Source organism: Dicentrarchus labrax, unplaced genomic scaffold (assembly GCF_905237075.1).
Source record: "Dicentrarchus labrax unplaced genomic scaffold, dlabrax2021, whole genome shotgun sequence".
NCBI classification, from domain to species: Eukaryota; Metazoa; Chordata; class Actinopteri; family Moronidae; genus Dicentrarchus; species Dicentrarchus labrax.
Genome location: NW_026136718.1, coordinates 26,213,069 through 26,316,787, shown reverse-complemented (window position 1 = coordinate 26,316,787; position 103,719 = coordinate 26,213,069). Strand labels below are relative to the sequence as shown.

The 103,719-nt window shown below is 39.8% G+C and overlaps 1 protein-coding gene across 1 annotated transcript; it reads left to right on the top strand.

Moving 5' to 3' along the window:
• Window positions 1–10,109: 10,109 nt before the first annotated feature.
• tgfbr3 (transforming growth factor, beta receptor III) lies at window positions 10,110–83,289 on the top strand. The gene is made up of 17 exons (XM_051376742.1): window positions 10,110–10,347; window positions 16,131–16,311; window positions 34,749–34,936; window positions 47,175–47,312; window positions 56,568–56,751; window positions 58,844–59,006; window positions 59,433–59,580; window positions 61,776–61,965; window positions 62,224–62,483; window positions 63,676–63,831; window positions 66,324–66,473; window positions 66,962–67,147; window positions 68,570–68,863; window positions 69,538–69,664; window positions 73,340–73,375; window positions 74,128–74,235; window positions 78,285–83,289. The coding sequence occupies exons 2-17, from the start codon at window positions 16,251–16,253 to the stop codon at window positions 78,401–78,403; spliced, it is 2,508 nt and encodes an 835-aa protein (XP_051232702.1). The 5' UTR covers window positions 10,110–10,347; window positions 16,131–16,250; the 3' UTR covers window positions 78,404–83,289.
• The last annotated feature ends 20,430 nt before the right edge of the window (window positions 83,290–103,719 follow it).

The following is a 103,719-nucleotide window of genomic DNA, read 5'->3' as shown; positions in this document are numbered from 1 at the left end:
TGGACTTTAACAGGGTGACTCAAACCTCGCATATGTGTACTTCCTGTAAACTGGAATATTTGGAAGAGCTCCTGAACACCTCAGCAGGAGTCTCAAGGTGTCTGTGCCACTTATAGGCTGGATAACCTAATGTCCTCACGATGAAATACAACTTTTCAAGTTTCAATGAAATAACAGTAAAACTTGATTTAGTATTAATTGGCAACATTGATTTCATGGAATCATACTGAGATCAGTTCAAGTGGGATTTACAGAACCAGAGCCCCAACGAAGAAGACAACGCTTGTATCTAGTGAGCTGTTTCAGCTGATGAGAGATAATGGGTCATTATTCAGTCAATCAAGAAAAATAATGAAGCCTTACTACAGTTTTACTCTACAGATTACTAACCTAAATATCAAATGTTCACCCATAACGGTGTGGACAGTGGACTGAATTTAATTTGATATAGGCTACTTGTCACATCCTGTTTATATGCAAAGTGGAAGGATTAGTAAACCAGATAAAGTACAATGGAAAAAGTAGCATAAGTGAGCACAAATCCTCCATTAACACATTCTGTTAGAGGAGTCATTTTAATCATATTTTAATATTTGCAAGGATGCACAATCTGGATTTCTTTCAACCACTATAACCGATAATTACCTCCCTTTCATGTCCGATGCAATAATGGATAGTTTCACATTTTTGTATTTTTAAAAGAAGTTCATAACCTGTAAAACTTAGATTTAGTGATGGGTGATACGCTCTGATCCAACCTGATATCACGACTGTTAACACAACTTCTACTTCTAGTAAAGTATGTCAGAAAACTTCACATATATACTTTGGCTTCCATAGAACTTAAAGGCTATCAAACGTTTTGCATAAGAATTCAAAATAAATTATTATTATCGATCATTGCAGCCCCCAATGTATATTGTGCATCCCTAAATATTTGGTTTCCTCCTTGCTAATTAAAACTGAATGTATAATCTCAAACATATTTAGGCTAGTCGATGCATTTGTCACTAAAATGATAGATTCTGGCCCTTTATTGTTCAACACACTTTAGTATTTTAAAATAAAAATTCTTATCTTCACTTAAGGAAATGTTTGAAAAACCATTTCCAGCACATGAGTGCTTCATGTGTTTTTCTGTAATCACAATTAAAACAAAATAAATACAATATATATATATATATATATATATGTACAAAATAAAACATTAGTAAATCAAAGTGACACTTTTAAAACCCACCCAATATTCAGCTCATAAATGAAAGGACTAATACCTCCTTCTCATTGATTTACACTTTTCGTCCACAAGATGGAGCCATGGGCAAAAAGGTGGGGTTTAAAACATCCTCCAAAAGCATTGTCCTGAAGAGGGAGACCTGATGGCAGAGGCATGTGGAATGTTGTTGTGGTTTGTGTTTCTGAGTGATTGAGTGAAATATTTGTATGGACGACAGATTTCACTGTGATGTGACATAATGTTATTTCACTCCCGAAAGCAAACACAGGAAGTTGTGAAGCCTCTGTTATGAAGGATTTGGTCTGTTATGGACCAATTGCACATCTTTGCATGTCCAAGGGAAATGATGGGTTTCATGTTATTGCAACCTGAAGATTTGTAAACTGTATATAATTACTTTTTATACAATCAGTCAGTGATAGCCGCCATAAGTAACCCATATAACTGATGGGTTGTGTTGTAAATTGTTCTACGCTTCATGCCACAGGTCCTCCACAGTTTCCACAATAACCACTATGGTTATACAGTTATATTCCGTGCTGTAGCAAAGCCGTTAAGTGCGGGGGGGATTTAGAAAGTGAAAGGAATGGGTGGTATGTCAGTTTGTCAGATGTCCTAAATGAGTGTTGAATCTGACCATAAATACTGACACAGTGTCTGTTCCCCCGACAATGACAGGAAGCTTGTTCAGAAGGGAGGAGGTCATATAGGAAAAGGATCTGCCCCCTGATGTTTCAAATGTGAGGAATAACAATGGATATTTGCTTTTGAATGAATAAATATAAACTCCTCGAACCAAGCAAAGTTTACACCTACTTCTGCTACTCAATGGTAGAATGTAACCAAGTTATTGCGGTTATGTAAGTAAGTATTTCATTTTATGTTTTTCACTTTATACTTATACAACTACATATGAAATGTGTGTTTTGTAGTGTTTTCATACTGAGATGTGATGACCTTATAAAATGTGATGCATTTCTGCAGATTAAACAAGTCAACAGTAGATAAAGTAGTTAGAATTAACAGCTACAACTTTAAAAAAGCTGCAGTCTACAACATTTGATTCCATTACAAAATACAAATGATACATTATTATATGGCTCGATCTTGAACAAAATACAGTGTTAAACCAGATAAGTAAACATAATCAAAACATTTGTTTAAAAAATTCTTGCTCAAGTATAGTAATTGTGACACTGACTTCATTTTGTAATTTTTACTTTGAAACACTTTACTGGGGAAAAAAAAATACCCAGTAAAAAGTACTTAATCAGGAATGTTTCTGTAACGTAAATGTAATGTAAAGTCAGTGTCACTTAAAATTACTCTAAATTACTAATATTTTTAACTTACAAAATGTATGTTATATAAAAACAGTGTATTCTGCCTTCTCTCCCAAGCTTGGGACAGAAAGTTTGCTACAGGAAAAGCTCCCTTCCTGAAACACAGTTCAAGTTTTTCATAATCATCAAGCCAAAAGAAATAATCATAAATAGAACATTTTACCAGAAAAGTACATCCCTTATGTCCTGACAGACAGGATGGCAAAACAAAAAGTGAACCTCATTCATGAGTCGGTGTTTCTTGTTGTAACAATTCTGCCATTAAGATCAGAAATGGTTACTAATGTATTCCTGAACATCATGGCAAGAAACATCATTTGATTACTGATAATATTTCTTTCATGTTAACTCTGTTGCATTCAGACTGTTAAAGAGAGAGAGGTCATGAGGATGTGATAGGGCAGGGAGAGCAGGTGACATGGTAAGTGAGAAAAGGAACAAATGATGTTGGTTAAGGTCGAATAAGGACACCACAACAGTCTAATCCTAATGTACAGACTCCTGTTGGCCTCCACATTATTGTAAAAACATATGAAGTTCATTTAATGTGTGGCTATGACCTGACCTTCCATTACTAACTAATACTAATTATAATATGTGCATTTTTAGTTGTCTGTAGAGGACAGCAGACTCTGCATATCTGTGTTTACCAGACGATTACATTGTAATTGCTGAGCAAGTTTAAACTTTTGTCAATATGATGCTACACACAAAAACATATTTCTTTGCGCTCTTAAACATGAAGCAATATTTTTATGTCAAATGTAACTATAATATATGAAATCTCAACTTTTTTTATTCAAAAAATTTAAACATGAGGTAAATATTGTTAGGATAAACTGAATGCAAACAAACTGAGTAAACTTGATCCCATAAGGAGGCAATGCGCATCACACTCACATTGACTGATACATTATTTGATAGCCTAATTTTTACACAAGTAAGTAATATTCATACTGGTTTAAATTAACATTTTGATAGTATTTCCTGTCTTTGGTGAGCAAGAGTTTTGTGCAAAAGGAATTAAAGTCCCACATAGAGGCCTGTTCCAAATATAACACCAGGACAGTTTCTCACATTGAGTTCAGTGACTGAAGCAAATAAAAGCCTGGGCTATTAATTGAAGTTTTACAGTACTCTCAACATACAGTACACATAAAGGCACATATTTGGTAATACATTCCACCCACCTTAGGTGCTGACAGAGGTGGGTCTGATTGTTCAAAACTTTTTTTTCTAAAGTGACTATTTAAATGGAAAACTGAAAAAGACAGGGGCAGTGTGCTGGTTACACACATGATTCTGTTATTAACTGGCTTTTCAGTTTAAGTTTATTCTTAATGTGCCCCATATGTGGCCGGTAAAAGATGGAGAGCCTGTTCAAATAACTGAAGATGTTTGGAGTGGTCCAGAAGCATGTGGTTTGGTTTTTAAATGAATTAAAATGTAAGTCGACATTTGAATAGAACTCAGATGTGTTTCTGCTTTGATTTAGGGCATAAAACCCTGTAATACAAAAAACCCACACTGTACAAAGATGAAAATCATCTCATCTTTCCTGCTACTGATAGGTATTTTAAATCAAAGTGAGACCATGTGAGAAACTGTCCTGGTCCAGTCAGAGTCATAGTGTAGTACCAAGAGCCAGCTGGAGTAAAGTTTTCACATTAGATTTGCCTTTTTTTGTGACCGTTGTGTGATTGAGAGAGTATGAGACAGCAGATCCGTCTTCTCTCATCCGATAACTCCCTGCAACCAAAGTCAGCAGCAGTCCAATAACAATCCCTGCCCAAATCAAATATTTACAGTGTCCCAAAGACAGTGCTGGAACAGAGACAAAGCACAGGGGATTCTCACAGTGATGAGAGGTTATTCTATTCATTTAGTAAAATAACCAGCATTACACAAAAGCAGGTTGTTACAGGGTATTATATTCTTTTAATATTAAATTAACTCAAGGCTGCACAAATCCTATTTGAGAGTTTCTATCTGTCCATGTTTAATAGCAGTAATGATTCAAAGCTATTTTAAAACTCATTTTAATTGAAGTGCGTTCAGCAGTGCATTGTAAAAAAAACAAAAAACTTTATGAATGATACTGTACCTTCATAGCATCGTATATATATATATCAGTATACATTGAAGTTATTTTTTAATCCCAATTTAGGCACAATAGTTAGTCATTTTAAAGTGGTTTAACTGTAGATTTTCTACAAAGTTAACATAGATTCACATGAAATTCAGTTTTAACTCACAAACTTTCCTTAATTCTCCTATCAAAACCGTGAATGATAGCAGATATTACGCCACTATAGTGACATCAAGTGCATTTCTCAGGTCTGTGAGCCATAATGAAATTGCAGAATCAAGACTGAAAGTTCTGTATTTCAACATTTATATAGTGATATTGACTGCTGTCACAATGTATTACACAAAGTGAAGACTGGATTTTATGGCTACATTTACTTTATTTCTTTAGAGTTTACTGCACATAGAAATGATCTGACCAGGCTTTTAAAAGTAAAAACTAGGATTTTATTATTCTCTTTCACTTTTATTTCCTTTGTTAAATTAATATTACTGAACTGTGTTTCTCTTTTTCTGTTTATTTGTATCTTTGTTATAACTTATTTTCTACTTTTTTATCGCGCTGTAAAGCACTTTGAATACCTCACAAGATTGTGCTTTAAACCTTTATTAAAACATTTTATTCTCTATTTTTATTTGTGGCTTAAATGTGGTTTGCTTTTCTCTGCCTTATGTAAAACACTTTGAACTGGCTCTTCCTCTTGAAAGGTGCTTGCCAAATAAAGGTACCCTGCCAATATGAGCTGAGAATACAGATTCACTAAATGTGTTTGAGCTGTTTTCTTTCTTTTGGAGCAGACTTAGCAAGAGTTCAGTCAAATGGAATTTCAGCACATATCTACTGTAGTTAGATTTTGTAACTACTTTCCATCATGCACTCATGATGAAACGTGAATAGTTTAATGCATCATGGTTGATACATTGATCAATAGATCTCTTGAATTTTACGTTCATTTTATACTCAATATATAACAATATATACTCACTCGCTACATGAACTCTACATAATAGCATGCCACACTGACATATAACAACAAAGATTAACACCTTTTTTAGAACATGATACTTAATTGTCTGACAGTGCAGTATTGAAATTGCCTGTAATACAACCCAGCCAAATACTGAGATCATTTCTGCAGTAATAGTTGGTGGCACTGAATGCAGCATGATATCTGAGCATTGTTGGACCTGACAGCTCGTGCAATCAACTAGGTCAATACATACTCACGGAGTGGAGTGACATTAATAGAAAGTGAAGATGCTTCAGATTGTGCATATCTTTGATGCACTGTTACTCTTTCCTCTCAGCTGTATTCACAGCCCTAACACAGTGTAAATAAACAAAGTGGAACACTTTAACGGAGACATGCATATGTATGAGATGTAAAATTATTTGATCCCTTTGAGCGTTTCCTTGCCAACTCTCAAAAGCAGCACACAAGTGCTTTTTTTGTTTTTGTTTTTTGTGTGTGTTTTCTACAACAAAAGTTTCCTTCTCTCTTGTCACAGGTGCCATCTCATTAGTGGTAAATCACTAAGCTGACATTTATGTTGTACCGAGTCACACAGCATCTCTTTTCAGTGGAAGTCTGATATCACAGCGAAGCAATGCACTGTTTGTTCAAGAGGCTACGAGAGATTTCACACACAGAAGTCATTCTGCATACAGTTTAGTGCCTGTGATTGGGGTTGTAGGGTGACAAATTGAAAGTGTGTGACAGGAATGTCTTGTGAGAGCTGAAAACTATATTTTACATCCTAATATTAGAAGCCACCCCAAATATAAATATGGGAGAAGCCAAGTATGCAATTGATGTTTATTGTGATTACAGACCTAATAACATTCTTCCTCCTGGTGCTAATCTGATCACAATGAAAAGCCTAAAATGAAAAGCAAGTTACTCTCAACTCTTCAAAAGCAATAATGTACAACATGTAGAGCAGTTGCATATCACATATAACACATTATTATGGAGGTTTAAATGAATTTATTGTAAGTTCCTTTGAACAAAAGCATCAGCCAATTGAATGTAGTTGAACATAGACAAGTGAGAATTGTAAACCACTAAATTGCAAAATTCATAATGCTTGATGAATGCCATTCCAGAAGCAGTGTGTGCAAACTTTCAAAAGTTTTCTCTGCCTCAGATTAAAAGGAAATAGTAGTACATTCTTTTCTACGGGGTCTTGTGGTTAGTGCCTTGCAGAAGGCCCCTCCCTTAGGATGTTGCAGTAGTAAAATGTACAGTATACTGTAGGCCCATATCGTTAGAAATCAGCAGCACATGCACACATACACTCAAGTGTTAGAAGCTCTAAACTGTTCAGAAACTGTAAAATGTGTGTTATAGCCCTTGTGATGGTTTGGTGACTTTGCCTCTGCTTTGACCATGGCATGTTGGAATAAGTTCTCCTATTACCTCTAAAAAGGAATAACCATGTTACAGTACACACGTTACTGTTGTACTGCGTCTACTTACTTGCTTAACGTTATTTACTTACTTACAGTTACTTTGCATACATACTATCGTACAGTTATTACTACTACATTAACGTTACAACCTAACAGATTGCGAACAGGATTAAAGGCATTTCGCTGCCCCAGCTGTTCTTGTCTGTTGTCTGATGCTATGTGGAGTGGATGAGCAGGTAGGCTACAATGTTTGACATCCTGCTAGCCATATATGATACAGCCTAGTCGGCATAAGGTTTTTTTTAAACTAACGTTACTTATCAAGCTGTCATTCGCCGGCAGGCAGAGTGTACATATTCAGATGAAGACTTCATCACACGACGGAACAGATGTCACTTTGTGTATAGCTACAAACATGCAATCCGTACTTTTGTATTTTTTGTGTGGTGTAAGGTGACAGATATATGTAAATATATATGTTTCTTGACCGCCAGGTAACCATGGTAATCACGTGACTGCAAAGTATGAATTGATAGGGAAACATACTGCAACTGTCCCATATAGTCTAATCATAAAAGGGTTAAAGATCACTTGCAGTTTTTCATTTATGCTGACTACAAATTTAATTAAAGCTGCAAGCAGCGATGAACGGGCCCTCGCACTCCACGCAACTCAGGTTGTGCTGCAGCCACGCGTGGACCACAACATGAAAATGTCACGTAAATCTGATCAAAATCGCCACGCAGTGCTTACTTCCTGTTGCCAGTAGGTGGCGCTCTCACTATTATTGAATATTATCAAATAGATGTGTTCAGGGCGGGACTCTTATCAGACAAGTAAAGTTTGGAGCCAAATGGACAATGTACACTCAAGTTATAGCAACTTTGTGTGTTCTGGCGGTACATCAAAATTTGACACCACACCACAGACACGCCCTTTAACAAAAACTCACCACAATCATGAAATACCATCTACAACATGTTTTGCATTTCCTGACTAGATTTCAGCTGGAGGGTTCAGTTTATGGGCCCCTGAGGGGCCATTTTGCCATGGACCCATAGAAAATACGAAATTTTTTGCCACGACTGACAAGTGCGCCTTGTTTCATGACTTTTCGAGCATGGGAAAGCCTCCAAAAATACGATTCATTTGTCAGTGCTCGGGCCCTAAAAATTAAGAAAAACGTACTACTAAATATGTATGTACATATACATAAGTATATACATATGTTTGTTATATTGTTTGTTACACATATGGTCTAGAACAGTGGTTCCCAACTTGGGGGGTCGGGACCCCCACTAGGGGTCGCCAAAGCTTCATGAGGGGTCGCAAGGCCTTCTTGATTTTAAGCATGCTAAAAAACTTTTTTTTAAAAACACAGTAGGCCTATATCTCAGTATTTGGAAAAGACAAGAACATTTTGATTTGTCAAAAAGGAGTAAATCTGTATGATTGTTAAAAATGATTAAAAAAACTAAATCATAATATAGACAGAGAATTGTGTAACAAGTTCCCTAAACAACTAAATCTGCTCAAAATCACTGGTTTTACACAAACTTCTTGCAGATACTGAGTTCAATATTTGGATTCATTGTACATTTTTTTAATATAATATGAAATTTGTGGTCTAAAAGTATTATTGCTGACAATATCACAATATCTAAAATTACAGAGGAGAGTTTAAAACTACAATTGCCCCCTACAAGTAAAAGTTCTGCATAACAAATTTTATCTTCATCAATCAGCAATTCAAAAGTTGTAGTAGTCATTATTCTGAATGGCCCCTTTCAGAGTGATATTATCATTATTATTATATAATTGGATGATTATTATGGATGCATTAGTATGTAAGCAGCATTTTAATGTTGACTCTGGTAGATGTGGCCCTCGTTTTAACAGCATACTATATGTATAATGGTTACTACTTTAATGCAGAGGTTCCTGAACTTTTTGTCTATGACACCCCACTAACCTTAATGCCAGAATTATGCAGTTTTATCTCCCTACATCCCTAACATCTTTTTTTCCAACAACGAGAGACATATTTAAATCCTCTTTCTGCAGCAATAGATGCTTGAGTGCTCGGCTGAGGCACATAAGTGTGCAGTGATCAGCAACAAGACTCTTGCTTTGCTAGACATTCCCATAATCTGGCATCAAGAACCCCCATATAGATACACATCACTGCATGGGCCCTCATGTGATAAGAGCGACCTATAGCAACCCTATACAATAACTTTTTTGAAGTTTTGTATAGAATTTCACATCTGCCTTTGAGCTTTGATTCTCTGCCCGAATCCAATTGGACCTGCCCGGTTCGGGCCCAAAATTACTGCTGTAGGTCAGGCTCGGTCCGGCTCAGACAGAAGTAGATTTGTGTGTAATGTATATTTAATATTTCATTAATAATGCATGCAACTGTGATTAATGAGTACATTTGTTACTAGTTTTGATAATAATTTGCACTATATTATACTGTATGCACAATGTAATTTACTTTATCTTGTAAAAATAATTTAGATTATTTATTTATTTTAAGCAGAAATTCGTGTTTGGGCCCAAAACTGCTTCTGGTTCAGCTTGTGCTTGCAAAGAATTTTTTCAGACTGTGGTTGGGTCAGGTCTGATTTTTTTGGGCCCAATCAAAGCTCTTATCTGCCTGCACTGTAAATGGGGACTGAGTACTAAGACACTTCAGCACATTCCCCACTGTGGTTTAAAATGTATATGATATAACTGTGGAAGCCCATTTCCACCAATGTGACAAAAAATTGATTATGTAAGTCATTATAATGAGAAACTTTCCTAAATAATGACTTAGTATGTCAAAATAATGAGAAACTTTCTACAGAATCTTTTATTTTCCGTCACATTGGCGGAAATGGACCTCCATAAGAAAGTGAAGGACCCCATACAGGCTGGGGGGGCTCGTGAGGAGAACGTGCCTCCCGCTTTGGGAAGCTCCTCAGCAGCCCATCTCGCGCACAGCTCAGCCTCCTCCCTCTAAGCCCCGCCCCCATGTTAAGCCTTCAGTAAAAAGCAGATAGATGGTAGTAAACTGGTTAAAGTGGGAGATAGTGGGGCTGTTTACCCACACTTTAGCAAAGTATCACGCCAACTTCGTCTGCGTCTGTTATCCATAAAAAAACAACGGAATGGTGTGAGTGTCCAGCCGGGAGGAAAACCACTCTGATATCTGCATCCACGGCAGCAACGACTTTAACTTCAACCAAGTTTACTTGGACATTTTCTGGAGACTCTGCATGGTAACGTCCGCTTGTTTTTAACGGCTAACGCTTTGACTTGTTACCCTGTGTGTAGAAGAGTGTGGTTAGTCGTTGCACACGGTGTGTGTAACAGTTAAATACCGCTACAATAATCTTTTCCAGCTAGCTTCACCGCCCATAAATCCATCTAAACATCTGTCTCTTGGATAAAACTTTCCCTCTTCCTCTCCTTCTTGAAGCCCCAGGCTGTTAGCTGCTCATGTTGACGTTCACTTTTCTCCCGTGTTGGCCGCGTTTGATTAGAAAACAACAATAAACATGAAGCGCAGGTAAACAGTGTGTATGCAGTGCTCACAAAGGGTATTCCCTAGAATAGTAAGAGGACAGCATGACACACTCAGTTACTGACAGTCCAGGCGCTCCTCTGGGACTGAGAGAGGGCTGACAGAGGAGCAGTATTTTAGATAAGAAATTGATAAGTCAACAGGAATTCTTTACACAACAGGGGAAATTGCAACTTAGCGGTGAATTTCTGTCTGTCTGTAACCACTAATGTCAGTGCCAAAGGATAAAGGTTGGTCATTGTTTTGGGACTCTGGAGAAACAGCAGACTGTAGATTAATTTAATTAATTGGCACTTTTTAACACAATAACTCTCTGATGGGTTACAGTAAGGGACTGACACTAACCTTACAGTATTTATGCATGATTATTGAATTGTTATCAGATCTGAATGACAAGTCTAAGGGTATTTATTCTAAGAAACATTTGAATGCCACATTCTCAGCCAATCAAACAGCTGCAACAATTATTATAGCCTATTACAGTACATAGAAATTAGTGTGGTGATTATTCCTCAATTAGTTCTTGATAATAATTGATTCTCGATCAAGTGATGGATTGTTTAGTCTGTGAAATGTTCGCAAATTCTCAAACCCCAAGGTGACATCTTCATGTGGCTTATTTTGTCCCACCAGCAGTCCTCAATGAAAAAACATCCAAAATACAATGCTACGAAACAGAGAAAAGCAACAATCCTCACATTTGAGAAGCCAGAACAAGCAAATGTTGTTAAAAATGTTTCCGATCAATCAATTAATCAACTTATCATTTTAGCTCTAATTCAAGAAATTAGACATCAACACTAATACTGAAAAGTCACATAAATTATGTATGACTCAACTTTATTTATTAGTTGTTTTATAGTTGATCACAGATATGTGTGTGACATCCCTCTGCATGGTGACTCAGTTGGCAAAGGTACACCTCATGCGCAGGTATCAGGGTCTAGACTCAGTCCAGATGCTTGTAGCGAGTCATGCCTCATGCTTTCTGTGTACTGAAGTGAATGTGGACAGGGTCTCTAGCTTTGTGACAAATAAGGCTCTGAAGACTGGTAATCAGTCATTCGAAGCTCTGCTCTTGTGATGGAAGCAGTGGGAGGCTTGGTGGTTTCTGAGTCCGGAGCCTGTACACAGATTCACACTGAAAGAGGAGAAGAGCTTGTTTAAGATCATTCACCAGGTCATATGACCACACAAACGTCTAGATGACTTATGAAGCAAACTGGGGTCAGATTAGTAAGCCTTAACATCTTACTCATGTACCACAAGATTCTGTATGTAACACAGACACGGCCTCAGCCTCTAGTGTTGCTTCTCTCTTCATGTCTGGCTTTGTGATTACGGGAAAAGTGTTTGCCCTCTGGACGTAACAACACTTAACTCCAGTGTATGCATATGTGATGACACAGATATAAGCCAGGCCTTTTACATTGAAGTGACCACAACTATGTAGCTTGGTTTCAGTAATGTGCACTACGTTCAGTCTGGGGTCTGCATGTTCTGATGGGCTTTCCAGATCTTCTTTGAGTGAAATAGTTGCTCGGCTTAGACGGTCAGGGTTGAACAGAAGTCACATGAGGTGATTTGAGTTGTTGCTGCAACAAAACCAGCACCGTGGCATGGAGCTTTTGGAGTAAAACCTGACCAATCTAACCCAAAGCAAGTTGGAAAAGGGTAAGCTTTGCTGCCTTAAATTTAACATAAAGTCTTCTACTTAAAAATGTGTTCTTCTTTTTTCTTTGTTTGACACTAGAAGGATGTCTTCACATTCATCTGCTGAAAGTAGAAAGTTTCTCTGTGTTCATTGAAAGTCTGATTTTAAGGGGTATGAGCATGATTTGTGACATCACAGTGAGTTTAGATGTCAGTCCTGGTCCAGTATTCAACTTGTACGGTGTGATGTAGAAACTTGAAGCCACCAGTGCACATCCACTGAGGATACTTGAATAGAATTTGCATATCCATAGATTCTGGAATTTTTAATGAGGTAGAAGAGTAGATTACTTTTTTAATGTGGAAATGATATGTTTTTGCTGAAAAAACACTTATAAGGCACACATTATTGTTCCAAGCAGACTTTTTTAATACATCTTAATGATGTCTGGAGGTGATCTTTGAACATTTAGTTCATATTCTGCTAAAATCCTTCAAAAATTCTATGTGGTCTCTCAATATAATAACACTTTTCACATCTGGACGTTCAGTCTTCAACCAACGGAGTTACATGCTGCTTTCTTTCAGTCCTGAGTGCACCTTCCCTTTGATTTGGTCTTTGCCTCACAGAAGGTATTGCAGCACAGTTAACCTTCGTTTAGTCAGTGAGGAGATGAAGGTCAGGGAGGGGCATAAATCAAACAGAGGGCACTGGCTCCCCTTGACTAGCTGAAAGTGTAATATTTGTCATGATCGTCCAAAATGACTCCCCAGCCCCTGCAGCTGCCACACAGTGAAAGGCTCTTTTGTCCTGTGCAAGCAGCTTGCACAGCAGAGCGATGCACCTTAGAACTTTGTGCATCAGCTCTCATACACCCTCTACGGTTCACCACGAGTCAGATAGGTGCACATCTGTTTCTTCCACGCTGTACTGTACCCACCAGCTTCTAAACCGTGAACTAGAGTGCAATTCCTGTCACAGCTCCTTCACTAAAGATACAGTTACAGTTTTGTTGTCATAAAGAAACCACTCAGAGAAGAAGTTTGTACAACTTTGTCTGTGGACCGCATCTTTCCAAAAAAATTTCTTTGTTGCGGCTGCAAACAATCTAGAATTAGTCAGAGCCAAAGTATACTGTTTAAACTCACTGTTTGCTTAATTATAGATAGGCCCTACATTTACATATGTCAGTGCGTGCCAGAATGTATGTGTTCCTAATCTGCCTTGTGAAGTTTTTAAATTCTCTGCTTTTCTCATCTTATCCTCACAGCTCTCTGCTTTTAATGCAGCGTCAGTGATATGTATCTTTCTATCTGAAGTCTTTCCTGTTTGCTTTAAAGCTTTTTGAAGTCAGTGAATAGACTACATATTGTAGTTTTTGGGTTGATGGCGGCTTAAAACAAAACAATTACCTGAAATATTTTCTTTGTAAAGATTCATGATTTATTTCTACTTGCAGAACATAGTTCACCTGCAAATCCCACACACCCAGTCCTAATTATGTCTTTATAGAAGGCAGCATAAGTGACAAATTATGAATTTCTAACTTATTGCAGATATTGACTGCCAAACAAAAACAACAAAGAAATGCCAAAAGATAAGTTTGAGGTAATTTAAAAATAAAAAGTTTATTTTTAAACTGCAAAAAAAATCAATATCAATTTGGTATCAGGCCTAAAAAAATCCAGTGTGGGTAGGACTATAATACTTGAATTTCTCAAAATAATTTTAATTTAAACAACTAAATACACAGAAAATAGATAAATATGGAAAACATGTATAAAGCAGTATAACTGCGAATGAACCAGTGGGATTGTATGGGATTTGGCAATACAGTGCAATACAGACAACCGACAACTCTCATTGTTTCAGCTCATTAAAGTAAGTACTCCATTTGCTACATTTTATACTTTCACTAGAATTGGGTTACTGTTAAAGTTGAACAAAAACTTTGAATACTCTTCACTTGAAGAATGAACAGTAATGATACCGTGGCTATTGTGCACATTTTCCCATTTTTCAAAAGCAATAACACAATTTTTAGACATGTGAATGGAAACAGCATCTAGGTCGTCAGTCCTCTGGGTGGGGGTTTTTACCATGGCAGCAGTTGACTGACATCTGTGGGGTGGCGTTGCTAGGAGACGCCCTGACAGCTTCCATGGTGGGCTACTAACTGGAGCATGCCGTAGCCTTATGTAGGCTATGAATGTAGATTTTTTTTTTCCACTTTTGAACAAGCCCACATGTTGCGTTGGTTAGCCATGCAAGCCATTTGTCCTTTTAGAGCATTCAACACTGTTGTTTAGTTTGTATTTCACTCAGAAAGTGGAAGCTAGTTAGCCCAGCTTGCTAACTGACAGTCGTTGGATATTACTTGTGTTATGTGTTGTGTTCATCCCACTAAAAAGGAGTTGGTCTAGCTAGCATTAGCTGTCTCTTTTGGCAAATGACTGCCTATGTGACCATTAAAATTAAGTCATGTATCCTATATATAGTATGTTTTTAGTGCCCACCTAGAGGTGGGCGATATATATCGTTTGCGATAATATCGTCATTGTTGTTTTGACGATGTGCAAATTTTCATTTTCGAGTATTTAAATTACTTCGCCAAAAATATTGAAACGCACGCGGAAACTCCTCACATCCACTTAATACACGGTGCAGCAACTCTCTCTACAGCATGGCAGGATTCAGTCACACTAGTGGGCCTACGTGATCACATGACGTGATCACATGACCTCTCGCTAGCATGCTCCTTGCAACAGTTTAGCAGCGCGTTGTGATGGTGGAGTGAAAATGCAAGCACCTCCAGTCCCTGAAGCTACCGGTACTTCAGATGATTTAGTGCCCAGACGTGGGTCTACCTCTCTGGCATGGAAATGGTTTGGTTTTGAAAATACTTTTTTAGCGCAGCGCTCAGAGCGCTTCAAGTTGAAATCTGTTCAACTTTTAACCCCGCTGGGTGCTCGGAAATGAGTTTTTGAGCGCTCTCTGCGCTAAAAACGCGTTTGGTGGACACGAGCCCTAACTCAGACAATTCCAATCACATTTTAAAGGATATCGACTGATTATCGTTAGCGCCAAAATCCCCAAAAATAACATGATATTATTTTTTGCCCATATCGCCCACCCCTATGCCCACCCCCACAGATGTTGCACCAATCAAATTACAGTACTGACAAGGTCATGTTGGAACCAAAAATGGTCAAATATGTACACAATTCAAACAAACACAGGGAGTAAATATACAGATTTTTTAGCAACAGCACATTTTAATTTCAGTTTGACTGTATTTAATAAAGTTACGTTACTTGATTGTTCAATATTTGTATTTTAAAGTTCAGAGGAACTCTCTTGAGTTGGTAAAAATGTTGGACATTTTTTGCCCCATCGTGGTAGTCAATGTTTGAGGTTAGATTACTAAGTAAAAGCTTCAGGCGAGGTCATGCTGATTAGCGTGGTAGTACTAAGCTGCTTACTCAAGACCCCACTGGAGCATCCAGTGTTTCCTTACTCTCTCAATTAAAGTGCGTTAATAACCTGTGGCATGTTCCTAAGTGTTTAACACCCAGCATGCCAGTCGGCCGTCCCACAACCCTTACACACTGACTGGCCATGGTGGGCACGGGAAGGTGTGTGCAGCACGGTCCTTTGAAGCATGCATGACCCCCAATTAACCCTCTTGGATTAATCCCCTGCTCTCCAAACTGCTGCTTCTCTTGTCTCATCTCATCACTCCCACAGCGTATATTAAGCAGAGCCCAGCGCCCCGGTGTTTGTCCATGCAAGGTTGACTTTCTCTACTTTTGTTCATTTTGCAGCTGCGGATTGAAGCTGACTTCCTTTGGACGGCTTCATAGAGAGGAAAACCTTTGTGAAAAGCAAGAGAAAGGCCTGTCCGCCCATCTTCCTCATACTGGAAGCTGCAGGATAGTGACAAAATGGCAAGAAGATCCCCCATTCCCCTGTTACTCCTTGCAATATGCTGCCTGGCATCTGCAGGTAAGTTTCTCTCACTGCTTAGCTACATGTGAAACAAGACTGTTGTTTCTTTACATCCAGAAAGATAATTAAACTCATATTGGTTGGAGCCGAAGTTAAACCCGTGCAAATCTGCCATCAGTAATACATAATATTGACAATGCATCAAGCCTCGCAGTGCTGTGTTAGTCAGACAGCCACAACTTTGCCCATGCTCTGGGATTTTCCACTGTTTCTCCCAGCATGCCTTTCTAGACGGTGCTTGTCAGAGTTGTGCGTAAGGGGGATTTACATTTAAGCTGACAAGTTTAATCTCAATACAAACACTCGGCAGGACTACATGTATCTGTCATATTGATTGGAATGAGACTGAGATACTGCCAAATAACCGTTAATTTACAGCCGTTAAACTGGCAAACCTAAGAGAGAGAGGAAGAATAACCAAATCAACTGCTACAGAGGTGGATGCAGGAAATGCATGTGTGCTATCAGTGTGTCATATCAATTAATGGAAAGCTCTAGATAATGCTGTTTCCTGTCACAACCCACTCCATATGTGCCTGTTGTAATAAGTGAGAAATACTGCACCTCTCAATTTGAGGAATGTGCTTATTACTGTGATCTTTTTTAGTCTAACACATTTTTGTAAATAGAAACAGTTTCCTAGAGTTGTGAGACTCTGTGACACCCTACTTTCTTTACTTTGTCACAGTCACCTTTGTCTTCTTTATCTTATTGTTTTTGCACATCATCGAGATTGTTCCTGGCTGCAGGAGGCACTTCATTCTCACTGTGCGAAGACAAAGGAAAAAGGATTCATGAAATAATTGAATCCAATAATAATCCTCATAAAAACTGCCGTCGGTTTTGTTAGTCTTTTGTTGATTAATACCATTAAGTAGTGATGCAACTCACTTTATTATAGCTTTTAAAATTGCTGCTCCTAACAACAGCTATGGGACTATAAGACATCCTCTGCCACACAAGGGGTCAAGACATAAGTTAGGTTTATGCTCAACAGCAGCCAGTCCCTGGCAGCCACTTTGGTTCTGCTCTGGTTCAGCAACAAAAATATTACAAAAATTACAAAAATGATTTTTTTTCCCAAACAGAAACAGTCTCAATTTGATACTGATGCCTCTATATGACCTACATAAACAAACGAGACCATCAGCTAGAAGACTGGCTATTTCTGTATAGTTATTCTTTATGCCTGTCACCGTACAATTCCCCACAAAAATCTGACCGAGCGATTTACAGCACGCAGACCGGAGAGCCCATGTTTACATTTTCCCAGTTTTGCAATGTGTTAAAAGGGAGTTTTCTTCAGAGAGGTTTATATATGATGTATATTTTTTGTGGTTATGGCTGATACTGGGAAAGGATCAGCAAATAGGAAAATGAAAGAACTGACTGAAGAACAAAAAAAGCTAAAAGGGAAAGTGAAAGAGCACAGGCACAAACACGAGTCAGCCTTGGTCGGTCATTGAACAGGTGGAGAAAACTTCAGGATTCAAAACTGATCTTGAACTGGCCCTCTTTCGCCTGGACAGGTATGTATATATGTCTATGCCTTCAGCTGTTAGTTTGCATCTTAGCATACAGTGCAAATGGCTGTGTACGGTCCATGGAGGTATGGGTCATGGTGGACATAACTGTAATACAACTGTCTTACATGGTAACATTTTATATCTTTTTATAGCTATATCTTGCTATTGGCTTATTATTGTAAAGACATAACATTACATGGGAATGTTGATCACTTTAGCTTTCAAAACACAAAATACTTTTACTGAGCAACCAAATCTATTAATTGTAAGCTTACGTTAAATACAAAAAATATGTTGCTTCTTTCTTAAACTTGCTTCTAAAACACATGCACACATTAGCCAGATCAAGATCATAACAACAGGAGGCGGTGGAAACACTACCGCTCCTGTCCACAGAATTAATACAAAATGGAAGTTCCTTGTAGTAACTTCAAAAATGCAAATTTATTTCTTAACTAATTTAATTTCACCTTCTTTTCTGCCGAACTAAACGTTTCGAGTAAGAAGTTGGGTTGTGGTCATATCTGTACTGGCTAGAAGTCAGGGGAGTTTTAAGTTGTTGTGGAGTTGGCCACTAGATGTAATTAGAGGAACTGTCACTGCTGCAACGTCCACATTGGCTTCAAACTTCAGCAGCGGTTTCTGTCGCTTGGTAACTTGACCAAAATATTCAATTTACTGACCTAAGCCTGACACTCTACCCCACAGTTTGATGAAAAATCTGTTAGTTGGCAACAATCTGACAGACAGCCTAGTGGACATTCTTCTTTTCTGTTTTTTTGATTGTGAGATGTCCTGTTTACAGAGACTGGTTCCACAATGTATGGCTTTGGACCTGAACTTACTCCAGATTTAATCTGCAACATCCCATGTTGTTTTTCTGTGGTAGCAAAGGAATAATTACCCAGCAGGAGGCATGCTACATAGCTAGCACTCCAAAAAAAAAAGTGTGGTTTGCATTTTTCATGCTTTTGGCCTAATTGCCACCATAGGTTATTATTTCAAAATGTCTCTAAAGGTTTGAACCACACTCCAGAGAGCTGACTTTTAGTCAAGCAATAGCAGTGTAGTCAGTATGTGCTGTGGGCAGAGCAAACATAATTTCTCCCACAATGCCAGGATCTCCAACACAATGAAGTCACGTATGAAGTTTTCCTCTAAATTCTTCCTCATACGGCACAGCGCATTGTTGTACTGTGTCACAAGGGACAGATATTTACAGTTAGACAACCAAATGCCCTTTCCTCCAAAGTACACTGCCAGTGAGTTATGGACAAATCTTCAGATGCTATGCAAACAGTTGATATTTGAACAGATAAAATGCAGTCCAATAAACACATTTTTAAGATTAAAACACATTCTTCCATCTCCATTTGGCCAAATTATTGTATTTTTTCACTGTCAGTGGTAAGCTTATCAATTTTATTTCTCTTCATCTTTTTTACACACCACCACTTCAGCTATCTTTCACCTTTCTCTCTCTTTTTCTGTCTATTTGTATCATCTCGGAGCATCTGTGTAAACAGTCACATCTGCCCTCTAAACTTGTCAGGAGAGCTCTTACGTAATGTTTAGATTAGTCTGCAATGAGTCCTCTCTCAGCGTAATGCAATCCAGGATCTGGGCCTCCCATAACTCTTAAAAGTCAGACTGAGAGCACCTTGACGTCCATATTTCAAGTCTCCGCTTTGCTGCTTCACTCTTTTGCTGTTTATAACCTTTTTCCCCCCCCATATTCTTACTACCATTTCGTGGTTGCCTCTCCTCTGCTTGCCAAAACGGTTATTTTGTGAAGGATATATCGTGGACATTTGGGCTGAGTTTGGGTTTCACTGTGAAATAGAGCCGTGCAGGAACCGTGCCAGATATTAATTTGAGGCACTTGCCAGAAACAGCTCCGGCAGGATGCTGGTTATACTGGAGGCACAACGCCGGCCTAGTGGCTCACTGAAAAACAGCATTATTGATTGAAGGATGGTTTCTCCTAATAGCCTTTCCTGATTTTACTTATAGGGCGGCTTGATGAATGATGGTGCTATTAATGCGAATCTGTCCTCAGCTATTCACTGTGGAACCACATACTCTTACTATGACATTGTTAAATAAAACAATAACTGGAAAAAGGAATTGAATTGTGCTCATATTCGCAGCCCATACGCACAGCAAAGTAAACAACTTTCTTTCTGTCTGCATATTTGTATACTCCTGGCAGACAAAAGTCACTGCAATGCCAAAAGTGGTTGTAATGTTTTTTCCCCCACAGTTGAGCGAAAGGTTCGTCTTTATAGCCACAACGCTTTCTTAGGGCCAGCAGGAGGGGGGACTGCCAGAACGCATTGTGCAACCACTGTAATCTGAGAGGTGGGGTAGCTAGGGGGAGGAGAGAGGCAGGCGCAGGCGTGGGTCGTCTGGTCCAAATCGACACACTCCACACACGTACGGCGTGCCAAACCGACAAAGTCCCTTCCAGCACGCTAAACCAGATGTTGCCCTGTGATTCATGCAAAGAGTTGCAGCAGCGCAGCACAGAGGCAGTGTGCTGCTAGGCAGAGTGGTTGGGATGTTTACATAGCAACGGGAGTCCCGTGTGTGTCTAATTACAGGTCTGCTCTCCCCCATGGTGAGGCCTTTATCTTAACAGCGCTGTCAAGGAGGAGGCAGCCATTCTGGCCCTGTCACTCTGTTTATATCTTTTGCTTATTGAATAAAGGTCACCCTTCTACTGATTAACAACAGGGTATAAATTAGATTGTGGAATACTTTTATTTTAATTTACCTAATCTAACTCTGTCTGTCACTCTCTGTCTTTCACAAGCACTCACACAAGAGAGTGAACCTAAATGAACTATAGCAGACAGGTCTTTACAGATAGAGTCATATCTCCGTCCAGGTCCATCATATCGTGTCAGCCTCCCGTTAAGGCTTGCGCAAATCTGCAGGAGTAAACCGAAACCCGCCCCCTTCCCTCTCTCTCTCTCTCTCTCTCTCGCTCTCTTTCTCTCTCTCTCTCTCTCCCTCTCCATAGTTCCAGTAAGCAGGCGTGTAAATAATTTCGGTCAAAGCCAGTAATGGGAGACAGCTGGGGTGATCGTGCGTTTTCCATTGTGTTTTCACAACCATATGAAAAAAAAAAGCCACTGGAGCTGGGGAGAGTGAGAGTAAGACAGTGTGACTTCATTGAAGAAAGAGACATAACTGTAAAAAAACTTGGACTCTCTCTATTCAGATGACCTTCGGAAGCAGTGAGAAAAAAAAAAAGTCGTGCTATCATTGGTTGAGGTGTAGTTTTTATTTTTTAGCCCTAACCAGTGTGAGTTTATTAGAACTCTGGTTGCCCAATCACTTCACAAAGGTGCCAACTTTCGAGTGCATGAGTCTTTATCTGCAAAAAAAAGTCCTAATATGGGATTCTAGCTGAAGGCTTCCAGGTGGTATCTTTCATCAGACCAGCCCCTCTAGGGGCCTCACCTTCCCCACTCTATTTCCACCAGATGAGTCCTGCTGAAAGACCATGTCCCAATTTTGGAATGGTCCTTTGGAAAACAGGAGTGTCTGTCCAAAAAAATGACAGCAGGCCTTTACTTTGCCCTAAATAAAAGATAGTTGGGTTAGATCACAAACACAGTTGCTTGGAAATGCTCTCTTTTTCCACTTGTTTTTCAAAATTTGATTTCAGATATCTCATATAGACAGTAGTTGTGGTTTGAGGTTGTTGTATGAATAAAATAACCATTAGCTGCACTAGTATACTAAAAGTTAGTAAGTTATGGTGGCTGGAATATAGTCTACTCCTGTCATTATTTGAAGCATCTGCACAACAAAAAAACAATAAAAACTGTTACATAAGTAATCATCTTGGTGCATTTCCTCAACACCATGTATATTATCTGCCGTCTTTGCATTTTTTTGCTGAACACCCATTCACAGATTATGTATTGTATACTGACTGTTCTAACAAGCCAATTATTAATCACACTTTCCGTTTGTTAACTGTCCAGTAAAGAGGCCCTGCCAGCGTTCTTTGTGCGTGTTAATACACGAGGCAGCATGGCATTTGACAAGTCATTCCTCTCTTCTTTTTTTCCCCCTCCCTTTCTTAAAGATGAAGAACCCCAGAGGAATGTAGTCCCTTCCAGCTGGTGTGAAAACGCTGTCTGCCTTGCCCTTTCTCACCTCTGTGGCTCCTTCACACTGGGCTCACACACTGGCACAAAGGGCCAGCATTGTTTCACTCTTTGCTTTCTGTTGATGGCAACCTGCTGCTTCTCAAAGGCTCCTATTATCGCATCTGAGTGATGATGTTTTTTCGTAAAATATCACAGGATCAAAGACATCTTTTTGGGCTGCTATTTGATTGATGCCAGAAAAACAAAAAAAACATCAGTGCAGTCAGTGTGCTTGGTATTATTGATGTAGTAAAAATCCTTTGCTCATGTCCTTAACAAATCAGTGAGCCCAGGCTTATCTGTTGATTCTTCTTGGGTATTGTTGGTTGTGTGTGTATCTGTGTTTGTCCATGTGGATGTAAGATTAGAATAGATATGGTTAAATCATCCAGTTGAGACATGACGTGGATGTGGTGTAATAAACTTAAAAAATGCAAGCGTATAATGATTTACAGTATTGTGTAGGCTCTACAACATGTTTTCAAACTTCCTTGCATTCTGTGGGCTTTTAGAATTTCCAGACTTTAAGGATAGTAACTCAACAAGCGTCCTTGGAGCTTTCAACCAACTTTTTACCCCAGCCTCTCTGACATATTGACTTTCCATCACTGCTTCTGGATGATGTTAAATATTGTACGTCAAGGATTTCTGGCAAGGCAGATGATCCAACACAAATGAAATGAGGCTGATATCAAGTGGGACAAGACAAGCGACCCTGGGGCACAAATCCTTGAATCCCCCTACTGGGTTTGAATCCCTGTGAATGTAGATGAAGCTGCTGTCAGGGAACATGGCTTTTGCAGGCATCTATGATTGATGAGTGAGATGCCCTTGGAGCAGCAGGACAGACATTTTCTCTCCATTGTCCCATTTAACCAGAAATGGCACTTCTGCTCGGGTACATTTAGTACTGCACTGAGTAGGGTGCTGCTGATGACTGATGCAGTCCACTTATGGTACCTCAACAAAGTCATGTCTGGTTGAAATCTTATCCACATAACCACTGTATAATAACTCCACTACACTGTTGGCGCTTCTGCAGCTTTTTACACCCTTTCTGTTATTACCAACGAGGCACTCACTTGTTTTGGTTCAGTACAGGAAGTGACAGTAATTAATTTGGATGTGAGTTCTCTCTCTCTAAAAAATAATGAAGAAATATGTTTCATGTTTTACAATCTTAACTAGTTGATATTTGTAGTGTTATATTCTTAAAGGTTATATATACAAAATGCACTTGCCACTAGATGTTGCACTAGAGTACCGGCATCTCAGACCAAAACAATGGGTGCTACAGTTGTCCAGAATCCATTGACAAAACTAACAAAAAATGTCTTTCCACAGTCTCTCTAACAATCGGCAACACTGGTTTGGTCAAAATAAACCTTTAATTCTGAGTTTGAGAAATATATTTGAGAAACAGGCTTTGGGAGTCTCCGTAGACAAAAACGATAATTTTACCTCGCATTTCATTGTGACTTGCTGAAAGTGGATAGAAACAAAATAAAACTCACCTAATCAAGTTTTAGTTAATCTCTACACTGTTACAACAATTACTGACGTACATATGGCCAGACCTGCTTTGTAAACAAAGCACAGACAAACTGGGATAACAGTACAGGCAAAGGGGTGTGTGACGTCATTCTCTGCTCAGGACACTATTTCTCCACTGTATCTTTACACAGCGAATATTATATATACTGCTATATTAATGTTTTAAATCTCATATAACCCTTAGTTTAGTAGGTCTTAACCATTTACTACGTTTTAGATACACGACCAGCCAGATCTTGTTTCTTGACTGTGCTGACAACTTTTTTGTTCTTTGATATTATAGGTCCAGACAGCACATGTCAGCACCCATCAGTAAAGACATACAGTGGTAGCACAGCCAGTAATGTCTTTAGTCAAATGCACACATGCTTGGTCTCTCCCAGCTGTCTCATTTTACACAGTGGCTCCTGTGTTCCTTTGGGAATTAGCCTTGTCATCCATCTCTTCAAAGCCCTCTGATTTATGTCTGCATTAAGAGGTAGAGAGAAACATACCCACTTCCATCTCCTCTGTTTGCCTGTGGCTTCTTATGTCGTTCGTAATTGGTCAAGGTTTTTTTTTTTCACTAATGGTGATGATTTACCAACAGGTGCCCATGTCATCTGTCAGGGCTGATGAATAATAACCAGGTTCAATGTCAGTAACAGTTTTACCCTCCTTTCATGGCACATAATATATGAACGACTGTAACTTCAGCAAACCCAGCAGTTTAATATCGTTTTAGATCCATCCTTTACAAATAAATCTACTAGCATTACCCATGAAAAACAGGGGTAATGAAACAAAGCAAACAATTAAGCAAAAAATCTCACTGCATGCCATCAGGAGAAAGTATACCCCCTTCCCCCACAGTCACACAATTGTATCATTTCAGTTTGAAATACTGAAAAAATTTCTAAAGACAGTGTCATATTGTCCAGCTGCTAAAATCCAGATGAGATAAGCTCTGAGTTGATTAAAATATTCAAATTTTTGCCCTGGGGTTTTCCTCTCAGGCAACATACATCAGGTGGAGGTCTGAGCAGTCTGAGAGGAGAACTGCAAACACTACTTAGACCTGAAATACTTCAAACTCCTCGGCATATTTTTGTCTGGTAAAATGTTTTATTTACATTTCAGTTGATAATCCCCAGAAAAGATGCTACAATTTAACATTACTCACATACTATATCAGGCAGTAAATGACAGTGCTCTTTTTAGATGATGGAAATACATTATTTAAGCATAACGTCGCTATTAAAGAAGCTAAATGTTATTATATGTTGCATTGCATTCTAATGAAATATAGCATTTGTCATTTTTAACCAAGCACATCTGTAGGGGACAGGAATAATAACCACCCTGACTTTTCCTTCAGCACCAGCATGAAATTTGTGGTTTTGACTTAACAACTATTGGATGGATTGCCATGAAATCTGGTACAGGCATTCATGTCGCCCTGAGGATAAATTGAGTTTCAAAATTTCAAACTTTTTCAATACTTTGGTCCATGACTAAATACCACAAAACTAATGACATTCCTATCAACCTAGTTTGTGTTTGTGTAAAAGATGTGGTGATATGGTAAACACACCTGCTAAACATCAGCATGTTAACACTGTCATTGTGAGAATGCATTCTAATGTCAGCATGTAGCTCAAAGCACCACTCTGTAGGGCTGTACCTAATAGTTAAAAACCTAATTTGTAATATTAACATTTAACTTCTGAATCCACATTTGAATACTGCACAGGTCGGGACTCTGTAGCGACTAGGTTACATCGCCATCTCCTTCTCTCTCTCTGTGTATTCTCTGTATATAAATGCAGGAAAGAGCATTTCCTTTTTTCCTTTATTTTTCCCCTTCCAAACCTACGCCCATGAAAATGAGGAAGATGAATTTTTACTGGCACTTCCTTTGTATTCAGTGCCTTCACTGTTGCTGAAGTTTTCACATCCACAGGGATATAAGGTATTGTCTCAACACCTGTTAACTTACTTAGAACCGAAAAAGGCTTTGCCTGCATATCCATGCTTGCGTTTGCTCCACATCACCCACATAGATAAAATATAATCCATTGAAACTCCTGTCGTTTAACTGGTTTTTCAATTATATGCCATCTGACAAGATTATGGTAGATGAATCTACCAATAAAGTGTGTTGATATTAAGTTACGGGCGGGTTTGCGGGATATCTGACTTCAGATTTCACACTTTGATGGGGGAGTTTACGACTTCCTTAATGGAGTTCAGGCTCACCCCTGCCCTCCTCCCTTCATCTCCTTCCAGCTTCCTCCTCTTATGACTCCAATGTTACAGTCCAGAGATAAATCCTTTTCATAGGCAGGCCAATGAAGTGAACTTGCACTACCCTTATGAAAGGCTTTACTCGCTTCCTGTAGTAGTGGCTGAGGGTTGAGGGGTGAGTGGGCTGCGCTAATGTCAACACTGCAGAGCTAGTGATTCTTAAGTCCAAAGCCCCTTAGGAAAACAAAACCGGGCAGAATATTACGTTCCCTAAACTGGTTTGCGTGGTTCATGGTCCATGGGAATCATGCCCTGCGGTAAAAAAGAAAGGAGACCAGAGGATTCATATAATCCTGTAGTTCATATGGGAACTGGTGTATCTTAGGTAGGGAGGAGATATATTGAAACAATATATTGTGCTACTTTGTATTTATTGTAATTAAATTGGCCTTATTTTATCTTCACATTCTCGGACAATGCATCAAGTTTCATTATTGTCTTCCTCTGCTGCATTGTCTTTTCATGTAGGGAATTATGACATTGTTTTAAGAAGCATGTGTTGACATGTGTGAGGTAATCTTCACTGCTTTAACGTTCTTCTGCATCTGGAGAAACACAATTAGACTGCCTGCTGAAGGATACTGGGAACAAGACATGTGAGGATGTGTACACACACACAGGGGGAAGGTTCTGTTTGTTTATCTTTGGAAATGGCTTTGTGGGAATATCAGATTTGTCCCTAACTGGCACACAGACTGACATCATTTCCTGTACCCAAATCTTGGCTCGGTGCCGCCGTGTGGACTGCAACAAAGTGCATTCTTTGGGAGGCGTTTATCTCTAGTAAGATAGGAGAATGCTCTATTGATGAATGTACCTAACAGGAAGGGTCCTACTTTTGTGGTCAGTTTGAAATAGTTTTGTTTTAAACTTAGAGTTTGGCTGGGACTTTGAAACTGCTTTGATTATACATTGTAAAAAGATGGATCATTCTGTCTAAATCTCAAATGATTTATTGATTCATTAGTCAAAAGAAAAATAATCAGCAACTATTTTGATAAATGTAATTTTTTAAGTAATCTCTCAGACAAAAATTGTAAACATTTACTAATTACAGATCTTTAATTGTATTGATTTTATGCTTTTTTTTGTCCCATGTGATAGTATCCTGAATACTTTTAGATTTTTGACTATTAGTTGTTCAAAACAAGATATTTGAAGACACAGTGGGCGGCAGTAGCTCAGTCCATGGGGAGTTGGCTTAGGAACAGTAGGGTAGCCCGTTTATGTACAGCATGGAGCACAGTATGGAGTGTTCATTTTTTGTCATCTTCTGTGTAATCATTTCTGTTCCACCCATGTTGTTGGTGGAGTAAACATAGCATGACTAATATAAAATGTGTGAAAATGTGACACGTGTCTACATGATACAGATACTTCATAATGTTAATGCTCGTGTCGATATATATTTAGTCAAAGTACAAACACAGAACACATTGGAGCATTACAAATGAATCACAGCAATATTTCCACTGAAGTCCTGCTCAGATTCCCCCACATTTTTGCAATTCTTGTCTCATCCAATTTCTCTGATGTTTCTGCAATTGTTTGTAAGCATGTGGCTGGTTTTGTTGCTGGTTCATACAGATAATTTTCAAGAACTGCAAGACAACCATGTTGAACTTTGAAGAGCTTGTAGAAAAGCAGGACTTTCACCTACATTGTTATCATGTTACAATAGTCTGAAATACAAATATATGAGTACTTAAATCATAAAAGAGGTTATGGTCCAAAAGGAACCTGCCAAAGAATGTGAAAAGTGTCCGGTGACATAACTGCCTGGATCTCACACTGTTGAGATTTATCAAAAATGAGTATTCATACAGTCTCTCCTGCCTTCATTTGGATTTACTATGTCCACTTCCTGTCTTGCCTCTAACACAGTCACAGTCAAGCCTAAATGCATTTTAGCCAATGTAAAATAATAATAAAGAATATAATTAATATCTTTTCACAGAAAATAAATTCCTCTTGCACATGCTCTTGTTATGCCATATCCAGTGTTGCTGTTAGAATCAGTCTGTGTGTATTTAGTGCTAATCCCCCCAAAAGGCACAACTGTAGAAATATACATTTAACTGGGAGTGGTTAGCAGAAAAAGAGGTAGATTAAGTTGCATGTCAACCACAAGTGTTAGTCTTTGATGTTCATGCCCTTTACTTCTTGTGTAGAAGGTGTCAAACTGTGGGGAACATACACAATAAAGGGCTTCTGTTTTCTCAACATATGAGCATATTGCAAAGTAAATTTTGATTAGAAGTTATGTGAACGGGAGTTTCAAATCTTACATTTCAATGCTAACAGGTCACACATTTGAATGTTCACTAGCACTCCCACTTCCACTGATTCACTACCTTTACCACAAACACGTCAACTAAAATTTTAACTGATTTAATCTTACTTTAATTTACTTCAGTTGACATTGCAATGGCTTTCATCTCATCAACTGAGATTTCAGCTGCTTTCATTTCTTATTCTTTAGAGTTCATCTCATTTCAGTGATTTCACTTTCTCACTTACACATTGATTATTTTAACTCCTTTTAGTACTTGAACTTCAGCTGCATCTTCAGCTTTATTCAGTGCTTTCACCTAAACTGTAAGTCCCAGTTCCAGCCAGTTCCACTTCATTTCAGTCATTTAAGTTTTTCAGTATTTCAGCAATTGAGTCTTTCAATACTACTAATGTTTCCACTGTTCCAACTTATTCCTGGTCAAAGCTGCTTTGTGATGCTTAGCAATTAGATAGCCATCTATTTTCCACAGTAAGCCTGATATAATTTGGTATTATTATAGGGTATTTTATTACAATGATGCTGGGTATTGTTGAGCAGCTATTACCAATTTTAATACCGATATATTTTAGCTTTATATACGAAGAGTTTGAAGCTATCAAGTGGTTTGGGAAAACTCTAGCTAAAGTCGTGTAACTTCCTGTGACTGTGCCCACCCACAGTCAAAGAGGCAGAAGGTGGCAATGAAACGTTGACAACTGAATAAGTCTGTCATTTTTTCCATCAACTTCCCTTCTCACTTTCACAGCGAAAAACCACAAAATCTTGGACTGTTGCATGTGGTTTCTGCACCTGTGACATTTGTCATAGTTGCCAGTTCTGATGTCTGTCAGATTTCATAAAGTGCTGCCTGCCTGCTCACTCCAGTGAAGACTCTCACTTTGTCTTCAAAAGAAGAAATCTGGTGTTTAAGGCACCCTTTAGTTGATTGTGGCCATATAGAGATGTCCACAGCTGATTTGCAGGATTCTGGTGAGTGGCCGATAACGAGCACCTTTGGATGGAATTTTTGTCCAAATAAAGTCTGATCAGTTTCTTAGTGTATGCTGTTTGCTCGAGGTATGCCAGATGTAACCCCACTGAGCCTTGTTACATCACAGTAATGTTTCCTAATACGCAGCGTCGGTGCCTGTGAACCACAGAGCACAACAAGCTGCTTGGGGGTCAGTGGGTGGCACCCAGTCTAGTTCAGATTGTTATTTTCAGATCTTTCCCCTGTTAAAACAGTGGCACAAATCCCAGCATACAAAGCTTAAAGAGCAGATCTGAATTTATGAAAGGAGTGGGTTGAATCTCCACAAGGCATTCTTTGAGACTAATAAAATTTGACCATTCGGAATATTTCATTCACATTACAATACAGACAATTTACCTTTGAAATCCTATGTTGAACTTCAGTTAAGTATCATTTGAATCGTAGTTTCAGTTAAAGGGTGGATGTGACTTGACCTTAAAGTTGGCCATGGGGGTGGGCGATGATGAGATGTTGATGTTGAGTCTGTTGGGCCGGATCAGGATCTGGCTGTCTTGTCGATCTTAGCTTTTGGTCCTAAAGCCTCGTTTGTTACTGTTGTTGATTTAGTCTGACACAGAGAGCCCTATGAGAACTAGGCTCTTCTTCCATGTGTTTTAACAACATGAATCATCAGGACTGTAGAAGTAGGGTAGGTTGAGCTACTGCAGGGTCAATATGCCTCGGTTGGATGGATTGAGATTGATGTATGTATAATGAAAGTACAGGATCATTCATATTCATGCAACGTACAGTATCTTTTGCCAGGTTCCTGGGGAAATGAAGCATCTCACCACTTTATTCCACTGTATTCAAAATAATTGTTAAGCCCAAAAAATGCACTACAATTAGCCTGCACCTCTTTTGGTAATAGATCATTTTCAAGTAATTTCCTGAGGTTTGGAGATATAGTTTGCACACTTACCACAATCCAGTTGTACACTGAGTTTACCACAGTAATTTACTGAGGTACCAAAACACTGTGGTAAGCTGCAAACTACAAAAGGGTCTAGTAGGCAACCTGGGGCTCCGGAGCCATATGCAGCTCTTTAGCCTGTCTCCTGTGGCTCCTTGTGGCTTTGACAGAAATTATATTACATGAATAAGATTTCATTTCTAACACATTCATTCATCATTGTTGTAGGACCTTTTTTGTAAAAATGTATAGCTATTACACACTGAATAAAAAATATGTTTTAGCTTTTCATTAACTAAAATGTGCGTCATACGTTACGTCCTGATCTGGCGCCTTTTCCTTTTAATTGTAGGATATAGTTGGGATTACACTACACTCTGCCATTCATCTTTTATACGCTCATCTCTCTGAAGACATTTAATACATTCTAGAGATTACTGTTACAGCTGGAGTATCAGATTTACCATTCGATTTTAGGTTTTTCTGTTAGGTTAAGGCAGTATTTGTAGTATAGTGTGCAGAGTGTCTGGTGGACCCAGGCTGGACTTGTTTTTCAGGCACATTGAACAACAGCTTCTCTCATTCCTCCGCTGTGGGCGTTTGGCCTGGCCAGCTAAAAGGCACTTGTAGCAGCTGGACAGGACATACTCTGTACTCCATCGATGACCGAGGAAACAGAAGTGGAGGAGAGAGGCAGACAGACAAGGTGACAGAAGACAAAAACAGTCTGAGGAGGCTGTAGGCTGATGGTAATAGCATATGTGATGAGCTTAGAACTCAGTTTCAACATAGTAGAACAACTGAATGAGTGATGAAGGCCTTTGTCTGCTGCTATGTATCTTTAAAAGGTTTATAGGTCATTCTATCTTACTATAAACCCATAAAGTGGGCTTGTGTTGTTTTCCTACCCCTCTTGTCAGGAACAATATCCTCAATGGTAATATTCTGTGTGCTGAATTGACATTTTGCCCTCCAGTTCATGAAGTGTTGAAAATATGAAGGGTTCATCCTCTGAGGGGCATGAATGTGCTCAATAAATTGACAGTAAGATTTTGATACCTCCTGTGTATAAGTGGAAGTCTTGGCACATGATTCATCCTCTGGGGACCATGACTATGCAAAATCAAAGCATTCATTTTGGAGATACCTTGTTTCAAGTGTTAGGCAAGGAGAACATTTTGCCCAACGCAAATGAAAGGCCAGGGAGGTCACCAAAACTGCCAGGAATCATCTTCTGGGAACAATGAATAGGAAACAGTGTCTTAAAAGCTTTGTTGGTATTTGTTGAGATTTCTTCCTCTAGTGCAAAGTATTGGACAGACTGACTGATATTACTATTCTTAGGCTTTACAAAAACAATACCATTTAGCTTTGAATGCCCAACTTTTTATTATCCATGATGGACCTTTTTCTCCAACATGCCTCCCTTTTCTCTCCCAAGCAATTTTAAAATCATTGCCCAATATGTATTGTAATGTTTTGGCAGTCTCCCAGAAAGAACTACGTTTTTCTTTGTTTGTCTGGCAGTTGTTTGTTATTCTCCATGTGTGAGGGGAAAAAGTGAGTTGGAGTGCCCTTAGACGTGTTTGTGGGAGTGAGACTTGATGACATGGTTAGAGAGGGAATATGTTTCGGTCCTTTGGGAGGAAAAGGGAGGAGGGGTGTTAGGCGGGGGTTGAAATACTGATGCACCACAGGTTTTTGCCATTAGGCCTTGTCCTTTTATCACTATGGCAAGACCTTGCCATTTTTTAATATATGTATGCTCTCAATATGTCTCTGGGCTTGAAGTGTATCCACAAGCAGCAAGAGACGGCACAAAGTCCAGGTTGAGACATCTGTCAAGGGCTTTGGGTTTGTCTCAAGAGACAAGTATGGAAACAATAAAGCCTCTGTTTTTCTCACAACAAGGAGAGGGGGAGCTATGCCATACATGGTCTCTGGCTTTATGATGATCTAACATAGGCTTATTGGACAGCACAGACAGAGAAAACAATAGCTATGTGTTCTGAGCAACAACAAAAAAAAGAAAAAGATTTCCCCCTGGCTGTACCCCACTGCTGAGGCACTGTGGAGTCAGTTTTTGGAGTCAGTTGGGGAGAATTTAACATTGTTATCTAACTGTCTCTCACTTAGACTTTAATGATTTCCAAATGTTCCATCTGATTGCGTTTGGCAACCTTTGTGTGTTTAGCGTGATGTGTTTGAAATGCGAACAGCCTTGGCTGGCACAAGGCTGTAGGGTAAAACAAGGTCTGACCCCGAGAAAAAACCTGGCCACAGGAGCTGTCATAGGATACACGACACTCTAATGGAAAAAAGCTGTTTGGTACCTCACTCAGACCTCAGCGCTGGGTTTTCGTGTCACCCCTCATGTGAGATGGGTGTGCTCTTGCGTATGTGCAAGTTACACCGTGGATGTGTTTAAGTGGGTCATGCAGATATAAAAATGTAAAGGAGGTTTGCACCATAGGAAGATCTCAGGCTGTGGTGAAGCTTGTTAACCACCTGAAAGCTTGTGGCTGATGAAAAGGAAGTTCCACATCATGCAGGGGCAATCGTGGACAGCAAGTACAATCCTGTACACATAAGTGAATCTATGTTAAAGTCAAGTAGTCAAGACATTCACAGGTCACTGAACCGTTTATTACAGCTGACTGTGCAGTAGACAAAACACAGATATAGACCCAACAGACTGAGCTTCAGTGACCTCACACCCTGCTGAGTGCTGCTTTGCTTGATTGAGCGGGCTCAGTCACTGTTTTTTTGTAGTCGTGACTGCTGTGATGTCTGATTGAAATGGGGACATCTAATGGAAAGTATAAGAGAGATAAGAAGTGTTCGTCCATGCCCCTTTTTGCTTGTAATGTACAAAATTATTAATTTTATAGACAATAAAAGCTAACTTTTTAGTTTGACCTGTTTATTTTCCCATTCACAATTTGTCAAGTTGTAGTTATCATAATGGAGCTATATCCAGACTTTACCTTTTCTCTTAAAACTACTGCACTGATTAAACATTACACTTTTATATCATTAAAAAAATCCTCAAAATATAAACAAAATAAAAATTTTGAGGCATTTCTATTCCTTGTCAAAATCTGGTGCCTACATTACTCACAATGCAACTCGACCACTGACAGTGTGGTCAGAGATTCCGGTTATTGTTTTTGCAGTATCCAGTCGCAGGAAAAGAAGAGAAAAGGCTCCACCTTACCACACTTACATATCGGCCCAAATTATCAGAACAACAATAATATATAGGCAGCTGATATATTGGGCATTCCTGCTATTTGAATACTACTCACTTCTCCTCACCTCAGAATCAATTATTTATTTCACATTTACTTGTCCCTGTGGAAAGGCTTCTGTCTGAAAAGGACTTTGTACTTGTGACATTTGTTGCAACTAAGAAAGCATTTCCTTTATAAGATGAAGTAGAAGAGTAAGGTGACTTTCAGTGTGACTCACAATAAAGAGTGAAATCTGTCAGTCAAAGAAGAAGTCTCAAACTCTAAGAATATCAAATATGGTTTTCCCATTAAGAGCTAAGGGGGAAAACCCTATGTCTGACATGTGACCTTATTAGAACCCTTTGCAACGGTGATTTGCTCATTTGTGAAGTTTTGTGATGCCACTCAAATATGCCTGCTTCAGTTGGTTGTTCAGTGAGTTGCCCTGTGCAGTACGACTTATAGAAGGTTGGACAGTGTGAAGTGGATCCTTACTGTCAACCATGCTTACAGGTTTTTCACCTCAGATTGTCCTGGAGCTTGTCACATCTCCAAGGCAACTAGTGAAGTCCACAGCTAATGGTTAGTTACAGGCTTTACGAGAGAGAGCGCACATTTAAGTTTAAGTCTGGTTCTTCTCCTAAGTGATTAAAGAAGGTCATATTTGACCATTCAAGGGAAATAAAAACAGTTCAAATTACCTTAAAGGAATTATAATTGGAATGCTGTGTGTTGATTATATGTCTCACACATTACTCACTCTAGAGATGGTCAGACTGAGTGACACTACATTGTGTAGAGGAAAAACCTACATTATAGAGAACTCGTAGAAAAAGTGCATTTACTGAATTATTGTTTATGTACAATTTGTTGGTACTGGTTTCTATTTAGAATGAGGATTTATTTTCTCAGATAGATTAAAGGTTGTATTTTTAAGTTCTGCATGTGGAAAAGAAGACGACTGCTCTCTGTTGTAGATCATTATGGTCATAGGACATCACTGTATACATTAAAAGAAAGCACTCATACATGAAGTAGGTCAACAAAATGAAACATGACATTTGAAATCCTTGTTAAGACTGTAGCGTTTGATGTTAGAGCTGCAATGATAAGTTGATTATTCAATAAGTTGTCAATTGTTCAATTAATCACTATTTTGATAATTGATTAATCGTTTTGAGACAATGTTTTAAGAAAAGAAATGTCCAAATACTCATATTACACCTTCTCAATTGTGAAATATCTTATGGTTTCTTTAGTCCTCTTTGACAATAAACTGAATATCTTTGGGTTGTGGACAAAACAAGACATTTCAGGACGTCAGCTTGGGCCGCGGGAAAGAGCGAACAAATTGATTAATTGAAAAAGTGATTGACAGATTCATCGATAATGAAAATAACAGTTAGTTGCAGCCCTAATTCATACAGTATTCTTTTTTTCACCTGCAGGGCCTTTGTTTCGCAGCCCATGCGAGCTGCTGCCGGTGGGGATGGGACACCCGGTGCAGGCCATGTTGAAGAGCTTCACCGCCCTGTCAGGCTGTGCAAGCAGGGGCACCACCAGCCTCCCTCAGGAGGTCCACATCATCAACCTGAGAGGACATGCTCCAGAGGGACCAGACAACACTGCGGCAGAAGTGAGTCATCCTTAGTAAAAGAAGCTGAACTTGAGTTATATTCTCTACCCCCATAATTACTCTTCAATAAAAACAGTTAAGATTAGACTTTGTTCCACAATGGTATATAGCGAAGTCTTCAGCAATCATCTAAACCCATATTTACTATCAGTATATTAATTATTGAAATCTTAATAATGCTGTTGAGTTTTGTATGGTTTGTGTGTCTGTATAGTCCAGTGAGAGATAATGATTTCATTGCACAGCCTAACACTGGATATTTCCACTTCCCTCGTTTGTTCTATTTTAACCAGTGACTTTGATAATGTCTGCCAGTCATTTTCCCTTTTGCTTAGAGGAAGCTTGTTGGCCAAAGCAAAGGAGGAAAGGACTGGTCACACTACAAGGGAAAAGTGAAGTTTGTCCACGTGTTTTCACAAAACAGGCGGCACTAGAGGCTTGTTGACTGATTGAAGGATTATCTCAGGGCTAGCCGGTGAATTACTCTATTGTTTTAAGCTAATGATATTGCGAGCCAGTGTTAGTCAGTCACAATAACTCTCCAAGACTCTCTTATTTTCTGTATATTTTACTGTTTTAGATGCTGGTTTGACTGAGATTTAACACAATTAAAATAACCTTCTAGAGGATGATTTGTTAGTCATTTAAATGGCTAGTCATTTAATAGGTACAGGTAAAGGATAGATCTCTTTAGTGCATTCTTTTACACTCTCAGCACATCTCTTAACTGTCTCCCGATAGTGTTCCTGAGTTTAATGTCGGTTTCTTAACCACTCCCTGTCTTCAGGTATTATACAGCTTGTCTCATGGCAGGACTTCGCAGTTAGCCATAGTTTTAAGATTAATCATGGCCCCACGGCCTGTGAACACGCTGCGTCTGGATTTTAACCTGTCCCAAGTTCGCAAGCCCCTCAGTCACAGCAGTGTGAAAAGCAGCATGTATAGACTTGCCATTGCATTTCTGCTGCTGATGTAGGCTTAAACGTTGCCTAGGCCAAATATACAGAAACACAGTGTGTGTGAGTATGCTGAATCAGCTGGAAAATACCGAAAGTACTCTCTGGCTTCAGTGGCTGTGCTTGTTCTTTAGTGCACCACCCTCAATGATAGATTCCTGTAATCAGTCTTTTGTTGTAATCTGTCATGTTTACTCCACACAATGTCATTTTGAGGAGATGATGCTATTACAGGGCTTCTTTTGCATTTGAGATTTGTCAGGTTTTTTTCATACATTATGTATTGCTGAGCAGTTTCACTGTGGACATTGCAAGGGATGCAATGTAATGAGGCAAATTAGGCTCAACATAGTACACTATTTAAACCAAGGTAGCTTTTTATTGTCTGCAAACTGTGCAATCCAGCTGATAAATTACAACAGCTATTAATTACAGTGTGTTCATGCATGTCATGCATCATGACTGATTTGTTTCATATACGAGGAAAAAACAAATTAACAAATGTCTTGTGACATACATTTATGCATCTATGCATTGCTTAGTGGCCTTTTATGGGACAGATTAAGGATTTTCAGCATAAACGACGAAGAACCTTTTCAGTTTTTTTTTTACTTCAAACAGAAAATAAAACAGTCTTAACTTGGGCTGTGTGTTGACGTATCATGATACAGCAGTCATATATTGTGATTTAATATAAAAAACTGTCATAGTATAAAGAACTGTCATAGTATAACGAACATTTGTCTTCTTGAGAATTGGTACAATATCACAAAATAAAATATTGTTATAAGACATTTTGATATTTTCTTACACCCCTAATCTTAACCATATTTTAGTTGCTGTTCAAGCTGTCACAACCCATGAGACTGGCTGTCTAATTCTTATTTTCACTTGCTCTCAAGAGACCCTTCCACTGGTAGCAATGGACCAAACAGTGGTTCATAAATACAGTCAACTGACAAGATCTGGCACCAGAAAAGATTTTCATATGCTTTTGTTTATTTTGTAATAATTTTTACATTGTCATTTGTTTTCTTTCTTAACAAATAGAATAATTTGCCGTGTAAACGATCACTCGCAGCATAACTGTCATGGATAGCCCAGTAAAACCAAAGTTTGAGGGGCTGTGAAACCCATCTCTTTGCATCAGTTTATCCAGCTGTTGGTAACCCATCACCTCCATGGTCAAGTGAGGACTTTTGTGGAGGAGGCTGAAATCCAGCTGTCTGTTCCCCTGCCTACAGCCTTGGCTGCAGAAGGTCACTCGGGCTCTGGTTGAGATTAGGTGGCCCTGCTGAAGCTCGCTCTGTGACTGGAAGTTTCTGCTTGTGATGAGATGAGATAAGATCCCCTAAAGGACGCTTGGACATTCTGCCCACTCCCTCCCTTGTTCTGTTCTTGATTGCATTTCCACCTTGGTCGTGGGCACAGATTGGCCTGTTCGGACACAAACACAGCCTCTTCCTAAGTGCTTAGCCTTCAACAAGGTTGTGTTGGAGGGCACACAGTGCGTCAGAGAGTGCTCTCATTGATACAATCTGCCCCTGATCTTTCGTGACAGCAGGAACTGATAATCCAGTGGAAAAAAAGAATTACAGCTTGAAACAAAAGGGATCTTGTTGTTGTTTAACATCCTTTGCCACATTTAAGCAAGGATGCTCTCACCTAAAAGTCTGTGAAATAGGACCACTTTGCTCTTTATTATTTATCCTTGACTAATGCGAGTCTAGAGCATGAAGCCTACTCCTCATTTATGACGCAAAAGTCTTTTCCAAACCACGAAACTCCATGAAACTGCATCTTTTCTTAAATAAATATTCTGCTTAATATGAGTATATTTTGAATATATCAAACTGTAACAACTTTTGGCTTAATAAGTGGCTCTGAAAATTTGTAGCTCGTTCCTTTATGTGGGAAAATAGCTGTTCATTCACAGCAGTTACAGTGGATTCAAACAGCCTCCCAGTTTAATGGTGAACTAAAACGCCCACATAAACGTCTCAAACTACTCTTGCAGCATAATCCATTTCTCCTCTGTCCATCTGTATGCTCAGTTTGTGCCAATCACACTTTTTTTGCTAAAATATGGCCATGTATACAGCTAGCAGGACCATAAACAATAACCTCTTTGGTGAATATAATAAATTCAAACTTGAATGGTAAATTCAAGTTAATCTTTTGATCAAAGGGCGTCCTCTTAGTTTTTGGAAAAATGTTTCAATTTTGTTGTTGAGTTAGATGAGGAACACTCTCATGACTGTTAAAGACTTGAAACAAAGGTAAACAGCTCCCCTGGATCTGTCCCAAAGGGAACAGCAGCTACAGTACCAGCCCCTCAAAATGCACTAATTAAAACGATAGCTTTTTTTTTTTTTTTTTTAAATCTATACAAAAAAAGTGATGATGATGAACTATGTTGAACTTTTCCTTTAATTTAAGTGCTCCAATCAATTTTAGTTGTCAGATGTGGAAGCTTGCAAATACATTTCACTCCCAGTAAAGGGTCTATTCCTGTGTTTGCTTTGGCATGTGTATCCTTTGCTTATTTTCAAAGTCAGCATAGAGGTGGCTGGTCAGTCTGTGATTATGTAAATTTTCTGCATTCTCCTCACCTCTGCTGAAGGGGGAGGATGTGGTGTCTGAGCCGCAGAACAGACTGTATTTGGATGTTTTGTGCAATGGCCTGCAGTACAAGAGGGGCCTGTGGCTGATCTTTGGCTGTGCAGTGCTGAACTGGCCCGTCTGGGTTGAGGGGCTGCTGGAGAACACGATGTGCCCCAGTGACTCCTCACTAAGTGTGTGGAAAGCGAAGCCTTGACCAGGTAGGGGAATAAATCTGCTATTGCACATGGTGTGTACGGCCTAATGTGGACAAAGGGGATCACATGGTCAATTTCAAACAGCCTAACACTAACACAGGCAGACTGACACACATCCTGCAGCTGCGATGTGTGAGGCCTGCTTCACATCTCTTTCACATCCATGTGTGAGAGTCGCGGCTTGCAGTTTGTCCATATTTTCAATAAAGACGTGAGAGCAATGAATTGTTTCCTGCCTGCACCAGTGAACCCATTCTGTATGGGTATTAACTAAGGGGTATGAACTGTTATCCACAGAAAGAAATGCACAGCTGGACCTGACTCAGAATACACACTTTGGCTCCTGGCCAACCTCCACACCGAAGCTGAGTTATTAAGTGCAACAGAACACCTCAGTAGTGACTGTGCATAGTGCTACGTCTGGAATATGCTCACGTTTAGAGGGCTTGCAGTCACCATAGAATAACACACCAGGAGGAGGAAATATTCTAATCATTCATTCAAGTGGCCTAAGGCTAGAAATATCCACAATAATATTTTGGATAGTATTGTGGTGATGTACAAGCCATGTGTTCAGATCTGCTGAGGTAAAAGTATACCAGTCTGCTTTTATTAAAAGAAGTCTAAAATAGAGCAAGTGATGAATGAGTCAAATGTTTTCTTATTGTTCCTGATGCATCCCTAATAAAGGTTTTATCTTTAAAACCGTTTATATTTAGTACAGATGCTGCAGATTAAAAATAATGAGTAACAGCAGCTGTTAGGCTCTTGTATCAACATAAAAAATGAATTTGGTTGAACCTAGTTTTCCAATTGTTCCTTCACAGATATCAAATGACTAAACCCAAGCACAGCACTTAATTACTCTCCATAATGTCCACCATTGAGCAGGTGAAACTGTCCATATTGTTGCAGTACTGAAACATGTCAGTTTGGCAAACTATTGGATGAATTGCTGTGCAATCTTGTGCATACATGTATGGTTCCAAGAAGATTTTGTTCTTGAGTAAATGATTGCATGTTAGCATAACTAAGATGGTTTCTTGTTTTCTTGTTTCCTTGCTTAACACCAGCATGTTAGCATTGTCATTGTGAGCACAGTAGAATGCTTACATTAGCATTTATCTCAAAGCACTGCTGTGCCCAAACACAGCCTCACAGAGCTGCTTGGCTGTACAGTAGACCTCTTAGAAAATTGATTTCAGGAGGAATTTCTGATTCTGTTTCCAGAAGATGTTTTTCTTGTTTATTATTATTTTAAAGGTCCAGTATGTAACATTTAGCAGGCTCTATATATAATAATATAATATTCATAGGTATGTCCTCATTAGTGTATAATCTCCTAAAAATGGGAATCAATGTGGTTTTGTTACCTTAGAATAAACTGTATTTATCTATGGATGCTGCGGAGTCAATGGAGTCTGCCATGTTTCTACAGTAGCTCAGAATGGACAAACCAAACACTGGCTATAGATAGGGCCTTCTCATGTATTTCGCTAGTTTCGCAGCCACTGTAGTTTCTCTCAACACACTTCACAGCCCGTTCTCATTCCCAGGTCAACAAACACAGACGGCAGCAGTGTTCAGTTAGTTGCAATCTGAAGCTTCACCACTAGATGCCACTTAATCCTACACACTGGTCTAGGTGCAACTGCAGACTAGTCAGTGCATTGGTCCAGTTAGGTAAAGAAGATTTTTTTAATATTACAGAAAATGAGAGTGCTTGTTTGTTTGTTTCTATGTTGTTTTTTTGTGTGTGTGTATATCCTGAAATGACCCCCTCCCCCTGCCAGACAATGCCCACTTAGCATTGCCAGACCACAGTGAGGGAGATTTGTTGGCTGGCTTTACTTAACTAGTTTGGGATGTAACATTTTTTTTTTTTATCATACTCTGGATTTTTACTCAACATTTCTTTTAGACAGTGGGCTGTTTGTTTCATCGATTCCTAACTCTCCTTTTCCATAAAATGACCAGCACTGAAACTGGCTCGCCTGGAGAATAATTTTTTTGAAACTTCAAAAGTGTTATTCACATTTGTCTGAAATAAAGAGTGATGATTTCTTCAGCTCCAGTGGTCCTGATCAAAGTAACAGAAGCCCCTTTTCTCTCTTATACCCGTGGGGGCCTCTAAAGGAAAGACAGCCCAGGCTGAGAGGCAGTATCCTGGAATAGGAATTGTAAAGTGACTGTTCTGGGTTGGCAAGTCATAGTAAAGTCTGTTGTGCCAGGTTGGCTGTATGTGTCTGCGGGTAGTGATTTCCTCAAATAATAGCAGAATCATTTTCTAATTTTCACAAAATGTAGTTTTATTGTATAAAAAGGATCTAATCTTCTAGAGCAAGAGAACAAATGAGAGTTGCAGTCAGAGTAAGCTGTGCCACAGACTAGACTTGCTGCTCAAATTTCATCCAAGCTTTAAACCTCTTGGGATTTTGAGGCAAAATATCTTTTTTCGTTGGTTGACTATCGACCTGAAGGTGTTGGTGTTTTGCCACTTAAGCTCTACCAAAACAATGACCTCATCCTAAAGTGTTTTTTTCTGCTCCCCCTCCTCTGGTTCAACAGCATAGGTATCAAGTTTGAACATTTTTCCATATGTTCCTTCTGTGACGCGCTAAAGTGGCCTTTTGCACCCCACTAACAACCCACCACCACATGTGCGTCTATGCAGAGATTGGCACTATGGTAGACACCTAGTTCCCTTAGTTGTTGCAAACTCTACAGCAAAAATAAGCAACGCAGAAAAAGAGGCCTGTCTGGGCGTACAGTCGGGTGATAGTGTAGAAAATAAACAAAAGGGGCCGGTGGTATCTCGAACCGGCCATCTTTCTACAATCAGCTTACCAAACATCAAACGCAGCCACTGGCTCTGTATCAGGGTGAGGCAGAGCAGATGATTGCTTTATCAGCTGGAATTCGTGGATATCTTCGACTGTGTGAGTGACTAGCTGGAGGAGTTCACCAAGCACAAACAGCTGGCGAGAGCTCAGTGTTAGATATGAGTGGAGCTCACACACACAAGACAAACTGCACACACAAAGCCAGCAATGTTTTTATTTGAACTTGCTTTGGGGCTTTTGTATGGCCTTACTCTTTTTGCTCACTAGGAATCATTTTTCTCCTGCATTTAATGATAATAAAGGTAGAGGGGTGGAAAGGCTGCATCCAGTAGAGCTGAAATATGAATTCTCCTCATTTTATGTGAAACAAATGATAAACTATAGTGATACTGTAGGAAGTGTGCATACCGTTACTGGACATATTTGTGGCTACAGCATCTAAGCTTCAAGTCTCTGGGTGGATGTCTCTCACAGCAGCAGTTGACTAAATTTTGAGAGCTAGGATTGCTAGGAGATGCACTGTGATCTACCATGGAGCATTACTGACCTGTATCGACGACAGTCTTTATCAGCAAGTGCAAATAATGTTGCTTATCAGCTGTTAGCGATATATGAGTGTCCTTTTGCAACATTCAGGAGTGGAGGATACATCGTGATGTCAGGTTCGTATTCCTACACGGAAAGTGAAAGCTAGCATGCTAAGCTAACTAGCTTTCACTAGTCAGCTAGTCAGCTTGTTACTTTTGTTGCTTTTCATCCAAGTAATTTTAACACCTACTGAGTCATCAAAAGCCCCTGAACACTTACCATTGTGTTTGTACTTGCTGTGTCTCTTTCATGGTGCATTCCAGTTTTGGCAAAACTTAAAGCAACGTGTTGTCCTTTAACCTCAGCACTCCACACCAGAGTTTAGTTTTAGTTTAGTTTTTTATTAGTTTCAGTGTTGGCTACACTTTGTGAAGGCAGTTGATTCACAGTCAGTTTTTTTCCTAAGTAAATTGTTATTTTTATTTCAGTCAACTAAAATGTTTTGTTTAGTTTTAGTTTTTAGTCTAGCTGATCAACTGCCTTCGTTGCTGCTGAAATTGAAGTGATATTACAAAAAAACTCGAGTACCAAACATTGTCAGTTGGTACCAACAAATCACACCCCTTTGAGAACACTGAAGAAAAATAAATAGATCTTCAGTTTCTTCTTTTTGGTACATACAGTTCTGACGAATTAAGTACACAAAACAAACACTAGAGCAGTACAGTATATACTGAACTATTTGCAAAAATGGGTTTAATTTCAGTTAGGCTCTAATCTAATCAGTGTAATCTTGGCCCTTCCTCCTGACCCCCCTCCCATTTTCCTCAGCATGTCCTGCCATTCTGCCATATCACTGAAAGATTGCTATCCAGAGGTCCCGTCTCATTTTGACGTCTTTTCAGGCTGCTCAGGCTTGACTGATTAGCATCACAGTTCAGGGGACAGGCTCCAGGTAGCATCCCCATCGTACTCAAATATGTGGGTGGCACTGATAAGAGCGGTCAACAGGTTTTGGTCCGCCTTCCCTCCATCACTTGGCTCCATTGCCCCGGCTCTCCTTTCCTCTGTACACCCTCAGTGATCCAGAAAGAACCAAGATCCAGACAGACAAGACACACGCACATACACACACATCAGATAACGCAGTATGATTGGTCCCAGGCTGTGTGCCTTTCTCCGCTTGGAGGCATGACTGTTCAGTTCCTCGCCAGGCCTCTTTTGTTTTCAGCTTTTGCAATGTTCCAAAGTTTGTAATAACCTTGGATATTGATCTGTTTTAACCCATACTGATTCCTGTTTAAAACAATACCAGCCAGTCATTGTTATTCAGACACCGTTCATCCATGGCTCAGTTTCATGGCATTGATTTTGATTATTATTTCCTGGGAGGGAGAGTGTGTTCTTAGATAAGTCTAACATTTCGGCTAATTAAAGGATGTTTGGGGTTTTCTCTGAATCAGCAGGGATCACCAGGCACTTAATTAGCTCTGTCAATAAAGGAAACTGCAAGGACACTGAGCCGCCCTGATGCTGAGCTCTGACTGCAGGGTCTCAGTGTTTGTCTATGAAAGTATCACGTTGGAATTGTGTGTGTGATTTAGTTAGCTTGAAAGGTCATGAAATTGCAACCACATGCTGAAGACGGGACAAACAAATCACCCTTTAAAATTACAGTGTCACAGGCATCAGTAGGTTCTAAAACTAACCATGTGGCTTGTGTGCGATTCATCATTCGGGTTTTTGTTCCAGTTGGCGCTATGCTTGTTTTTGGAGCTGATTTAGAGCTTAAAGTTGAGGCTGTGTTGTTGTTGTTTTTTTTTTTTACATTTCCATTGTTTACACATGCTACCATCACTAATGGTATGCTGTGACAGGCCTTGCATACCCTGCTACAGCTGTCGTCCCTTGTGTGGGGTGTAATTTCAGTAACAGGATAGCTCTCCATCCGTGGCTGCTGGCAAATGCGCCCCATAACTGTAATGGACACTGGACCCCCAAATCCCTGTGCCAGCCTCCTGATAATCAATCAGGCGTGGCCTCCCGGCCCCGACAGACCCTCTCTGCAGGGTCCAATGAAGGTAGCGACACCAGGGACAACTCAGCGCCACCTGATCCTTGCAAACACCACTCGAGGCACTTTGATGCCTGGTGTTCCTGCACCTCTTCTCTCCACACCCTGGCTGCATGACAAGGTCTGTTGCTATGCGCACCAGTCTTACCAAACGTTATGACGGCAACTCTGTGGGCAGAGATGCACACCAGCTGCTGTTGAATCGTGATCATCGCTTACATTGCGCAACCCTGCTCTGGTCAGTACTGAGCTCGGTATTATCACTGTTTACTCACTAAACCTTACTGCAGATAATTACCACAGTTTTCCCTTTTTCACCGTCAGCACCGCTTGGCACTTCCTCTCCGCAAGCACTCTGTTTATGTTTATGCTTTCAGGTGACTCACGTCTTCTGGAAATGTTTCTGTCTGGGTTTAATTTCCTCATCTTTTACAACTCTCTCCCTCGCTCTCATTCTTCGTCTGTCTCCCTCTCTTCCATTTCTCAAAGCCAGGGCCTCAAAGCCAAGCCAGGTATGATTATATCTTGGTTGTTGTTATTCTCAGAGGACCGATGCGCACGCTTTTTCCTTGAGTCTGGACGAAGGAAGAAACAAATATGCAAAAAAAGAAAGAGTGCAGTGAGTTTCTAAGTCTCTGATCTGTTTGTTTGGATCACCATCCAGTTTGCCTCATAGATAGCTGCTCAGTAGTGTCTTCCATCGTCTTCTCTCTGAGGGACTTTTTAATGATTTTTGCAGCACTTTCATGGACCACATCACTAAACACTGGTTTGTGCTGCTCTCCTCCGGGGCTTACATCTGTGGAGGACTGATAATTAGGCTTTGATGCTTCATGTTCACTCTATCTATGCTGTCGGTGTCTCTCGTTAAATGGCTTCATGCGGCATCACAGTGACAAGTCTTTGAACGCAGAGCGTCTGCCAGAAGATTAAAATCACACTTTGCTGGGTAGAAAAGATCTCCTCTGAGGGAGACAGGAGTCTGGCATGCAGTTTGTTTGGTGAAGCATAGTGAGAGTGTGAGGGGGTTGAATTTAACCAGCTAACTTTGAATTTACTCATGTCATGTTATCTACCAAGGAACACAGGTACTCAGTGTTACCTGTGTGCCTCTCCATCATGGACTGCCTGTGGATCAATTCTTGAGATGTAGCTTTTGACTGATGCCATACTCATTGTAGCTATAGTGATTCAGTCACATCACTCTCCATTATCACGGGAATAGATGGGCTGTCCGGGAGCCAGGGTGTTTTAATAGTGGTTTACATTTAATGCATTTAAGTGAAACAGTAGATATTCTACTGAACTGTTTCCTTATTGCTGTTGAGTCTGTTGCCGATATATATTGCTATTGTGGGCCCAAGTTGATTCTTGTCTTTATCTTTTGAAACATTTTATTGATAAAGAGTGGAGATTCTTTCTCTGCTATCTTTGGTGTAAACAGTCCAGACTCTAACAGGCAAGAGCATACCCACCAGACAGCTGTAAAACAACAGTCAGGAATTTCATTTGTCAACTTAACATTGAACTGTAACAAACTCAATAGTTGCCAAATACTTGTTTCACCTCTTTCCTCTTGTTAAGATATTGTCAGTAATTTATGATAGAGCAGGTTTGCACTGCGTATGCAAATCTCAGTGTAGCAGGAAGAAATGTGGGAAATATTAAATCGATGAAAGATTTTACGCTGTTCAGCATTTAGTCTGTGTCAGAACCTATAGCAGTCTAACTATTAGATAAAAAAAGTACAGTATAGTTGATTGTAACTGATTTGTAGTGACTGAAATACAGAGCCTATGAGTGTAGCAGAAAGAATGGTAATGGCTTCCATTAACGATGTAGATCTTCATCTTGATAATATAAACGCCATAACCACATCCAAACAAATTATTGGTTTGAATGTTCTCTGCAGTTTTTCACGGTTCTAACTCATTCAAACACTCACTAATAATAAACTGTCAACTCAGTTTTACAGTCTCCATCATTGTAAGTACAGATCGTTTGTTCCATTATTAGCTTCAGTGGAAGCACAAAGGCTGTATTTACTGAGAAAAGAGAAGGGCCAATATTTTTGCGAGCCGTGACTTATTAAGTTACTTTTGGGCTCGTTATATCATATTGTGTGAATCCTTGTGGGTTGAATTAGTAATTTACAGGCTTTTACTGCTGACACACCGGATGGGGCTAATATGATTAGTCTGGGAATACAGATAGGAGGAAAGAAGAGTGTTAGACAGACTGCCATACCCTCTAGAGTATCATTCTCATCAAAGCTAGAGAGAACCGTTGAAAGTTTTTCAACTCTTGAGTAAGCTCTGGTTATGGCAATATTTAAAAGTTATGCTTATCTGTAAAGAGGATGATAGAAAGCCAGGCCCTTGCCTGTTATGAGTTCACGGCGTGCTCAGGCCATGAACCACCTGACTAGATTTGGTCCAAAGGGTCTAGACAGGTCTAGCACTGGAAACAAGAAAACAACAGCTTAGCTCCCAAAACATCAAGTTTGTTTTCCCCGTCTCACTAACAGACTGTGAAAATCTATTTTAACGGCAGTCTGAGAAGCAAAGGCATAGTTGCATGCTGTAGAGATGGTAACAGAGGCCCGCCACTTCATGTTTTTTTTCCTCTGTTAACAAAGACTCCACTGTGTGAAAGTTCAGATCCCGCTGAGGCTACATATCAGAGCTAAGCAAGTGCCTTTTAGGGAGAACACAGCATGCCGTCTTTGTGAGTTTATCAGCAAAGGGAGTACGTAAACAACCACAAAGCCAGATAAAGGAGAACAATCTACAACATTATAGCCCTGCAATTACACCAGGATGATAACTGTATCGCCTGATATTTTTGGTTATATTTCAGTGAACATGAGAAAATCAAAGCATGACATTTTCACAGTGCAGCTGTGTGAAATGTGATCATGTGATGTACTGAGAGTGATCTTGTTGTGAATTCTGTCTGTTTACCAGTGTGTTGTTCTTTTATGTGACTCAATCCCTTTTTTTTGTTTCGCCTTACCAGGTTGAGCTGCATCTGAAGCCCATCCAGTCTTTGCTGCGCCACCAGAAGCCACTGGTCTTCGTGCTCAACTCCCCCCAACCACTGATCTGGAAGATCAAGACAGAGAACCTGGCCCCGGGCATTAAACGTACCTTTCATGTGAGTCCAGCGTCACTAAAAGCCTTTAAATCTTACTTCCTAAATCTGTGTATTCATTTCCGCACAGGCTAAACCGTATTCCCATTTCAGTAGCCCTCTTCTCTGAGAATTATTTAAAGTGATATGAATTTGCAGAGGAGGCCTTTCCACACTCCACAAGAGGTTTCCCATGATTTGATCTTGATGGCATGCATGCGCAGTCATTTGTGGCGAGGCATTAATCTCTGTATACACATACATAATGTTTCATCTGTGCATACTTATTTAGCTACAGCTGTGCACTGCAGATGAATTCTTAACATTTGATTATCTTGATCATAAAATAATTGTAGAGCTAGTTTTAGATTAGTAGAAGTTTAAGATTAATATGAATATTCTTTAATTTATATTTATCGATTAAGTATGTAATCCCGAGAGTTTTGCTTTCATTATTTTGCCAGACTCAAACCAGCATCACTCCCTCACGTCATGGTGTAAAATGTATTTATCTAAAAAGATGAGATGTGCTTTGTCAGCTTTATTCACACTACATAACCACAGTCCCCCCCAAACAGTCCTGTTGATAGCTTGGCAGCTGTTCAATTCTGACAGGGCGTATCCGTATACCACAGAAACCCTAACAAGGGGGAATGTGTGGTAGCAAACACTAAACCACTAAAACTCTGCTGAGGAAGGAGTTCATCTCTCACCTTTTGATTTTGTTGAATCATCATTTAATAGTATTATTTTGTCCAATCTATGGTGCGACTGATCCAGATTTGTAAGATCAGCAAGACACTAGACCTGCAACGTATAGGTGATTAATCGATTAGTTGTCAATCGCCAAGTATTTTGATAATCAGTTCTGGGCAATTTTCTAAGACAAAAATGCCAAATTCTCTATTTCAGCTTCTCAAATGTGAATATTTTCTGGTTTCTTTAGTCCTCTATGACAGTAAACTGAATATATTTGGGTTGTGGACAAAACAAGACATTTAAGGACAGACACTGATTTTTCACCATTTTCTGACATTTTAGCTTATCAATTAATCAGGAAAATGATCAACTGATTGCCCTACAAGACACTGATGTAGCTTTTGTAGGATTGGTAGTTATAACAGGAGGACAAGTAGAGAATAACCAAAATATGCAACATGACTCATTAAGGTCAGTAACACAGCCTCCATTTTATGTTTGCTAACATTAGCCAGCATTAGCTACTGGTCATACCCAAGGCTGTAGCAGCAAAACTTTAGAATTCTGAACTTTGTGTTTTATTATCTAAGTTCAATGTTTTTTCTTCTTTTAAAAGTTACACTGAAATATCAAAATGATTCACCAGAGGGTTGTGTTAGGACCTGGGTACATGGGGAGGAGGTTTTGGTGAGGGACATCTCAATGTATTTGAAGCCTGATCCCCTAGAGAGCCAGCCATATTTAGTAAAGGTACCAAGGGGCCTCACTGGGAAACTTAATAAGAAATGTAAAAATGGACTGCTTCAGTGCCCTTGTTTAAAGCCTGAGAAAAATCATTGTAAAATGAGACCCACAAGCCTCAGCCATGGCTTAACTATACTATATTGCGATGAAAACTTTTTTCTTTGCCTTCATATGCTCTGAAGGCTTTATTGTATTTTTGGCTTCCCAGAAGTAATCATTTTCAATTGTGTGTTAACACCACAGCATTCTGCAAGAATGCAGTATCAGGTACACAAATTTTTTCCATATGTGGTCGGGTGTTTCCTTGCTTACGTCTCATGAGCAAAACATCCTGCCGTGAAAGCCAATGTGACACGGAGAAAAAAATTGCAAAATCCCTGCGTTATGCACAGGCTCATCTACACACACGCACACACATGTTATATAAAGAGCCCTGTGTTCCACTAACATATTCTTACATATTGTCCCAACCCCTTTGACATTTAGAATATGTGTCTTCTAGACCGTATTAAACTTTTTCAGGCTTATCTGACATGACCTTCATCAAGCAGACATGTTCATAAATCATCACCTCCGCATTTAGAGTAATTACTGTACACTTAAAAAAGGCTGCATAATAAAAGGATAGGGTTGTTTACTTCTCGACTTTCATCCAAATAAATATTTCTTCTAAGAGAATTTGTAGAGAAATTAATCAAATCGGATGTTCTAAATAAAACCTTTTTGAGGACCCTGCTAAATTGAATAACCAATATGCGAGGAGAACACACCAAAAATCTTTTCAGAATTTCCTCATGCGTGAGTAGGTTCATAGTTTAGAAATACACAACATGGACACTTGAACAAATACTTCTCTTAATTATTATTTCCTGCAGTAATGGAAATGTTCTCATGTCAAAAGACACTTGGTACATTTCATGCAGATGGATGTGCATCTGGCCTGCTTGTGTTTTCCTAAGCTGTGATAATGTGTGGCCAGTGAGACGGGTGTTTCTGTAGAGACCAGCAGGTCAGCATCACAGTGAACGTCTCCCCTTGTCAGTGGTGGCAGACAGAAAACAGCTGACAACCATCATTAACTACGGTCCAGGCAGAGCTGTTGCTGTGTGTCTAATGATGTTGGACATCAGTGCTTTTGCAGAGGAAGGAGTTTTCCCTTCTTTTTAATCTCACATGAAAAAAGAGGCTGCTCTGAATATACTTCTTAAATGATAAGATACATCTCTGTATTAGAGGAATATGTCAGATTAATTTACAGTAGCTACACATGCTCAATTATTTATCTGACTGGAGCAAATATATATTTTCTGAGACAAAACTGAGGCATTAGCTTTCTCTGTTAGCCTTTCAGTATGTTACTTGTGTGACACATAATTGCAGTTTTTCAAGTGGGGTGAGGAGAGATAAAAGGAATCTTAATAGCGAAGAAAGAGGCCTCTGCAGTCAGACAAAGCTTTGACTGACTGTAGGGCCCCCCCTCCTGAATAAGGTGTTAAGTATTTTGTGTTTGAGTGACAGCACTGAGCCCTGTGGCAGTGCAATCTGTTAGTATCTTATCCACCAGCCCGACTGCATATTGCTGTAACCCAGAGGAGTCCCAGACTCTGCTCCTCTTCTCAGGTTCTCTCCACAGTGACATCTCCTTAACATGCCACAAAACTCACATACCACATAATATCCTGCTGGAAGAACAATCACCGGCCTTCTCCTCACTGTTAAGATTCACTCTCTTCATCAATAATGAATCGCAGTCCAGCCTCCAGGATGATTGCAGTGTGACTTTTTTTGCTCTATGCACCACTGAGCAGCATCCATAAGAATAAATGGCGTGCCGCCTCCAATGCTGTATCCAGTTCTCTTTATTCATCCATGATTGCAACTGATTGTTGACTAAGCCGTTTAGCTACTGTTGCTACGCCTGTCAAACTTCATACGCAGTTCACAATAATAATAGCAACATACAGTATTTACTAATTGAAATTCATAGTAACTTTTTAAATAGTGGGTCCTTGGTTTCAGACAGAGGTAGGCAAAGGCCTGCTACTCATTTCTCATTGGTTAGCGGAAATGACAACTATTGCTGGCAGATTGAATAGCTATAGCTAGCTAGCTAGCTAGCTAATTAAGCTAACAGTAGCGCCATCAGTTGCTTGGAAACAGCATCTCGGGGTGATTTTTTGTGTTTCCAGCTGTCGTTTTAAAAAAGAGAACCATGTAAAAGGGGTCTTAAATATACCAACGTGTTTGCCAGATGTAATGCTATTGTGGTTTGGCTGGGGTTGCTGGAGTGTAAACTTACCTATATCCAATAAGTTGCAGGACAGAGCTGCTAACGTCTCCAACCTTTGATAATTTCCAGGACCGGCTTCCCTCGGGGGGTTAAATACTACACAGTGGATGTGCTGGTTGTGTTTTTTTTTTAATATAACCTGTATCCTCCATGTTTATAGTTAATGATGTGCCTCTTAGCCTAGGAAGTAATGCTCAGGTATTACTGTAGGTAGTAAGCTAGTTAGCTGGACATGATAACAATTGAAGCTTATGTTTAAACAAACTTTTTCCAATCAATACGTTGTTGCTAAACTATGATTGGACAGTTGATTGGGGAGGGATTTAGGTAGGATTTACGTAGTGGCATCTAGCGGTGTTGTTGCAAGTGGCAACTCCATCGCTTCAGCGTTCCCTTCCAAGCATGAAGGAGAAACTACTGTGGTCATGAAACATGCAAAAAAATGTCTGGGTACTGTAGAAACATGGAAGTTCAACATCGCAGATTCTAAAGAAGGCGACCCGTGGCGTCTGTAGATGCAGACAGCTCACTGTAAAGTAAAAAAAAATCAATCTATCAATCACACTAATGAAAACATACTTGAATATTATATTCCATTTCTGCCAATAAAGTCTCCTGAATGTTACACACTGGACCTTTAAATGTTCAACTTAAAAAAGTACATATGTACCACAACCAAAGAAAATGCAAAAATCTCGGTGCATTAGTGACCTTATCCAATTCCCACACTTTCTGATCCGTGCCTCTCAGGTGAAGAAGTTGCTGTGGTGAGAGCCTACAGTAACAGAGTCAAGAGGAATTGGTTTTGGACTTAACACTTCAGAACAGAATCCCACTTCCAGACCTCCCTCACACTGCATTTCCACTGGAGAGGCTGTTTCCTGGGACTAATTGGACTCTGAATCAGGCCTGCCAGTCCTTGTTTCCTGGTCTCAGTACTCTGGGCTCCATGGACACAGATGGGCTGCCTGGAAAAGCTTCAGAGACGCTGAGCACACTGTTGCTGTTGGCCACTGGACTCTGCCGTCCTTTTAAAATGCCAGAATCCAGACTTTTGTTGTAAAACATGTTCTCTGCGGTACTCCTTGTCAATCAGCAGCAGGCAGGAATCATCATGGGTCTAAAATGACATGAAATATGAACATTGAAATCAGGCCAAATTTTATTTTACCAAGGGACACTAGTATTCCAAGTGAGACACATGTGCAGAGTTTGCTGTGTTGACTTTGTGGCCAAAGGTATATATTTCTTTTTGGGGGTTAGGGGAGGAGGGCTAAGTTGCATCTCTGCTTGAAAGGCTTGATCTGGATCAAATGTTTTATGACTCTTGATGGAACAACACTGTAGTTTTGCTGTTGGCTCGTGTTGCCTATTGTTTGTTTGCCAAGCTTTGCTTTTTCACTCCTGTATTTCTTTCATTAGTTGAAGGCTTGTAGTTTGAGTTCTCTCGCTCTCACACACGAGCGCTCTCCTCAGTGTAATCGTTAATGGAAACCATGGGTAGCCACTATTGGTTTTCATTTGGAGACAGGAATGGCAGAGGAACGCTCCAGAGTGGCGCTGAGACATATGGTATTGTTTTCTCCACAACAGAGCCTGCCAGTTCACAGGAACACACGCACGTTCGCAGCGAGCAGCGTGGTTAGCTCCACATATCTCATCAGGAGAGAGAAGATCAAATCAGCCACAAAAGCATTTATCACATTAATATCACCAGAGACTTATTGCATGCTCATATTATCTATCAACCTTTCTGCACTTTCCATCACCCTCCTCTGTTTGCAACACCTCTTAATTTTCAGACAGCCTGTTGCGATTTCCCAGGCTCAGGGTGTTGCTCAGTGAGAACGCAGTGGAGGATTGCAGCTTTGTGATAATTGATCTCAAACATTTGGCATGCCTCCTCCTTTTTACTGCACATATGGCCGTAATATGTTGGTGCTTATAGGCAGGAAATATACTGTTAAATGTTTTGGGCCACGTAAGGTACTCTGGTATAGATCTTAGGAGAAGTTTTATGTTACAATTTAAAAGACAGAAAGAAACCTATAGCATTTAGCTGACAGTGATAATTGTATATTAGTGAAGACAACGGTTACTATTTGAGTTGCTGAAGAAACATGCCTGCCTGCAAATACCATTACAAACATAAGTACATGAGTTTCTACCATTACGAACATGAAAGCATGAGTTTCAGTCCCCATGGTATGTAACTAACTTCTCCTACATTCTTTGTTGCACTCAACTGCCAAGCCTGTGGAATTCCTCTTAAGTCAAGGTAACATCCAGTTTTCGTGTATTTGAGCGTCAGAACACATTACAAGGCCTTTACAGCTAACACAATCTAACTTAAAGCCAGTTTTTGGCAGTAAAAGATATAGATTGCTTAATAAGAGATGAACTCTATTTTCATACAATGAGGTTATGCTTTGCTTGGCAATGGGCTGCCACTTGCAGCTCAGAAGAACTTGAGAAAGACACGAGACCTTTGCTGCAAGCACTGGATGGTCACACCAGTCCAACACAAACATCTTTTAGATCTTTTTCTACAATTTGCTGATACAAGAATAATTCATTGGAGTGCTATGCTCTAGTCTAATCTATAAAGAAACCTTTTGCTTTATGTAAGTACATGAGCAACACAAGTGACATTATTAAGTGAAAGCTTATGTAAATTGTTTGCATTATAGTATATTTTATATGTATATATTGTACTTAAGCCCATGAACGAAGTTGTTCTTGTCCATAACTTTAAGGGCTCTATTTTCCTGAAACGGGGCGCAAAATCACGTGCAAATCCTCAAAATTCTTTGTGATTTTGGTGACCACATGTGTTGGCACAAACCAGGTGCAACCAGGCGCAGCTGGACACAACGTGGAAGGGAGGCTAAATACGTTATTAGCAGGAGGACTACAGATTGAACAGGTAGAGTCAGGGAGAGTTTCAGTAATGACCAATGACCTCCTCTCTTCTCCTGTCAATGGTAGAATGAACTTATGGCCGATGTATGATATTTATATATATATATATATTTTTTATATATATATTTCCCCAGCTGCTGGAATATAGGCACAACTGGTTATAGTTGTGCAAACAATTATTAAAGGATAATTAATACATTACTCACTTATTTATATATTTAAAGTCCAATGAACATAAACGAGTCTAGCTGCAGAAGACCTTCATTGGGTAATTGCAGGAAACCAATGGGTTCGTGTTGACTGTTGCCGATGAGGGGCTGGTACGGGTTTGCAAACTGGACCCGTGCTGCACTCGGCTCCAGACATTAAAGAAACAACCTCACATATGTGAACTATTTGTATGTAAATATTTTCAATAACATGTTTAATTTGTTGGTCTGATGGATCATTTTGTGGTGTTACTTGACTATCTGAATATGCTTCCATGCGCATAAGCCACAACTGCAAAATATTTATAAACATGATTGCAAGTAAAAAATGGCAAAAACAGAAAAATCACTGTAATAATGTTCTTGACATGATAGAAAAATAGTTTTTAAGCAGAGTTTGTACATTTGCTTTGATAAAATGTCCGGCCTGATTTGAAGGAGTTTAGGTTTTTAGAAGTTGAATCAACTGCACAGAAAATATGCAACTTTTTACAGGATGTTGTGGGCATCTCACTCATCAAGTATTCATCGGTATTAACGTTAAGGAACTCTGTCTCCACGTTACTTATCATTACAGTCATGTGGATATTGTTGAGCTAATAAGCTGGAGATAAACTCACATAAATGAGAGATTATTAGAGATTTGGTGACAAATGGATGCACGCGCCTCTGCCAAAGCCACCAGAATTGCCCCCGTCTGCGTTCGCTGAGCATGTTTTAACTCAAATGTATATTTGTGCCAAAATGAGCACCAAAATTGCACTGTGCCCTAATTAGCATAAACCCAACCTCGTGCAAACACGTTCACTTGGTGCCAGGAAATTACCAAACAGATGCAAAAAAAAATAGACTTGAACAAGAGGAAAATTGCATTTAAAAACTGCATTTTCCTCAGTACTGGCCTTGCGCCTACAGGAAAATAGAGGGTTTTTTTGGTCTGTCAACTGGGCATGCAACAGGGGAGACGGAGAGAGAGAGGGAGAGAGAGTTTGTTAAAGCCCAGAGTAGGTCTGTCACTTCCCCATTTCAAATTCCTGCGGTTTTCAGTGCTCTGGAAGGCCTGGAGCTAATTTGGCTTTCAGGCTTTCCCCTCTAATTCTTTGCGACTAATTACAGTCATATTCCCGCAATTAAACTGATAAACTCTGCTGAGCTTGGCAAGGTTAACAAAGAAACCCCCGGCCCCTCCTCACTGGCTCAGGGAAACACCTCTTCGCCATCTTCCTTTCTGTTATTTCTCGCCGTAGTAAACACACTAAAAATATAATCAACCTGGATTCTTCGACAGAGACTGTCTCCTAGGCCCCAGTATTTACTGCCTCTGGTGACAATGCCAGGAACATCACAAGGAGCGTCCAGAGGTCAGACAGATGTTGCGCATGAGGGGATTTGAATAGTTATGTCTGAAAAACCTAAAAAACCCAAAGGGATATGATTCTATTATCATTAAAGTATGATTGCAATTTGGGGACAGCTTCATAACATCGTCAGAAAGAAGTGGCCTTACGTATTCCTCTTGGATTCAAATGGACTTAATGTTTTAATTGGGCCTGCCAGCACTGTCTCTGCTCATGCATACAGATAGGATACCTAGGGAGAAAGAAAAACAAGCACGGAAATAAAATGAGGTAGGCTGTCTAGACCGAGTGCTTGGACTCATTTGGTTGTTCTGTAGGTTTTTCAGCACATGTGAATGTTTATCTCTCTGAAATGAAGCATATGGGCTGAGCTCCATTAAGTGCAAAAGGGGTGGTCCTTCCTCAATACAGCCCCTGTCAAACACAAATCAGCACTTCTTTGCCCTCCATATTTTTAAGACATCTCCCTTATTGACGGCTGGGCTCAGTACAGCAACCACCACTGTACTGTTGTCCTTTGGCAAAAATGTATGTACTGAATGTTTTTTTACTACCACGTTCCTTAAACGTTTGTGTGTGTGTTTTACCTGTTATGAGTGTGTGTGTGCCCATGTACTGGCCTTACTGTCTGTCTGTGTCAAGTATTTGTGTCCTGCCCGTTATCCCCTTGTGGCCATTTCGAAGCAGACCTACACATTTGTGATGACGCACTACAACAGTGTATAAACACTGGAAACCAGACACCTTATTGTGTAGAGGAACATGTGTAAAAATACGCAGAGCATATTTGTAGAAGCTTTGAAATAACGGTTGGGATGGAGTGTGAAGGATGGGTTTCACCAATGTTTAGAGAGCAGGTTTAATTTTAGAAAGCCTGAGCTCTTTTTTCAGTAAGCCTGCAGGTTCTTCATTTTATAATCCAACATATGTTAAAAGGAGTTCAGTTGACTCTCATGTGCATGTTGCTGCTGTTGTATTATTATTAATAATTGTTTTTTAGATAATAGCTTAACACAGCAGCTTTTGTCCTCTAACACTGCCTTTTCCCCTCCTCAAGGTATCTGAGGGCTCAGAGGTCCACTTTCAGCCAGGAAACATCTCCCTCTTCTGCCAGATCGAGAAGGAGACCCTTCCCAATGGCAATGAGCACCTCCTCAACTGGGCCCAGAAGAAGTACCGGGCAGTCACCTCTTTCTCTGAGCTCAGGATGACTGAAGACATCTACATCAAAGTCGGTGAAGGTGTGTACTAGATTCCCAAAATTCCCAACATAGCTCTAGGCCCCAAGGCATGCCTCCCTGTTCCCCGTTAGCTCCCATAACTTAACTAAGCTTCTGTGTTTGAGCCGTTGCTAGAGGTTTACATGCACTACTCTGGGAAAAATATTTCCTTCCCTCAACAGGCGTCCACTCTTTTACACTATTTAGTCAGCTACCTATGGTAATTTTGAGTTCTAGCTGCTTACAACCTTGAAACCCCTGAAAAATAAAAGGAAGTGCACAACAACAGTGTATTTGAGTATTTTGGCTGAATTACAAATTCAAGATCATTGCATGAAGAAAGTTACATAGTTATTAATTTACTACTTAATACTCTTTCTGTCTATCTCTCTAACAATATCTTCAAAATGATTAGTTTATTAATCAATTGACAGAAAATGAATAGCCAACTATTTTGATAATTGATTAATGTTAAACAAATTTTTCAAGCACAATGTTAACAATTCCCTGGTTCCTGTTTCTCCAAAGTGAGAATTTGTTGCTTTTCTTATTTTATGGGATAGTAAACAAAATATCTATCATATCTATCTGAATAACATGACAAAATAATAGGCAGATAATCAGTAATGAAAATAATTCCTAGTTGCAATGCTGCTTTTTATGTGTGACATATTTTCCAGCATGGTATCTACATGTCTAGATACATCAGAAAAGACCAGAAGAAGAGAGAACCTACGATAGTTATTTTAAAAAGGGGCACTGTGCAAATGTGGACAGACACAGATTGCCACTGACAGTATCCCTGGATGCAAAATCCTCAGAAATATCATTTGTCTCTTTTGCTAATTGGTGTTACTTTCATAGACTACAGTCAAATCAAACAAAAAAAGTACAAAAGCTGGTGCAGGGCATTCAAAGGTTGACCAAATGTGAGGTGGAAAAAAGCAGTGGTAAGCAGGAGATAGACTATGCCTGTCACATTTTTCCAATAAGTAAGGTGAGGGGGGAGTGTGTCTGAAGTGAAGAAGCACTGCAGGATTCTCAGAGGAGGGTATGATTGATCTACACATGTTTGAGCTGTGGACCTTCGATTCTTCACACTACTGGCCGCTCCGTACAGTGAACACACTGCACGTCCAACTTCACAATGCATCAGCTCTCAGACAGGACATCTTGTTTTTAATGAGCATCTTTCACTACATGGAAATAAAACAAACCTCGTGTCTGGAGAGGAATAATGGCTCCACTACTGCTGGTGATAAGTTCTCTCTCTGTGCTGTTAGTTTCTGCGGAGAGCAGAGTGGTTGCAAGCGTTTGGCTTGTGTCATTAGGGGGCTGTGGTTTGGCAGAAGCCCAGAGTGCCATGATGTTTACTCCAAGCTGTAGATTTCCACTCCTTCACATCATTAGTAGTGTTTCATGAAGATGGACAGATTCTCACTTTGCTTCCTAACCAGGCCGTACCAGTGCCACAGGGGTTCCGGAGAGTAAGGTGCCAACCTTCAGTTTACACTTTGTCCAAGGCTCTGTTTGCCAAATAAGGAAGCAGCTGTCTTGTGTTTTCTCTGAGTGCTGAGAAGAGGCCTAACTTTTCATGTTCTGAAAGTGCTCTCTTAGTAGTTAATGAAATTTTGAACAGTCGCGAAAGTGGAGGAAAAAACACTACAAGGTTTGATTAAATGTGTTTATGAATATTATTGTCCTGTTATTGTGGAGGAATTCTGGTAAACACTCTTGCTTAGTTTTCCCACGTGAAAACCAAGAGAGAAATGTCCCTGTTGATAAGAAGGTCATGCCAACCAGAGCACGCCCCAACCTCATCCAGCACAGGCCTACTAAGTGCTGAGACAATGGGAATACCAGCTGCAGGGATGTGTAGTGAAGTGAGCATGGAAGCTGCTCTTCAGCTGGAACTGCTGGGTCAAAGCAAACATCCACCCTGCTGAAGTCTCTGTGAGCAGGACGTTGAATCCCTCCCAGAAGCAGGGGGTGCTGTTCTGTCGCTGACCTTGTGCACTGACCTCCTCACCTCCATATTTCTCCTTTTGGGGATCAAAATAGCCTCCCAGAACCCCCTCCCATAAAGTAACATAAACATCTCTTCCCCTTTCAGATCCAGTGTTTTCTGACACCTGCAAGATTGATACCAAGTTCCTGTCTCTGAACTACCTGGGCGGCTATGTGAAACCACAGACATCAAAGGGTTGTGTCCTGTCTGGGCCCGACAAAGACCGAGAAGTCCACATCATTGAGCTCCAAGCCCCAAACTCCAGCAGGTGAGCAGCCAGACCAGCCAAAGCCGAGAAAACATGTTGTCATAGTTTATTTTTGAGGTCAAGATGCTCACACTAATCTCTGTGGAGTTTGTTTTGGATGGAAACATGAACGGGGGGGGGGTCACTTAGTGGTGTTCTTTTGAGAGAGATATTTCAAAACTGGGTCTCAAAGTCCAGGTTGCCAGATAATCTCGTCACTCCCTCAGTGGAGTGATTATTCTGTACACCCAGAAGACCACAAATCTGGGAACGTGTTGGTAGCCATGCTGTATCTCACTCTTTTGCTATCTGGTCTGTAGTGCATATGTCTGCTTTTTTTCTGGGAATGCATCCAGCTTTTTAATTTGTTGGCCAGACACAGAGGGCACAATAACATTACGCCGACCTTAACTGTCCAACATTCTTTTTCTCTCTCCCTTTCTGCAGTGCTTTCCAGGTGGATGTCGTAGTGGAACTACGGCCTCTGGAGGATGATGCCCCGCTGCATCGTGACGTCGTCTTGCTGCTCAAGTGCGCCAAGTCTGTCAACTGGGTCATCAAGGCCCACAGTGTGATCGGCAACCTGGACGTAGTGGTAAGCTAGCAGCATGACAACAGATAAAAGCTTTTCATCCAGGAACATCATTTTTTTCCCCCTTTACAGACCACTGAGATTTGATAGAGTTTTATCACACATCACAGTGGCTCGCGAGTCATGTCACAGACAGAAATGTCATCACTTTGCACCAGCGACCAAAGAATTTGTCACACCAGAACGTGTGTTGAATTGGCGCCTGGTCCCCGCTTGCAGGATAGGGTGGGGATAACAGGTTAGGAGGAACTGTGAAATTTCATCGCGGCAGCTCCAGGGATTGTCATCACATTTTCAGAGAGCTGGGGACTGAGAGTGGTGGGGGCATCACATATTTTCAGAGCCAAGGCTACTGCACATAGAGCCTGAGCTGCTTCCCATCAGTCATAACGTGAATTACGAGCAGCGCTTGCTTCAGGCACTTTGTTAAGCGGCGAGCTGTTAGGACCTCCTCACTACACGCAAAAGACAAACACTGGCTAATTACTGCAATATATCAGAGTACCATTTTCTTAGAAATACGGTTTTATACATATCAACGCTGAGTCTGAATGTACAGTTTTGATATTAAATCTTCATTAGTGTTACTCAAGTCTCAGGATCCTTAGGAAGTGTAAGAATATGACACCTAGAGTATGTACACTTTGGAAGAATAGTTTAACTGTAGATCATGTTGATGGAGAATTGGCTGTTGCCCAACCACTGTAATTGCTCCAGGGATGGAATTTTAAACCCCATTTCTACAACACAAAATTCTGTGCAGTAAAACGGAAAGAAAGTCACCAATATTTTACATCTCCCAAAATATTTAATTCATTCAACTGTGGAGACTATTTACTGTATACTCGACCCTCGATGCCTCAATGTCCATTTGCTGTTGTCTTGTGTGGACCTCTCGGCTGTTTGCCCTGTACTGGTTTCAGTGGAGGTGTGCAGGGGGTTCTGTGTTTCCTCAGTGTGAAATGCTCATACTCCTATAGGGCTGCTGCAGTCATGACACTGCACTTTTGCCAGGCACAGTGTTTGTACAGCTGCCTGGTTACTGCTGTACAGTAAGTCAGTCAGGTTCTGTGAGTGTGATGCCAGGTCACAGAACAAATGAACGGTAATACTCACATATAACACAGCAGTTTAGGTTAGGAATGTGGATTGTTTTAGTACGGCTCTATGGATGACAATGCGTCTATCAATCAGTCTGTCCAACACTTTGGTTCAGACTGAATTAAAGTCTACATTATTAACATTATCATATATAAAGAATATTTACATGTTCTATAATGAGAAACCTTTTCAAAACATATTACATCAACTCAGTATTAGTGGTTTTACATAGAGTTTAATGCATTAGGGTTCATCGTAGGGTTATATTTGGGGCAAGCACATTTAACAAAGAAAGAAACCGGGTGTAGGGACAAACTGAAAGGTAATCATATAAAACCATTTTATTCTGTATCTACTGTATTGTTAAACATTTGATACATGGCCAGCTTCACAAGATATCAAACATACATTGTGAGTATGTGTTTAAGTGGTTACCTTTGAGTTTTTAGTGATAAATACACTAAGTGTGTTTGTATTCACACCAAACCAGAACCTGCCACACATTATCATCATTGTTACACTACAGACGGACAGTCAGTCTAAACACATGGCCATTTTTTTGGTCCGCAAATAGCTGACATTTTGACTTTTATTTGACAACCATGGTACACAGGATGCTGTGCTTGTGCAACCAGTGTTTGGGAGAGCGTCAACTATGTATGTGATATGATAGCCTCGTAAAAACTGAGGCCCCACTCCTGTCAGAAAGCGGGTTGTCCTCAGCGTTGCTCAAGAGACTTGAATGTGTGGGAAATGGCTGTGAGAAAGAATCATTACTCCCTTACACAGGGCGGGTATGCAGCAGGGCAGGACACGATTTGTAGGAGCAAACGAACATGTCGGTTTCTGAGCGTTGATTGAACTGTGACACGCCCATTACGTCAGACTCATGCACATGATTCACACTTGACACAGAATAGTACAGGACTGTACTTGAAGTTGAATATCTTTGGTAATACTTGAACAGTAAATCATGTCATTTGTTTCTGAAGATCTTAAGGGAGCTTAAATGGATGGTCTTGTTGACAATTTATTATTTTTGATGGAAAACATAAGATAAGACAAGGCTAATGACACTTCTGCTTTCTCTTCCACAGGCCTCTGATACTGTGAGTGTTAGTTCAAACACGGAGAGACTGATGCAAGTGTCAAAATCCCCCAAGCAGCACTTGCCATCGGGTCCACAAGCCCTGATCAAGTGGGCAGGGGAGCATGGCTACGGTCCAGTCACGTCTTACACCAGCACTCCTGTGGCTAACCACTTCAATATCCGACTCAGAGAGCCAGGTAAACTGAAGAAACATCTTCTGAAAGTATACTGAAGCAGAGAGCAAAATAGTGTAGAAATAGTTCAGGTAAATTATAGATAAAATACTACGAGACATACATTTTAGCAGCTGCTACAATTGATTTTTTTTCATGACTGTGCACATTTCACAGTCATAGAGAAACTAGGGTGAAATTATGAAATTATTTTATAGTCGTGCGCAATTTCCCTGCTTGTAATATCGGCCTTTTGAGCTTCTAACCATGTGTGACTTCCAGATGTGGTGGATCCTCTGGAGAGCATGTTTCCTCCAGAGCTCTCCATCCTGCGCGACACCAGCCTTCATCCAGGAGCTGCTTCACGACGCTCCGGTCTGCCCTTTCCCTTCCCTCCACCGGTGCCTCTGCCCCCCTCCCTTGATGATCGGCCCTGGGAAGACAGAGAGCCCGAGGAGCCCCAGGGCGTTCTGAGTGTTGGCCTTAGTGTGCAGTGTGAGGACACGAGGATGGTGGTCAGCATCGACAAAGAAAGCCTGCAAGTGAGTGGACAGCATTATTTTATCCATCGTGGATCCTGACTAGAAACATATAGGGATAGCAACTAGTATAACACACGTCCAAATATACACAGGAAAATGAAGAAATCCTAAACCAGAGACACAGTTTATTAACAGCATGAAACATAAGGTGTTAAGCATAGGATGTATTATTTATTAAATATTTGTTTTACTTAAAAATATTAATGTATTAATTTAACATTAATATGAACCTAAGAAGAGCAAGCAGTTACTAAAGCACAATCATAGGTATTTTATTTAAAATAATTAATAATCAAAAATAAATAAATACTTCAGACAGATAATTGATTACGCAACAAATTGAGACAGCACAGAAGCATATAGTTTAGGACTCTTCCCCTCTAATGTTAAACAGACAAAACCGTTTTTTCTTATATCCAAGTGTTTTGTTTCCCAACCAGACTTAATCCAGTGTCATCGATTATTTGAAATGTGATTTAAGTCGCACATCTGAAAATTGTTTCACAGTCTGATCAGATTTGCTTTTGGGTGCTTTCTTTGTTTTTACATGTCTGCTCTTGCGACACAAACTTGATGTGACAAACTGTGACAAGAAGAACGGAAAACAACAAACATGAAGGACACCCAAAGAGAATACCAGTGTCTGGATCAATTAGGGGGCTGAATGAATGTCTTCTGCACTGTGATTAGAAAATACCAATATTAACCTCCATGTTGCAAGGTTTTTGCTCTTTGAAAAGCATCGAAAACTGTGCACACATTTGTATCACGCAGTCAGTGTGGTAATGATAGCAAGCCAGATAACCTGCTTCAAAAGTAAAATGAAAAAAAAATACTGCCAAGTTTACTGAGAAAAGTTGTCATTATTCTATTACTCTTCATTTAAATGCCAGCGTGCCTGTACACAGGCTGACATTGAAGCAAATAGGACGGTTTCCAACATTTGGCGTCTGATCGTGGGGACAGCGCAGTTAGCCCACATCACAGAATGGAAACTGGCATAGACTGTAATTAGGAGAAGCTGGAGCTGGAGCTAGACCACCTTGTGGGATTTGTTTATTCCTGGGAACTTGAAGTCTTACACAACCGCTTTGACTTTTCAGTCTTTTTTTTTCAATTTTGAAAATGAGTTAATAAAGAAAAAGTTTTTTTGATCTTTATCCAAGGTTGCCATTTTTTGATGTTTCCTCAGGAAAATGGGTTTACTCATGCCAACCTCACGCTCCAAGACCCAGCTTGCAAAGCAACAGTCAATGCCACCCACTACACACTGGAAACTTCTCTGACTGGCTGTCAGACCAGCATCTATCCCATGCACGGTAGCCCAATGGCCCTCCACATCAACTCTGTAAGTACAGTACCTATTATTACATTTTAGTTCAAACAAGTTGTGCCAATAAAGCTACTTAACCTGAAGCATGAAAAGTGGCCTTGTTTATTTTGACTTGTAGACTTATTTGGTTAAAGGTGTGATTACCAAAAACTAGAACTACAAGTTTTATTTATTTTTCTGCAGTCATAGCACTGCCTAGTGTTCTCCAAAAGGGGGGGCATTTTTGGTTTCAACTGATGATGCCTTAGTACTAAGATCTGATCAGATTTTTTTGTCTGTCTGTTCACATTATTTTTGAAAATGTGGCCCATATCAGATTTTAATGTGAACAGGTCACACTCCTGAACTGACCCTGGATAACTAGGGATGTCCCGATTTGATCTCAAAGATCGCACTGTATTATCTAAACCAGAAGATACTCAATATTAAACAACTCGGTGTTAGCCATTGCTTAGTCATTTTAACACTCCATATACTACTCCATGACTAGGGCTGGGTATTGTTAAGAATCTCACAATTCAATTCGATATTTATTTTAAATGCTTTGATATCAATTCAGTAATAAGGAAATTACAGCTTCGGGACGGCAACTTCCGTCATTTGTTTGCGTGTTGGTATGGCATATCATGGTTCGAGTATGTATACCATCTTCTTAAAACCCCCGTTTTCCACGACACTGTACGATCGTAGGTCCTTACATATGAAGACGGCCACAGACTCCATTATCTTCTGTGCGCGGACAGAGTTTGGCGGCAGTTTGCAAAGGAAGGATCTGTCGAGTTGTGTCTGTTTTGAATCCACAGGTTTAGCCGCGGGTTGCTGCAGAGCATCTGCATGGTGTCGGCTTAAGTGGTTGCGCAAATTTGTTGTGTTATTGCAGTATTTAAGTACTGCCTGGCACAGCTTACACACTACCTTACTTTGGTCTATTTCCTGTGTTCCGGGTTTACACTGCTTTTAAATTTGAAGGCGCTGGTTTAACACTGCTACTTCCTGCTTCGGTTGCCATGTTGTTGTTGTGTGGTCGAGTGCGGCCTCCGTCCGTACAACGCAAATCACACAAAGGTGCCGTGCCCCCACTGGCCAGGGGCTTAAATCGATTGAGAGGATTTAATGAATCAATATTGAATTGTGAAAAAATATATTGCAATGCATTGATGAATCAATATTTTTACCCACCCCTATCCATGACTCTACAAGTTACTCCGCTATTTTAAGTTACTATGTTATTCCATGGCGGGATTGAATCACTGGGTAATGTAATGAGTGCTGAGGTTACAGGACTACCTGTTGCCGTGAGTCTGGTTGTTTGTCCCAACTGAACCAACGGTAGAGTGCCACTAGTGTTGGTAAACCCCCTCCTTTGTATGGTGTGGGATAAGCACTACACAGAGTATTCGGGAGCTTCTGATGACTAGGCAGGTGTTGAAATAACTTCCAATACAAATGCCTTAAAGCACTGACGGTACAAAAAAAAAAAGGAAATTGACAGAATGTTTCCTAGCAACGTCAGCTATCCAATGTTAGTCACTAGCTGATGGGCAACGTCTAGTCAGAGGCTTTAAGCTTAAGCACTTTTTCCACAAATTGTTCTATTCTCTTTTTTGAGACAAATTGAAAATTGAAAAATATGCACAATTAGAGTGTATATTTCAAATAATCTATAAAGTAAATTTTCATGTAATGGTGAACACTTGAGTGTTTTTATGGGACTTTTTATGGCATTCGCATCTGACATGCCAAGTTATCTTCATTATTATGGAATGCATTTATTCAGCGTGTTTGTTCTAACAAGCAAGGATGAATCACTTCCTCCCCAACCTTTTGAAATCTTTTGTGGAGCAAAATTTGGAACAACACTTTTTCTATCCAAAGCAGATTGAAAACCCGGGCACACGTCCAAGGTCGTCTTTTGTGTTAGCACTTGGATGCAGGGATAACCTCTGACCTCTAGTCAAAAGAGATACAATTTCATTGTCTCAGTCTTTCACACATCAAAGATAATCTGTTTTGGCTGTTGTTTCTCCTCTCCTGTGACAGACTGATTTAATTCAGCTGTGGCACCAATGGCAGGTCAACAAGCATTTGGTGCAGACTTAAGAAAAACACTGTTACTGTCATTGAGATTGTCCTCTCACCTCATTAAATCAAAATTTTCTCAAAGCAGCATGTACTCGTCTCAGACCCCTAACATTCCACTACTCTACTGAGAAATTAAAAGCATGTTTTATGTTTTTAGTCCAGGGTGAGTCCCAGTGCTGAAGCCACAGGACATTCCCACATTTTAAATCCAACTCATTGGTTGCAGAATGTTTTTTTTACTGACCCCTCGCGAAGATTCAAATCTTGCTTTTGGCTTACTGAACACACTGAATTGAGCAACACTACTCACAACTGGATCTGTTTAAAAAAAATGTCTGGAAAGGAGTTTTGTGAAAGTTTTACTTTCACATACTAACTAATGTGTCTTAGATTTTGTGAATAACAGACTTCTCTGTGGATTGCAGGTTTTGATAAGTCATGCTGAGACTAAGGATGGGAGTGGTGGGCCGACGGATTATGAGGATCTGGAATCTGGAGACCTGGTGTTACCGAGGGAGCCAGTGGACTTAGGGAGGACATTTACGGAGCCCACAGATCACCAGTCCGTCATAGTGGTAAGTCAGTGGAATAATTTTGGTTCTGTCTCTGTGAGAGCTCCATTGCAGGGTGAAAGTTGACAAGTCAAGACCACCGATCATCTACATCTCTATGTAAATCAGGCCAAGTTGGAAGAAACTCCATTTCCCAGAGTCCCTTGGTGCTAGTAAAGACTCATCTGGCTCCTGCAATCTCTGTCTTTCCATGATGTTTTTTGAACTTGACCTGACATTTTCCATTTTGAAGTGTCTCCATCTTCTTCCATCTTCTGACGGAATGGATGAGACAAAGGAAAATAATCCTTTGTCTCATCCATTCCTCATCTCCCTCTTATTGTTCTTGTTGATACAGTATCTCTAATGTTCCTGCCCTATTTTTCTATTTTCTTCTTAATGTGGTCAAACACAGACACACAGTCATGTAGGGCGAGTGTGCTTAGCAGTGGAATCTCATGTCAGATCCCTGCTGATATTTGTGTTGGCTTTTTGTCTTATTCTCCTCCTAGTTCAATTGCACATACCGAAAGAACCAGGAAACCTCAGAAACACTTCCCAGGATTGTACCGGGACCAGGGAGGCAACCGGTCAACAACATGACGTTCAACATGGAGTTGTACAACACACTGCCATTCAACAACCCCTCACGCCAGGCCTTCTACACCGTTTCACAGAATCAGCAAGTCTTTGTGGAGGTATGCGTTGCATCCAACACATTACCTCTTATTTCTTATGCAGCTTGTGTTTTTGTCCCTCAATTAAAACTTTAGAATGAAAACTTTGCTGTGTGTACTCTCTGTCTGGGACTTGAGCTCTTCCTGCTTTGATCTCTTAGTGTGGCATCCACAAGGTCAATTTGTATTTTGTCTAGTTGGGGCTAAAAAGCTAACACTCACATTCACCCCGCATATTCGTTGTATTACCTCTCTACGTGTCACAGTATCCTGTCTGTCTGGCTCAAAGTCCTGTCTGTCTGACTGTTTTTGCAACAGTAATTATGGAGGTCATGTAAGAGATGGCAAGGACTCATACTTTGAGGTCCTTTGAAGAGATGATTTATGGTGATATCAGCAGGAGATGCTCCACTCAGTGTGGACGCGGAGCCAGCTGGTTACAAAGAGTTTTCTGTGTATGTGTTTTCAATGAGGATACCATCACTGACAATCCAACAGAAGTAAAGAGGAAGAATAATAACTCAAGGGGCTGTCTTACGGATGGAAAGATATTACGAATGTCCGACTCACTGAAATTACTGAAATACTTACTGAAGAAATTTGTTGCAGTTGGCTAATCTGTTGGCAAATAGTGGGAATAGGAGTTAACTAAACATTAAAGTAGAACCAATTTAATGAGCTAAAGGATGCTTGAAAGCAGATGATGAAAACTGTGTTGGTCACTCTGAGCAACCTACTTCCATTTAAGTACAGTTTGACATTTTGTGAAATGCATCAATTTACTTTCCTTTTGAGAGCTAGATGAGAAGATTGATATCACTCTCATGCTCTGAAACTACACCCAGAATCCATGCAAAAACTTAAAGCTGCAGTAGGTAATTGTTATACAAATATTTCTTAGTCATATTTGCTGAAACCTTCACTATATCCTGACAGATTGTGAAACAATCTGGTTCCTCTGGCTCGTTCTAGTGCTCCTAATGGCATTTGCAAGAATCCACCGGGACTGAACGAAAAAAAACAAGAAAGATAGCTGATTTATAGGGTATTGCACGATTATTATGTTATTGTTATCATGAGTTACAGAAAATCTTAAAAGAATTAAAACCAAAGGGGATTTTTGTCAAACGCTTTATTTGAATTTCACAAAGTATGTCCTATAATTTAAAAGAGTTCAGTATTTTTTTAATAACACTAATACAGTAGAATTCAATACCGTAGATAAGCATACATTATATCCTAACTGTCAACCTCAGTATACTATGGTATCGATATTCAGCTGCAAACCTAGACTCTTTACAAGAGAGTGAATAAGTGTACTTCCCAAAATGTCAGTTTACTCTTTTAAGGAGTTTTCCACACTCATCATTACTATCTTCTCATGACAAATGATCCCTGTATTTGAAGAATAAATGTTTTATTCTTCTCCCTCATGTGCTTCAGGTCACATCAACCACATCAGATCCGGAGCTGGGTTTCACCATCGTATCGTGCTTCATTTCTCCTAACTCCAACCACATCGTGCCCTCAGAGTACACTCTCATTGAGACAGTCTGCCCCAAGGATGACTCCGTCAAGTACTATTCTAAGAGGGACTTCCCTGTTCCTCACATACAGACGGAGAAGAAAGGTTTCAGCTTCATCTTCAATTCAGACTTCAACATGTCCCTACTTTTCCTGCACTGTCAGATGTCTCTCTGCTCCAAGAGATTCCATAGCAACCAAAGACTACCACCGGTATGAAACATAGTCTTCTCCAAATTCTTTTACCCTTTTGCATGTTTAATGAATGTACTGTACAAGCCATCAAAGCTGTTTTAGTCTCCCCAGACGTACATATTGTTTGTTTGACAATATTTTAAGTCGGTGTGGTAGTGAACTATCTTTACTCTGGCTGACCTGAGCCATTCAGAATCAGGTCTGCACCCGAAGCTAAGCAGGAAACATGAATCGGTGTAAAGTTTGCCAAGTATCCAGCTGCAGAACAAAATAAGCATCCATCTTAGCCATCATTTTCATTTTTCTCTTACTGTGTTATCTGTCCAACTCAATCTCTCCAAAAATCTCTTGCAAGCACTTTCCCTTTTCTGTTTTTTCACATGAAAAAGGTAGTGATAAAGTATAAGCTGACTTGTGACAGTGAAGCTAATTGTTATAGCTTGATTACCATCAGGGTCAGGTTAAAGCTCATGGGTTTGTCATTTGTTTGATTTCCAAGTTTATACTTTGGGTCAGATATGAATGATGGCATTTACTTGAGGTTAAGAAATGTTAAATGTGTTTGCTTTTGTATTTATATTTATTTCTGCTTTCTACAGAGTGACATGTTTCTTTTTGTAGGATTTCTTCACTGTAAATGTTGTATTTTTAACTTTTTAATTCTCTTTATTTCTTTAATTGTATCCACACAGTGCTTACAACCCAGTCAGACCTGTGACTCTCTTACCGGGGAAGAAGTCATGGTTATGATGATGAACTCCAAGATGTCAACCAAGCCGCTGGTTGTGGTGGATGGATCTGCTCAACCAGACGAAACAAGTTAGTTCAAAATCACATTTTACCCCTACTTAGCCCTTGTGCCATGAGCTCAACCTAAATAAGACACATGTGGCTCTTAAAAGCTCCTGTCACTCTAATCCATGTTTCCGTTTTAGCAACACTACACATTATGAATGAAGCTCTGATTTCCATTGTTTTGAGTATGAAGTTTGATAAGGAGTAAAGAGAGAAGCCGGTCCGAGGGCGAGGAGAAAGAGAAAGCTCGGTCCGGTACTTGGAGATTAGACCAAACCACAAAACACTGCTCATCACTTCCCCACATCTGGTCATCATCAACTGCGATGTGTGTGTGTGTGCACACGCATGTGTCTGTTTACATTAATGTCTGTACACAAGAGTGTGTTTTTGGGTGTGTGTACATACTAGCATGTGGTTAACTGCAGTAAAGGAGGCGTCTGCTAACACTGAGGCCCAGTTCGGGCTCCTCTGGAGTCTGGACCAGTCCATGCTGAGGGAGAGGTGGAAAAGAGGAGTCATACAGAACCAAGCTCCAGTTGTTTTCACTTAGGACCTTCACTGTGGCCTCCCCTTTCCACTAGAGAAGGGAGGAGTGTGTGTGTGTGAGGGGAGTGGTGGTCCTCTTGTTGGCTTTGGGAGTCCAGCCAGAGAGCCTAAAGGCCCCTCGATCATCACTTGTTTAGTCACTCATTCATTCGCTTGCTGTGTTGCGGAGTCTCAGGGGCTGTGAGTGTGATCAGAGGGAGGGAGCAACCTACAGATTGTGGGGGAGGCCTGAGGTAACCACCCGCACATTTTACTAATTATGACCTAAACTGGGATGGGGTGATATCATGAGTACCCAATCTCTGGTGGACTGCCAGAGCTTTTCAAATCAGCATCCCCTCTGAGCAATGACATCAACAAGAAAGCTGTGGTCAGTTTAACTATATTGACTCATGAGTTTACACACCATTTCAATCAGTGTAAGCTAGAGCCCGACTGATATATCAGCATGGCCGATATTGGCTAATTAAAGCTTTTCGTGGATAAATTGGTATATATGCGTGCTGATAAGTAACATGAAATAGTGGAGAAATGACAATGATATGTTTGCTGTAAAACAGTCACATACAATATGTTGTCCACCAGAAAGCACTGATAGCACAGGCTTAAGAGTGACCTTATGGTTTAAAAAAGCTTTATGACTTTAACTTTACGCAGTTGTGATTAGTGTTTTTCACAATTTTCTGAATTTGTATTGACCAAAAGTTTAATCAGTTAATCATGAAAAATAATAGGTCAGTACAGAGTCAGTACAGACCCTCAAGAATCAATATAAATATCAGTCTCAAAAATGCCGTATCAGTCAGGCTTGAGTGGGAGTAGTCAGATTTGTACAGAAAATTGCTGAACAGAAGTGGGGGGATTTATTACTGTACATTTTAATTGGACATTTGGTTTCAGTTCTGGGCAGAGATGTAGATGCAGTCACTTCTTAGCACAGAAGTCCCAGTGTTGTTGTTAAAGAGGCTGCTGAGGATACTTGTGAAGAGAGACTCTGAATTTTGCAGTAATGAGTGAGTGAGTAAACGAAGCTAGTACAGAGCAGGCAGCACCGAGCACTGCCCACACCACTGTGCCAGTGCAGCGGGTTTATTTTCCATGGAACAGATTAAGTAAACACAGATATGCAATAAACACAGAGAAAAAAAACTCAATTTCAAAGGCCGTGTTTTATAACACAAAGGCATCTCTTATGCTAGGATGGAAAACAAAACAAGCAGCCTTTTCAAGGGCTACAGTTGTGCACTGGACAGCCTCCCAAAGAGCTGAACTTGATCTACAAATCAAAGAGGTGCCACTTGTGGCCAACTTGGTGCATGGAAAAACATAACAGCCTCAAACCCCAGCCATCAAAAGTAGATTTACTGCTTCACAACATCAATAAATTTGATCCCTTTTTTATGGATCTGGTAATGTTCAGGAAAAGTTGGAAAGTATCATTTATTTAAGAGGCTGTAGATTACATTATTACACCACTACAAGTAGTATTACTTGAGGTTAGTTGAGATAAGAGATTATTTACATCACAATGAATAAAATGTAATCCTATTTAAATATCAATTATTGTATTAAATAATATTGGACAGGTGGAAACTACAGTGTGTGAAATATACTGTGAGTGAATGTGTTCACCCTTCAGATTGCTTATCTTTCTAAGGAGCTGATAAATATCTGCGATGATGCATCACCTTAAAACCTGCTGAACGAAGGTGTTTTTTCATCCTTCACATGAGCTGCAGTATTCACTGGGCGGGATTTCAAGTAGCTTACTTTATCATTAAAATGATCATAAAACTCATCATTTAAAAACTCAACAGAAAATGATGTTTCTACTTGAGTTTGGATTAATGCCTCAGCAGATTAAGGCCATTAAAACAGTATTAGTCTTCCACACTTCAGATTTTTTTCATGAAGTATATACTGAAGAGAAAAATGTGTGAGTAGATCCCTTATAATAGCCCTGCGTAACTATATAAACCACTGTAGCTCATGAGTTGTATGTGGTGCGTATGGAGTCAAGTTATTCAGTTCATCTGAACTCGGCTTTATTCATACAAACAAGCACCGTCAAGAGTCTTACAGAGGCGAACGTTGGTTTCTGCTCTCTGTAAGGAGAGGTCAGAGTTGAACAAAAACAAGTCATTACAACAGGCGTGCTCTCTCATTCCAAAGCAGGCAAACTTACATAAACAAATGACGTTCATAGAGATATTACAACTGTTCCAACTTTGCAAACATAAGTCATGGGTTTAACTTCTAGGGTGCTGTCTGGTTCTATTAAAATAGTGAGCAAAAGTCAAGACCTGACAGATGTCCAGCAGAGTACTGTTCCCCACAGATATCAAGGCTTTGGTTGAAAAGGTACATTGAGTTTTCAGTTTGATGATCATGGGCGTTCTTAGACCAGAGTCATGTACATTTCTCCACGTGAAGCGTAACATAATCTATGAGCCAAGATTACAAGGAAACATTGCACACCACTGTCTCTCGCTGGCCTCAGTTGAGTGCGCTCTTCCTCTCCCCTCTGCTAACGGGGTTGAAAGCGTTAGTGGCCACTCTCTGCATTCTTTGCATAACAAGTTACACAGGACAGATAACAAAGGAGCGATGGGATAGGGGTGAAGGGTGGCAGAGAGGACGTCCTCTGGCCATCGTCCCCTCCGAAATTAAAGTCCTCTCTGATGACCTGTCATCATCCATTATGCGAGATGATAACTCAAAGGTGTTCTTTCCAAGAATAGCGCCCATTGTGCCGAAGTCTTGGACATGTACCAGGCTCGCCTCTTGAGTTCGGCCGTACACAAGCGCCTTTGTATTGTTTGTAAAGACATCATTACAGCTAAGTTCACTTTTGAAAGCCTTCCAGAAGGCTTTGAAATAAATGAGTAAGCAGAGTCAGTAGGTTCATCCTTTAGGACACTGTCAGCTTACAGAATAGCTGCTCTTTCAGCATTTTCCTGCTTCAGGTTTCTGTATCACATTCCACAGAGAGTTGCTTATCAACACAGGGCAATATCAGAAATCTGCTGATCTTCTGGCCTGTGGCTGACAGCCTGACTCGGAATATGTATTTTGTTATTTTTTATGTTATATAAGTTCATAATGTATAGTGTACATCAGCATACGTTAAAAGTACTTCTTTTTTTTCAGCAACCCGAAGCCCAACGGATGCTCCTTCTGAAGAAAGTAAGTTGTTATTCTATATTATTCTCACTATCTTACTACTCTTTTTCATATGTACATGTGTGTCTGTGAATGTGAATTTGAATGGAGCCCTAAAGTGTATCAGTATCGGATAGATATATAAAATACGTAAACATGGGACTAGATGATGTAAATACATAGATTAACCAATAAATTGTGAAATAGTTTAAGTTAAAACTCAGCTCATTATTATGAATGTTATTTAATTGTTTCTATTTTCTGTTTGTAGTTTTTATTCAAGTTCATTTCTATTTAATTATAGATTTTTAAATTTTATAATGGCTTTAATTTCATCATGTCAATTTTCATGATAGTTGAGTTTTTAGTCTCAAATGCACCAACCACCCAGTTAACGTTTTTTTTAACGTTATTATATTTGACAGTTTTTTTTTAAATTGATGTTATTGTTTATTTTAAGACCTTACATTTGGACAATATAGTGTTTCTACTGCCTTGTCTAATTTAAAAGAGAATCTGACCTGGTGACAGGTATAAAGAATGGCTATATACAAATAACCATTCTTCTCTCTGATGGTCTTGTTTGTTTATGTAAGTCATATAGAGGCATCAGATTTATATTGAGACTGTTTCATAACCAGTTAAAACAGCTTTAATAACCTTTAATTTATGCATTTAATATTGAACACTTTGGACCTCCATAGACTTTCTGTTTGAGAGGTTTTGAGTATTTCCGAGTTGTCATGTCAACATGTGTGAACTGCTTTGTTTCGCAGGAACACTTTACATGCTGGACACTCCGACAGTGGTGGGCATCGCATTTGCAGCCTTTGTGATTGGGGCTCTGTTGACCGGAGCCCTGTGGTTTATCTACTCCCACACAGGTAGGTCCTTTACCTGCTACTCCACAGCCTCGGCTCACCTCTCTACATTAATGAAAAGATAAGAGGTAAAGGAATGTCTGAGTGTCTCTGTGCCAGAAATGTGCCCCTGGGATTGCCAGACATCCTGCTGCTGACAGAGGCCAGTTCACAATAACATATTGACTCCTCTACTGTAAATATATCCTGTTGGTCAGCAGCAAGAGCTCTTCTCTTTCCTCCCTTTGAATGTTTTTGGGGGCTGCTGGGTGGTCACCGAATATTCTCAGTACAATGGCTGGAGACGAGCTGGAAATTCCCCTTGTTGGGTTTAGCAGCACTCACAGGAAAAGACACACAATCTGTCCATTAGATGCCAAGACCTTCCCCATCATCCCCAGCATGCCGACCCCAGCTGACCCCTTAGAGGAAGTGTGCTCCCAGCAGCCCTTTTGAGTTCACCGTTGCATAAAGCTGCCCTGTTCTCGTTGGCCTGACTGCTTGACCGGTGATCCGCCATGCCAGTGACCTGTTACCCCGTGGCTGATGTGTTCTCCATGGACGTCTTTCAGGATGTTTGAATTTAGAAGCCAGGGCTTTCAGAAAATACAACAATGTGAGTGTTTAAGTTTACGCTAAGTTTACAGCTTGGAAGAAGCTCCCTGTTGGACAGTGTTAAATGGTTGGGTCAGTAAATCATCCTCCCTGATAGTTGTGAATGTAGCACAGATACGGACACTTGTCAGAACTGTTACAAACTGTTTAAAGTTCCAGTCATGCTAAATCACATCTGTGTAAGTGTTTACTGAACGGGATTTCATGTAGCAGAAAATATCAGCTGTCAGAGTTTAGTGCTCTTATCTTTATCACAATATTGGTATTGGCTCCTCTTTAGAAAGCCACTTCATTTAAGCTTTATGGGTTTCCTAGAATGACAAAGGAACACATGCCTTGTAACTGGCTGGTTTTCCAAAGATATTAGAGGTCAATAGTGAACATGCAGAGAGAAACAGGTGTAATGATAGTTGTTATGGAAACACTTTCACAACGTAGAGATACATTAAGGACCATGTTCCTGTTGATGTTATTAAAATAGGCCTTAGTTGGGTGTGTCAAGCTCTCTCGGCTGAAATGACCTTACTTGGCAATATTGGCAGTTCCATGTAAACCCCAAGAATGTAGATCCCCAAAAACAACCAACACAAATGTCAGCTGAGAGTGTATTTTAAACTAGTGTACAGAGTGAAGACACATGAAAACAGTCTATCCCCTCAGGTCTGAGGACAATATCCCTGGCCTTTAGAGAACAAAGCCTTTTTTAAGTTATATATACTTATTGGTGTTATATTTGGGGTTTTGCATTCATTACAGTTTGATTCCTTATAAGGCAATTAGAAGTATAAATGCTTTAAAAGGCACTCCACACTATATTATTTGACATTTTACTCATTATCTTGGCACATACAATGTGTCTGCGTTCTGCCAGGGCTGTAGTCACGTCTGCCAAGAGATCTGCTCTCCACCTCTGCTCAATTTGTGAAATAACATACGAATGAAAAATTCAAACCAATAGTGAAAACAGGCTGACATGAGTAGAATTTTTTACACATTATCTGCTCGGAAAGAGAAACATGTGCTACAAGCTTAAAAATAATGGTGATCACACACTGCACACTATCTTGACAGCGGAAACTACACACGACTTTTAGCCACGCTAGCAGCAAGGCTCGTGGATTGTGTTGGTTGGTCGGTCTTCAACTTTGAAATATCTCACCAATTATTGGATGGATTGCCATGTCAGTTTTTGAGTTTGGATGAATGATAATAACGTTGGTTAATTTTACTTTTAAACTTGCACCATCGTTAAAACTATCATTTGTCCAAAACTTGACCAGATACTTGCAAAACTGATGACATTCCCATCAGCCCCAGGTGTACTTTGTGTTTTGTGTTTTAGAAAATTAATTAGATTTAGAAAATGTTAGGATGCTAAAAGGCTACACTAAGATGGAGATCATAATAAACATTACATGTGTTAAACATCAGCATGTTAGCATTTTAGCACACTAACATTAGCATTTAGCTCAAAGCACCCCTATGTCTCAGACATATCATATAGCCTCACAGAGTTGCTAGCATGACTTGTTCTTTCAAATATTAGTAATTGTCATTGATTTAACAAACACATACGAAATATTTCACTTGTCAAATTAGTCACTTTCAAAAATGTGAAACAAATATTTTCAAGTTTTTTTTCATGTACTTGGACACTGTTGAAGTGTTGACTGTGCCAAGAGCAGGGTTGGGTCAGATTACTTTTACATGTAGTCAGTTATTAAATACAAATTAGATGGCAATGTTTGTATTTAGTAACATAATCCATTAGATTACAAAACAATGTTTTTAAAATGAATACTTTTGGAATACTACAAAATCAATTTAAAAGACAAAAGAATTTGTGTTGCACATTTCTGAAGTTGAAGTGAATATTGGCAGGAATGGAAGGCAGTTTTGGAGGGACTGAACTTTCCATCTTGACTCAACACTGTTCTTTTTTCTCCAAGTTATTAGGTCATTGGTTATCATGAAATAAAGTTTCATAATTGTAAAAATGACATATTTAAAAGTCCTAATCAAAAATGTAATCAAGTAATCCTTGACAATGTAACTAAAATCTAATTACTGGACTTATTATAGTTACTTATTTTTTGTTATCTGATTACAACCCAACCCTGGCCAAGAGATACTGAGGTTGTGCTTCTGCTTTTGTGTTTCGTCCAGAGGATAAAGCAAATTGTCAGACATCTGTTTTCAGAGTTTTCATACACAGTATGTTTCTGTAACATTAAAGCAGCCTTTATCTCTCCTATCTAGAAAGATAATATTGGACTTGGGAATTTATATTTCCTCAGACAGATGAGGTGAATCCAAGTCCCTTTTGTTTTGTAGAACTCTCTGTCCTGTGAGGGAAAGACCCCTGGCAGTTCTGCTCTGGTAAACATTAACAGGGGCCCCGAAGAGGGAGCGGGATGCAAGATGGCCTGTGGACACAATGTGCCTGCCATATATGCAAGCACTCATACAGACAACGTGTAGGACGAACCAAGCTGTCAATAGAAAAATGTTTGTCTAAGAGAGATAATTTTATTGTATACTCTCCATTATTCTGGGAGGAATAAAGCTTGGAAGCAATAATTGCTCCAAATTCTCAAATTAAACACAGACTTGGCTTTGTTTCAAAAGCTGTTCATTGTCTATCAGAGACATTTCCTGTAAACAAATGTGAAAACTTTGATTTGGCCCTTCATTTTAAGCATTGGATCCTGAGAGTCTACGAAATGAAATGCTTATTTAGACATAGAACAATAAACCAGTCAGTGTTTTGAGCTCCAGTCAGAAGGCAGTCTTGTGTTTGTTCTGTTTTATCTACTAAGGACAGGCTAATTGAATCCAGATAACTAAAGAAATGAACTCTATGAAGGGGAATCATCCTTTGCTCTTTCTTGTTTAAAATATCATCTGTCAGATAGGATGTGAGCGGTTGTTTCTGAGGTGAATTTCTTTTTTTTGGGGGGGGGTCCTAGCAGATGAAACCATGTTGTGAATCTGTGGCAGTAATAGTAGTATGCTTCAAGATAGTAAACGTTAGGGCAGATCAAGTCCAGAGTTCTGCTTGCTTTACTGTGCACATTTGCCAAGTGCTTTGTACTGAAAACTAGATTGTTTTTAATTGTGCTTGCGTAATAAGGTGTTAATCTACACACAGATGTGCACAAAACATCGGGATAAAGAATTATATTTTAACTTAAGTATAAGGGTTTATGTCAAGTAGTGACAGTCATAGTAAACAGTAGGAGATTAGAGTAATTTTTTTCTTTTAAAATCTAAGACTGCAGAGGAACAATGGAGGTTCCAGCATCTTAGAGGGGTGCAATTTATAGCTTTAACAAAATCCATTTGTCATGTTCCTGCCTACCTCCGCCTTTCTGCCATTTACATCAAATTTTTCTCTCTCCCTCTGGTCCAATCCCGTCCTCCCTTGCTCTCCACTCCCTCTACTGCTCTGTGTCTAGGTGAGACAGCTGGCACACAGCAGGTCCAGAAGTCCCAGCCCGCCTCCGAGAACAGCAGTGCGGCCCACAGTATCGGCAGTACGCAGAGCACGCCCTGCTCCAGCAGCAGCACGGCATAGCCCAGGACGTGACCCAGCGGGGACGTCGTGGCACAGGAAGAGCCCAATGGTTCACAGGGACCGGTTTGTTGATCTCCTTCCATGACAGGAATTTTTCTTTTGGGGGATGCTATAAGAAGGAAAAACATATGATTTAAAAAAGAAAGAAGACGACACACAATAACACTGTTGGTCCTTGTGCAAATTCCTTTTGTGCCACTTCAAGTGTGTGCAGACAAATATACTGTCCTGGTGTTATTGGTCTGTAATAGTAGTTAGCCTACAAGACTACAAGAAACAGGTTTATACCAGGCATTTCTTTTGAATCCAAATGCTGCTTTTTTCTGACCACAACACAGCCTTTTGTTTCTGACCTTAAATGGCGTGATCCAACAGCAAGGAAAGCAATCAGGCAGCAGTGATGTCAGTATTAGTAAGTGAGATGTTGATGGCTGGACTAGAACACGTTACTTTATGACATGCAGCCCTGCAGATGGCAAAGGGAGTGAAGCAACCACTATTATTAACATACGGACAAAAGTGCAGTATGAGCAAAAGTCGTCATCTTGACACAGAGAGATAATGGCTTTTAAAAGGCAGTGTAGGTATTGAATGTATACAGAAGATTAAACGCCAACAAATGTGAAAGTTAAATGTGAAAGATATGCTGATAAAAAGCCCCATTTTATAATGTACTTATTTCACTCCTCCCTGCATAATGGATTTACACACAGGTTGATAAAACATGTTTTCCCAGTGCCTTCTATACAGTAGTTACAAAAATGCATTTCTGTAGATGAGGGTCTGAGTCTCAATTTCACTGATGTTATGTAATTTCACAGGGGCATTATGGGATCCCTTTTACTATGTTGTTAATGTAATAGTTCAACATTTTGTGAAATACGTTTATTTGAGATAAGATTGATAGCTCTCTCATGTCTGTGCATTCAGTACAGAGCTCGATACAGGAGGTTAATAGCCTAGCTTAGCATGAAGTCTGGAAGATGAGAGAAACTGTTTATTTTGACATTTAACAAAACCACAAATTGTCACGTTACATTTCTGCCTGTGTGCAGATTGAAAAAACAAGATACAATGTGTTAATTTGTTAGCAATAGGGGTGTTGGTGGGTGTATTTTTGAGCTTTGGCCAAAGCCAGGTTGGGCGTGATTAGCCTAGCTTAGCGGAAAAATTGAAAAGCAGTGCTAAAAAGCTAGCCTAGCTCTGTCTAAAGCTAAACAAAATACACCTGCCTCACCAGCTGTGGCCAGACTAGCTTTTACCCCCTGCTTCTAGTTTTCATGCTAAGCTAGGATAATCACCTCCTGGCTCCAGCTCCACACTCAACGTACAGACATCAACATTTTCCAAAATGCCAACCTTTTCTTTAAGGCCTGTATATTTTTGTGAATATTGTAAATACTCGAAAATGTTCAGAGGCAGAGAGTGCAAATTCTGTTACAGTGCTTCTGGATTAGACCAGTGATTTACCAGAGTGAGATGTTAATGAGTTAATACCATATCTCATTTTAAAAGTGATAACATAAGAATCAAAGTCTCTCAAAGACTGATTTATTTGTTGATTGCTTTTACTTTTATCGCTTAATCATTTAGTCTACAAAATATCAGCAAATAATGAAAAAGACAACAGTTTACAACCATAAATATAAGATTTAAAACACAGAAAAGCAGCCAATTCTCATATTTGATCAACTGTAAAAATGTATATTTGGCATGTTTCCTTGATTAATTGACTTAAACAATGATTATTTTCTCAATTATTCAACTAAATGTTTCAGTACTTAATTACACATTCAGCTCATTATCCTCTTATCAGACAGAGTAGATTATTATTATTATAAAGCCAAATGTACAGATTTTTTTATCCCAGTTATTTTTGTATAAATCTTGGCACTGACAGCGTGTTGAATAAGCTGAAGCTCATTGTTATGAACATATATTTTAATGTTTTCTTCAAACTGCAACACCACGACTACCCCACCGCCTCAGAATACTATGAATGTTTGCTGTAGTGCCTTCCTTTAGCCTGTGTGTGTTTCTGTCAGACTGTGTGTGGGGCCCTTTGACCTCAAAAAGGGACGTCTCCCTGTTAACCGTAACAAAAAACAGAATGTGTATTATCTCAAAGCTTTTGATTTCTTTTTTTCTTATGTAAACATGTATAAAGCTTTCTACAGAGGGAACAGAGTATAAATATATATATTTGTGTATAGAATTATATTTTGGAATATATTTACCAAGAGAAATTTATTGTCTTCTATGTGTGTAAGTACTGTGAATTGTGGATGTGCTCGTATACATAACACACATTTGTGGGGGAATTTATTCAGTTTATTCATAAAAGCCTCACGGCATGTTTTTTGACACTTTGACTGATATAAATGAAATATTTATAGATGGAAAACAAAATTATTTAACGTTTTAGTAAGGAATACATTGTGCTAACAAACTTTTGGATATCCACCTACATTTTAAAAATCCTTGTTGATATTAAAAACGGAGTTGACAGGGCACTGACATCATGTTTATTTACCTTTTTATATTTCATTTCTTTATCAAAGAATGTGTCATAAAACATGTAATGAGTTTGTAATGAATATTATGTATAAAGGCTTTTCAAACAAAGCATTACTTTCTTCTGTACATGGAATACAACTCTTTATGGTCTGTTTAAACATTATTATAGATGTCAGCTAATGTTTGGGTGGAATTTCCCCGTTTGGCAGTGCCGACTCATTATTGAAGTTGTTGCAGATTGATTGCTGATTATGTATAAATATTGTGTTTACTAACATATTTTCATGTGAAGTAAAGAAATCAGATGTTCTATAACTTTTGCGAAATTAATATATCTTAGAAAACAAATTTGATATCATTGAAGATAAGCTGTAGCAACGAATATTAAACTATATATTTTAACATAATATTAGTAAATGATGGAGTCAAAAGCTTGATGCTCAGTTACTGTATTGTCATTAGAGATGCACCGATTGTGAAATTCTGGGCTGAGTTGGAAGTAACCAATACAACATTTAGCCAGCACAAAATTGATGTGACACAAGACCCCATATTAAAATGCCCAACTTTACAGCAGAATGTCTACAGCCTGGTACAAAGAACAGTTTTGGTCTCTGTAACTAATTTCCCTATTCATGACAACGGTAGATTTCTATATAACTCACCCATTTAAATTATATGAAGGCTTGTAGTTATGCATAATTAAGAGGATGGCCGCTTTGAGTGACAGGTGGGTGCCGTCGCTGGAGGCTGTTTTCAGTAATCAGGCCTCATTCAGCCCAGGCTCCACTTAATGCTCATTTTTGGATTAGCCGAGAGCCTGCACAGTCAGAACTTCCAAGATGGCGACAGCCAGAGCCACCACACTTTGAGCTTCACAACGGCTCTTCAGACAACCTATGGGTGATGTCACAGAGACTATGTCCAATGTTAAATACACAGTCTATGGACACATTGAGCACTTACGTCTGTGAGTGCTTTACTTGCTAATAGGCTGATGTCAGTCAACGTTCGGCCAATAAATCGGTGCGTCCCTAACTGTCATATACAAACAAAACCAAACTTGTTTGGGTTCTGTGGTCACATCAATGATGTTTACCCCCTTAAATAATGAAAAAAAATGAAATCAAGGCTAAACCACTGATGGCAGCAGTTAAACCAAATTTAGAGTGGAATGTATAATAAGCGTGTACAGTCAGAATGGAGTGTGGAGAAAATCCAGCTGTTATTTTGTTTCTGGAAACTTGACTGTTTTCAATAACACTTGAGGAATCATTTTTATGGAGTTGTATTAGAACCACTCGGTTTGAGAGCAACATTAGAACTTGTTTGTTTTATCGGGCCTGTTGCCAGGCGTGTCCATGCCAGCACCCAGTTGAAACCTCTATTCAGTAAAGCTCATGTATGCAGTAAATACACAGCAGTGATATGCAGTGCACTGTTGCTGTTATCAAGCAGCATTATTGTGAACAACAACAACACTGTGTACAGAATACACTCAGTGAAAGATTCATGTCTTGCAGAGTGGAAATGTGCCGCAGCCTATAATCAGCGGTCGTTGTTGGATTAAAGCTTTCTGACATTCCTGTAGTTTTGAGGTCTCTCTTATCGACTGTGGCAAATCCATCTCCCGTACTGTACGTAATCATCTCCTCCACTCCTGCGTGTCATGCTGTGGCTGAGCCTCAAGTAATGTTCTGGATCTAATCTTCTCATTTGAGGTAATTTGGGGGATATTCTTTTCACCCAAACTAACGATACAATTCACCAGAGTTGCCGTTCAAATATCAACATTCCTCCATAGCCTTTTGCCCCGGTGCACGCTGGGGAAAAAGCTCCACCACTTCCCCCATTAAGACCATGACTAAATGTGGTATTTCAAGATAATCTGAAATAATGATGCTGTATCAGGCAAAAGGAGCATTTTTATGAAAAGTGTGCAGAAGTAGTAAAAGATGCTGATCTGAGAACAGCTGTAATTGGAGCACAAATCCATATATCTAGTTATTGATTGTATTTTTTTTTAACCATTTAACTACCTCATGTTTTTCTATGAATGTGTAACTTGTGTGCTATGTGTGTGAGTGTTTTCTGTGCCAAGAAATGCTTCTAGGTTATACTGCAGTTGGGTGATTTTGAGGGCCCCTGCGTGGTTTTATTGTAGTTTCACGTTTATTTTCCGTTCTCAAAGCGAACGATGATTCGAGCTTACCCACCATGCCAAGATCGCCTTTGTTTGGGCGTTGTAAATGTGTAAAACTTTAATTAGCTGTTATTGTCTCCTTTTGGTTTTTGAAACTTTTTATAAGCTGTAAATACGCATGATATTTGTATACCCATTATGTCCAATAAATGTTCTTAATAATTTACCAGACTGTTGTTTTGATGTTTTCTGGACGGTGAGCCATATGTGTGAGGGTACGGTGTGGATACCTCCTGTATGGATCTGGTTTGGAACAATGAGCTGTAATAATGATGTGTTAGGCCTGGCCTTGTTGCGGTGAAGTCATGACTCGTCTCTGGTGAGCTCATAGCATGATACAGACCATGTGGACCTCTGGCTAGAGGTTTTCGAGTAAGGGAGGGGGGCCTCTGAGATGAGTGTGAGTCGCTACGCTTCCCCCCTCCCCGCCGGCTCCATCCTTGCTTTTGATTAGAGCTCCTTGGAGACAGCCGTAAGCAGCGTGCCTTGGAGCAGATTTGAAAGGCTGTGTGATTATAGCACAAGAGGAAGAGGCCGAGGGGCGAATGGTAAAGCAGCCTCTCGTTACGCCAGCTCAGGTTAGAGAGGACTGGACCGCATGTCCCAAATCCTTCTGACCCCTCTGTGCTGTCACATCTGTATCTCTTTGCCCATACTGCCCTTGCGGAGGCATCCCCATGCCGCTGTCCAACTGATGACTAATTTATTGAATTCTTAAACAAAGGCTCATCCACCTCACTGAGCGAGAATGTGCATTGTGATGTGGAAGTATTTTCCAGCTTTCCCCCTTCGGGTACCTGGAACACAAATTTGTTGTTTGACTTTTACATTCTACAGCTAATCCATTTAGTCACTGATTGCCTGTGCCCCAGACAATAGTGCATGACAAATACAGGATTAAATTAAATTTCTTTTTGTTTTTTTTAGCTGACAGGACTCCAAGCACTGACGCTGGGGGAATGGACTAATTTAGACCAGACCTTATGCTCCTAAACATGATTACTTGAATTAAGTTAAGTGAATTTTTTGGCTGGTTTACAGCATCAGAGGGGGATGAGACCAGATTAACAGGCTGTGTATACCCTCACAGCACCTCTTCCTGTCCCGTGGCACATTACTGTAATGTGGTTGGAACAATAACAGCACGTCCTGCCATGAAGTGGAGCCAAAGAGACAGAGTCTGATGTTCCTGCTTTCACACGTAAGAAAAAAAATATCAAAAATGTCATGAAGAAAACTTAATAATACTAACTATTTACATAGCACCTTTAAAAACTGCAACAAAGGCAAGACAAAATGGAAATAAAAAAAGATCATGGCAGAGGTCAGACAATGACAATTAAATATAATGAAAGTGAAAGCGATTGGCAATAAATACAAAAATAAAAGAATAAAAGCCAAAACAGCAATAAAATAATTAATAAATAAAAGAAAAAATAAATACTCACTATCATGTTGCAGAAACAGACTTCCCGAAACAAAGTTCAGATGTCATTAATGAAAATACATAATGCTCTGCTTAGTCACACCACTTTACTCTATCTTCCTTCAGTGACAAACAAAAAAGAATGCTATAGTGCTGTTACCTGTCAGCCTGTGCAGAGGGCAAAAGCTCCCAATTCCTGTTTGTTATATAGATTGTACATAGCGCCTTACTGTACACTTCATGCCACATTCACCCATTTATACACTGACAGAAACGTACTCATTCACACACCTACGCAGGACCAATTCAGGGTTCAGTCTTGCTTGACATGCAATGGGAAGAGCCGGGGATCGAACCGCCAACCTTCCCATTAGTGGACGACCCGCTCTACATCCTGTGCCACAGCCGTATAAATGGAAATAGTCAAAATAATTTTCCAGTGGCTTGGACAAATGGGAAATAAAGTCTTTGCGGTATTGTAATTAAATTCTGTGCACAACATCTCACATATTATCACTTTATAGAGTGGCCAAGTTGGAGGAGCTATTCCGGGCGCCCTTGGTTCTTGGAAGTCCCATTCATTTTCTCCATGGACAGTTTTAGGCAACTTACAGTCGTAACACTGACACAGCTTGGATGGACATGACATTTCCTTGGTGGAATCATATGGTTAAAGTAGAAAAAATAGACCACTGCTTTAGAAAATACCTGGTTCTTAGAAATAAAGGTACTAGCCTGTGTGCACAAAAACAACGGTGAGAACTACATAACACATTCATAAGAAACATCAACACCAAATATCCAACTGTGGAGCTTAAAGGCCCCGAAAACATATTCTCCCAATGAATGATGAGGCCCTACAACAACACATATTTTTGACAGATTTGTGGATTTGTGTTTTTCACTGGGATCTTCTCACTGATTTGAAGTGGGCATCCCTGTTTGAAAAACATGATGACACGTTCTTCCACGCACCAATTAGGGGTTTTGGCAACATTTGAAAGATGTGATCACAGTTGTGGGGCTGTTTGCTCATGTTGCCAGGCCAATGTCAATAAAATCCAATCAAACCGCACCCGCGTCCTGATGAGGTAAACGAGCTGAGGTTTTGAGCGGCGAAGGCTCGCGGGTATTGTAATATTATGTGTTTGTTGAAGAACATCGAGGACATAGAAACGAAAAAAGAGAACAAGTCAGAAGTTCTATTAAGCCTTAACGTAGGGATGCTCCAGTCCCAATTCATCCAGCGTCCATGCCTCTAGTTAATAAATGTTCTACAAAGAGTTTTTAACTGGTTATGAAACAGTCTCACTTTAATACTGATGCCTCTACATGACCATAAGCTCATCAGCGAGAACATTATTCCTAATGCCTGCCACTGGGTCGGATTTGGTCGGATTCCTCTTAAAATCAATGAAAAGAGGCGGTAGTGTTTCTACCGCTTTTGTTGACAAAAACTTTCCTTTTTGCTGCTTCAACTATAAAACAGCAGAGTCTAAAACTCCATAGAACAAGTGACCTTTCACATTGCTCATTGGAACCATTGTTGATATAAAGCACACTGATAAGTGGAGCTTTAATGTTTTTTCAGATGCTTCTGATCAGCCAGAGTACTCCCAGCTGCTCCCACAGATACAGGTACACAGTGATATAGATACATTGCTCAAACTCAGCCTCTGGTGAGATATTCCTCAAATCTGAGTTTCAACAACTTGAACATATTAAGCAATAAAAGTGCTTATCTGGTCCAGTTGGAGTTATTTTCCTTCTGGGGGAATTCTTTTTCTATGCTAACTATAGCCTCACATCACAGCTGGTTCTTGTGCTGCACCAAAATATGACTATGCTACATTTCATATTGCTGCCAGAATCCATAAAAGAGTCTCATTTTGCTGAATTGCAAACTCTGTTTTGATTGTGGCACATGGGTACTGCATGTGTGTATTTTTTTAGACATTTGAGGCCCTCGTACTTATTGCTGGAAAACACTAGAGTGTTTCCAGTTGGAAGAGAAGAGGAAAAAAAACTGTGTAGCCTAAAATTACACTGCTTATAATGAAAAAGCTCGATCATAACTAGCCTTATACCACAAACATCTCCCACTCAATTAATGTTAACGTCTTTTTTTCTTTCCCTGTACCCCTTTTTCTTCATCTCCAGGCTGGACCCTTTTGCATGCACATGTGCAATATGTGTGTCCATGTACACACACCAAACAGACTCCTTCCTCCACGTGCTTGATTATTACTGACTGTTTGCTGCCGAAAGCCACAAATCCAAGCTGAAAACAAAAACAAACAGGAAACAACGAGCCAGCATTCACTGTTTGGACAAACTGTCTTATCTGAGAAAGCTGCTCATGCATCTGCTTTTCAAATGGACAGCTTCAGGCACCGACAGTAACTTCCAATAATTCAATGAAAACCTCACCGTTAGACTCATCGTTTACCACTACATCCACATTATATTTACACCTGGCCACGTCTTCCCTCGCGCAGCAGAAGTCTGTCTGCATCAACCCGACAGTTTCCTGTGAAAATAACTTCTTTTTTTTCATCTGAGGTGGTTGGGAGTTTATGTTTCCGCTGGTGTGGTTGAAGTCGTAACTTTTTAGAAGGAGCATAGTGGCGCACGTGGCTCGTGCAGACACATCATTCATTTACACTTGACCAGCTTGTGGCCTCAACCCCAAAGTGTCCCAAACCACCTTGGGAGGTGTTTTTTTTAACACAAATAACAGATAAACAGATTAGAATCCGGAGCTGTTATGTGTTATTGGTTGCATTTATCTCACACACAGACCCCAGAGGTGGCTGTGTAATTGAGCTGCTAGATTTCTTCATGATTTTGTTGTTATACTCTAAAACTCATACAGAGAAGGACACTGTTTATTTTTAATAGAGGGAACTTTTGCAGTGCTCATTGGGATATGTGCCAACACAAGCATATCATCTGCTCCACAGATGACATTCACGCTGCAGACGGTGCTGACTTGTGTGTTTGCTGCTTTAAAATCCCTCTTCCATGCATGTTATCAACCAGCAGTTTTAATTTACAGAGAATAAATTGTTGAATATGGTTTAGTATGTATGTAGTGTGTTATGTAAATTTCCTCTTAAAAAAGTAGTGTACAAGTAGTATGATTGAATGAACCAAACCAACTTTAGACTCAGGAAAATGCATTTGTAAACCTACTGAGGGTACCAGATAAAAAAAATTAAAAGCAGAAATTACATATCCAATGTTGTCAGCAGAGGGTCAAGATTGTACATATAATTCTTATACTTACAGGAATAAAAAAGGATGAATGCTAAGGTAGAAAAACAAATACTAAACAATTGTAACAAAGAGAAAAATAAGAAAGACAAATTCCCAACTCCACCCACTGCTCGATGGTGTTCAGGCTCCTCACACAGTACAATTGCTTTGCTAAGCTCCAAGTGACTGATTATGACAAGAAAGAAGAAAAAGTGATAGAAAGGAACATCATGTTCATGAAATAAAGTGGAGTGGATTCAAATAAATACACTGAGGATTACAACATAACCGCATTTGATTAGAGGCAATGAATCAATAAAAAATCCTCTTCTTTAAAGCTGTTTGATTGTTAATCAAAGTCAGCTGTTGTTGTTAATTTATTGTCCTCTGGATACAGGGAATCTGATTTCCTTTTTGTAGTACCAGTAAGTAGAATAAAATACTTTTATTCAATGAGTTCAGGTTGTGGCATCCTTTGGAATATTTATATACATTGTTGGCACACAGGTGATATGTAATGTATGTATGTATGTAACCTTAGTAGGCTTATAAAGATTTATACATCAAGGTTTATTGTATGTTCTATGCATAGTAATGCAGTCAATTAGTCCACACTGCAGAAAATAAATCGCAATGAAGTAAAACAGTCTTGTTTTATAGAAATAAGTCTTATTTTTGGTCTAAAAAGAAAAAATGATCTTGTCAAACATGATTTGCATTAGAAAAGTAATCTAGTTTTAAGAAAATATATCTAACTTTGTTTTAAGAGATTACAGAAAATATTGAGCCAGATTTCACCAGTAACAATTTACAATGGTAAACAAGATTATTTTCATGATTTTAAGAGCAAGACCACTTCAAGGCACAACTTATCAGTGTAGGAGAAAGTAGTCTTGTCCCAGTGTTGTAAACGAAGCAGCTGTTTAGTTTTTCATAATTTTAATAAATAATGCTAAAATGCCTCTGCTGCCTTCATTTAAGACAAATTCACTTATTTTTATAATGCTGTTTGAAGATTATTTTTGCTAAGTATTAATCTTAGATTAAGGTACAAATTCTTAAATTCGGCTCAAATTGACCAAAGAAGACCAAAGCACAGCTTGCTTACATTTTTGGCATTGTTTCTGGTTTTCAGGCTCATTCTTTCAGTGGCCATGTTGGCTTTCAGTATATTTAAGAATATTTGGCTTGTTTCTAGAAGGGCTTATTTTTGCAGTGATTGCTTTGTGGAAATTAAATTCTGATGAAATTATCTTGACAAAGCCAAAATTAAGGACATATGTGAATATGAAACCAAGCTTAGCCTCGGAATCAAATGCTTGTTTATCTAGAAGCCAAAGATCTCGTTGACGCTGCAGCGTTGAGAGCTGCTGTTCTATTTTCACATATTCAAGAGGAAAACAGACTGTGTGAGTGACGTGTGTGGAAGTGGAAAATGTGTCCCTTTTTTTTTTTTTTTTTTTGGAGTGTACAAATTATGATGATTTAAGGGAGCTAATTTTCCATGAAATGGCTCAGCAAAACCCTGAAATATTCTGGTGTGCAGATGAGCAAAGGTTGGAATGGTTGTTTAATTGTGACGTGTTGAAGTTTGCTGAATTTATCTTGAAAGCTTGGAAAAGGAGACGAGTTTTACTGCTTATTTAGAGTTTACTCTGATTTCTGCAGTACCATACCCCACAGTAAATGTTTCTGTCAGTCATTTATGAATTTTGTTGTAGACAATGAAGGTCTGAAGCTTTGATTGTGAAAGTTACATAAGTTCTCTCTCTCTTCTTCTTATGTTTTATTGTCTGAAAATGTATGAGTTATGGTATCTTGTAAACCCATACAGGCTACAGCTATTGATGATGTCAGAATATAAGTGAGATGTTAGGCCCATTGTAATAACACGCAGTCTGCTGTACAGAGTTTCATTTAATCCGGTGACTCATATGACAGTATCTGAAAAGATCTTTTGGATGGCTGTTGAAAACCGGCAAATACATCATTGATACATAGATTTTCAATAATTTTAATACCTTTCGGCCCAGTCTTTACAGATTGTCTCCACAATGGGGTTTGGGATGTTTGGGTTGTTTTACAGAGGGCGTGTTTCTAAGCCTTTAGTCCAAGGAGTGAATGCCTCTTGCCATAAAGTGAGGGTGTTGACTATTGTAATACTACATATCTTTTCTCATTCAATAGAATGGCATTCAATCAAATCTTCAAGAATTAAATTAAATCCATACTGGTCTGAACTGGGATGCAAGTTAGTACCATCTATAATCTGGGAAGCTCCATCCACCTTTGAGATACAGTGATTTTATATATTCTTGCAAAAACACAAACATAACCTTTGAGACAGCGGACAACTATTCACTGAGCATCTTTTCCATTTAACCGGCTGATTTCTGGTAAATCTTCCTCTGACCTTGCAGATGAAAACAGATCTTTTTGCTGTCAGGGCCCACAAGCGACACACAGCACAAGTTGCAGGAGGGAAGACTTCATTAAGATTTGTTTTTCCATCCAGAATCCTGCGAGGATAACCGCCTCGCCAGGCCTCCAGAGTTCAAATCTGCTCTGCAACCAAACCAAATAAGCCAGGTCCAAGTACCCGCTCCTAAATACAACCAGATGTCTGCCCTCAACTAATAATCAGAGAAAATACAGACCTTTCCTACGATTGGTCCAGTTGAAGCCCCAGCTGATCAGTGAAAGCTGTCATCCACAAAACAGATGTGCAGACTGTGCGTAGAAATTACGGTCGAAGCCCGAGGCCGCCCTGAAAGGTGAATGGAGCAGAGGTGTAGTTAAAGAAAATAGTAAAATATGGCATGGAAAGGAAAGCTGCAGTGGTCTGCTCTGCAAAAATCTGCAGACTTTTGGATATTGGCACTGAGAGAAGAGAGTAGAAAACACAGTTTAAGGTTAGAAAAGCCATGCCTTATGTTTTATATTTGTATCCTGAAGAAATAAGATGTAAACAACCTTTCCCCAGAATCCCAGCTATCATCACACTCATTGATAATTGATAGGTCTGCCTGATTAAACTGTTTACTGTCTGGTTGGTGGGTGACATGACAGATCAGATTAACAACCTCAGTGTGGGTCAGGTGGGAAGCACCAAATCAAATTTCACAAAGTAGCCCACAAGGCCCGAGGCAGCCCTGAGGCTGAGAGAAATGTTCTCACATAAAGGCTGCTGTGTGTGTGTGTGTGTGTGTGTGTGTGTGTGTGTGTGTGTGTGTGTGTCTGTTTTCAGGTATGCTGTTATATTGACAACAAGACTTAAACACACACTTCAACACTGAACACTGAGGTTCCACACAGAGTACAAATGATTAACTTTTAATCAATTTCTACAAAGCAGAAGTAGTGTGACATACTGTATAAATATGATGTCTTTGCAATTCACTCTGACTATGTTTCACAAAAAGTTGAGTTTCTGGTTAAAGGGTTGTCTAACCCAAACCACAGAAAAACATATACTCTTACTTATGAAAGTATTTGACCTTGCAGATAGCAGCGGTCTGTGGATTATCAGGGACACTGACTCTGGGAAGTCTCATTGCTTTTTTTTACGATCTAATTTGTTTTTTAATGAAATAAACAAAATTCTACTTCAGACATGGAGAAATCTGAAACATCTGCACGTCTGACAAAGTGTTGGGTGATTCAACCTCTTAAAGTAATTTCTGAACTGTGGACCCAAGTCAGACTCCAACTTAACTTTACAAAATGAAAAAAGACTTGCAACTCAGCTTTGACTTTAACCAATGACTCATGATATCACTTGGACTTTCGCCTTTGGAATGACTTGATAAACTCCCCAGGCCCAAAGATTGAAAACTATAATTCTGAAAATGTAGTTAAAAGTGTGCAGCGGATTAACTTAATGTTCCTAACAACAGATAGACACTGAATCAGTCCAAAAGCAGCCAGTGCACAACACCGAGGCAGTATAGACCAGCTGACGTGGGACCTATTGGTCTTCACATGGGACTTGTCGGCCTTGACTTGGGACTTGGTCAGTCTCTTGTGTTGCTCATATTTGGCATTAAAAGCAGTTGTTAGTAGCTTGCAGCCTGATAAACCTGCAGCAAGGTGTACCAATAAGCCTCAAATAAGAAAGCTGAAGGCATATGTTTTTGGGGTAGCTCAAGGACAAATGTGCAATTTCTTTTCTAATATTGGTCACATGCCTGGCACTGAAAAATATCAGAGTACATTCGTCAGAGGTATTCCTTAAAGGGCCCTCTATGTTGGCTGAACTGATCTAAATTCCACAGACACGTTACCATAAAGACTCCCTGAGGAGTTTTCATTTCTTCTCTCAATCTTAATAACAGACTCTTCTATGCAGCCCAGTCATAGTTAGGTCAGACCTGGCTATGGTTTGTCTCTTCTTCTCTCCTCTTCCATCTGCTACTGCAAGCCCTCCCCCTCTCTTACCAAACACAATTCATTTTTTTTATCCAGCCTGTCGCAATTTGTCCTTTGAGAGTGGTACAAAGATTCCTGGTGTTTCGAAGCGAGTCATGCAATTCGAAGAGCTCCTCATTACGAATCTACTAGTTTATACAGTCTGACAGCTGGGCTTGACTTGCTCTTGAGTTCCCCTGAAGATCAATAATGTCCTGCAGACAGCAATGGTAGGATTACATAAACAGCCCTCATGATGAGGGCCCCATACTCAGCACCACAACTCTGTACGCTTTGGAGACACAACACCTTTCACACTGAGATATCTGCCTCTTTTATTCTGGGAGCTGTCAGGAGTAGAGGGGCAGCAGGCATTGCTAATTTATGATAAGAAGCCCACTGACTCTTATAAAAGTCCTGCTGGCCTGATTGCTCTGGTGTAAACATTGCTGTCCCCGCTCTGCGGATCGAGCCATGCTCCGCTGCCCTGCTCAGAGTCTACACCCTATATGGTAAGCATAGTAAAAACACTCCGGGTTAGGACCCAAAACAAATTATTCACAGGGACCTCTGTTTATGGAAGTGTCACCATCTTGAAGTTTCACATTTTTGTGAAGGTTCCTGTGCTCTGCTGGAGCCCAGCTGTACAAAATTTCACTCTTAAAACACAGGAAAGTGAAAGATTAACCCCAGTGGTGAGCATGCATTTGTGCATTCAGATTTAACAGCTCAATGCCATAAATCCCTTATGATCAATATGTCACGTACACAGGATTAAATATGACATCCATGAAAACGCCACGTGTTCTTCGGCACCTGTGAGACCTCCTCAGGCCTGCAGATGTTGCTCACCATCAGGTTACATCAGCTGTTCAGTTTATTAAGCATGCACGTGTGTTTCATTTGTTCAGCATTTTCCAATAATTTGGGGGGGAATTTTACTGGTGCACTAACACCTCAGTGCTGGTATAAATCAGATGTGGATATGATGCAGAGCAGAGCGTTTTGACCTTGCTGGGCAGTGGTGACAGCTACTAGACACACAGACAGTGTTTGGGTTGATAATGAGTTACCCAGCTGGACCCACCCCTACTCTCTTATTATGGAGGTCTTGTATGACGCTTATGGAAGATGAATCTTTTTTTTTGTAACAGAACAAGAATGCGTTTACATATCAGACTCTGTGTTTGTGTATAGGTTTTATCTTGCAGTTTATTCTGATATCTTGAAAAATGAGACAATCCCAGTGAAGTTTTGTGCAGTCTATTTGTCAGTTTTTGCTCTGCCTCATGAAAGCCATGGGTCATTTTAAATCAAATACTGTATAGTAAAGAGATGAAACGCACACAAATATTCTTTAAAGATGAAGTACCATAACTGTAGCGATACCCAGAACAATACTGTATCTGCCAGAGCACAGGATGTGATGTAATGATGCTATAATCCAGTAACCTTGTGAGGTTACAAAATCACACAAGAATGCAACAACCGGGCATCAAGCTTCGCACTTGATCTGATTGGTTGAAGTTTGCTCATGAGTATTTTTTCTTTTCCAAACTGTTTCCATTGACAACTTTGCAGATGGTTCTGTATAACAAACCACTGGTGCATTCAGGTTAATAATCCAGAGAAAAAATTAGAGCAGCCCAAATTAGAAAAAAAGAAAAAACATACTAACCTGCCAAAGGTTGCTGTAGAAAATGTCATGTTGTGTGTCATAAGCCAGATGAGCTAATGTTTAAAAAGTAAGTGTTTAAATTTAGTATCATTACACTGAACAAGGCCCATTTGACTAAACAGTGATTTATACACAATCCCCAATTCCAAAACTGAAGTTTACTTACGTAACATATCAATTATGAGAGCTCAGAAGGCCCACCCATAAATCGTGCCCACCCAAGCTTTACTATGCAACCCCTTCTCTAGTCGTAAGAAAGATTTCCATATTTTAGGCCCAAGCTGACACCTTTTTATTCAACCAGAGCCACTCGCTGGCCCTCAAACACAACTTTACTGCTTGTTTAAACCTTCATCCATGAAATGCGTGATTGTCCCAGTGAAGTTGCCTGTGTTAAAAAACCCTCAACATCCCAGTCCCATGGGAAAAAACCTAACTTTGTAAAATGTTCCATCTCCACTGCCAGTTCAGTATATGTTAGCATTAACTTTTTATACGCTTCATGTGAGTGACTGAGTCCTGCTTTTATTTCTCTCCTGGTAGACCTGGTCTTTAGCTTATGAGAGACACAGTAGTACATGACTGGTTGCATCCGTAATGAATCACACTCTGTTTGACTCCCTCCAGCCAGGTTCCTTTCATTTTACATTTTCAGTCAGTGACCCTGTATTGTCAAAGAGACTGCCTTGACCCACCTTGGCCCTTCCTCCCAACAATATATTTACTCTACAACCTTGACATAGTAGCGTTACTGTATGAAGGCTGCCGTATTTCTGGCTGTAAGCCTCCCTTCATTTGTTGTATCCGTACTGTCCCTACTGTCTGAGTGCTGACTGACTGCGTCTCTTGAGTTCCATTTTTGCCTCTGCTATTGTCGGCACTGCACTCATCAAGGTTAGCTCTCTTGACTCTGTCAGCATCTTCTCCAGCTGTTCCTTTGTATATTTACCATCGGCATTGACATGAAGGGTTTTAACTGCTGTTGACTTCCTGTTGGCCAATGAGATATGTGTGTTTTTCATGATGATTCATGATATCTCCTTTAATATTATGACACTGAAAAATGAAAAATGTAGCAGCACCAAATGTGCAAATTTCCCCTGTTGGTGCTGGTCAGGACTTAAATGCAACAGCAAGGATGAATTATATATAATTTTGCATTTCACTTTATTTGGATAGTGACAGTAGTAACAAGACAGGTGAGGAGAAAGTGAGGATGAGATGCAGCAAAGTGCCTGGACCAGATTGGGCCCAAAGATAAGATGTAGTCTCAGGAATCCTTGTCTGATAAGATTTAGTTATTCTATAACTGTCTATAATTTTGATTAACAGTTACGTGTGTGAAACCTATGATCAGAATGATCATTCTTATACAGTTTCTCATTGGGCTAACTTTAAGCCAATGAAATGATAGTGGAATTAAATAAATATTTCTGGGAACACTGGACTCCCAGGTAGAGAACCAGTGCTCTACATGAGCTACCGGGGCGCCCCGAGACAGCCTTCTAATTCTACTGCCACCTGGATTCTTAACTGGGACATGTAATGTGATCTTGGAATTGACCTCTGCTGCAAATTTGTACATGAGAACCTTCAATGCTCTTTGTACAAAACTTAACTGGATCTGATTATGTTTAATGTGGCTATTTATTTAATGATTACCTCCATTACCGCTGCGGTAGAAAGCTGTGCTTCCTGATGTCTGTCTCCAGACGTTGCGGCGAAGCAGTAAAACTCTGACGTTACTGATGACATCAAAGACAATGCGTTCAATGTGAGACACTGGCAAATAGAAAAGGTGTCAGTGATTTCATGGCCAAGATGAATCTGGGAATTTTTGCACCTCATACCTGATGGCAGTATTTTCATTTGAAGAACTCATAAAGTTGGTAAAGTCAATTAAATGCATATATCTGCTTTAATCAAGACTGCATGTTTAACAATACTGACTGGATTAACACAGATCAGTAAAAGGACTTTTTGAATTAAGTGATATTACTTTCATTGTCTTTGACTTTAAAATACAACAAATATTGGATCATCAAACTCCCAATATAAACTAAAGAAGTTTATAATGTAGCATATAAACTAAAACGTCAGTTTGGCCCACACTGTGACCCCTCCTGGTGGTGTGGGCCTCCACATTGATGTACTGTATGTATGTGTACTTGAGAATTCAAAGCAGCCCTTTGAGGCAACACACAGAGCTGCAAATGGGGAACTGCAGCGCAGAGGGCTCTGTTGTCCATGTCATTGGGGACATGGACAGTACACTTTGCTTTGACAGGTTCACTGCTATCCAGTTGGGGTCTCTGTAGTCCTTCAAGAGCTCCAACAGTGCCCTGCAGGAGCTAAATGTATCACTCCTTGCTCTTCATCTCTGGCTCTGCTGTTGATCCAGAGCCTTCAATGGTCAGTTACTCACAGATGCAAAGTCTCTTTCATGGACAGTATCAAACATTCAGCCCCTATTCCCCATATTCCTTCTAATCCACATGAACTTTGAACTGTTTTTGAATTGGCCTGACTTTTAATCCTTAAAAGTAAGCGTCCCCTTTAACTTAGAATGAAAGGTTTTGAGGTGCATACTGTACATAATTACTGTGATCTCTGCAGAAAGCGCCCACCTCTAATAATTCACCCCAAGGATTTTAAATAACCTGCCGACAGGAATACAGATTTTTTTTTCCGATTACAATTCTATTTGTGCCAGCTCTCCGTGTTTTTTGCATGCATGCAGGGTACTGAGCTAAGTAAAGAAAATAGTGGTAAGATACTATCTGTACAGGGCGGTAAGATTCTAAAATAAATAGGATTTAGTTGATATATTTAAGTAGGGCTTTGATACTGATAAAATATATTCTTGACTATTAACAGGATTTAGCGTAAAACCCTCACATTATGCCAGTTTAGCCCGGCTCTGTATCACAGACTGTAGCTTGATTACAGCATAAGATACACTGCGGTGCCAAGGAAATGTAGTGTGTTGTGTAAAAATGCAGGCCGCGTGCTTATGGCGGGCTCAAAGCGGATAGGGACCTTTGTTGCTATAAACTGCATGGTTAATGATGCCAGCGTATAGCTCGTGTGGTAGCTGGGCCGCACCAAATCTCCGTTCCCATGGGTAAACGTAATCACGTGGGCAATCATTAAGATTCAGTCTCCGTTGTGATCAAAACTGCGGCGTACACACAAAAAGCTCCCCCTGCTCTTATAAAGCATATTTAGACCATTAGATAAGCCACAACTGACAATTAGGCACTTGGCTGGCTCTCCCACACACACATTTTCCTGAGCCTGGTTCAGATTTTAAACGCAATCTTTGCACGGAGCAAGCAAGGGGCCGCTTATCAAACTCTTTAAGTTTTTATAGCTGTTAAAAATGTTGATTCTGTGTCCATGCATGTATGGAATTAATCCTGTCATGCAGTTAATTGTGAAGTTGTTATTGAGTTTCTTTTGAATGTACATGTGGAGTCCATCTTATCTGAGCCAGATGTTTCCAGGTTGGGGCCATTTTAGTTCAAGTGACTTTCAGGGTGTTAAGTAAAGGAAATTACATCAGCTGTCTTTACTTTCACAGACAGACTACTGTCACATGTATCCTCACATTCAGCCCAGTAAACAGGAAATGGCTTAAGAGAATAACAAATCATCTAAATGAGCTCCATGAGTTACAGACAACTAAACAAAGGTCTATTATTTTATTATTCTGCAACTAACTGGGAAAGATTAATTGTTTGAACAAAGTAATGTCCAAAGAAAATCACTGCAAAAGCATTTCTGGGTATAAGTTTTCATTTTTGTGAATGTGGTGTCTGTTACTTGTTGAGGTCTTTCATAGCTTTGAAACAGTACAAGGCATTTTTCCAGACTGCTCCCCTTCTGGAAGCTGTGGTCTACCTGCTGTCCGGCAGCCACCTGCTCTTCCCCACAGAGCAGCAAAACATCTGGGACCTGGAGAGACTTGGCTGCCTGGTGTAAGCCCAGTGAGCAGACACCAAATCATGGGGGGGGATATGGAGAAATAAAGAGGGACTCGCAGATGTTGCATTGCAGTTTAATGCTAATAATCCTAGTGCAAGGACAAGAAAAAAACCCTCAGTGATCCAGATGTGTGGAGGAAGCGACTCCCAGGGGGAAACTCCTGACGGGACTGAGAGGAATAATTCATCCTCACATGAACGCTGCAGACTCTGCTTGCATTGGGTTAGGGCCAAAGGGTTGCTGTGGATGTGTAGCGATATACCTCACTTTCATCCATCCACTGTTTGTTATCAAAAACGATGGGCACAAATTAGCTGAAATACTTGCCATTCCAACTTCTAATTAGTTTTTTGCCTTTTTTACAAAACCAAAACCACAAAACAATGTAAGGAATGAATTAAACAGTGTGTTTATCTGCTCTTATTGCAGAAGCATGTCTTGCTAACTAGCTTCCCTGCTACAGTAGCAGCCATGGCCAAAAAGCTTGTCATTAGTTGGTGGGGTAACAGTTTGCGTTGAAAAACGAGAGGCCTTCTTGATTTTAAAACCTAAAAAATATATACTGTTAGCCTTTATTTCAGCATTTCATTCATTTCTGTGAAGAAAACTGAATGAAATAGTTATTTTAAAAGTTTAGTTTTAGTTTTTATTTTAAGTTTTTTTAAAGCTTTTAAAGATTATTATTATATTGATTGATTATTATATTCACAGAGCTTCACTCTCTGATAAACAGCCTGGTCCTGCATTAGAAAAGTACATAAGCAAACAACAACCAAAGAGCTGATAGAATGATGAGAAGAAAACATTGAATTTGTCAAAAAAAAAGCAGCCTATTAAGTACTGTATATATATTTGTTAGAAATAATAAAAAAAGATAATATTCACTATAATCTGCTCAAAATTCATAAATTGCTAATTTTACACACACTTCCTGTAGTTGTTGTGTTCACTGTTTGGGTTCATTGTACAGTTCAGTCCATCAGTTGTTCTCTACTGTTTTTGTGATATGGTGATGATATGATAAGGCCATGTTTCTGAAATCAGGATAAGAGGCTTTCATAACCAGGCTACGAATGCACTGAAGCTGAGACTTGGTGGCCCGACAACTTGCTAAAAAACTTTTTATTGTTTTTTCCTTTCATTTGTAAAAAAGAGGCCAAGTACACATCTACAGTATTTCTCCTGCAGCTTCATCCAGCTAGTCCTGAGGCCAGCTGGGAGATGGAGTCCTTCCACTGAATCCTGGCTCAGAACCTGGGTTTCCATCCAGTCAGTTGTGCTTGGTTTGTCTCCAAAAAGTGGAGTGGCTTCATTCAACACCTCAAATGATCTAATCATTCTTTATAAGAATACAGCTGGTGATCACTATTCAACAGCCTAATGAAAGGTCAGGAAGGAGCGTGGCTCAGGTTCCAACATAAACAAAAATAAGGCCTGTTTATTGATCATTTAAATCTGTTGATTATAAGGGGGCAGTGAAGCCATCACTTGTTCTTGCTTGCTCAGAGAAACTTCCCTGGGATTACAGATGGCACAAAGTGTAGTTTCTGCTGCTGCCTGAGATGTGTTCATTGGCACTGCCGCGGGCCCTGGTAACACACTGTAGAGGCAGAAAAGGTTTGTGTTGGACAAGAACCAGCAGAGGGTTGCGCAACATTAGACTGAGCTTACCCTGCGTAATATCTGGGATGGGGAGGGACAGAGGCAGCAGACAAACCATCAGAGTGAGGCACGGAGAGGAATGGAAGGGAAGGGGAGCCAAGCTGTCCCAGAGGACGAATGGTCCAAATCCTCTCCTAATAAAAGGTGATGAGTGGAGTGTAACTCAGAGTTTGTCATAGAGACTTTGTCAGAGTAAGCTGAAACCATGGCTCCAAGTGTGTATGCATGTGTCAGTGTGTACAGGAGGAAAATAAGAGAGATTGTCAGGAGGTGAAACTGTAACAATGAGCTCATTTTCTGCTCCGTCGAGACAAACTGTGAGATGAGATAACACACACAACATCATATTTCTCTGTGAGGTTGATATGCTGAGGTCAGTGTAGTCACACCATGCAACAGTGTCATCACCTCAAAATTCAGGTGTGTGTACACACACACACACACACACACACACACACACACACACACACACACACACACACACACACACACACACACACTGGCATTGACCCAGTTCTTTGGAGCTGCACGCCCACATGTTTGCCAGATGCACATACAGTATGCTATGAAGCATACATGCTTGCATGCATTGAACCAACAGACTTGCACACAATATGCACTGATGCGAGAGTAGGCGGAGACACAGTAAATCAGAGATTCAGAAGTTAATGTATATTATGCACATTATGTCTAAATATAATACATGTTACAAGTATTATACAAAGTTAATACAGCATCAGTAAAGGGAAAAATAACCTAGTGCCACAGTTTGCTCCAGGCTACTGAGCTCTATTTATCTTATTGCTCAGGTAACCATTAAATGGAAGGGCAGCAGAGTGAAGTCACTTAAATGAATTTGCTCATCTGCAGCACCCTCTAGTGGAAATATTATGCCATTAGAGCATACAGCAGGATAATAGGAAATGCCTCAGCTGCTTAATTCACTGGTCAATTACACAATAAGGGAGAGCATTATCAGAAGCTTTGAGATTATAGGTGTTGTTTTTACATATTGTTATCTTATTAAAAAACAGATTGAAGACAAGATGCAGTTATCCCTATTAACATAGTATCACATCCACTGATAACAGAGGAGAAGTAGAAAGTGTTTGGGTGTGTATTTGTATTAGTGTATATGCGGAAATCTGTCTATATGTGCATATATATCCTACAACATGGATGGTGAAAATGATGAGTCAAGTCCTGTATGTTGCCTTGGTTTTCCTGTGTGTCCTTGTATATTTTGTTTCTTTCATTGCCACATCTGTAAAGCCTCAACTGTTTTGTTTTTACACCAATAAATAAAAAAAATAATTTTAATAATAACTTACAAAAGAGGCAGGGGGAAATTGTCTATAGTTACAGTTACAGTAGCAGCAGCTTGAAAATCATTGACCCAATGACAGTGGTGGCCTCATCTCAAATTTCTTAAATCATTATATAATTTCATTATTTCATTATTATTTTCATTATATTTGGCTTGCCTTTTTTCAAGATTCTGTAGACATACACCCACCTAATGGACTACTAGCCATAACAATTTAAACCTAAAACCTAAACAAAAATGGCTGGTCAAGCATGACATTTCATCTTCCAATATTTAGACAGACAAACGGTAAAAGAGGCAGTTCTCTCTTCAAAGTGTTTGTATTCTTTGAACTCATGCACACTGAGTACTAAGTCCTCTCTGACTGAAATGCAAAATAAAAAACTGGTGCAGTATACTTTGAGATGCATCTGAGCTTGATCGAACCCCTCCAGCACAGACAGACACTTCTGCAGTGAGAGGGATGAGTGCGTGGAGGAGTGCAGACCGTGACCCGCAGCCAAAGTCTGCATTCCACAGCAGTACAGTACAGTCCGGAGAACTGTAGCACATTTATTACAGCAGCTGATGTACAGGAAGCTGCTTGGCTCGTTGCGCGCGCTCATCGTGCCAAAGTGTTGGGAATAACTGTCTGAGGCCGCTGAGCAAAAAAGCACATCATATGCTGCCGCACTACTACAAAAAACAAGTGAAACTCCTGCACAAGCACTGTCTGGAAAACAAAAGAATTAATCTGTGATATTGAAATTGACATAGAGCAGCCAGCTGGATGCCAACATATATATCCAACTGGGATAGGATCTCATAGAAAAACTGATGACTATGAGCAACTCGCAGCGTGCTGTCATTGTGAGATCAGAGTGCAAAGAGACTCAGTTCACTGAGGATCTAACTTTTCTAGCAGGGGGAATCATTAAAACAGTCCCATCGCTTGATTTCCCCTATGGCAGTATGGCCCTTCTACCCAATTGTTTCTCAATTAAATTGAAAGTGTTGCAGCATGCAAGTGCAACAGTAAGTAATACAGCTGCATGAAAGCTCAAAAACTGTCAATCAATTATCCCATTAGTGTAAAACTTTACAGAAGGGCCCAAACAGGCCTTGTTTGTCTTGTGTGATTACTAACTCTAGCAGACCAGCATGTTCCAAAGGGCCACATTCTGCGAACGACTCATCTAGTCCATTTGAGGCAGCAGTCCACGATAACAAGGCAGACGGGGGGTCCCACCCTAACCTCACTGTTACCCAAAGCAGCATCTGTTATTTTTTTGTGCAAAAGCATTAACTTAACAACAGAGCCAGGGTCATCCACTATTCTCTTTATAGAGCAATCACGGGAGGCAAAATGGGCTTATTGAAATAATGAGCATGCAACATACAACATCTGACACAGACTCACAAGACTTCTCTGTGCTTTGAAGAGAACAAACACATCGGTGAAACTTTAAGCATTCTCTTTATTTCTCTTCCTCAGATATGTTGTGAAAAGAAAACAAATATCATCGCAGACTCCAAAGCACTTCTCGTCTCCAGTGTACAAAACTAATCAGCCTGTGTTGCTCGCCCAAGGTCTTCCCACTTTTCATTAGCAATGTTCAGCCCCCCCAGTGAGGAGACATGAAAGAGAAAGCAGGGTGCTCAAAAGATGGCTTCGTCTTTGCAATTTATGTCAATCTTGCTTGCTTTAACGTGTTTACAGAGAGATCAATTCCCAAACTCCAAGGGCCAACATTGTCAAAAATGAATAATTTAATAATGATAACCTTAAACTTTCTGTTTTGCCATAATTGCCTCTGTAATATTCTTCCTGATTTTTTTTCTGTGCCAAAAAGACATGACTGGAATCAAAGTAGAACTGCTTGTTTATTTCATAGTGGTGACAATTTTCTATTTTTTTCCTAATGACTTTGACCTTCAGCTGTTACCAGATTTGGAAAAGAGGCTTGCAAAGCTTTTCTCTGTGAAGCTGATGTCTTCTAATCTATCCTAATGTCTACACTGTTTCCCCTCCAGTCATGTATAATGACATGTACAAATAATCTGCTTGGATCAATAATGTGTGTCACATTTGTTTTCCTCAAACAAAAGCAAAAGTAGAATTTCCACATTAAAACTCTTAAAAAGGCATCCAGGCTCTTTGAATATGAAAAGTTTCCCTGCTGGACACAAGATGTCTCCTACTTCACTGTAAAGTCCATTCTCAGTAGATGTGCACTGGTGGCTTCAAGTTTCTACATCACACTGTACAAGTTGCATACTGGACCAGGACTGACCTCCAAACTATTAATTATGTCACCAATCATGCTGGTGGGCCCCGCCCCTTAAAAATCAGCTTTTCAATGAGCACAGAGAAACTTTCCTCTTTCAGAAGATGAATGTGAAAACATCCTCCTAGTGTCAAACTCTGCACAGACATCATTCAAACAGCACACTGTAGGAACAAGAAGAACAGTGGATTTATGAGTGTAGAAGGGCTTTTAATGACTTTGCTGGCTGATTTTTAAGCATTTTAAATGAATACAAAGTTCACACAGATTACTTTTCCTCGCCCCATACTTACCCTTTCAATCAGTCTGCAGCACCAGTGAGGCCAACAGCTCAGCACCACACCACTCTGTTATATTCATTCCACAACTGAGAACCCTTTAAGATCTTGCATAAGCATTAGGATGTGGATATCTGCGCTCCACATGCCTCATCAATGAATTATGGCCCGCTGCTTTCCAAAAGATACCACGGATCTGCTTAGCCGATGAAAAATTACATCAACATCAAAGAAGTCCCCTTAAAAGAGCAAGTTTAGAAGAATTAATATTTGATAATGCTGAAACCCTGCATAAGCACACAGGCA

Coding starts and splice junctions, on each gene's coding strand:
- tgfbr3 (XM_051376742.1), top strand. CDS start 16,251: ATGGCAAGAAGATCCCCCATTCCCCTGTTACTCCTTGCAATATGCTGC. Junction 67,148..68,569: donor ATCAGCAAGTCTTTGTGGAG/GTATGCGTTGCA, acceptor CATGTGCTTCAG/GTCACATCAACCACATCAGA. Junction 73,376..74,127: donor GGATGCTCCTTCTGAAGAAA/GTAAGTTGTTAT, acceptor TTTGTTTCGCAG/GAACACTTTACATGCTGGAC.